We start from the raw sequence: 144,179 nt of genomic DNA, 5'->3' as shown, positions 1-144,179 counted from the left end.
CATTCCACATTATGGATGGTTAATGCTGCTTCTGCTGATGAGTGTTGGAGGTGCAGGGAGTGGATGTTTGTGGATGTTTGTGGATGTAATCCCAACAAGTCGTTGTTTCTTCCTATACAGTGTCAAAGTTCTTGAGTGTTTTTGGAGCTGCATTCATCCCCAGGCATCCAGCTGTAAAACATACTCTAGTCATCTATCTTCATGTCCTTGGAAGGGCACATCTTCCTTTAAATTAGTGCAGGATATGCCCCTTTGACCAAGGGTCCATCATTTATCCCGCATTCTGATTATTAGCTGATGGGGAACTTGCAACCCTCTTCTTTCTGCTGTGCACACCAGTTGCAGACTTTTGTCTCTCTCTTTCTGTCTCTCTTGTCTAAAAATGTAGAGACCAAAAAGCTGTTGCCATTGCAATCAGGTGTGAATATTTTACACCTTGTTCCTGTCAAGTCTTAAACTGCCCTGACACCCATACAGTTAAACTTTAACACCATATTCCCCCACAAATCCTTACCACCATTGTTTATTTGCACTATTTACATTTATTACCATACCTCCTTCCTAACAACTCAAAGTCCCTATGCTTTACAGGAAAGTTCTATCATTCTTCTGGAATGTGTACGGAGACAGTTATGACATTGTGGAGGGCTTCTACATGCCTAATTCCTTTCCTTAAGGTTTTCATTCCTGGTCTCTGGTATTAATGGTTTTGTTGTCTCAGATTCCCCCGAGGTTCAATATGCAGTCTGCCGAAATTTTATTTTTTGTGGAGAAATCAAGGCACCTATTTTTTCAGATAACATTGGGTTATATTTGGATAATAAATTGGCTGTGGGAGACTTGCAGTCATGGTGCGTTTGCACTGATGCTCCCTGTACTGCATCCAGACTCCCTTTTGTAATATGGACAGTTCATGAGGAGTCCGGTTTTAAAATTTCATGTCAAAAATGTTTGGTTAAAACCCTGAATGGATCATCTGAAGCTGAGAATATTCATGTCCAGTTTTATGTTGAATCAAGGAACAGGCTACTAGATTCTCATGACCAGGAATTGAAACCACAACAAAATCATACTCTATGTGAGATAAGGGAATACATCTTTTTCTTGTGTTTGATTGTTGTAATGGGATTAATGACATTTGAACTACTACTGTACGTATCAAAATATTTAAATTTGTGTTACATGGAAATATTTTGCTTTATTCTATTTTATCTTCATTGTTTATGTACAATAAACATTTATTTTATTGATAAACTTGAGTCTATAGCACTAAATTTGTGTATTTCAGTGAAAGGCCACCTTGTTGAAACTAAGAATAAAATGATTTATCAAGCCAGATTTCAGTTTGGGATTTGACTTGCCCAATAATAAAATCATGTGGGAGCATGAAGACAGTAAACGCATGGCTAAAGAGTGGTGCAAGAAAGAGGGGTTCCTTTTTATGGGACACTGGCATCAGTATTGGAACAGGAGACATCTGTACCACTGGGATGGTCTCCACCTGAATCAAGTTGGGACCAATGTTCCAGCAAAAAGAGTAAACAGGCTCATCAACAGGGCTTTAAACTGGAAAAATGAGGGGAAGGGCAGGGTAAAGCCTCCCCCAGTGGGGAACAAAGCAGGAGGTTAATATCTGTAGGGGTGGATTTAGTTGTGTGGAAAAATATGAAAGAAATGACAGGAAAGGAGAACTCAGGAGAGGTTATTAAAATCTTCAGTACAGACATAAATAGGAGAGAATGTTTGGAAAGGGTAAGGAATTAAACTTCAAGCTCGCTGGATAAACAAGTGACAGTGAGAAGAGGGATGGTTAATACAGGACGGAAGGTGTTATATCTGAATGCATGCAGTATAAGGAATAAGGTGAATGAGCTTGTGGCACTGATCAAAATTGGCAAATATAATGTGGTGGTTATCGCGGAGACGTGGCTACAAGGAGATCAGGATTGGGAGCGAAATATCCAAGGATATACGTCCGAGCAAAAAGATAGGCAAGTGGGCAGAGAGTGTGGGGTTGCATTAATAGTAAGGAATGAAATTAAATCAATAGGAAGAAACAAAGTAGTGTCAGCTGGTGTAGAATCTGTGTGGGTAGAATTGAGGAACTGCAAAGGTGAAAAAAACCATCATTGGAATTATATACAGGCCTCCAAATAGTAGTTAGGAGCTGGGACACAAGATACACCAGAAGATAGAAAAAGTGTGTAAGAACGGCAAAGTTACAGTGATCATGGGGGATTTCAACATGCAGGTGGATGGGAAAATCAGATTGGTAGTGGATTGCAAGCAAAGGAATTTGTGGAATGTCTACAAGATGGCTTTTTGGAGCAGCTTGTGATGGAGCCCACTAGAGAACTGGCAATACTGGACTTAGCACTGTGCAATGAGGTAGGCTAGATAAGGGAGCCTAAGGTGAAGGAACCCTTAGGATGCTGTGATCACAATATGATTGAATTTACTCTAAAGCTTGAGAGGGAGAAGATAGAATCAGAGGTAAAGGTATTACGTCTGAATAAAGGCAATAATAGACGCACGACAGAGGAGCTGGGGAGAATTGACTGGGACAGGAGCCTAGCAGGAAAAACAGTGGAACAGCAAGGCAGGTGTTTTTGGAATAATTCAGGGAACTCGGAAAAAATTCATCTCTTGGGAAAAGAATCATGGTACAGGGAGAATGAGGCACCCGTGGTTGACGAGGGAAGTTAGAAATAGCATAATAGCAAAAGAGAAAGCATAAAATGTGGTGAACAGCAGTGGGAAACCAGAGGATTTGGAAGCCCACGAAAATCAACAGAGGACAACAAAAAAAGAAATAAGGAGAGAGAAGATTAAATATGAAGGCAAGCTAGCCATTAATATAAAGGAAGACCATAAGAGTTTCTTCAGTTGTATAAAGGGCAAAAGAGAGGACATCTGGAAAATGACAATAGACAATAGGTGCAGGAGTAGGCCATTTGGCCCTTTGAGCCAGCACCACCATTCATTATGATCGTGACTGATCATCCACAAACAGTATCCTGTTCCTGCCTTATCGCCATAACTCTTGATTCCACTATCTTTAAGAGCTCTATCTATCTCTTTCTTGAAAGTGTGGAGAGTTGGCCTCCACTGCCTTCTGGGGCAGAGCATTCCATATATCCACCACTCTCTGGGTGCAGAAGTTTTTCCTCAACTCTGTTCTAAATGGCCTAGCCCTTATTTTTAAACTGTGTCCTCTGGTTCTGGACTCATCCATCAGCGGAAACATGCTTCCTGCCTCCAGAGTGTCCAATCCCTTAATAATCTTATACATCTCAATCAGATCCCGTCTCATCCTTCTAAACTCAAGCATATACAAGCCCAGTCGCTCCAATCTTTCAACATATGATAGTCCCGCCATTCTGGGAATTGACCTCATGAACCTATACTGTACTGCCACAATAGCAAGAATGTCCTTCCTCAAATTTGGAGACCAAAACTACACACAATACTCCAGGTGCGGTCTCACCATGAAACTGGAGAGATCGTAGTGGGGGACAAAAATGACCAAGGAACTTAATAGTTACTTTGCATCAGTCTTCATGGTGGAAAACATGAGTAATATCCCAAAAATTCAAGACAGCCAGTGGGCAGAGCCATCGTGGCCATCACCAAGGAGAACATGCTGGAAAAACTGATTGGCCTGGCGGTGGATAAGTCACCAGGATCAGATGGACTACACCCCAGAGTTCTTAAGGGAATAGCTGAAGAGATAGTGGAGGCGTTAGTGGTGATCTGTTAGGAATTGCTAGGTCAGGGACGGTTCCAGAGGACTGGAAAATCACTAACATGACATCCCTGTTTAAAAAGAGAGTAAGACAAAAAATGGAAAATTACAGGCTGATTAGCCTAACCTCGGTTGTGGGTAAGATTTTAGAGTCCATTGTGAGGAATGAGATTTCTGGATAGTTGGAAGTGCACAGTAAAATAGGGCAAAGTCAGCATGGCTTCATCAGGGGGGTTCATGCCTGACAAATCTCCTAGAATTCTTTGAGGAATTAACAAGCAGGTTAGACCAAGGAAAGCCAATGGATGTTATCAACCTGGGTTTCAAGAAGGCATTTGGCGAGGTGTTGCTCAGGAGGCTGCTGAGTAAGGTCAGGGCCCATGTTGTTAGAGGCAGGGTGCTAGCATGGATAGAACATTGGCTGTCTGGCAGAGAGCAGTGAGTGGAGACAAAAAGGTCTTTCTCAGGATGGCAGCTGGTGACAAGTAGTGTTCCACAAGGGTCATTGTTGAGACCACAACTTTTCATTTTATACCTTAATGATCTAGTTGAAAGAACTGAGGGCATTCTGGCTAGGTTTGCAGATGATACAAAGATAGGTAGAGGGACAGGTAGTATTCAGGAGGTGGGGAGGTTGCAGAAGGATTTGGACAGGTTAGGAGAGTGTGCAAAGGAGTGGCAGATGAAGTTCAACATGGGAAAGTGTGAGTTCTTGCACTTGTTAAGATGAATAGCGGCATGGACTATTTTCTAAATGGGGATAAAATTCAGAAACCTGAAATGGAAAAGGAATTGGGAGTTCTAGTCCAGGATTCTCTCAAGATAAGCTTGCATGTTGAGTCAGTAGTTAGTAAGGCAAGCTTAATGTTGACATTTATTTTGAGAGGACTTGAATATAAAAGCAGGGATGTACTTCTGAGGCTTTTAAGGCTCTGGTAACACCACGTTTGGAGTATTATGTGCAGTTTTGGGCCCCATATTTTAGGAAGGATGTATTGGCCCTGGAGCAGGTTCAGAGGAGGTTCATAAGAATGGTACCAGCAATGAAAACCTTGACATATAAGGAATTTTTGAGGACTCTAGGTCTATACTCAATGGAGTTTAGAAGGAAGACAGGGGATCTAATTGAAACTTGCAGAATACTGAATGGCCTGGACGGACTGGTTGTTGGGAAAATCTTTCCATTGGTAGGAGAGACTAGGACCTGAGGGCCCATCCTTCGAGCAAAGGGAAGACCCTTTAGAACAGAGATAAGGAGAAACTTCTTCAGCCAGAGAGTGGTGATTCTGCGGCATTCACTGCCACAGAAGGCCGTGGTGGTCAGGTCATTGCATGTATTTAAGAAAGAGATAGATAGATTGATTGTCAAATGGATCAAGAGTTCCAAGGAGAAAAGAGGGAGAATGGGGTTGATAAACTTATCAGCAAAAATTGAATGGCAGTGCAGACTCGATGGGCTGCATGTTCTAATTTCTGCTCCTACATCTTATGGTCTAAATAGGCTGTAAGTGTCCTTTAAGGTGAAACTCTGTCATAACTAAATGTTCTTCAGATAAATGATGGGCTGCCTTCCATTTGAGGTTACAAGTCTGCTGTGAAGATTTGCTCAATTGACAGGTCAGTTGATAATTTGGTGTCAATGTAATACCAATATATGTGCAGAGTGAGAACATGAATCTTACAACATTTTAGAATTTTTTAACTGCAAAAATTAAAGTTATGGGCAAGAGGTAGCAAGTATAAATTGTGAGGGTGTTTTCAACTGCAGTCTGATGCAAGATTGAAAAAGTGAAAGCTGGAATTGGGAATCAGTCAATCAGACATGATATCATAATGACCAACACCCAAATTGAATGGCAGAGCAGACTTGACGGGCTGAATGTTCTAATTTCTGCGCCTACATCTAATGGTCTAAATAGGCTGTAAGTGTCCTCTAAGGTGAAACTCTGTCATAACTAAATGTTCTTCAGATAAATGATGGCTTCTAACGAGGTGCACTAAAATATTACAAAAATTAAGACTTACTATTGTGTTTACTTGCAAGTGAAATTATATTCTCACTGTGATACCTGTGACATGGTTCATGGTGAGTTATAGGATACATTGTCTCATATAACATACATGAGCTAGATCATTGATATAAAATGATTGAATAACTGCAATAATAATGCAGTGTGGAGCTGGAGGAACACAGCAGGCCAGGCAGCATCAGAGAAGCAGGAAAGTTGCTGTTTCAGATCAAGACTGTGAAGACCTAAAACATTAACTTTCCTGCTTTTCTGATGCTGCCTGGCCTGCTGTGTTCCTCCAGCTCCACACTGTGTTATCTCCGACTCCAGCAATTCTCTGAATAACTGGAATGATGTCTTCATTCTACAATATTGCAGTAACGTTAGTCTTGTTTTCCCGCCCTAATATTGTGACTGTGTCCATAAGTATATGGTATTGAGTAACAGGGAGTAGCATAATCCACAGTGTATCACAGATGATGAAGACTTTGTTTGAGAATAGTGCAGCTGAAATGCTAATGGTGTGAAAATAACGTGAGATTGATATTGTGTGCAGAAGGACTCACAATGGAGAAGCAGGTTGTAAGAAATTTAGGGATGTGGTTTCTGGATGTGAAAGCAATGCAAAGTGGTTTGTGGGGCTTGGAAGCAATGCACAAGGTGATTGGACCAGAATCCATTGATAAGAGGTTGAGGACAATTGGAAATTTACAGTATGTAACAGCACTAGAAAAGGAGGGCTGAATATCTGCTAGAAATTTGGAAAATGGATTATGGGGCCTGAAGGAGTCAAATCTGAATTTATTGAGAGAAATATACAATGTGAAGGTGGTGAAGGGGTCTGGTAATATATGATGTAGAATACTGTGTTGAGGACATTGAAGATTATGAGTCCTCACTTTGCCGAAATATTTACAATTGGGTTTTCCAAAACTGATTTGCAATATTCAGTTAAAGCACATGAGCTTTTATTGGTAAGTATAATGTAAAAGCTCAACACACACCATAAAATGCATATGTATCTTTAATCTACTCATAACTATACAAATGATTTATCTCTTGTCACTTCCTTAACTGCAACGTCCTGTATTATCAGTGACAAATATAAACAATATGTTTTCATCCTGATACAATACTGGCAAGATAAGCATCTTATTCATTCCATATGCAACTTGACTTGATGATGGCAATTATTCAGGTACTGCAGGTTATCTAGAATAACTCAAGAACTTGCTTGTCAACATGGACTAATAGAACTGTATTTAATAAAATATATGATAACTCCTTATTGTGTTATGGAGGAAATATAATGCTGCAGGTGAGTTAATAGTTTTCAAAAAGTATTTATATATTATCATTTGTGTGAAAAATATAAAGCATGCACGGACTTTAGTTCAGAAACATATGGTCCTGGATGAGGTGAGATGAGCAGATGGGGAAAAAGAATTGGGTGAGAGTAAAGAATATCAGATTCTCAACAATGGGACAAATTTACATCCTCCCATCTTAAAATCCAGGTCAATGTTCTGAGTGCAGGGTTTAGGAAGTTGATCATGTTTGCAACCACGTTAAAAAAAACACCAGAATGAAGTGCTTGCTCCCAATTAATTTCTACCCGGTTGAGAAATACAAGGCTTCAGACGATGGTTGCATTGAGCTGTGTGATCTTCAAGTACAGCAAAAGCAGCTAAGGAGAGGAAGTAGAATGTATGTATGAGCAATGGGCCAATGAAAGTAGCTAATAGAGACAGACTGGCTGTGTCTATAGAGCAGGATAGAGAGAACGTGGTTAAGGAGAGGGAGGATAAGTGTAGCAGTGTGTTATAAAGCGAAGATGAAGCCCTACTCTGGAAACTAAAACTGAAATACCCAAAAAGGAACACCAGGCCTTATAATCTGGTATAATCTTCCTTTATGCAACTTCTAGTGGTTAAACAAATCAATCCCTGACACTCACTTTAAAATCAATAAGTAACAATTTATTTATCTAACTCTAATAGTGAACAAATTAACTAAATTATTAACAAACAGAATAAAACTCTTCTAACTACTAAACATTCTGGAATAAAGCAAGATTCTAATGGTATAATAAATACAAGCCCCACTTATATATGAAAATGTAGAATTTAATTTCTTGAAATTGCAGCCAGGTTATATGTCTTCCATAATGTTCTGTGCCTTCTTCATCGATTCTTCTGTCAGGAGTATTAATTAGTCGTGCTGTGGGTACCATTGCTATTTAGATAGTGTTTTCTCCTCCACATAGGGGAGGCTGTGAAGCCATCTATTATCTTTTGAGAGATGAGGGCTGCTAGATCCGGCAGATTGCAGTTAGCTCTGGGGTTTTAATCCAACTGCCCCCTTCTTTTATACCCTTGATAACATATCAATTTCTTACAATAGGATAGGTCTTATGTTGTCAAAATCACCAGACTTAATTTTGATAGGTTTTTGTTATTTAAGTCCCTGGTTCATATTGATTAGCTATATTCAAAAATTTGTTGTTTTGATAAAACTACTGCTTGGCCTGCTAACTGTACAGCCTTTAGATGAAATGTTTCAATTCAGGTGCTCTCTGTGTACTTGCAAATTTTCGAGCTACTGCTCACAGACATCCACCTTAAATCTCTAAGCATAGAAACAACACATCATCCACACAATGCTTCCCCCAACTAACATTTTACAAACACCAAATTCTAACAACCTGCCTCCCCATCCACAAGCATGCTACCCAACATTGCAACAAGTGATAGAGCTCTAACCAGACAAGCACGTTATATTGTTTCGGCAAGGATGGAGTAAGTTAGATGTTCTGTGATGCCAGCCACTAGCAACTTGTGGTTTTGATTGTTTACAGTGACTATCATTCTTCATTGACAGGATTTAAGGAGTATTTGGTTATCAGTGGTCGAGGAAAATGTCTTAACAACATGAAGACATTTTCTTAAACAAATTATAGTTTATTGCATGATAGTAATCAGGTACAAGTTATACTGGTAAATTAGATATTGTTTCAAAAAACATTTGCGGACGTGTAAAAGATCCTCAGATGTATAGCTTTTCCCTCAACCAAGTTTTTATTAGATCATCAGATTGGATGGAGCATAAAGTCTTAACCTTTTCAGATCATTACATAACTCCTCTCTCAAGCTATTCTCCTGAGGTTAACAATAGTACATTCATGTCTATCTTTACAGCTACTGACAGCACAGAATTTTTGACCAGCGTCCCTCTAAGCTGTGCAGCAGAGTGCACACATGCAGTCATTTCAATTTTCAACATACAATGATCAGAGCCAGCACACCAGTCATTTCATTGATTTCTGGTTCTTTGCAGGCCCACAGCCAGCAAAAAATTTTGAGGAAATGCTACATTTGACCTTGATTCTGTTCTTGATCTTGTGTGGTCTGTAAACTCAATCTTTAAATGGACAACCTTGTCAGCACTTGAATGTCAGTGAGGATGTTGTTTCTGCTAAACCAGGTAGTCCATTAATCTATCTGGATGACTATTAATTATCTGAAATTCTTTTGCAGAGGAGCTCTTCCTTCCAACAAAAGTGATGTTATCCTGCAATATTAGCTGGAGCATCTTTAGTCTCATGAATTTCCCTAAGTTGAAGCAGGTATTTTATCTTTTGTGGAGCTGGCAATTTCTTCTTGGCCATGTCTTGAATCTTAGGTTAAATATATTTACTTTGGTTATGTCATCGATGAGCCCAACATATTCACATCGTCAGTCATATTCCTTCAGGGCTGTTGTTGACAGCTTTTTCTCTGGCAATCCTTCCTTGGAAGATGCAGAATTGAAATTTGAAGCAACGTAACAGCTCAGTGGCTAGCACTGCATCAGGAACTCAGGTGGTTTCTTCTGGGTGCTCTGGTTTCTCCCACAGCCCAAAGATTTGCAGGTTAGGTGGGCTAGCCATTATAAATTACCAATTGCACAGGTTAGGTAGATCAGCCATGGGAAATGCAGGGTTAGGGGAATACGGTCGAGATGTGCATCTGCTCTTTGGAAGATTAATGTGGACTTGATGGGCTGAATGGCCTACTTCCACACTGTAGGGGTTCTATGATTCTATTAAATATTCCCTTTGAATATCTATTGTTTCCTCATCTGAAATCAAATTTGAATCCATTATCACAGTTTTTTCACCAGGCTGTCTTGCTGCATGAACAAATTTAGTTAAACTTTCAACAATAACCTCACGTGTGTTGTTCTGCTCATTCTTTACCTCCTTACCTGGATCTTCTTGCAAACTTTGCTAGTATCTGTTACCTGAGTTTTATTCAGTGATGAAAGAACTATTTTTCAGTCCTATTAACTCTGTTTAATCATGAATTTCACAAAAATTTCTCAAACCTTCACTCTCCCTTCAGATCTTTAGCTACCAGATGCTAACTAGGCTTGGATGATAACCTTGATTTCCTTAAAGTTACAAGTGTATCATTTCATGTTTTTGCTTCCAGTACAATATGAATGAATTTCTCTGAAGTCAGATCTTTCTTCTACTGTAAAAAACCTGTCAAAGCCTCATCAATATTTCAATCTGCAATTCTGTTACTTAAAAATATTGATTTCAAAATTCTTGAATACAGTTTTAAACCAATCTGTAGAAATTATTGCTGAACTAAGATAAGGATTCCTTACATATTGAACTCTTCTGTCAAAACATTGTCTTTCAAGAATTTTATGTGTTCTCAGATTAAAGTGGTATCCAAAAGTGTGGAGAACTTCATAAAGAGTATCAATACCTTCTTTCATGAGCCCATGTCTCTTGTCAATTCTATTGAGTTTGCTAGTGTACCATTTAATCATTTTGTTAGATTTACTCTGTCTTGGTGGCAATTCTACGCCTTAAAAACCATTTCCTTTAACATGATCAGCCTTGTGTTCAATTTGCCTTTTCTCTGTTGTTAGATCTACCAAATAGTATTATTTCTGCTGCTAGTTATTCCTGATATGATTGTTTATTCATTTTGCTTTAACGTTTTTTTTAAATTCTGCAATATCTTCATGCTACTTTGAACTCTTTCCCACTTCTCTACTTCAATATGACAATTTTAAAAGGTTTTTTGGTCTTGCTTATGAACTGCATGTTGTAGTAATTATGTATGTCTCTGCTGCTTATTGACCTTTGTCACATGTTCTTATGGTAAAATAGAAGTTTCCAGCAATCTGCATCCAAAGTAGAGGTTGCCACCTTCTGTGGGTAAGATGAAACTTTTGGGCTTTTCACGGCCCTTTTTACAATACCCATCTTTTAGCGCTACTCATCCAAAGTAATGGAGATTGTAACCTACACAAACTCTTCCCATCTGAACTGTTGTTTAAGATATGGCTCTTATACTCTTATAACGGCCTTGGTGGACTTCTTGCTGTAGAATCAGAGATTCATAGACTGTCATAAAACAGAAAGAGGCCCTTTGACCCACTGCATCCATGTTCGTCATCAAGCACCTAACTACTCAATCTAATTTTCCAGCAATTGGTCAATAGCCTTGTACACTACGGTGCTCAAAGAAAATTCAGCCTTTTTCAGGCATGATCATCCTCAGACAGTCATGTTTATAGCCTTAATTAATCCGTGTTTCTCTAAGTGCAGATAAATTCTATCATTCAGGACTTTTCTTTTCCCAAAATGTTCCCTACTACTGTCAGACTCACTGGTCCACAGTTCCCTGATATATCCCAACCATTCTTCTTGAATAATAATATCACATTAGATGTCTCCCAACCTTCTGGCATGTCTCCATAATTACAATGTCTTCTCTCTCAATGCTAGTTCTTTTTTTAAGTTTTATCAGTCACTCTCCCTGATTTCCATACCAACATCATTCTTCTTTGCCATCAGTACAGATATAATTCAACTCACCAGTTTCTTCGTATCCCCTTTCTGCTTACCAATTTGTTTTAAAGTTACTTCTAATCCTGTCAGCTTCTGCTGTTCTAGCCTCATGGAAGACAATGCCCAGTGACAGAGGAAATCCATTCACAGATAACTGAAACTTTTCAATAAAATTTGCTGCAGCTGAGGATACACAATTAGCAATTAGACAATCGTGGCCAAATTATACCCTGGCACTTCAAAGCCACCAAGGCCTTTGAAACTGCGTGCTCTTGACTTTGTTTGTTTGTACTGGGCACTAACCGTTTTGTAAAGTTTACGCCCGTATTTGTGTGTTTGCTTGATGTTATGTTTAACTACTTTACAACACAATCTCTGTACTCCTTTAATTTCAAACCCTTTTAGACAATGAAACACACAGAAATTGGCCAAGAATCCCTTTCGGCTAGTTTCTCTTCAACACTTGTGTTATCGTAGCATTGCTTAAATACATAAAACAGGGTGAGTTGAATTTTACCATTTTACCTTCTGAGGAAGGGTCACTTGCTGAGTGAGTATTATCAGTCCTTTCAGATAAGCAATTCAAATACAATGGTAGGAACCTGTAGATGGTATGTAGTGAATTCTCTGAAGCACGTATCAGAAGTCACTAACTGGGGGAGATTAAAGAATGTTTACATTGAGATTTAAGACTGTTTGCTGAAGAGTCTAGTAAAGAGATTGATGGAGTCTGATACAGTTTGATTACAGTGCAATAGTGGAGTCTGATAAATATTGCTTTTCCTTGGTAAAGTGTTACATAAAGTTTTATTGGACCTTCCCTTGACTCTTTGTCAACTCCCTGCATAATGTGCCTGAGTTAACAAGGGTTACTTCAAATTGGTCAAGGTACATTTACCCACCTTTCGCTTTATAACATAGAAATACATTCATGGAACTGATATTTGATTTGCAATAAAGTGTAACCTGTGTCACATGTATGCCCTCAGAAGTTTTTCTCTCTTCTTTCTCTCCCTGTACATGTTCGGCAAAGGGCTATTCATGGCTAGCAGTTATGGAATTGATGCATAGTTGGACTTTAAATATGGCATCAACACCAGGAATCATAGAAGGTTGCAGCAGCACTGAATACTTTGCTTGCTGGTAAGTGCATGCAAAAATAAGAGTGGCACCACAGAGGTGCAGTGCATATATGGTATAATCAGGTGAGCAACATTAAACAGTATATGATAATTCATTACACAACATGGCAAAATTCAGGAAATAAAACAGAAGTTGCTGGAAAATCTCAGCAGGCCTGGCAGCATCTGTGAAGAGTAAAAACAGTCTTAATGTTTTGGCTCTAGTGACCCTTCCTCAGGGTCCCTTACTAAGGCTGTTCATCAGTCTTTGAGGGTTGACTGGTGTTTCAGGATCTGCACCTGTCAATTTAAGCTTCTCCTCTCATCCAGGGCTCGTTCTGGTCTTCAGGTCCTCTCACTGAGGTGATTTCTCTGGGTCTAGTCGGTCTGATGATCCTCACCACCAGATATAAGGAGCTGGAGATGCTGTGCAGCTCGGCTGCCATTTGAAGGTACTCTCTGGAAATGCCATTGAAGAAAGTGCAGAAGCAGAGTGAGTTGGGGCTTCAGGCTGCCCCTTGTATGTCTCTCTTCATACCATACTCAAATATTCTGTGCCTATGTCACATTTCACCATTCAGCAGGAACAGAAAGTTCCAAAGAGGTGACAACATTCCACACGCAGATGTCAGAAGCATAGTTTTGAACCTTCAGTTGTCAAGTGCTGTCCTAGTTACAGTCTGTCTCTCACTTCCTACTGTACTGGGTGCCACCAGCCTTGTAAACAATGAATGAAACAATGTGGCCAATAGCTCTTGGCCAGCCAGTTCCAAGCCTGTCTGGTTTCGATTGGAAGTTGACTGTCCAAAGTCTGGTTACATGAATACTGTCTGTTCCAGCTCCACAGCTGTCAAATTGCAGACTCTGACAAGTTTTAAACTTAACTTCCATGTTTTGCATTTTTACCCATGCTCATGAAGAAAATGTCAATATTTCTGTAACAATCCTGGAGATCATGGCCCACCTGGCCACATATCATTCCCTGTCTGATCAACTGTCATTGTAACTGCAGCTTACAAGAATAAAACTATCTGTTCGTAATGCCATACAATGTTAGAACATCATCTAACATCTTGTCATTATTCACTGCAGGAGTGTGACATGATGGAAAGCTATCAAGAAGTTCTACATGTGAGCCTTTGCTGAATAAAACAAAAAGTGAAGCAAAATGCAAACAAAAAAATCAGCTGCATAAGTTTTGGGGACCAAAGAGGGACTGTATGCCTTTTGAGCAATATCAATTTACAGGTAATGACTGATCACTTCAAATCACTTCTGCTGGAACTGGGTATCAATGAAGTTCTGCCTGTTGCATCTAATGCTGCAGTACTCTATCATGCTGAAAGTGATGTTCCTCCTGCTCAATGTCCTCATTTTCATCCATAGGAGATTGCTGTTGCTCTCTCAGCATCCATCACATTCCTTCTCTACCTGCTGCAGTAGTACAGGATACAGCAGGTAAGGGTTATGTGGCACACTCTGCAGTCTGTATTGTAAGACATCCCCAAGCATTAGCACCTTGTCTTTAGGATGTCTATCATCTGCTCCATGATAGTGATAGTGGGAGAATGGGCTCAGCCTCAGTCAGTGTGTTGCCTCTATGATTTAGACGTTGGTGAATATTTACAGTTCAAGGTGACGGGTCCAGCCTTTGAAACTTTAGATTGTTTTTGTGAATTGTGACCATCAGGTGGTATGCATAAGGTCACCTGTGATTATTGCTGCTTCACAGAGATGACAATAACCAATTTCTACTAACTATGATCAAGATTGATTGTGGCCATTGTTTCTATCCTATGTTGTTAGTCGCTACACAGCTTTTACAAGGAGAAATTTTCCAATCAACCTGTTCAGAGATGCTCTTACACACCCCTGGAGAAGGTGGGACTTGAACTCAAGCCTCCTGCTCCAGAGGTAGAGACGCTCCTGCTGCACAACAAAAGATCTAATATGATTATAGGTCCATTTAACCTATAACGTGTAAGTACCAGATTAATGCAATTGCCCTTTATAGGGTCCGACATCACTCAGAAGTAGAGTCTGTATGCTTAGAAAGGAAAAAAGAAGCATTAACTGCAGACCCATAGCAATGTGGTTGACTCTTAGCTGCCCTCTCAGCAATCAAAGAAAATGCGGACCTAACCAGTGACAATCTCATTCCACGAATGAATTAGAATAAAACTGTGTCCCTTGTTGGTCCCCTTTTTATTTGTTCTGTATGTGTGGGCATTGCTGGCTAGGTTAACATGTATTACTCATCCCGAATTGCCCAGAGCATGATTAAATGCCATCCCTATTGTCGTAGGTCTGGAGTTAACACACAGTGAATGAGGTGGGATTTCATAACAATTGACAGTGGTTGTATGGTCATAATTAGGTTGGCTTTGTATTGTAGATTTTTATTGAATGTCAAGATCTGCCGCATTGTGACAGCAGCCATTTTTCATTTCCATTGCACGTTTACAATTCGGGCAAGGGTGGAAGGCAACGCAGGTCATGCTTCTCAAAGTGAGTCACAGGCTCAGCTGGACATCTAGGAAAAAACCCCAAACCTTCATACTTCATTTTTCCATGCAGTCTCTGTTGGGCCCATCAGTTCTGAGCGTCTTAACATTTTGCTGTGATTGCCAGCCCTATAGCTTAACCATCATAACACACTGTCAGCCCCATAAAAGTTAGGGTGGGTGTAACTGTCAAATACCCTATCTCCTGCAGTAATTCAGGTTCTCCAGTCCTCCCTACATATGTATTGAACTGTCCCCCTTCACAAATTTTGTCATGTCTATAGCTCAGTGTGCTGCCTTCAATCCTTGCAATTGATTTTTCCAAAGTTCTCTACCATAGCAGTGGCTCCTGATGACTTTCAGTGGAAAGTCTCCACTCTCCAAAACCATCCGTAAAATGGACTGTGGCCTACCCCCATCTCACCTCACTGACCAACCTGAATAGACAACACGACTTTGGTTGTTCAGTGTCCAGATCGTTTCCTGGTCTTTGCACAGGCTTTCTGACTGACTGACCATTAATCCTCAGACTGTTTGAACTGATCCTGCAGGACTGACTGTGACCAACTTCCCCGACTGTAAGGATCCAGGATCTTTGACCCTAACGATCTGAAGCGGTGAACTGAATGTATCTAAGTCCCTGGACAGGCTGAGATTGGATGTAACTCTTGAACAATTATAATGATTCTCTTGGTGCTTGACTGATGACAGTCCCCTTTGACTTGACCAAAGACTACTCCATTATACTTGGCTACGGCCTATGAGGCAATATACATGTTTACCATATAAGCTGCTGACAAATGCTGCAGGTGTGACATTAATTAGTTCAAAGCCAGAAAATGTCATGTCCATCCCTTGGCTGATCAATACTAGAAATCACAACTATCTGCCTGGCTTTGTCTCTGTGCTAAAGGGTAAGTATCAGTGTGAGTATCTAAGTTCTGAATAAGGCAGTAAAGTACAAAAATGTAAGACAAGATAGGGTAGAGATGCTGTGAGCATCTGAGTAGGTGCAGAGTGAGGAAATTCCTAAGAAAGCCAGCAACGAGGCCTGAGGTCCACCCTGTTCCAAACTATTAGACGACTGCCTGTGATGCCATACAAATTTGCAGATAGTCAATGTCCATGATACCGTGGACACTGCTAACCAAGCATAGGCCAGATAGATGACACAAAACCCCATTGGGAGGGTGAAGAGATGATTCAGTACGATTTGAACAAGTTGAATGAGTGGGCAAATGCATGGCAGATGAATAATAATGTGGATAAATAGGAGGTTGTCCAAATTGTTAGCAAGAACAGGAAGGCAGATTATTATCTGAATGGTGATAATTTGGAAAAGGGGCAGGTGTAGTGAGATCTATGTGACTTCATGCACAGTCGTTGATTGTAAACATGCAGGTTTAGCAGACGATGAAAAGGGCAAATAATAGGATTGGAGTACAGGAGCAGGGATGAATAGTTAGAAGTGAATAGTGCCTTTCTAAGACCACACCAAGAATATTATGTACAGGTTTGGCCTTCTTATCTGAGGAAGGATGTTCTAGCTACAGAATTATGCAACAAATGTTTACTGGACTGATTTCTGGGGTAGCAGAATTGACAGATGAAGAGGGCATAGATCAGTTTGGACAATATTCATTGAATTTTAGAAGACTGGGGGTAGAGGGGTGGAATTCTCTGAGAAACCTATAAAATTCTAACAGGACCAGATAGAATAAATGCAGAAAGGATGTTCCTGATGGCAGGGGTGTCCAGAATCTGAGGTCAAAGTCTCAGGACTTGAGAGAGCCATTTAGGGCTTAGATGAGGTGAAATTTCTGCACCCGTTTAGCCTTTGCAATTCTCTGCAGCAGAAAGCATTTAGGCCAAAACATTGAATGTTTTCAAGAAGGCATTAAATATCACTCTTAGGACTAAAGGGATTTTAGAATATGGGTAAAAAGTGGGGACAAGATGGTGAGTTGCATGATCAGCCATGATTATACTGAATGGTGGACCAAGTCTTAAGGGGTCGAATGGCCTACTCCTCCCCCTATTTTCCTAAGTTTTAACAATGAAAGGCATCGGTGCACTTCAAAATGTAACAATGATGCAGTGCCCTGTTTCCTAGTGAGGCGGGGTTATGCCATGGAGATTCCCCAAGGCCGGTGAATGCTTGATGCCAACCTGAATGGACGTGAGGTTTGAAGTTAGTCAATATCCATGACATAGTGGACACTGCTAGCCAAATACAGACCAGGAGGAGTGAGTGGAGAGCTGGCATCCCCATCTGCTCTGTCAGAATTGTTGCCATCTAATTTCTTTTCACCATGCACAGAGAATGAGCTGAGAATTGACGATAATGAGATTTTAATGCATGAGGAGGCATTTTGTCTTCCCTAATGGGATTGGCCTCTCGCCTTTCAAACCATGGAGGAAAATCAGACTTTCTTGATATTGACGGTCTCATTTTCTGAATTTGCTGTGTTTTCCAACTGACTTGCCATTGACCAGATTGTCAGAAAAAATTCACCCCAGTGCTCTTCATTCCCTTGGTAACAGGATTGGTGTAATTCTAATAAACTGTCTTTAATATTCTAGTGTTAACTTTATTTCTTCACAGCAAAATAATTCATAACAGATAGAAAAAGATATAAAATTCAAGCATTTTCAGAATGTTCTCAATGAGGCTGCCCATGTTCAAAAATTACTGAAATTTATTCTACAGATATGGCTATTGCTGATAAAAACCAGTCATAGAATCGCTACAGTTTGGAAACAGGCCATTCAGCCCATCAAGTCAACACCAAACCTCTAAAAAGCATCCCAACCCCGACAGGCAATGTAACATAACCAATCCACATAACCTACACATTTTTGGACTGTAGAAGGAAACCCGTGCAGACACAGGGAGAATGTGCAAACTGCACACAGACAGCCACTGAAGGTTGGAATTGAACCCAGATCCCTAGTACTGTGAGGTAGTAGTGCTAACCACAGTGACACCAGAATTTTCTCTGCAGCATGACTTGAGCCAAAGAAATCATTGAATGTCTACTTATCAAACTATTGTTGAAATTATCATGACACAGAGATAGACAGCCAAATCAAATCAGCCTTTTTACCTCTGTATTCAAAACACCATAAAATTAAAACGTTCAAAGTCCCCCAAAATTGGCCCCACTGGTTCTTTCTTGAACAACCAATCCCAGACTTTGTGAAGAATCAATTCAAGACACTGGGTTTAGAACTTAAACAAAAGATTTAATTAAGTATTAACAATATTGTAACGAACAGAGCAAAATGAAACAACTAAGTGATCTAATGCCCATGATTTGAATCCAATAACCTTTGTTTTCCACCCTACTCACACATAAGACAAATGGACAAACTGATAGAGCTAAAGGATAAATAAAAGAAAGTAACAGAACTGGCCAGATTTCATAAGCAGACGATAACAGAGGTTAGGTAAGGAGCTTTCAAACCTTCATACTGTAACATCAACATCAAATTCCTTCTCTGAAACACAATCCAAAAACCCAGTTCACACTCTCTGGCTCTTCCCTCTGCTTGACTGCCATGTCCTCACCCAAATTTGGTGGTCCCACTTCCCAGGCACTGACCTTGTAATGTCCAAATTATCTGCTATTAGACATACTGCTTTTCTTAGTTTTGAAGAATATTTAGGACTCTTTGGTGAAGGATGCAATCATTTCCAAGCCTGACCTGACAAACCGGCACTACTGAAAATAATCTTTGGACTGTGAACAGCAGGTGGTGTTGAAAATAGGGGACAACACCAGTTTGTTTGTTTCCTATTTTCAACACAAGCTTTTCAGTTCACAGATCACAGTTTACAGCTCCAAACCAAAAGTTGATTTAAAAAAAAGAAAAACAGTGAGGGTTCTAACAACATTGTTTAGAACAGTGGTATGAAACAAAGAACAATGGTTGACAATGGGAGGAAGTGTCCACTAAAATTTTCCAATGCTGAGCTGGCAGTCATAGTGAAGAAGGTGCAAAAGAGGTAAGATGTCCTATATCCACAGGGCGCAGGAGGAACTTCAGGCTCACAATGAGAAGGCTGTGTGAATAGATATCCTCAGAGATTAACACAATGAGTCAAAGCTAAGAACCTGGATGAAGTGACACCAAGTTTAATGGCCTCAAGTGAGTGGCAGGGTCAGTGAATGCATCATTAGGTGTCGTATTTCATAGCTGTACTGCTGGACCTAGCTTCTATTCAACTTATCACCTTCCATCCTCGCATCTTGTGCACCATGGCACACTGACACAACTAGCACCTTTCTCACTTAGCACCCTCAAGCCTCAACCAACTGCTACTCTAAACCTATACCTATCTATATACCTGCCCTTCTATAGAAGCTGTCAAAGTTGCTGACTGTGCTGCTGACCATTTAAATCATGGAATATACTGCTCTAAATAAGGCATCTAGTCAGACATAACCTGACTATCCACTGATGAAGGGTCTAGGCCCGAAACATCAGCTTTTGTGCTCCTGAGATGCTTCTTGGCCTGCTGCGTTCATCCAGTTTCACACTTTATTATCTTGGATTCTCCAGCATCCGCAGTTCCCATTATCACTAACATAGAGCCTTTGTGTTTCAGGTATTTCTGAAGGAGCCAGGAATTGAAATGCAGAAAGAAATGTGGAGCTCACTCCTAAAGTGAAAGTGTAGGAGCAGAGTGACTATCAAATTCTAGAGTAGCAATTTGACTGTGGTTGCTAGCTTTGGAATATCCAGAGTATTATATGATGGATGCAGATTTTATATCCAATTCTCTGAAGTTTCCAAAGGTAAAAATCTAGCTTTACAAATATCCAACGCAAAATTCATGCTTATTTCATTGACTTTTTGGGGGAATAAAGATATAGTTCAAATTACATAGTGCACTGGAGGTTGAGGTCAAAGGTTGTCATCTCCAAACCAAAGATCTATTTCTAAAGGAGTGCAAAGTTATGATCTACAAATTGAAGTGTTTTCAATTTATGTCTGTATTTGTGGTGCAGTAACTAGGTAGAAATGCTATATTGTCTATTTTATAGCAATTAGTATTCGTAGGGAAATGTAAGAATAAATCAATAAAATATAAATAGTCTGTAAAAGTATAATACTATGTTACTCAGATTGGAGGCAACCAAGTTCATCTGAGAAAATCATTTTCCGTAAGAAAGCCTCCTGTTGACAGCTAGCTACCAGCCTCCCTTCTCCAATGATTTAGTCCTCCTCAATTTTGAATAGTATTTGATAGGAACACTGAAGATAGCAAGCAGCAGAATGAACACACAACAAAGCAGAGAACTTTAGTGCCCATCAGCAAGAATAGCTCAGTAGCATCACAACTGAACTGGCTAGTTGAGTGTTGAAGGACATATCAGACTGGCCTGTTGCTGATAATGAAACAGCTAACAAGAGAGAAATAAAATTGACCTCATCCTCACTGGTTTACTTGTAAAAGATGAAACTGACCATGATGTTATTGGTATTGTGGCCACTGCACAGCCCTTGAGGAGGCTTAGTCAGGATATTACGCTGGAGGTACCCTCCAGAATTTTGTTGCACTGCTAATATGTTGTATCCAAAAAATTCTAAACTGATCTTGCACCTCAAGCCTAAGCATTCACGTGGTTCTGTTGGTCATACTTGACAGCAGAACTGTATTCAACACAACATATAAACTCCTGGCCTGATGTATTTCCACTTAATCAATACCATGAGATCAAGATTTCTTCAATGAGAACGATCAAAGAGCAGCACCAGGGATGACTAGACCTGAGATGCAAATCTCATAATGAAATAACACATGAAAACTTGCATGCAATAGACAAGGCTAGGCAATCCCAGAACTGATTTGTCAGATCAAATTTGTTCAGTCATGCATGAGGGCAGACCATTAAACAACTAACTGGGAAGGTCAGCACAAGACTTCATAAGGCAAGGCTGAAGATTGTTGTGAACACTTCTACCATGGTAACCATCTTCAGCCTGCAGTACCAAGTGGATAATCTATCTCAGCTTCCTCCTTAAGTGCCCAGCATCACAGATGTCAGTCTTCAGACAATTTGTTTCACTCCATGTGATACCAAATAATGATCAGAGGCACTTGATACTGCAAAGGCTATGGATGCTGACAACATTTCAGCAATGTTAATGAAGACTTCTGCTCCAAAATTAATTGCACTCCAGCCGTAGCTGTTCCTGTACTGCTAAAACATTAGCATTCACCCAGAATTGTCGTAAATTGACAAGGCATATCCTGTCCTTATCTAATCTGCTGAATGACCACCTCGCTTCCCACTCTCAATTACAAACAAAGTGATAGGAAAAAACGTCAATCAAAGAATCAGTTGACACTTACTAAACCATAGCTTGCCCACTAACTATTATTCAGTTTAGATTCCCCAAGGGTCATTTGGTTCCAGTCCTTATTAAAACTTTGACAAAAACATAGAGAAATGAGTTGCTTTCCAGCGGTGAATTGAGAGATTGCCAGCAGTATTTGCTGGGCTGTCATAAAGGTGCCTGAGCAAAATTGAAGTCAGTCAAAATCACAAGGAGCGCTGATGGAATTTGCCACTGATTGGAATCTCATCAAGCAAAAATGATGGCTCTGATTGCTGGAGGTCAGTCTACTTAAGCCTAGCATATCATAGCATGAGTTCCTCAGTTTAGTGTCTTGGGCCCTTGTTTGTAGCTGCTTCATCAGCAATCTTCCTTCGAATATAAGTGCATAAGTGAGGATGTTTGCTGATGATTGTACAGATTTCATTGTTGTTCACATCTTTTCAAATATTGAAACACACTCTGCTCATATGCAGTCTGACCTGGGCAACGTTCAACATTGGGCTGATAAATGATAAGCCCATCATATCTCACTGATGGCATGAAGACGATCCCTTCGCAGCTAACAACCAGTTCCAACAAGAGAGAATCTAACCATCACTCATGATGTTTTACAGCATTATCATTACTGAATCGCCCATCATCTAAATGGGTTTAACAGAAACCCAACTCGGCCATATAAATATAAACTGTCCCTTCAGGAACAGAAATTCTGCAGTTAATATCTTATCTGCTGAATCCTCAAAGTCTTTTCACTATGTAGAAGGCACAATGTCACAGTGCAAAGGAATACTCTACATTTGCCTGGTTGCGAGCAACTCTATCAAATATAAAGCAGCCTGCTTAATCAGCAACAATCTCAATTATTCATTTCCTTTGGCTTTGACATACAATGCCACCATGTGTACCATTTTTAAGATATATTGCAGCAACTTGCCAAAGTTTCTTCAACAGTTGCTTTCCAAATTCATGGCTTTTATCACTCAGAAGGACAAGAACAGAAGTCACTGGGAATGTCCCAACCTGGAAGCTTTCCAACAAGTTTCACATCACTCTGATGTGGAACTGTATTATTGTTCTTCACTACCATTCAGTGAAAATCCTGGAATATGGTTGTGGATACATCTATCCTGCATAAACTGTAGTGGCTTAAGAAGGTTGCTCGCCAATATTTTCCCAAGGACAATTAGAAATGCACAAGAAATGTTGTCCATTCTTGTAATGTCCACATTCCAAGTAAGAATGAAAAACAGCCAAAATAAAAAGAAGAAGAGCCTGAAGGGAATTCAAGCCCTGGATGCACCAACAGAGATGTCTATTGGGATGTGAGTGCTTATTTTAGATTTATGACCTTTCACACTTTTATATTTTTGTGTTGCTTGGTAAAATCTCTTAACACTCTATGTGATGGGTGGTCTAGTGAAAAGTGAATAAAAGCTACGTGCATACAAGTGCAATTCTTGCAATTTTAAAAATTTTTATATCATTTTCAATGGTATGAAGAAGGGACAGGAATAATAGCTGGGTTTTGAAGTTACTGAAGGTCTGGAGCATAAATTAGGCAGTGACATCTAGAAAATCCCTTAGAAATAATCTGTAAGGGCATCCAAATGTTGTATTCCTTATTGTGTAGATTGATGGTGTATTAACAGTACAGGGGCCAGTAAAAATTGCAGCAAGTTAAGCTAACCTAAATTTAGTTAGTTCAATTAAAGGATCCAGTCAGAACCTAGTTTTGCTAATTTTTCTTTCACTTGTGGGAAATGCGGTAAGCTTGAATTTAAACTCATGGAGAAATCTCTGCTTTACTCTTTGAAAATGTTCTCATTTTGAATGTAAAAAAGTGACAATTAATCATGGGAGACTGGTCTCAGCATAACACATATGAATGTTCCTGAAGTCCACCTTCATTGTACTGCTTCATACTGGCACTGCAGTCACATTACTGTGAAAATAATGCGTCATATAGCTTAGGAAAATTGTCAGATCCAGCAGAGTGACAAGCAGACACAAAACCAAAAAATAAAGGCAAATCAAGGCTGAATTTCTCCCTCAATATGTCATCCTTCTGCAGGCCTTTGTGTATCTCTCTGACAAATATTGTCTTTAATACGTTGTGGCCATATCTGTATCTGTCAGTTTCATGCAATACAAATGATAATGATGATGTTATACCCATCAGTGATCATTGGCATGGAAATGATTTTTTCAGTTGTAGACCATGTCAAATCAGTATGCTGTTGGAGAGATGAAATCTGCTTTTGTGCTTTTGTACCTTTTAGGTCTTGAGACTAGCAGTATCAAATTTCTCTTTATACCTGAACTATTCATATTTTTCCCACCATCCAATTTTCATTCAATTATTTTCAGATCAATATTTGCCTATCTTTTACTTTTCTTTCTGAGGAAGGAACACAAATGTTTTTGATTACAAGCAACGCATAAAAGCATTAATGATCCTTCAAAGGAGTCAAAGGAAGGTCATGGACTAAATTGTCATTTAGCCCCTAGTTAATGTAAAATCTTGGTAAAGAAATTGAAATGTAATCTTGAAGCATATTAACTCACTGAGCGTCACTACAATACCAGCTTGCATTCACTGAAGAGTCTGTCTGGCTTGTTAGCAGAGAGCACTTCAATTAACAATTGATTGACTGTTTGGGAACAAACACAGGATTGATTATAATTTCATCATTACTTGGAAAAATAAATATCTTCTCATGTTTATTGCTGCTAAACCCGTGAAGATCACTGAAACACATTGTGGCACTGTTTGGGGCTTTTTTCAGACACGAACACTTGAGAAACATTTATTCTGCAAATTATCTGAGCAACTTTCCTGTGAAGATTGAATATAGTGCTATCTCCACCATATATGTTCAAGAAGGCAAGGGGAGTTTTGTCATGACCATTTTGTACATGGTCTAGCTGTGAAGAATGCGTGAAGAATATTTTGCTGAGATAAAGTGCCACCAGTTGCTGCAAGAGAGAGGGAGAGATGACTGAGGTGCCATTCTTTCCTTTAGAGGTACAGGATATCCCTCCTTTACTGGGGTTTTCAGTACAACATCTAAGTACCTTTTGTCTTTGTCACTGCATCATCCAGTAAAATTTGCAGTGTGCTAGACAATGCACTGAACATCTTCAAGTGGAAACGTGTACATCAAAATTTTGACTGGACACCACCTCAGTGTTCAATTTGCAGTTTTCTATTTTAGCACTATTGGGCATGTTCAAATCATGGTGATCAGAAACTAAAAAACAGACTTTCACACAGGCGTGCCTTAGCACCACTGCACATTGACACTACAGGCAAGTAAGCACACCTCTATTTCCTCAAAAGGTTAGGGAATTAGCCATATCCATAAAGATATATACACATTTTAGCAGATGGACCATAGAAAGGATCCTATCTGGATGCATCACAGCGTGGTATGGCAACTGCTCTTCCCAAGGCCGAAAGAAACTGCAGAGAGTTGTGAACACAGCCCCATCCATTAGGCAAATCAATCTCCTATCCGTTGTCTTCACCTATACTTCCCGCTGCTTCAGGAAAGGAACCAACTTACTCAAAGTCCCCTCCCACCCTGATTATGCATTCTTACACCCTCTTTTGTCAGGCAGAAGATATAAAGGTTTGTGTACACATACAAACAGATTCAAGAACTGCTTCTTTTACTCTGTTATCAGACGTTTGAATGGAACTGTTTAATGTTAATGTTGATCTCTCTCTGCACCTTCTCAGCAGCTCTGACAGTGTATCCTGCACTCTGTTCTGTTACCCTGATGCACTTGTGTAGTGTGATATGCCTGTAAAACACATAAGACTACACTTTTCAATGTATCTTAGTACATTCAACAGTAGTAAATCACATCAAACAAATGAAACAAATTAAACAACACCTGCCTTCACATTTTGGCCAAAATAAACCATGTATCATAAATAAGAAACTGGAAATACTGAATACACATCTGGCAGCATCGGTAAGGAAAAAAGTAAAGTTAATATTTCTAGTCTGTGACCTCTCTCTGTGTATTTTCTTTCTTCATATGCTTTTCATATTGTTCCAGCTCTTTCTGTTTTTGTATGAGCTCAAATTCTAAATCAGTACCTGGAAATTTCGGCACTGATCAATTAAAAAATTAAAACTGGAATAGTTTCCAGTCTGGGAATATGAAAATGTAAGTTACACCAGTTTAATTTTAAAAAATCCCCTATGGTCAATAGCAGCTTTCTCTGAACTGTAAGTGCAGGTGTAAGGTACTTGGGAGTGGGCCCTTGTTGAGCTTCAATTAAAGTAGTCAGTAACTTCAATCCCTTAGTTATTAGGCATTATGGCCTATTATTCTTATCTTTTATATAACAGGACATTATTTAACATTTAGCTTACTGGCCAGCAGTGATCCTGTATTGCAATGGAATTGTTAGTGGAGCTTCAGGGACTGACATCTGTAAAGAATGCTTGTTCAATTGAATGATTTGTCTCACATTTTTGGTTTAGAATTGTCCAATTACAGAAAAAAAATATGTAATCTACTCTCAAACAATAGGCATATAAGCAACACACTGATGTGCTGTGTGGAATATTAACCATAAGTTAGGGACATAGTCACTAAATTCAGTGGTATTGATCATAGAATCCCCACAGTGTAGAAACAGGCCCTTTGGCTCAACAAGTCCACACTGACCCTCAGAGCACCCACCCAAACCCATTCACCATTAAACCACCTAATCTACACATCCCTGAACACTACAGGCAATTTAGCATGGCCAATCCACCTAACCTGCACATCTTAGGGCTATGGGGGGAAACCAGCACAGACACGTGGAGAGCATACAAACTCCACACAGACAGTTGCCCAAGGGTCGGAATTGAACCCAGGTCCCTGGTGCTGTGAAGCAGCAGTGCTAACCACCGAGCTATCATGCCACCCTCTACGGCTGGAAATTAACATTTTTCTATAACATCTCCATGACCTTTCTGCAATATTTACACTGTCTTCAGATCATCAGAGATGACACAGCTAAAAGAACAATTTGCTTTTCATCCAAGTCAAGGAAATTATATCAGAGATAATGGGAACTGCAGATGCTGGAGAATTCCAAGATAATAAAATGTGAGGCTGGATGAACACAGCAGGCCAAGCAGCATCTCAGGAGCACAAAAGCTGACGTTTCAGGCCTAGACCCTTCATCAGAGAGGGGGATGGGGAGAGGGAACTGGAATAAATAGGGAGAGAGGGGGAGGCGGACCGAAGATGGAGAGTAAAGAAGATAGGTGGAGAGAGTATAGGTGGGGAGGTAGGGAGGGGATAGGTCAGTCCACGGAAGACGGACAGGTCAAGGAGGTGGGATGAGGTTAGTAGGTAGCTGGGGGTGCGGCTTGGGGTGGGAGGAAGGGATGGGTGAGAGGAAGAACCGGTTAGGGAGGCAGAGACAGGTTGGACTGGTTTTGGGATGCAGTGGGTGGGGGGAAGAGCTGGGCTGGTTGTGTGGTGCAGTGGGGGGAGGGGACGAACTGGGCTGGTTTAGGGTAGTGTCTGTTTCAGGACTCGCAGGGAGAAACGCTTCTGAAGGGTCTGAATATTCTGTGTGTAGAGGTGGTCACGGTTGGGGCCAAATTGGGAAGGCTGAAATGTGGACTGCAGTCCCTTGGGGATGATCTGGTTCCGTAGGCAGGTGCTGAGGAAGGTGATGTGGCCACTCCCGCACATCCCAGATGTCCAAGTTCTTTAAGGACCGCAACTTTCCCCCCACAGTGATCGAGAACGCCCTTGACCGCGTCTCCCGTATTTCCCGCAACACATCCCTCACACCCCGCCCCCACCACAACCGCCCTAAGAGGATCCCTCTCATTCTCACACACCACCCTACCAACCTCCGGATACAACGCATCATCCTCCGACACTTCCGCCATTTACAATCCGACCCCACCACCCAAGACACTTTTCCATCCCCTCCCCTGTCTGCTTTCCGGAGAGACCACTCTCTCCGTGACTCCCTTGTTCGCTCCACACTGCCCTCCAACCCCACCACACCCGGCACCTTCCCCTGCAACCACAGGAAATGCTACACTTGTCCCCACACCTCCTCCCTCACCTCTATCCCAGGCCCCAAGATGACATTCCACATTAAGCAGAGGTTCACCTGCACATCTGCCAATGTGGTATACTGCATCCACTGTACCCGGTGCGGCTTCCTCTACATTGGGGAAACCAAGCGGAGGCTTGGGGACCGCTTTGCAGAACACCTCCGCTCAATTCGCAACAAACAACTGCACCTCCCAGTCGCAAACCATTTCCACTCCCCCTCCCATTCTCTAGATGACATGTCCATCATGGGCCTCCTGCACTGCCACAATGATGCCACCCGAAGGTTGCTGGAACAGCAACTCATATTCTGCCTGGGAACCCTGCAGCCATATGGTATCAATGTGGACTTCACCAGTTTCAAAATCTCCCCTTCCCCTACTGCATCCCTAAACCAGCCCAGTTCGTCCCCTCCCCCCACTGCACCACACAACCAGCCCAGCTCTTCCCCCCCACCCACTGCATCCCAAAACCAGTCCAACCTGTCTCTGCCTCCCTAACCGGTTCTTCCTCTCACCCATCCCTTCCTCCCACCCCAAGCCACACCCCCAGCTACCTACTAACCTCATCCCACCTCCTTGACCTGTCCGTCTTCCCTGGACTGACCTATCCCCTCCCTACCTCCCCACCTATACTCTCTCCACCTATCTTCTTTACTCTCCATCTTCGGTCCGCCTCCCCCTCTCTCCCTATTTATTCCAGTTCCCTCTCCCCATCCCCCTCTCTGATGAAGGGTCTCGGCCCGAAACGTCAGCTTTTGTGCTCCTGAGATGCTGCTTGGCCTGCTGTGTTCATCCAGCCTCACATTTTATTATCAAGGAAATTATAAACAGGGCACTAAGACTTGCACACAGATCCCTTGAAGATAGAGAGAATAGCATAAATTTAAATCTAAAATCAAGATCTTGAGAAAACATGTGTGTTTCAATCAGAAGTCAGGTGTACAAAGCGGGTTCTTAAGTGGCTTGACAAGGTAATTCCTGAAAGGATGTTTTTCCTCAATGGGAAAGTCTAGAACCAGAGGGCAGAGTCTCTGCAGAGGTGCCATGTAACGTTGAAATGAAAAGGAATATTTTCTCACAGAGGGTTGCAAGTCTTTAAAACTCTTTACAACTGAAATCTGTTGGGACAGAGCCTTTGTGTATATTTAAGGCTGAGATGGATAGATTTTTGATCAGGAGGGGAAACAATGGCTATAAAGAAAGGGTTGGAAAGTGGACTTGAGAAATGTTGAATTAGCCATGGTCCTATTGAATGATGGGGCACACTCAAGGGGCCAAAAGGCCTCTTCCTGTTCCTATTTCTTACGGTCTTATGGGGCATTTCAACCAAAGAGTAAAAGCAGGTCTTAAGTGGGCACTTTGTTAATAAAAAAATAAATATCTATTTGAAAGTCTGGAAGCAGATTTCCAGCCTAATCGATTATTATGATTGGAATATGCTTGCAGGCACAGAAACTGAAAAATAGAGGGTTAGCACTTCTGCACTGGGTAGATGTAATTTTCTTAGAAGAATGAGGTCAAATAGTTTTGATTGGAAAGCTGTCTTGAAGATAGAGAGACAGAATGGCCAGATTGTCTGACATAGCAATGAGGTCGAGAAGAGGTAGAATGCCATTTAGCTGCAGTGAAGGTAGCCAAAGATGCAGCCCGTGTAGTGGGATGCAAACACTAAGAAGCTGACTCCCAGGACCCCTGGACCCAAGACTAGTCTCTAATGTCAATTACTCACTTGATATGAGTAATCAAAGTAAAATCTTTTCTCAAAAATACACAAACCCACTAAAATCATCAGAACTCCAACACACTTTATATCAAACATTCATCTCTGGGCATTAATTCAGATACACCACACAACTGCATCCATCACTGGCACAAAGCATACTGTAGGCATATCTCACAATCTTCAAACATGTGAGGCATCACACATACACATGTACACCTGTCAATACAATGACTTCCTGACTTCTCTTTCTTTTCCAGATGAATGAACACTCAACAAGTGGTAGCAAGACATAACTGAAGGATAGTATGGACAATTCCAAACTATGATTTCCCTTTGAGTAAGCAGTGCTGGTAGTGATTTGGGAGTAGAGTCAGAAATGGCATAACCAGAAACAGAACAGGAGGCATCTACCTGGCAGCATTTGTCCACTTAGCTACTTTACAGATACACAAATACTCCTGATCCCTTATTGTCCAAACTTAACCTTACTACCAAGCTCCATATTATCTAATCACACACATTCTCATTTCATGGCCATATCTGTTATACCTTAGTCTTTCCAGATATATTGTTGGAACTCCCTGCAGCAAGTTGAAGCTCATAATATTGAGCAGGTTGAGGAACAGCGACATGTCTCTTACCCTCTGAGAACGTATAAAAGATAAGAAAGATCATGATCAGCATTGCATGTGCCAGCTCTATACTGAACCTGCTTTATGAGCTTTCAATAGTATTTTCCAGCTATACATTTCTCCAGGGCACATGTTGTTTAGGGGGTGCACATGTAAACAATTAGAGAGTCGCTTTCAAACAAGGTACACGTTGTTGCATTTCCAAAACTACTTCCATGTTACAAGGGTACGACATTATTACAGATATTGTTAGAAGGACCTGGTCTTTGTATTGATTCCCTCAAGATCTTCAGCTATCTTCACTTCCAAACCTCACAACATCGTCACAGTGGATGGTATATTGGCTCTCAAGCAATATTAAAGCATTCCAGCCGAATTGCAACTGACACCTTATGTAATTCAGAACCTAGTTAGAAGAGGGGTATCTCTACAGTGGAATACAGTTGGTACTAGTGGCTGCAAGCAGGCAATATGATAGGATGTCAAACTGCCAACTTTTATAGGAACTAGGTCCCACAATAGTCCCAGTGCAGAAGACTCATATCAGGGTCTCACCAAGTTTCAAAAGGTGTTTGAAAAATCTGTCAAACCAGGGGTTTGTTGCAATGTAGAAATTGCCTAAATAAACTTCAGATCATGCCTAGGATGTTAGAGGAGTCTCCTTCAACTTTGTGCTGTGGCTGCATTCAACAGAACTTGTGAACCACCTCTCCAGCAAAGTGAGGCAAATAACTTCTAGCTATTTACCTGCGGAGCACTACACCACATGGCATCATATGACTGAGGTCACAGTTTCTACTGCCATCATTGGAAATTCAGTGGAATGATGGAAGTTGCTATGGAAGAGCCACAGGAGCTTTGGCTCATTGGTTGAAAGAGCTTTGCAGTGTACTTCTGAAGCTTACAGATCTGACCTCCACCAAACCAGCGGACAGGTTGGACAAAGGCTTTGATGTAATGTTAAGTGAATCACGGAGAGGTAAAATGCTGGCCTCGCCGCAAATGTCAGGATTTTTGTTTCTTCCTCCACCATGGCACATCTGTCATTCAGATGGACCAGGCTATTGAAAGTCCTATTCATGAGTGCAGTCTGAGGCAGGGTCATCTGGGCTCACGGTCTCTTGAGTGTATTCCAGGCGGATATTTGACTTGTCGTCTTCAGGATCTCAACAAGTATCCACCTCAGCTGTTGTTGCCATTCAGAATGCACTGCATAAAGATACCAGAGTAGACAAGGACACCAACGATTTTCAGAAAATCAGGACCACATTCAAACTTGGGCTAATAATTGGTAAGCAGCGTTTGAGCAACACAAATGCCTAGCAATGGTTATCTCCAAAAAGGGTGAATCAAATCACCTCTCCTGACATTCAATGGCATTGCCATTGCTGAATACAACACTATTAATAACTCATAGTTTATCATTGATCAGAAGATTAACTGAAATACTGATTAAATAACTGTGGCTACAAAAGCAGTTAAGTGACAGGAAAGTATGTGGCTTATAATTCACTACCTGACTTCCCAAAATCTTTCCACCATTTATAATACACAAGTTAGGAGTGTGATAGATTACTCTGTCATGCCTTGCATGGATTAATGCAGTTTAAACAATATTCAAGAAGCTCAACATTACCCAGAGCAAAGCAGCCTGCCTGAATGGCACCAAACACTCAGTCTCTTGTGCACAATGACAGCAATATGTGATGCAAACCATATGTACTGTGGGCCATTCAGCAAATGCTTTTCAACAACATATTCCATATCCGCAACATTGAGCATTTCAGAAGAACAAGGACAGCATGCTTATTTGCAAGTTCTCATCTATGTCACATATCAATGACTTGGAAGTATATCAACATTTCTTCACTATCAGTGGAGAGATGTTGGATTCCTCCTTTTTCTCCTCCTCCCCCTGAGTTTGACACTTTGACCCAACTTTTGGTCATAAAGACTGCTCTTCATGATTCTCAAATTGCTGAGGAGGCAGAAAATTACCACAAATGATGACATGCTCTCATTCAAGTGCTGCACAGCACCTCCAAAACAGTCAAATCATCTACATTTCTGAAGAAGGGTCTAGGCCTAAAACATCGGCCTTCTTGCTCCTCTGATGCTGCTCGGCCTGCTGTGTTCATCCAGCTCTACACCTTGTTATCTCAGATTCTTCAGCATCTGCAGTCCCTACTACCTCTAAACATCCACATCAGTGGTCCGAAAGGTCTACTCAATTATATTCTTAGTCGCTGAGCAGCTCTCATAGTATGAGTGTTCTGCCAATGTCCAGAACATTCTTTTGGGAGTTATGAGCCCTGGTTTCAGAAGGCATCCTGTATAGGGTAGTAACTGATTGTGCTGTGGGACTCAACATTCAATGAGATGGATGACTGTGTTATTGTAAAAGCGTTACAGTAACTCTTATGACCATGACTAGCACAGACAATTTTGTACTGGCATGTTGCGCAGCCTGAGTCATCAGTCCACTGGGTTATAGAGCTGTGACATCTGCCTTAGCAGCCTGTTTACACACTGGCCTTTGATCATCTGAATATAGGAGTAGAGCTGTTTGAATACATGGGGTGAATGATTTATTTGTTAGAACCCCTCCGCACTTCTTAATTCAATCTCTTGAAGAAGCTAATGCAGGTCTCTCTAGGTTAACTCTTCCTGCAGTTTCTCATGCAGACTAAGAGTTAACTGCGGTAAGAATATCTATCTTCTTCTGCTGGAGATGCCTGTATGGTGTTCAATAATGCACAGCGGCACATCTACCACTGTTTTTAGGTGAAATTTTGTAGGTAGAAGTTGAAAAGAGTGGTTTAATTTTACCAAGGAACTGCTGAAGGAACTTTTGTTTTATGTAGACATTTGGAAAATGAAGAAAAGCCCTTGAATCAATAAAGAAGTCGAAGAGTTTTGGTGGGTGTCATTAAATAAATATTACAACTGAACTCATAGGTACAACACAATTGATGAAGAGGTAGAATGGAAGAACAGAACCCTGGGACAGACTTGAGATGCCTGTGCAGACAAAGAAAACAAGTAATATAGCTTGTAAATTGTGCCATGGTTGGATCAAGAAAGACCAATAGAGTCTGGTGGTAAATGGAATGATCAATACAATTGAAACAAGTAACGCAGTTGAGGAGTGTGCACAGTGACAGAAAGCCATGGCAGTACTCACATGTAATGCTGATTTTACCTTTGACTAATTCAGATGTGCAATTTAGAATGGTCTGGCCAAATCTGCTGATGGGCAGCTACACCAATCACTGCAGCAAAAGATATGAGGCAGTAGCCTGCAGATTTGTTGCCACAAATGTGGCTACTGTACTAGGCTGGAAGGCAGTTAAAAAAATAAAGATTTCAAGACAGCACTGGAAGAGGCATTCAGTTTGCAACTAGCTTAGTGTAATGCTGAACAATCAGATAGTTGTTGTAGCAATTCTTTGCACTGGAGTTTTGCAAAAAACAGATAAAGTAAGTTGAAAATGGAAGTGGAAGCTGGGAGGTTTGAGGCAAGAGGAGGCATTTGAATCCAGGTTGGTAACCCATAAACATAAGCAGTGAATCAGGATAAAAAAACACTCTCAAAATTAGTATCAATAAGAAGTTAGGTGCAAGTTGACAGAATAGATGCGTCAGTCCTGAAAAAAAGGCCAACAGATTCAGTGGTCATCTTGAAAGAAATAAATGGAGTGGATTCAAGATTTCGGAATCAACAAAGCTATCTGAAAGTGACCTAAGCGTAAAATCTTTAGTATATGTTGAGGGTTTGTTAGTCCAAGGTTTGGTCTTGAATGTAAATACATAATGCAACAAAACCTTGGCATCAGTTAACCTTTGCAAATGAGAACAGCTCAAGAAGTCCAAAGATTCCAAGGACAATTAGACAGTGGGGAATCAGGGTGGGTCCTGATTAGGAAGAGATCAGAGATAACTGAGAAAGCTGCCTGACATCTGTGAGGAGATTCGACATGCTACAGAAAGCAGAGGAAGCTAACTGCAGAGGGTAACATTTACACTATTTAGCAGGAGCAGAGCAGAAATTGTAGTCGTAGTTATGAAAGAGTCAAACAAGCCGAAGTAACAACAGAAATTATGCTCGAAACAAAAGCGTAGTAGCCAAAGCTTTCCAAATTTAACTAACCCAGATTTGAGGAAGTAACCATTGACGTTTTGAGCTACAGTTTTAACCTAAAGTTCAATAAGCGAGTTTCCCGATATTCTATCACCAGCCAGCTGCTATCTTTATTCAATTATCTGATTATTATACATTTCAGGATGAGTTTTTAAAGTGAAAAGCTAGTGTATGAAGTTCTACAGCTCCTTAACCTTCTTTGGAATATGTTGCAAACATATTTTCCTCTTCTATTCCTGTAGAGTGTTGACAAAAGAGCTTATGATAGTAGCTAGTAATCCATCACTTCATAGCCAATCATAAATTCATTTGATTTATCTAAAACATTTTCAGAGATTTATTCATCCAGACCACTTAAATATTGAATTTGAGGCAGGAACAGAAGCTACAAACACATAATACAAATTAAGGGAGGCATGGTGGCACAGTGGTTACGAGTACAGCCTCATAGCGCTGGAGGTCTGGACTTGATTCCACCCTCGGGTGACTGTATGTGTGGAGTTTGCACATTCTTCCCATGTCTGTGTGGGTTTTGTCCAGATGCTCTGGTTTGCTCCCACAGTCCAAAGATGTGTAGGCTAGGTGGACTAGCCATGCTAAATTGCCCGTAGTGTTCAGGGAGGTGTAGATAAAGTGGGTTATAGGGGGATGGGTCTGGGTGGGATGCTCTGAGGGCCTGTTTCCATACTGTGGGAATTCTATGATTCAAGTAATGATAGCAATTGATGAACAATAAGTAGCCACCCAGGTCAAGGGTTCACAAACTTTCTCTGCATTTTTGGACAACAGACTGGGTTTTCCTTCAGTAAGGTGACAACTGGTCATAAAAGGCCATCAAAACATTTAGCTAGATGGTCAAAAACACCCTATAAAGATTGCCAAAGGCTGTATAGCACTTTCAATGGTAAGATGTTAAAGAGAAGTAAAATTTATATGCAATTTGAAGTGCATGGAAACTTCACTGTGAAGTTAAGGGAATTCATAGGGTGCAGTCAGATCAGATGCAAATGGTTTCATGCGCACCCACATGCAGTTGCAATATCTGTGAAAATTTACCGGTGAATTGCTGAACAAAGAGACCTTGGAGTGCATATTCATAGTTCCTTGGAAGCTGAGTCACAGATAGACAGGGTAGTGAAGAAGGTGGTTGGTATGCTTACCTTCAATGGTCAGTTCATTGAGTATAAGAGTTGGAAGGTCGTGTTGTGGCTGCACAGGACATTGGTTAGGCTACTTTTGTAATACTGTGTGCAATTCTATTCTCCCTGCTACAGAAAGGATGTTGTGAAGCTTGAAAGGGTTCAGAACAGATTTACAAGGATGTTGCCAGGGCTGGAGTGTTTGAGCTATACGGAGAGGTTGAATAGGCTGAGGCTGTTTTCCGTGGAGCATCAGAGGCTGAGGGGTGAACTTATAGAGGTTTATAAAATTATGAGGGGCATGAATGAAATTAATAGACAAGGTTTTTTCCTCTGGGTGGGGAAGATAAAAAACTAGAGGGCATAGGCTTAAGGTGAGAAAAGATAGGGGCCTAAGGGGCAACTTCTCACATGGATGGTGGTGTATGTATGGAATGAGCAGCGAGATGAGGTGGTGGAGGCAGGTACAATTACAGCATTTAAAAGGCATCTGGATCGGTATGTGATTAGGAAAGGTTTAGAGAGATATGGGCCAAATTCTGACAAATGGGACTAGGTTTATGTAGGATACCTGATCAGCATGGATGAGTTGAACTGAAGGGTCTGTTTCTGTGCTGTGCACCTGTATGATTCTATAACCGTGTGATTCCTCTGAAATATAGAAGACTTGTGTCTCAATGGGTAACAGCCCATGCTATGTACTCTCTGAGGGATGGTTCAGTTGCAAGGAGAATTATGGAGAAAGGTAAAGGGAGGAGGGCTCAGCAGAGATTATTAAAATTTTCAGAACAAGAAATAAGGCAGAGGATGGAAAGGGTCAGGAATATGACTTCAGGCACAGCAGTTGAAAGGACAATTATGAGAAGGGTGCAGTCAACACAGGACTGAAGAAGAGATAATGGGAACTGCAGATGCTGGAGAATTCCAAGATAATAAAATGTGAGGCTGGATGAACACAGCAGGCCAAGCAGCATCTCAGGAGCACAAAAGCTGACGTTTCGGGCCTAGAATACACCTCCTCCCACCCACCCTCCTGCAAAAATTCCATCCCCTATTCCCAATTCCTCCGCCTCCGCCGCATCTGCTCCCACGATAAGACATTCCACTCCCGCACATCCCAGATGTCCAAGTTCTTTAAGGACCGCAACTTTCCCCCCACAGTGATCGAGAACGCCCTTGACCGCGTCTCCCGTATTTCCCGCAACACATCCCTCACACGCCGCCCCCGCCACAACCGCCCCAAGAAGATCCCCCTCGTTCTCACACACCATCCTACCAACCTCCGGATACAACGCATCATCCTCCGACACTTCCGCCATTTACAATCCGACCCCACCACCCAAGACACTTTTCCATCCCCTCCCCTGTCTGCTTTCCGGAGAGACCACTCTCTCCGTGACTCCCTTGTTCGCTCCACACTGCCCTCCAACCCCACCACACCCGGCACCTTCCCCTGCAACCGCAGGAAATGCTACACTTGTCCCCACACCTCCTCCCTCACCCCTATCCCAGGCCCCAAGATGACATTCCACATTAAGCAGAGGTTCACCTGCACATCTGCCAATGTGGTATACTGCATCCACTGTACCCGGTGCGGCTTCCTCTACATTGGGGAAACCAAGCGGAGGCTTGGGGACCGCTTTGCAGAACACCTCCGCTCAGTTCGCAACAAACAACTGCACCTCCCAGTCGCAAACCATTTCCACTCCCCCTCCCATTCTCTAGATGACATGTCCATCATGGGCCTCCTGCACTGCCACAATGATGCCACCCGAAGGTTGCAGGAACAGCAACTCATATTCCGCCTGGGAACCCTGCAGCCATATGGTATCAATGTGGACTTCACCAGTTTCAAAATCTCCCCTTCCCCTACTGCATCCCTAAACCAGCCCAGTTCGTCCCCTCCCCCCACTGCACCACACAACCAGCCCAGCTCTTCCCCCCCACCCACTGCATCCCAAAACCAGTCCAACCTGTCTCTGCCTCCCTAACCGGTTCTTCCTCTCACCCATCCCTTCCTCCCACCCCAAGCCGCACCCCCAGCTACCTACTAACCTCATCCCACCTCCTTGACCTGTCCGTCTTCCCTGGACTGACCTATCCCCTCCCTACCTCCCCACCTACCCTCTCTCCACCTTTCTTCTTTACTCTCCATCTTCGGTCCGCCTCCCCCTCTCTCCCTATTTATTCCAGTTCCCTCTCCCCATCCCCCTCTCTGATGAAGGGTCTAGGCCCGAAACGTCAGCTTTTGTGCTCCTGAGATGCTGCTTGGCCTGCTGTGTTCATCCAGCCTCACATTTTATTATACAGGACTGAAGAAGTTGGATTTAAATACGAGTAGGATATGAAATGATGTCAATGAGCTTGAAGCACAGATTGAAATTGGCAAGTACAATGCTGTGGATATCATAGAGTCATGGCTGCCGGGGATCAGGGCTCGGAACTAAATATCCAAGGACAGCCATCTTATCGAAAGGAGATGCAGATGGAAAGAGGCGGTGGTGTTGCCTTGTTAACATGAAATAAAATTAAATTAAAATTAAAAAGAGATGTTGAGTCAGAAGGCATAGAATCTGTGTGATTATATTTGAGGAACCACACAGAATAAAGAAAAATACCCCAATGGGAGTTATGTACAGGCCTCCTAGTAGTTAGAACAATACAGCGCAGAACAGGCCCTTTGGCCCTTGATGTTGTGCCGACCTGTGAACTAATCTAAGCCCCTCCCCCTACACAATCCCATCATCATCCATATGCTTATCCAAGGACTGTTTAAATGCCCCTAATATGGCTGAGTTAACTACATTGGCAGGCAGGGCATTCCACGCCCTTACCACTCTCTGAGTAAAGAACCTGCCTCTGACATCTGTCTTAAATCTATCACCCCTCAATCTATAGCTATGCCCCCTTGTACAAGCTGACGTCATCATCCTCGGAAAAAGACTCTCACTGTCCACCCTATCTAATCCTCTGATCTTCTTTTATGTCTCTATTAAATCCCCTCTTAGCCTTCTTCTCTCGAATGAGAACAGTTGTAAGGATATAGAAAAGAAAATAACTTAGGAGATAGAAAAGTTATGTAAGAAAGGCACTATTACAGTAATTACAATAAATATTGAGGAACTTCAATGTGCAGGTGAACTGGGAGAATCAGGTTAGTAGCAGATCTCAAGAAATAGGAACTTGTGGACAATCAATGGTTTTTTTTAGAGCAGCTTGTGGTAGAACCCACTAGGGAATACATAATTCTGGATTTTGTGATGTGCAATGAGGCAGAATTAATTTGGAGCATACATTGAAGGAACCCTATGGTAGCAGTGACCATGATGTGTTAGAATTCACCCTGAAGTTTGAGAGGGAAAAACTTGAATCCAATGTAATGCTATTACAATTGAGTAAAGGTAACTCAAAGACATGAGGGAGGAGCTGGCCAGAATTGATTGGAAACAAAGCCTAGCAAGGAAGATGGTGAAGCAGCAATGGCAGGAGTTTCTTGGGTACTACTTTGGAAGGCACAGCAGAAATTCATCCCAAGGAAGAAGAAACATGACATGGGGAGGATAATGCAACCATGGCTGAGAAAGGGAAGTTGGGGACAGCATAATTCAGAAGAAAAAGTATACAACGTGGTGGAGAATAGCGGGAAACCAAAGGATTGAGGAGCCTTTAAAAACAGCAGAGGATAACTTTAAAAAAAGCAGTAAGGGGTAAGCTAATTTACAATATAAAAGAAGATTGCAAGAGTATTTTTAGATATATAAAAGGCAAGAGAGATGCAAGAGTGCATATTGGACCACTGGAAATTGAAGGCTGGTGAATTAGTAACAGGAAACAAAGGAAAGGCAGAGGAACTGAATAGATACTTTGCATCAGTTTTCAGTGGAAGACACCAGTAGCAAACCAGAACTTCAAGAGAATCAGGAGGCAGTGGTATGTGTAGTGACTGCCAGTAGGGAGAAGGTGCAAGGGAAGTTAAATAGTCTGAAAGTGCAGTAATTACCTGGGATGGATGCACTACACCCTGGAGTTCTGAAGGAGATAGCTGAAGAGATAGTGGAGGCAATGATAGTGACCTTTCAGGAATCACTGCAGTCAGGTAGGTTCCCAGTGAAATGGGAAATGGCTAATGTAACACACGTGTTTAAGAAGGGAGGGACACAGAATACAAGAAACTATAGGCCAGTTAGTCTGGCCTCAGTTGTTGATAAGATTTTAGAGACTATTACTAATGATGAGATTGTGAATTACTTGGAAGTACATGGTAAAATAAAGCTGAGTCAGTATGGCTTCATCAAGGGAAGGTCATGCCTGACAAATCTGTTAGAATTCTTTGAGGAAGAAATGAGCAGGTTAGCCAAAGAAGAGCAGGTGGATGTGATTTATTTGGATTTCCACAAGGTGTCTGGGAAGGTGACACACAGGAGGCTGCTGAATAAGATAAGAGCTCATGGTGATAGGGTCAAGGTAGAGGGCAGAGGATTGGCCAACTGGAAGAAGGCAGACAGTAACATTAAAGGATCCTTTTGCAGGATGGCAACTGGTGACTAGTGGAGTTCTATAGAGGTCAGTGTTGGACCACAATGATTCACATTATATATTTACAATCTGGATGAAGGAATTGAGGGCATTGTTGTTATGTTTGTAGATGACACAAATATAGTGTTAAGGAAAGAGGGGCGTCACAGAAGGATTTTGACAGGGCTAGGAGAATGGGCAAAGAAGTGGCAGATGGAATGCAATGTGGGGAAGTGTGAGCTTATGCACTTGGCATAGACTATTTTCTAAATGGGGAAAGGCTTTGGAAATCTGAAGCACAAATAAATTGGGAGTCCCAGTTCAGGATTCTCTTAAGGTTGACAGTTAGCAATTAGGAAAGCAAAAGCAATGTTTGCATTCATTTCAAGATGGCTAGAATACAAGATCAGAGATGAACAACTGTGGTCAGACTGCATTTGAAATATTGTGAGCAGTTTTGGGCCCCATTTCTAATAAAGGATGTCTGGCATTGGACCATATTCAGAGAAGATTTCCAAGAATGATCCTCGAGATGAAGGACTTGTCATATGAGAAGCCGTTGAAGAGCATGTGACTGTATTCATTGAAGTTTAGAAAAACAAGGGAGTATCTAATTAAAACTTACAGAACACTGAGAAGGTTGGACAGATTGGAACTTGAGAAGATATTTCCACCAGCAGGAGTAACAGGACCAGAGGACACAGCTTCAGATTGAAGGGGTGACCCATTAGAATGGAGATGAGGAGGAATTTCTTCAGGCAGAGAGCAGTTAATCTGTGGAAGCCATTGCTGAAGAGGATTTTGGAGGCCAAGTCATTAAGTGCCTTTAAGACAGAGGTAGATAGGTTTTAATTAACAAGGGTTATAGGAAGAGGCAGGAGAAGAAGGTTGAGAAACACATCTGCCATGATCAAATGGTAGAGCAGATTTGATGGGCTGAATGGCATAACTTTACTCCTATTTTATGGATTAATGGGCCAGAAGCTGTGGATTCAATTCACAGGAAGATGCCTGCTTAACATGATCAAAACTGGTTGATTATTGGCCTGCAAATCTTTCTAACACATACCAATAGTAATAGCATGACAGATTTCTAGTCAGTCATATTGAAGCTTCTACCATCAATAGCCATAGCTCCACACTACAACATGCATGGGAAAGTGCGTATTACCACTTCAAATTGAATTCTTTGATTGCACTGTATCACACTGACACCTTAATGATGCCGCACCAAATCTGTGATATGAAGTTGTTGGCAGATGCATTGTAAGCTGATGTTGTTAGAAAGGACAAAGTGGGAACACATTTGATTATGAGAGATAATGGGAACTGCAGTTGCTGGAGATTCCAAGATAATAAAATGTGAGGCTGGATGAACACAGCAGGCCAAGCAGCATCTCAGGAGCACAAAAGCTGACGTTTCGGGCCTAGACCCTTCATCAGAGAGGGGGATGGGGGGAGGGAACTGGAATAAATAGGGAGAGAGGGGGAGGCGGATCGAAGATGGAGAGTAAAGAAGATAGGTGGAGAGAGTGTAGGTGGGGAGGTAGGGAGGGGATAGGTCAGTTCAGGGAAGACGAACAGGTCAAGGAGGTGGGATGAGGTTAGTAGGTAGCTGGGGGTGCGGCTTGGGGTGGGAGGAAGGGATGGGTGAGAGGAAGAACCGGTTAGGGAGGCAGAGACAGGTTGGACTGGTTTTGGGATGCAGTGGGTGGGGGGGAAGAGCTGGGCTGGTTGTGTGGTGCAGTGGGGGGAGGGGATGAACTGGGCTGGTTTAGGGATGCAGTAGGGGAAGGGGAGATTTTGAAACTGGTGAAGTCCACATTGATACCATATGGCTGCAGGGTTCCCAGGCGGAATATGAGTTGCTGTTCCTGCAACCTTCGGGTGGCATCACTGTGGCACTGCAGGAGGCCCATGATGGACATGTCATCAAGAGAATGGGAGGGGGAGTGGAAATGGTTTGCGACTGGGAGGTGCAGTTGTTTGTTGCGAACTGAGCGGAGGTGTTCTTTTGATTATTCTGGGATCAGCAAATTTGTTCTGGGGCACACATGAAACCTGTATAGTCCTGGACACTAGGAAGCAATTCACCCCAGGCAATCCAGATTAAGATAGACTATTTCCATTTGTTGAAGTTTTTAGAACTATGGGCATTATCTGAAAATTAAGGCCAGGCTATTCAGGAGACATGTTAGAAAGCACTTCAATATATGAACAGTGGAAGTTTGGAACTCTCTTCCTCAAACTGCAGTTGATGCTAATTCAGTTCAATTTAAATCTGAGATAGACAACTTTTTTTCATTCAGCAAGAGTATCAAGGGATATGGGCTCAAGGCAGGTATATGTAGTTAGGTCAGAGATCATCCATGATCTTATTGAATGTTGGAACAGGCTCTATGGAATGGCCTATTCCTGTTCCTATGTATAAACTTCTGTTTCCTACTACTCTTAAAAAAGGGTTAACTGCCATTGTTGATTGATTATAACCAACATATAATCTTGCCTTGCTCGTTTCTCTACAGTTTGCGGCAAGATGAAGATTGCTTGCTGCAGTGGTTTCTCAGTTGGTCAATCTGTATTCTAAGCACAGTTTACTGAAGCTCCTAGCTGAACCGTTTTTTCAAGAAGAAACAGGTTCATTGTTTCACAGAATGACACTGCTCATTTGTATTAAGTAGCTGCTGAAATAATTATGAAAACAAGAGATAAGTAATGAATATAAACATATTGACACATTCCCTACCCTACATTTTTTCCTTTGGAATTGAAGTGAGGCACATTTATATTGCTGCTATTGCTTTCAACCTCAGAGGATTTGTATCTCGCATGTTTATAACAGCTTACTGCAGGTCACGTACAAAATGCTGGAGTCTTAAACGAGATGGAGACTTTTCATTCACTTGTGCGTATAACAAGGGTGGCCAATCCAACACAAAATTTTCAAACCATGTGATCTTCAAATCTACACTGTTTGACCTTATTTTCTCTTTCAGTGTAGTTTAGAGCCCCTGCTTGGTAAACAGCCTGATTTATTTTTAACCACGCAACTGAAAAAGGAACGATGTAAGTACACTTGTCAGCCATGCATCTATAAGTAATTACATCAAGTAGTGATAGATTAGTCTGTTGATACTATTCAAAAAATTACAACTAAGTTTAATCATAGATGATTGTCCCCTGTTAAAACTTGACTGGAAAACTATGTAAGTGTCTGTTTTGTTGAATTTCACAAAGGGTTTTTCTCTTCGAGGTCTAGTGAGATGTCTTATTGTATTAATTATTACTTATTTACTTCATTTCTATAATGACACTTTCACTTGATTCTAACCTCTCTATTACTCATCTTACACAGAATAATTTACCATTGCTGGGATATCCTTGAGTGCACTGGCATCAGTTTCATCTTTAAAAGTATGTTATAAACCTGGACAAGCTCTAATAGTCTGAAGTTGTCCTGTCTGATTCCTGATATTTGCCCAGACATGGCAGAGAAGGGAAAATTGGCGCCCTGCTTTGCACACAGGAACCTGGATGTCCAGGTGGACAAGTTGGTGCAGAGGCAGGATGTCCACTTTTCCCAGTACTGGTGGTAGAGATGACAACACCAAACCATGCCAGCCTGGTCCAAACTTGCCACCCATGTCTGTGTATTCTCAGTGGTCTGAATGCATAGTCATATAGAGATGAAGTCAATGACCTCCTTTACTCTGCCAGTGTATGTTCCATCATCTTATCTCTAATATCTCATACTCAATTTATCCATAGCCACCTCGCACCAAGACTCATGCCCTATCACTCTCACTATTTTTTTTGCAAATCTTCCTTCACCTGCTCTTAGTACTGCAGCCCCCGACACCACTAACCATCCATGCCCTCTGTGCTGCTGACTTACTTGCTCAGTATACCATCACCCCTAAAAACAGATAACAACAGTGGCACGCACTTTCATTTCCCCTAATATCTGCCTCCTGTTCCAGGGGTAGTAGGCAGAAAAACTCAAGATGGGTAATAGACTGCCTCACATTCAAATCCTTACTCCTTACCTGAAAAATATCCTTACTTGGTCTGCTCCAAGCAATTAACTGATGATGTTGAAGCCCCTGGACAAGTATTGGAGATTGCCCTTGACTTACTGTGCTGGGGTCCTCTCACTGAAGATTATCTCCCCGATGACTTATGCTTATTGACCACCATGGTAAGATTCCTGGCTTTGTGCCTGCATGAGACAACATGGCAATCCAGCAGTAGTATGAGCCTGGTATCCCTGTTGAGGTGAAAGCAGCAAAAAGACAATGCAAAGCAAAGCAAAACAGGAATGCTGTGAGCATCCAAGTACACTCAAAATGACCAAGCTCTAAGAGATCAAGCAAACAACCCAGATATGCAGAGATAATGGGAACTGCAGATGCTGGAGAATCTGATATAACAAAATGTAGAGCTGGATGAACACAGCAGCACATGCTGCTTGGCCAGCTGTGTTCATCCAGCTCTACACTTTGTTAGCCCAGAGATGCAGCCTTGACCAGCCAATCAGTTGCATGTTACTGAAGATAAAGTGACCTTGCAGCAGCATTGCAATGATCGTGGCACCCCACTCTGATCTCCTCTCTGGGATTCAAATCCTCTTGCTGGTCTGCTCTCTGGAACTCCATTCCCCTCATTGACCTCCTCTCTGGGACTCGATCCCCCTCACTGACTCCCCTTTCTGGGACTCAATTCCCTTTACTGATCCCCTTACTCTGGGACTCAATTCCCCTCATTGACCCCCTGTTCTGGGACTCGATCTCCCTCATTGACCCTCTGCTCCAGGACGCGATTTCCTTCACTGACCCCCTGTTCTGGGACTCGCTCCCCCTCACTGATCCCCTCTTTGGGACTTGATTCCTCACACTGACCCCATGTTCTGGGACTCGATCTCCCTCACTGACTCCCCTCTCTGGGACTTGATTCCCCACAGTGACCCCCTGTTCTGGCACTCAATCTCCCTCACTGATCCCCTACTCTGGGAATGGATTCCCCCTCACTGACCCTCTGCTCTGGGACTTGATCCCCCTCACTGACGCCCTGTTTGGGACTCAATTTCCCTCACTGATCCCTTGCTCTGGGACTGGATTCCTCCTCACTGGCCCTCTGCTCTGGAACTCGATCCCCCTCACTGACTCCCCACTCAGGGACTGGATTACCCTCACTGACATCCTGCTCTGGGACTCGATCCCCGTCACTGACTCTCCACTCTGGGGCTCGATCCCCCTCACTGACCCCTCTCGCTCTGGGACTCAATCTCCCTCACTGACTCTCTGCTCTGGGACTCGATCCCCCTCACTGACCCCTCTCGCTCTGGGACTCAAACCCCCTCACTGACTCCCTGCTCTGGGACTCGATTCCTCTCACTGACCTTCCCTCTGGGACTTGATACCCCTCATTGACTCCTCACTCTGGGACTCGATCCCCCTTGCTGACCCTCTGCTGGGACTCGATCCCCCTTACTGATCCTCCTCGCTCCAGGACTCAATTCCCCTCACTGACTCCTCGCTCTGGGACTCGATTCCCCCAATGACATAACAGTCAGGCTACACCCAGAATACTGTGAAAATTGTCAGTTCCTTTTATTTAAGCAAATATGTAGTAGTATTGAATGCAGACAAGATAATGTAGGCTGATCCTGGGTTTCGAGGGATTTTCTTACATTATATCTTTACCAGTCAGAGTTTAGAAGAATGTGAGGTAATCTTGTGGAAACGTAAGATTCTTAGGAGGCCCAACAGAGTAAATGCTGAATCAGAGGGCACAACCTCAGAATAAAGGTTCACCTATTTAAGACAGAGATAAGGAGGAATTTATTTTCTCACAGGCCTGTGATTCGGCAAAATTTCTTACTACAGTGGTTTGTGCAGGCTGGAATGTTCAGTACACTCAAAGTCAAGATCAATTTTTAATAAGTAAGGGATCTTAGGGTTATGGGGGAAAGGCAGGAAAGTGGAGTTATGAATTATCAAATCAACCATTAGCTCCCTGAACAGAGTCAGTGGGCCAAGTGGTCAGTTTCTGCCCTACATCTTATGGTTTTACTGAGGTTCAGATGGAATTGGCTTCATTTCCCATCATACCTATATTATTGATTACAGTTCCCTTCACAGTGGCCACAGATACATTGTCTATCCTAAGACAAAAAGTATGCATTTAAATATTAATTGAAATCAATTATCTCATTTCACTGGTGAGTGAAACCACAATGGCAATTTTGTTTTTGGTAACAATGAAATGAACAATTGGAATGAAATAATGAAATAAGCCAGTACCATTTATCTCTTACTTGTGAATAAAATTAGCGGTTTTGCATTTGAAAAAAAAACATGGTCAATGTTTGCAAAGATTTCTCTCATCTTACTGTCTGTGGAGCTCACTATTCTTATGCAGTTAAATAATCACAACTGCTATAATATTAAAGCAAGAGAAAGGCTCAATAATATTATTTATAGTTACTATCATCTACGGCTACAAAATTGATGAAGTTGACAGTTAACTGTACATTAAATTAAACATTGCCTAAAATGTCAACGATCGTTACCAATTTAACATTGTGGAGAATTCTCAAATGGTCAGAGAATCTCCAGAAATTGTGTAATGCTGTCTTATGATGGACTTCAAATTTGCTCCCTGTTCTGATATTGTGCATTTTCCAATGACATCATCTTAGTGAAGTAGAGAAGTGCATTACTTTTTTCTTCCTGATGTAAAGGAGCGTATTTATTTCTTATTATTCTTTTGCGCCTGACCAAGAAGTATCTGGTAGCTAAAATTGTAAAAACTTGTTAAAAGAAGCAAGTATTAAGAGTTTTTGAATTCCTAAGAGTCCTTAGTCATAACTGTGGGTGTGAATAGATTTTTTTCTATGTGTGGGGCATCATTCTGAGTGAAAAATAAATATGTACTCTGGCTAAGAATAGTTGAACACTTAATTAGAAAGCTCTGTTCTCGATCATTTGTACTGTTTTTACAACATAGTCATATATGATGGTGGCTTTCCTGGACACTGCAGATGTACAGATTTTTCTTATGATACATTTCAACATTACAGTAATAGTGCAAAGATATGACAGTAATGTACATCTGTATCAGAATAAGGCCTCTATGGCAAAGTCAAAGATACAGACTACAAAGGACAAACTTACCTGGTTTTGTAGGGAAGTGGAATTGAGACAATGGATCGTATCAATAATGTAAGTTTAAATAAAAAAGCCCTCCCTCGAGAAATATGAGTTTATTCCAGTCAATGGAATACCTTCTCAATGCCTATATAGATTACAAAAGGCACTGTAAAAGTATGAAAAATTAATTGCTATTATATTAATTCCATAGCACTCAGTTTATTAAGATGTCTATGTATGTCTACTGAGATCAGTGTTGACAATTATATTGCTAAATATAAAAATCATGTAGAATTTTGCTGAAGCCATGGTTGGCCAAAAATGGAATATCGCTTGTCCAAGTTGAAAAGTTGTAAATTTGAATTTACTTCCTTGAATTTTGTTCAATTATCATTGATGGTTGCTGGTCATTCCAGCTTCACTGTGGAACGATACGTGAGAAATGAATTATGCGAGGTACTTAGGGACCACCAAGGGCAGAGCTAGGACTTGGTTGTCGATGTAATGGCCAGAGTTCTCAAACAAGATTGAGCATCTTGTTGCTGCCGTTGAAATGAGCTCTCTTCTCAGGTCTGAGCAGTGAGAAACATTTATTCTCACCCCCTTTCTGGCCAGATCATAAGATCAGGCATATTTAAATTTGACAGATGATGTTACTTTATTGCTGTTGATTACATTTCTCAGGAAGAAAGAACTGATAAATTTATATACCTTCACAATAAATGCCACTGTCAGAAAACTTCATAAAAGTTTTAGTGTTGATGGGATCCTGATGTAGTCATTTCAAAAATGAACCATGATTTGCTAATACGTCTTTTGGCCACTTTGCAGCTAGTTCTGGGTTTGAATGAGTCATAAGCTCATCATGTTATCAACAGGGCAGTTAAGCATGGGATCCAAGCGCTCATGTCCCATTTGAAGGATAATATCGACAATTATACAGCCTTACAGAAATTACCAGATCACCCCACTCCAGTTCGATTTCACAGTCATCAGTATTACCGTTGGGCAGAAAATTGAAGACTCAACTCCTTATGCTGCCAAAGAAATTGCTCCATAGTTAAATCTTTGGGACTATAATGTATATAAGAATAATCTTAGCAGGTGCAGCAAGCTACTCAGTATAATAGACGTCACTGCAATCAGCAGTTAGTGCACCTGGACTAATAGCAAGAAGTTTTAAAATGGGACATTAACAAGAATGGCATGTCTTTATAGAAGTAGCAATCCAGCAGCATTTGTATCTTGTTCATACAGCAGAAGAACTTGCACTGAAGAACTGCAGAAGGCTTTTTTTTCAAACAATTGTCAACTAATTATTGTTTTCTTCCAAGCCAGTAAGGAACATCATGAAAGTAATGATTTACAGACCTCACAGGTAGAATTAAGCTTGACAGTCCTTAAGCTAAAAACCTAGCAATCTTCTAAGTCCAAAGAGAACAAATTTGGGAAGAATTATGAAATCCCCAGATGACCTGGAAGTGTGAATTTAGAGAATGGGGGAAGGTAGGGCAGTGGTAAATATCATAAAATGCATGAATGTACAAATATTAACTATAAAGGAAAAAAATGGAGAAAGAAGTTGTATATTGTACTTGTTCTGAAAGGGTTAATATTGCAAGCTTGGAAAGCTCCACCTGGTTTGTGAATATCATAAGGACCTGAGTGGAGGAAGGCAATAACATCTGAAGGAAATATTAAAAAAGATGTGTTAGTCTGGATCTCCTTTTAGTCTTTGTACCAATGTCTAACTTATTAATGTAAATTGTACCTGGTTGCTGTAAAACAATAAACTACATCTCATTTATATCAAGTCTCTCTTCTTATTAAGACTCACTGGTGAATTTCTTCTGCCACTGTCACCAAAGCAAGCCTTTAGATACAGTCAATGGGAATGGTGGCAGAAAATTAACCCAACCGCAAGCTGGTGCTGGTTGGCATAACCACAATATACGCCAATCAACATCACTATCATCATATCTTTTCCATTATTTATCTAGTTGCTTCCCTTAAGTGCTTGAATATAATTTGGATGCATCTAAATAACAACAATGTTCACACTTCAAAAGTATTTCATTGGCTTGGATGCTCTTCAAGATATCTTGAGAATACAAAAGCTAATATTTAAAATTAAGTTAGTCTAAAGGATTAACATAATTTTCTAGCTCAATGGTACTTCATCATTATTCACAAAAAGCATTCACAATTCAAAATCAATATGTTATCCAGTGTACATGACATTTAACTTGGGAAATGCATCTATCTTATTTTATTGTCATACAAGTAATATTGAAAAACTTCATTTATTATTTTTAACAGTAATACTATCATTTTGAATTTCAACATTTATGTGTTCGATATGCTTCCACTTATCTTGATACTCTTATACAGCAACTGTTTCCTTTGCTGAAGGGTCAATATTAAGGAAACATAATTTTAAGATGAACGACAAGAGTTTTACAGGAGACTTAAGGAAAATAATTTTCACCCACAAGTGGTGGGAGTTTGGAATGCACTACCTTGTAAGGTAGTTAGGGCAGGTAACCTCAGAACCTTTAAAAAGTGCTTGTATATAACATAAAATGATGTAACATTCAAGTCTATTAGCCTAATGCTGAAAAGTGGGACTCGTAGATTTAAAATAGTTTTTTTCGTTGGTGCAGACACAATGGGCCAAAGGCCCTCCTCTACACTCTATGATTCTATGATTATGCATGATTGCTACATATGAAACAAGTCAAAGTTTTAATTTCATTGGCAGGAAAGTCAGGTTTCTAGATTGGACAGTAATTCAAATTATATCAATCCCTTTTACAAGAATGGGATTAATGCCATCAAATGTTCTGGTATTTTATTAACACATTTCTTTTGACCAGATTAACTGTTTGGACCTTCTGTATGTGGTGTGAAATGTTATGTTGACTTTTTGGAGTTTCAACCCAGTCTTAGTGTCCAATGCATGCCATTAATTGAGCACTCGTGCTGATCCTGCATTTCCATGAAACCTACGGGGAAAGAAGATTGCCCTCAGCATACCTGCGGTCTGTCTGGTGTAGATTCTCAGCATACATTTGAAAATTCTGGCATTGAGCTTGAACAGTGTTGGCAAAGCTCTGAGAAAGTGGTGAGCCAGTTCCTAAAGTGCTGTAGTCATTCTGGTATTAGGGAGGGAGTTCCAGGATTTTGGCCCAGCAACAGCACAGTAAGCGCAATCCATCATTAGTGAGAAATCTGGGAGAAACGTGTGAGCAGATAGGCAAGTTTTTCTCAACAGCAGGAAAAATATGTTGCAGTTTCAGTGTTTTAAGCAATGAGTCAAGATTCTTGCAAGGAACAATGGTTGAGTTGAATGGGAATTTGAGGAAGTGCGAAGTCTAATGGCAGTAAGGGCGACTGAGAAGGAACGTTGGTAACACAGTGTGAAGTTGGAGGAACACAGCAGGCCAGGCAGCATCAGAGGAGCAGGAAAGCTTATGTTTGGGGTCAGCTTTCTTTGGAAGAAGGGTCCTGACCCGAAATGTTGGCTTTCCTGCTCCTCTGATGCTGCCTGGCCTACAGTGTTCATCCAGCTCCACACTGTGTCATCTCATGAAGTTGAAAATCTATTTACATTCACATCACTTTCACCACCTGTATTGATGTGATATTTTTGTCTAGAAAGCCCAGGCTTGCTGACTGTCCAAAGGTAGTCTCACAGTCCTCATCTTGAACTTTCAGAGGGTGGAAGACTGAGTGGGTCTGGAAGTTCAGCCATCTCTGGAGCGTTCTGAGAGGATGGGTGACCTGCGTGCGATTCCTCCTTCAGTTGGGTATCAACCTGCTCTGCCCTGCCTTCTTGTGAAGAAAGGGCACCTGGAGCGAGTTCACGCAGATCTGCCCCTCTGCTATGCCTGCTCCTGGTGCTGAACAGCAATGGCGAGAGTGATCAATGACAGTTCTGTGTGCATTTCCAGTAGAGTCTGAGTGTGCTGGACCTGATAAATCCAAAACAGCCACCAAAGTGTCCATATAGACTTGCATGCCTAAGGCAGTGTTGTCCCAAAGATGCTGCTGCAATCCTGCACCATTTATGTTACAATGTCCACTTCACCTGACAAACCTACTCCCACTGTCATGTGGACCTATGCTGAAAGCTATGTCAGAGCTCAGGCCATATTTGCCCGAATTATACAAGCATGTATAAAGCTTAAAAAGGTAACGGTGGGATATCCAGGTAAGAAAGTGGAAGAAAAAAAGTGGAAAAACATATAGAAAGTGTACCTGTGCTCTGAGATGTCTTGTAATAGGTATGCTTTGGAGGATATTGCAATAGGCATGTTTAATATACTGAATTACTATAAGGGAATATTTTGTCTCCAACCTTGACTGAGCTGGTAGTGATTAAAATTCGTACAGTTCTATAGACTTGTCTGCTGAACAGTGTACCATGCATTCTCATCTCCTGCCGGACACATCGAGAGCTTTTGGCTATCTATTTCTTCATAGAGTCTCTACAGTGTTGAAACAGGCCCTTCAGCCCAAGAAGTCCACACCAATCCTGAGCATCCCACCCAGACCCATCTGCCATAACCCACTTCATCTACACCTGCCTGAACAATTTAGCATGGCCATTTCACCTAGCCTGCACATCTTTGGACTGTGGGAGGAAACCAGAGCACCCAGGGGGAAACCCATTCAGACACAGGGAGAATGTGCAAACGCCACACAGACAGTCGCCCAAGGGTGGAAGCGAACCCAGGTCCTGAGCGCTGTGAGGCAGCAGTGCTAACCACTGAGCCACTGTGCCATGCCTCTCCTGCACGTGCTCCATTGAGATCTCCACAGGCCCATCTGAAAATCAGAATGATTTACAAATTAAAATTACTTGATAAAGACACTTTTGTGATCAACTATACTTTGATGATTTTTGACTACTGTCCTCTATGATGCTGCTGTAGGACCACAGAATGTTAGTGGCACTGACAGCAAAAAAGGAAAGAATATGCACACACTTGGCTGAGGGAATATGAATGAGGCTTTTCTTAATCACCAAAGACACTTATTGAAATCAGGAGTATGTTGACTTGAAATAAATATCATTGCACATTTCTGCATTTTATTATATATACTTCCCAAAAATGATTGCAGTACATTAGAATGAAAGTCAATCATTCTAGGTCCCCAAGCTGCCAAGCCAGTGATGCAGATATTGTCTCATTGTCAGCAGATTTATATTTGCTAAAACATTGGAAGTTACCTCAGGGATTTAACCAAAACCAAAATAACATTGCAGTGAATTGAGCGGCATTCTGAACAATATTATCAAGCTTCAGTTTATTAACCTCACAGGAACTCTATTCTTGAAGTATAACATCTTAAGTTTATTGAATAAATCCAGAGTTGTTATCTATTTTATTCATACTTTTATTTGGGAGGTACAGACTGCTTAGTGTGATAGTGGGCCAATGTACGTGAAAAGATAGAACTATATCAGAGCACTAGAGAATTTATGGCAGAAAGTGATGGAAATTGAATGTTATTTTGAAGAGTAAACCAACAAAATGCAACTTTCAGTCCATGTATAATATGGTGAATGTGAAAAATCTGAATTTATAACAGAAAGTGTTGGAAATACCCAGCAGGTCAGACTGGAGAGTGAAAACAAAGTTAATCTTTCAGGCTGCTGAGCTTTTAGCAGAACTGGAAAATATTGCCAATGCTGTAAATCTTAATTTAATTTATTTACAAGTTGCAAATGATGCTAGTAGGGACAATATTTATTACTCATCCCCAATTGCCTCTGAGAAGGTGATGATGACACACCTTCGTGAACAAAATGGCCAGACAATTTCAGAGTATGGAGAAGAATCACATTGTCTTGGATCTGAACACACAAATAGGGGCAAGAGTTAATTGTAGCAATTGATACATGAAGGGCATTGACTTGATGGTTACTTGAGCACATTGAAAACATCACAAGAGTTAAGTGAAATCATGATACGGGAAACTTTGTTTTAACTGGCACCTTACGAACTGGCACACTCAATAAACCAACAAAAATTAGATACCTCAAATACAATAACGATTAATATATTATTCCATCCAATTATTATAGTTTTCTTTAAATTTATTTACCTAAACGTAATTATACTTTTGTTAAATTGAGTGGGCACACAAAATATTAGCAGCTGGTTCAATTTGTAGTATTCGAGGAGAAGTTGATCTACCACGATATCTAATTTGTCAGTTAAGTGTGTGAATGAAAAGACATTCTGCCAATAAGTTTTGTTTAAGGTAAAATTACATTATTATTTATGTGATTTATGGTAAATAAAGTAAAACAGTGATATGTGAACTCCCTCCATTATGTTTCTATTACTTAGTCTGTCTTTTTACAATGATTATGTGTACCTCTTGATTATCCAGAGTATTTGATCAACCGTCACACTCCCGGTCTCATAGGTGCCAGATAATATGAATGAATGAATGAATGATTTTGTTGTCAAGTGTATTTTACATTGAGAAAAGCAGTAAAATACAGTGAATACCTTATCCACTGTCACCACAATCAGGACCCATTTCATTTAGTTTTAAGAATGAGAAAACAAAAGAAATATAAAGTTTAAAGAATAGTCCATCAGTCCTGACCAAGCTCATTATCAACTACTCCTTCACTGCCATCCCTCCTCCACTGCCTCACTGCCATCTACACCAGACCCAACCAGCATTGAAGTCGCCACTCTCCAGGTGCCATCTTTTGTTGCTGGGCTAATTCTTCTCCTCCGACACTTTGTTGTCGCCAGCACCAAAAACACAATGTCAGAGTTGTATCTCTTGCCTTAGGCCCACCTCACTGATGTTACAGTGATGTTCTTCACCTCCATCAGTGCCAGATCCAACTGATGAAGAATTTGTCGATCCTCAGGCAGATCCTCTTCCACTGCTGGGCCTACCTCACCGATGTTGAGTCCACTAATGTACCAGCTGCCAGTTCTGACGCTGGGTCTCGTGCTTGCCTTAGAAAAGTATGTAGTGGTTCACTTGGCACTGCCATAAGGTCCACGTTGAGCTCATTCGGGCCCACACTGGAACTCTTCACCACCGCTGATGCCACCCAATCTCAAGACTACAGGTAAGTAAAAAGAAAAAAGAAAAGTAGGGCCCAGCTCAGGACCCCTATTCTGCCACCATCTTGATATATTACTTCTTTATGAATAACATTTCACTGGTGAGAAAATGCATTTTAATTAAAGATTGACTTATAATTTCTTCCATTGGTGGAGTTTGAATTAAGGTTACCACGTCACTTACCCGACAACATAACACAATAATACTGCAATCCAAACTGTTCATAACTTTAACCAATTTCACTATGTAAGATGTGCAAGCGAAACTAAAGGGAACTTTGTGAATTGGTGGAAGGCAGGAGTGATGCAGTGACAAAATTGACCATGATACAAACAAATAAAAATGATAATGTGTTGAGAAACATTAGGTTTTATATGCTCAAACTCCACTTGCTCCAGAGATGTAAAAGAATATCACTAAGCAGGTTGATTAGGAAATATTTTGTAGAAAAACCGTACCACTTAAACTGGCCATGAAAGGATTGTTAGTCTCAATAGCTCCAGAAAACATGTCAGATGTTGTAAACAGTTAAGCTTTAGCAGTGAGTTCAGCTTCGCAATAGAATGAAATTAGGCAGCTGAAGAACAGTTAAATAGCATATTTTCCTTAAAGCAAGACACATGTGCACTGGATTTTAGGAAGTAAGGTGTGCATAGGATGGCATTGCTGGAATGGAATGACAAAGGAGCCAGAAATTAAGATCAAGAAGAAGGTTTGTGCTTATGACTGCTGTTAGGTAGAAAATATAATTGGAGACCAAGAGGAACACAGAAGGTTCAGAGGGGAGGTGAAAAAGCAGTTAAGGAGTTATGAGAAAAAACTGACCGTCCACATAAATGAGAATCACAAAGTTTTCTATATCTATATCAATCATGACAGACCAGTAAATAAAAAGTTGGGCCAATTAGGGACCAACAATGGAACTTGCTCATGGATTTGGTAGGCATGGCTGACACATTAAGGGAATACTTTGCATTTGACTTTACCAAGGAAGGAGGTGGTACACAGACCATGGTGACACAGAAAGAAACTACTACAAGAAGGGTTCAAAATTTATAATAAGGAAGTGTTGGATGGGCAATGGTTACTTAAAATTGACAAGAAACCATGACAGGATAAGGTAGATGGAAGGGAGTACATTACTTGATGATAGCTATTAGTTTAACTCTATTATAGGCTACTTTTAGACTGAAGGTATGGAGGTGAAAAATTTACAGGTTACAAACTATGAGATCAGTATGAACTTCTTTCAAAAATCAGATTAAAACATACGTCAATAAAATAGAGCTGTAGGGCTAGGAGATTTGTTGTACCTGCCTGATGAGGCAGCTGGTGGAACCTATTATGTTTCATAGTGACCACGTCTGCAGCAAGTGTTCGTTGCTTCAGGAACTCCGGCTAAGGGTTGATGAGCTGGAGTCCGAGCTTTGAACACTGTGCTACATGAATGAGGGGGAGTATTACCTGGATGCAGTATTTCAGGAAGCTGTTACACCTGTTAGATTAACCACCACAAATGTGGTGAATAATCAGGGACAGGAGGGTGTAACTATGAGCAAGGCAAGTAGAGGGATCCAGGAGGTGGTATTGAAGAAATCTCAGCCCCTGAGCTTGTCTAGCAGTTTTGGGGTTTTTGCATCCTTTGGGGATATGAGGAGAAAGCAGGAGAGTGTAAAGTCGTAACACTCATTTGGAGTCCTGGTGGAAACAGGTGGGCTAAATGATCTCATTCTGTGTGTAACACTTTTGTGATTTTGGGCTGAGTAATATTCTGAATCTATCATCAGCACATAAATAAATATTTTCAAAAGTTAGACAAAGGATTTGATTGTATTTCTGTATCATGTATCTTTGGTCAATCTAAGTGTACAGCAATCCCACTGAAACTTATTGATATGTTCAGCAGTAAAGAAATCCTTAAGTTTTTTTCAATGATAGGTGAAGGATTAGTGAACTCTGACAAGTCTTATTATACGATGTTGCTTTAATTTTACATTTTAACATGTTGTCATGCAGTTTTATTGTTGGAGTAGAATACAATTAATATCTAGAGTTGTAGTCTTAAGAGGTATAAATCTAATGTATAATTCAAAGAATGCCTCACATACTTGCAGGTAGAGAAGGGCACTTTTAAATAAGCATTCCGCATTTAAATTGATTTTACCAGGCAGATTGTGACATTCACAAGTTTGGATGAAATCTGATAAAACAGAGAGGGATGAGCAAGAAAGGTAAGGGTGGTATGGCCTGATATAGACAGGTATACGAAAGAATGGTTAAGTATCAGCATCAATGCTTACTGGAAAAGAAGTGCTGAATAAAGATAAGCAAAATGAGGCACTGAGGCTTAAATGTTTTGACAGTGTTTGAAGGCAAAAAGGCAGCAGTCATATTGACAGATTGATGTTAACACAAAAAGTTAGCATATAATGCCGGAGTTGGATCCGGTCCTTTCACACTGATATAAAATATGCAAAACAATCTTAAGAGGTAGTTGTTTAACATTTGAAGTTCATATCAGGTGCCATATAACTCCTACCTGCTTGAAGGTACATTTTAAAAGTTGGACCTGCTAGGAACTTTATCAATTTATGTTTCAATCTTTTCAATGTTCTAAGTTTGGTAATATTGCTGATACTTTCGTGATTTTAAAAAGAGTTAATAATCTCAGTGTAGGACGTGGAATTTGCAGTTTACAATGAAGCCATTCACTCCAATTGGTCTTTAACAAAATTTATCCTCTGCACAAGCCTTCTTTCACACCTCTTTATCTGAACATATCAGCATATCCTGCTGTTGCTTTCTTCTTCACATCCTCATCTAAATTTCTCCTTGAAAGCGTCTACGCTATTTACCTCAACTACTCTATATAGCTTCAAATTCCATATTGTAACCATTCTCCAGGAAAAGAGTTTTCACCTGAATATGTATTTCATTAGTGGCTTCCTTATATTTGTAGAAAATAGCTTTGGTATTCCCCACATGTGGAGGTCTCTGTTCCATATCCACCCCATTGATCACCATAATTTTGAAGATGTCTGTCAAGAAACCACTGAGCCTTTTCTAGATCTCTGCTTTAACTCTCAGTCATGACCTAATTGACTAGGTGCGTGGGTCTCAATGGACAGGTCTGTTTCTAGGAGCATGTATCATGGGGCAAATGACAGAGAGGCTGGATAGGCTGGGACCTTTTTTACCTTGGACAGTCAGAGGCTGAAGGGTGACTATATAGAGGTTTATATAATCATGACAGGCACACATGAGATGAATAGCCAAGATTTTTTCAAAAGGTAGAGGAGTCTAAAACCAGACAGCATAGGTTTAATGTGTGAGAGAAAAGATTTAAAAGGGATTTGAGGGCAACTTGTTCACATAGAGTGTGTACATGTATGGAATGAGCTGCCAGAGGAAGTGATAGAGGTAGGTACAATTATAACATTTAAGGGACATTTGGACAGGTATATGAATAGGAATAGTTTAAAGGGATATGGGCCAAATGCAGGCAAATGGGATTAGTTCAGTTTAGGATACCTGGTCAGCATGGACAAGTTGGGCCAAAGATTTATTTTCATACTGTACAACTCTAAGAATCTATAACTGCACATTAGACTTACCTTAGGGATGAATAATTGATAATGTTCAGAAAAATTCTTTCCAACAATTCAGAAATAAATAACAAAAGATAATGATAGCAAAGAAAGAAAACAACATTCAGCTGTATCCATCTGGTCATTTAGTTCAAAGCTCAACTCTGTCTCAACTTCATTAACCTACTTTTACTCCAAATTTCCTTTTGCATGTGTTATATAGTCAAAATCTATCATTCTCAATTTTGAAAATTCCAACTGTTTCATCAGCCACTATTTTTGGAAGTGCTAGCCAGCATGCATAAGCAAGAAGTGTTTCTTACTTTCATTTCAAAATTGCCTAGCTCAAATTTTCCCATTAGAATATTTTGTTTTGAATTCTCAAATGAAATGAAATAGCTTCTCTGGGATTTGCATTGCACTGATTTCTGAGTGTCAAATGTATCTTTGCAGCAGTGGGCTGTCATTGGCCAATCTGTTTGTTTCATTGAGTCTGATTGTTGGCCTTTTAAAAATGCAAATTGGTCTTTTTATGTTCATTCACAGAAGGTGGAAACTACCGGAGAAGGTAATATTTATTATATATATAAAATATTGTATAGTCAGTAAAGTGTGTGACTTGGAAGGAACATGGAGGTGCTGGAGTTTCTATACAGATACTACTCCAGTACTTCAAAGTGATGGAGGCTAGGGTTTCCAGTGGTGCTACTGAATACTTGCTCAGGATTGCTCCAAGTGCATCGCGTAGATGTGTACCTCAGGTGAAGAAACCTAATGTTTAAATCAATGGATGGAATGCCAATCAGAGGGCTGCGTACCGTGGATGATACTGAATTTCTTGAGTGTTGTTAGAGGTGATGTCATCCAGGCAGTGAGGTACTGTTCAATCACATTCCTGCTTTGTGGGTTGTAGACAATAAACAGGCTTTGGGAGTCAGGAGGCAATTGACTCTGACATATTCTGGTTGGTATTTTAAATAGCCGAGTTAATTTTTTGGTTAATGGTGGCCTCCAGATTATTAAACGATTCTAGCCAGAAAATTGATCAGTAATGAGAATGGAGCCACTAGACTGAAATCGTTTCAACTCCAGATCCTAAACAGGATCCTGTTTTTGCATATACCCCATATTGATCTTCATTGCTGTACCTTAAGGTTGGTCTGAAGCCAATTCTTGCAACAAAAATGACAGAAGTGATTAAACAACTCATCTATGCATATGTTGTTGACTTTTTTATTCTTGCTTAAAATCAGTAAATATCCAACAACATTTATTTTAGCTTCAGTTTGAATTACTGAAATTGAAGGTGTGTTGCACTAGGTACTAGTCATCATCTTGCTCAAGTGGGGACTGTTTCAGTTCCTTTGTTATCAGCCATTGAAGGGGTGCAGCTCCGTCAATCAGTGATTCTATTGGCATGAATGAAAGTCAGGAAATTTTACTGGATACATTAGTTTTACTTCATTAAATATTGTCAAACAAAGGAATTTCATTTTATCACTTTTAAAGTGTCAAAAAATTAAATTTACATAAAAAATGAATCTTATCCATTTCTATTCCACAGGTGGAATAGGGGAAAAGGTCCAACAGTGAGCACTGTAGAGACAAGAAAGAGATGCTATCAAAATTCAAAAATGCGGTCGAGCATTTATTGTATAATTTTGGTGATGCAAAGTAATTGAAGGCTTTGAGGCATAAATACTTCCTCAGCATCTTTGTACAAAATGTGTTAAAGTCAGCATTTGACATATGAATAATGGAACTGACTTTTTAATCACTGATGGAATTGCAAATCAGTAAGATAATGCTCCCAAAGCTTTATGGTGAATAATATACAAAACTGAACTTGACGCTTGACCTTGGTGCACAGAAATGTAAGTAAAATTATCACTGTAAGTTTTATGAAAAAGTTGTACTTTGTAAATGGTAATGAACTTGCCAAATTTTGGTATTCTAAGAAAAATAATTATTGAATTTGTGCTGTGCCAGATAAAGCTTGCTTATAATTCTAAAAGCCTGCGTTATTAAAAAGCACTGTTGTCATCAAACATACGTGCTGCTACAAACAGATGATTTCTCCAGAGGATTATGCAGATGCAGGCGTCTTCAAACTGCTTCTCAATACTCTGTTTCCTTACAGTTAAATATGTACGATATCACTTCCAAGCCAGAAACTCATCCAGCTGATGCTTCAGTAAAAACATGACCATGAGCATCAAGGTGTAACACAAAATAAACTATATCACACAATCCAGTTGGTTTACTATCACTCATGTGCTTGTGCTGTTAATTGAATTATAGAATCCCTACCATGTGGAAACAGGCCCTTTGGCCCAACAAGTCCACACTGGCCCATCCCCCTATAATCCACCTACGCTCCACATCCCTGAACACTACAGGCAATTTAGCATGGCCAATCTACCTAGCCTACAAATCTTTGGACTGTGGGAGGAAACCCACACAGACACGGGGAGAATGTGCAAACTCCACACAGATAGTCACCCAAGGGTGGAACTGAACCTGGGTCCCTGCACTGTGAGGCAGCAGTGCTGACCACTCAGCCACTGTGCTACCCCTAATTCTATCATGTAATGTGACTCAAGGTTTTACCATCACTTTGATCATAACTTCAACCCAACACCAGTTGTCACTCTACTGTCAATTCCCAAACTTTTCTTTATTCGTACATGGGTCACATTTTAAGCAATTATGTTGAATTACCCCAAAACAGGTTATTTGACCCGACTGGCCTATTCCAATGTTTCTGCATTACATGAGCTTCCTCCCACTGCTATTTCTATAATCATTTTAACAGATATTCCTTTCTCGCTTATGTTTATGGAATGGGAAGTTTAGGGAATGGGAACAGAAGAAAGACTTTCTGCCCTGCCTATCCCATTCCACTATTCAAAATGATCATGGTTGATTTGATAAAAATGGAAAGAATTGTGGATGCTGTAAATCAGGAGCAAAAACGAAGTTACTAGCAGCTCAACAGGTCTGGCAGCATCTGTGAAGGCAAAAACAGAGTTCACGTTTCAGATCCAGTGACCTTTCCTCAGAACTGGCTGATTTGATTATGGTTTCAACTCCACATTCGTAACTAACCCCAATAACCATTAACTCTCTTGTTCATCAAACAGCTTTCTAGCTCTACCTTGTAAGTATTCACTGCTCCCTAGGGGAGTGATTTTTCAAGGACTCACAACTCTCAGAAAGAAATCATCCTCAGACTTAAATGGGAGATTTCTGTTTTCGCAATGGTGTCCCCTAGCTCCAGTCTGTCCCATAAGGGAAAGGATACTTTCAGTATCTACCAAACCAAGTCTCCTCAGAATCTGGTTTGTTTCAATAAGGTCATTCTCGTTGATGTCAGTATCCAACATTTCCTTAAATGATAGTGTGACCTCTCAATTATTAGTGAACATTCTCTGACCTGCCTCAAAACACATTTATATCTTTTCTTAATTTAGGAAGGTGAAACAATGCACAATATTCCAGATGTGGTATCAGGAAAGCTCTAATCAACTGTACCAAAACATTCCCAATTTTATATTCCATTCCTGTTGCAAGACACAACATTCATTTTCCTTCCAAATCTCTTATTGTACTGCACATAGACGTTTTGTGATTCATACATCACGACATCCAGATCGATGTGTGCGTCAGAGTCCCGTAACCTCCTCTGTTTAAATATTGTGTTGCTTTTAGACTCTTCCTGTGAGAGTGGGTAAGTTCACATCTTCTCATATAATGCATCTTCTGCTACTTGTCTATCTTGAAACTTTAATTAACTGATCTATATCCTTTTGCAGGCTCTTTAAATTCTTTTCACAATTTTCTTTCCTCCCTATATTTGTATATTAGCAAATTTATCAAATATGTATTTTGTCTTTCGATCTAATTATTGTTATAAATTGCAAATAGTGCGGCCCTAGCAATGAACCCCATGGTAGATCAATCATCACATCCTGGCAATCCAAGAATAACTCATTTACGCCCATCTTCTGTTTTTCTGTCACCAACCAATACTCTATTCATGATAATATCACCTTCACTGTGAACACATATTTTTAATATGGTATTTTGTCAAATGTCTTCTGGAAATCTCAGTATAGTACATTCAACAGTTTCCCTTTATCTGCATAGCTTCCTACTTCTTCAAAGAACTCCATAAATTAATCAAATATATCACAAACATCTCAACTGCTTCTCCCTGTCACTGAGATCATTGATTGAAATGTGTTCCTTTCGTGGCTAAACTTCATTTGGGGGCTAAAGAATAAATCAGATGCCTTCATTAAAGCTTCAAATTCTATAGCACTTTCTTCCATGCCTTGCCTAATCAGAACTCCATCTGCCGTCAACCATTTGCCGTGATCAAGATGGGAGGGTTGTACTGTCTCTCTCTGTCTAGTCTGAAAACATAAATTTAATGTTTTTACCCAGTTCTTATTATGGCTCATCACATGCTTTTACTTTATTCAACTTTAAAAGATATATCAAAAAAATCTTCTAATAACACAGAATTATTGATTTATTCTGAACAACGCTTTTTCAATGATGACATAAAACTGGTTAACATGCTTAGTTTGTTACATGAGAATATAAATGCTCACAGCTCTGAATTATAGCCTGGTCTGACCCACATTGAATTTGGAAGGGTCGAGCAAATTAACTTTGACAGATGGGTCCATTAGAAGTTAAAACCAAGAATGAGGTTTTCAGAGAGATAATTCTTTGGAAGAATTTTTTTTAAAAAAGAACTCTCAGCCTTTTGTAATAAGAACGTGCTTTGAAGACTGAAAGGTTGCAACTGCTAGGCAGGTAGTCGTAATGGCTGATAATTATGAGTTCAGACATAAAACTAAACCTTTTTCTCCCATCACTATCATAAACTTGAGAAATATACGGGATGAGGATTGGCAGGAAGGTTAAAGAAAGGAGACAGGAATGATCCCAAAATCCCCTACCCAGATCAGAAAGATGTTAAGGATGGGTCACCTTTGTTCAGCATGCTGGAAGTTGTAAGGGAAACCCTTCAGGCATGATAGAGTTTGTAAAAATGAGTCTAAAAAAGGTAACTCAATAGGAAGACACCACAGAACAATTTGTGGCTTTACATGTAGCCAGGAAACTGGACATACAAATGCTGTGAATGCAGGGAGGATAATGGGATAGATAACTGATAAAGATTTTTTGTCTTTTTCTTCCAAAAATGTTGCTGTACCCATAATGTTATCAAAGGAGGCAGGAACTACTCAAGCTCATTTTGCTGGAAAAGTGTTTAGTTTTCCCTTGAATGGAATAATGTGTTAGTAAATGGTATAACTGAAGAGTATATCACGGTTCCACTGTACGAAGTACAGAGTGTGACTTGAGATAATGGGAACTGCAGATGCTGGTGAATGCAGATTAACAAAGTGTGGAGCTGGATGAACACAGCAGGCCAAGCAGCATCTCAGGAGCATGAAAGCTGACATTTCGAGCCTAGACCCGTCATCAGAGAGGCACAGAGGCATCTAGATCCTTCATCACAGAGTGTGACTTGTTCTCTGGACCAGTGGTGCAAGGAGTAGAAATTACCCATGGATGGAGTTAACTAATGATTTGGCTAGAGTAAAGGTTATGGGAAGACTGAATGCTTAGAGAAACAGCAGGAAATCCAGAAACCAACAAAATATCAATGACAAATCTTGGGAATTGTGATAGGGAAATTTGTAAAGGATCGACTTTGAACATTTTGATTGACATTATCTTTACCTTCCCTCAAAACATAAGGTCTGAATGGAAATTTTCGCAGATGATTGCAACATGTTCAGCACCATTCCCAAGTGAAGCACCTGGTGTCTATCTGCAGCAAGACATGGACAACATGTCGGCTTGGTTTGACAAAGGGCAAGTTATATTAGTGCCACACAAGTGCCAGGCAACAAACATCTCATACGAGAGAATCTAATAAACCCACCTTTGGTATTCATTGGCATTACCATCGCTGAATCCTCTACTATGAACATCCTAGGGAATACCACTGATCAGAAACTGAACTGGACTAACCATATAAATTCAGTGGCTACAAGAGAAGGTCAGAGGCTGGATATTCTGCAATGATTAATCCACCTCCTGTCTCCCAAAGCCTGTCCACCATCTCCAGGGAAAAAGTCAGGAGTGTGATTGGATCCTCTCCACTTGGCCTGGATGAGTGCAGCTCCAAAAACAGTCAAGGAGCTTGATGTCATGCAATACAAATCAATTTGCATCCATTGCTACCTTCAGTAATGACTTTCTTTCACATTGACTACATTGTCAGCAACTTCTGCCATTTGCAAGATGCACTGTAGTAACTCAACCAGCTTCCTTCAACAGCACTTTGCAAGTTCACAACCTCTACATTGATTTGTACAAGGGCAGCAGATGCATGGGGCGGAGTACCACTGTCAATTTCTTCTCCTGCTACAGACCATCCTGACTATATATCCATTCCTTCTTCGCCACTATGTTTAAATCTTGGAATTTCTCCTTAACACCACTGGTGTACCTAAACCCTAAGGACTACAGCAGTTGAAGAAAGATGCTCACCACCATGGGCCAAGCAGCATCTTAGGAGCACAAAAGCTGACGTTTCGGGCCTAGACCTTTCATCAGAAAAGGGGGATGGGGAGAGGGTTCTGAAATAAATAGGGAGAGAGGGGAAGGCAGACTGAAAATAGATAGAGGAGAAGATAGGCGCAGAGGAGCGTATGGGGAGGTAGGGAGGGGATAGGTCAGTCCAGGGAAGACAGGCAGGTCAAGGAGGTGGGATGAGGTTAGTAGGTCGGAAATGGAGGTGCGGCTTGGGGTGGGAGGAAGGGATGGGTGAGAGGAAGAACAGGTTAGGCAGGTGGGGACAAACTGGGCTGGTTTTGGGAGGTAGTGGGGGGATGGGAAATTTTGAAGCTGGTGAAATCCACATTGATAGCATTGGGCTGCAGGGTTCCCAAGTGGAGTATGAGTTACTTTTCCTGCAACCTACAGGTGGCATCATTATGGCACGGCAGGAGGCCCAGGATGGACATGTCGCCTAAGGAATGGGAGGGGGAGTTGAAATGTTTCACGACTGGGAGGTGCAGTTGTTTACTGCGAACCGAGCGTAGGTGTTCTGCAAAGCGTTCCCCAAGCCTCCGCTTGGTTTCCCAATGTAGAGGAAGCCACATTGCGTACAGCAGATGCAGTATACCACATTGGCAGAAATGCAGGTGAACATCTGCTTGATGTGGAAAGTCATCTTGGAGCCTGGGATGGGGGTGAGGGAGGTGGTGTGGGGGGAGGTGTAGCACTTCCTGCGGTTGCAGGGGTAAGTGTCGGGTGTGGTGAGGTTGGAGGGGAGTACGGAGCGGACAAGGGAGTCGAGGAAAGAGTTGTCTCTCAAGAAGGCAGACAAGGATGGGATGGGAAAAATGTCTTTGATGGGGTTGGATTGTAGATGGCAGAAGTGTCGGAGAATGATGCGTTGTAAGCGGAGGTTGCTGGTGTGGTATGTGAGGAGTAGGGGGATTCTCTTTGGGCAGTTATTGCCAGGGCGGGATGTGAAGGATGAGGTGCGGGAAATGCGGGAGATATGGTCGAGGGCGTTCTCGACCACTGTGAGGGGGAGGTTGCGGCCCTCGAAGAACGAGGACGTCTGGGATGTGCGGGAGTGAAATGCCTCATCCTGGGAGCAGATGCCGCGGAAGCAAAGGAATTGGGAATAGGGAATGGAATTTTTGCTTGTCCCCGCCTGCCTAACCTGTTCTTCCTCTCACCTATCCCGTTCTTCCACCTCAAGCCTCACCTCCATTTCTGCCTACTAACCTCATCCCACCCCCTTGACCTGTCCGTCCTCCCCGGACTGACTTATCCCCTCCCTACCTCCCCAACCATACTCTCCTTTGCACCTATCTTCTCCTCTATCAATCTTCAGTCCACCTCCCCTGCTCTCCCCATATATTTCAGAATCGTCTCCCCATCCCCCTTTCTGATGAAGGGTCTAGGCCCGAAACGTCTGCTTTTGTGCTCCTAAGATGCTGCTTGGCCTGCAGAGTTCATCCAGCCCCACACTTTGTTATCTTGGATTCTCCAGCATCTGCAGTTCCCATTATCTCTGCTCACCACCACTACCTTCTTAACACCAATTAGGGATGGAAAAATAAATGCTAGCCTTGTGTATATCCCATAAGAAAACTAATAATAAGCTATGTTCCAAATGCTATTGAAAGGTTATCTATTATAATTGGATTTTGAAACAGTGTTCATTTTCTGCTAGAGTTCTTCCCCAAAGCCCTTCTCTTTTCATATTATCCCATTCAATACGAAGAGCCAGTAGCAGTGAAAATAAACAATTCTGGTTTCAAACAAAACAATGTTTTAACTAAAACTCCTAACACACTGGATTTTGGAAATCTCAAAATAGAAACAGATAATGTTGCTAATACTGAGCAGGTTAAGGACTAACTATGAAAAAGAGAACAGAATTAAGAATTCAGGTCAATGGTGTTTTAACAGAATCAATTCTGATGACATTGGACACACTAAAAGACAGCTGATTCAATTCAGTGTCAAAGCTAGTCCTTGTACACAAATGTTCAATTTCTTCAGTCAGTGTTCTTATCTAACCTCATGGTATGAAATAGCCTTGTCAGTAGTCATATCATCAAAGAAACACTTACCAAAACCCATTATATAGACTTGTGCATGTTAGTCACTATCTAAATCCAACCTGGCTAAAGGTGGAATTGCTTAATATATAACTTGTTAACATGCTATTCCAATAGAGGAATCTCTCAGTAACTATGGCTGAGTCAGCACTGCTTGCAAAATTTGTGTCCTTAGAATTACTGCTGACTTTCATACCAACCAATCCTATGGCATTGGCCCTGTTCCATCCAAAATACAAAAATATTCAAGTTTCTCACCTCACAACCAAAAGTATTTCAATGAAAGCAAATGGTTAATTCTTACCCTGTAACAGTCATCTAATCATGGGCAGAAGTAAACTAAAATGTCTCAGGCAGCGTAGCAATATCTGCCTCTATCTCTCATTATTTTTATGCAGTACAGTTTATATGATTTTACAAAGTTCTCCTTTCGAAGACATTCCTTACACAAAAGCATTTACTTCTGTAATTCAAAATGGCAGTTTTAACAGAAATAACCTGAACTGATGATGAATTATGTATCATGTTTTTAAATGTTTTGAAAGATTTCTCGTTCTTTATCTGATTTATTTCCCCACCAATTTCTCAATGCCGCGAAGGAAACAGACCCAAAAGCAATTACAAATTTATCTAACTGAAATAGCTGACCGAATCAGTAATCCACAGTCTCAAGAGATTATAAACAAAAAAGGCTTGGCAATGCTCGAAATGTAGTGTGAATTCAGTTACTCTAGGCTGCTTGTGTAAAACATAAACATAGCAAAATTAGGTCACATTATGCCCATTCTTCTGACATTGCAGGAGTTGTTTTGATTTCAGGATGGACATGTGCATAACACTTGGATGATCTGCTCTGGCTGCTCATAAAGGAAGGGAATTAACAAATGCAGTGGAAAAGCGTTGCCAGTAGTGTGCAGAATTGCAGATTGTGATGCCAATCAATCTGTAATGTTGAATTGATGCCAGCCTTCAATTTTGGAATTGCAAACACCTTGCACAGTTGAACAACATAAAGCGTGTTAAATATGTTTTAATCTTTTCTTGCCAGAAAGAAACATGTGGAAGTAATATTTGGCTACACAAAGAGTATAGACTTCCCATGATACAATTGTCACAGAGTTCTAGAATTAGACAGCATGAAAACAGACCCTTCGGTCCAACTCGATTGTGCTAACCAAATTCCCCAAACTGAACCAATGTCATTTGTCTGCATTTGACACACATCCTGTTAAATCTCTCCTATCCACATAACTGCCCAAATGCATTTTAAGTATTGCAATTGTACCCACCTTTGCAACTTCTTCTGGCAGCTAGTTCCATGCCTGCACCAACATCTGTGTGAAAAAGTTGTCCCTTTGGTCCCTTTCAAATCTTTCTCCCTCACCTTAAGCCTATGTCTTCTAGTTTTGGACTCCATTACCGTGGGAAAATGACCTGACCTTAACTCTGTCCCTCATGATTTTACAAACCTCTATAAAAGGTCACCCCCCGCTGCCTCCAACGCTCCAGGGGAAAAATATCCCAGCCTATCCAATTTCTATTTATAACTTAAATCCTCCAGTCCCGGCATCATCCTTGTAAATTTTTCTATACTCTTTCTAGTTTAACAACATACTTCCTATAGCAGGATGACCAGAATTGTACACAACATTCCAAAAGTGGTCTCACCAATGTCCTGTACAGCCATAACATGATGCCCTAACTCCTATACTCAGTGCTCTGACCAGTGAAGGCAAGAATGCCAAAAGCCTTCTTCATCACTGTGTCTACCTGGGACTCCACTTTCAAGGAACTATGAGCCTGCACCCCTAGGTCCCTCTGTTCAACTACATTCCCCAGGGTCCTGCCATTGGCTGTATAAGTCCTACCTGATTTGCCTTACCAAAATGCAACCTCTCACGTTTACCTCAATTAAAATCCAACTCCCACTTCCCAAGCCATTGGCCCCTCTGATCAAGATCCTGTAGGTCTCTGAGAATCTTTTTCATAGTCCACCACGCCACCAACTTTGGTGTTATTTGCAAACATACTAACTACACCTCTTATATACTCATGACCTGATAAATGACCTGATATCCCTCATCTGCTATGTTAAGAGCATGCCTGCAAATCTCTGGAATGCTGTAATTGTAAAACGAAAGGAGGTAAGACTGATTACAGTAGCTGCAGAGGGTTATACTTGATGCCCACTGCAGGGAAGGTCATTGTAAGAATCCTCCTCAAAATTTGGGGGTCTCAAGATGTGAGGCAGCAATGGCCAGCAGGTACCTCTGCCTCCTCCCCTTCAGGCCACACTTCCTTTATTTTTTTCTGCCACTTTGTTGCAGGACCTTTGAGGTCCACGGGTGGCAGTGATGTCCGGAACCGGAGGTCAATGTGTTCACACAAAGATTGGTGTGACTCTACCAGCAGCGTGGCCATGCAACTTATGGGAACATTGCTCCGAGGTCTGAAGCCTGTCTCACCTGATCTTACTGGTCTCTCCGCTCCCCACTAATCACCCCACCCAGCTCTCATGTTACATTGGGGGCCATGGTAACTTTCAAGTCTAAAGTTGGACCTAAAGTGGAGAAAAAGTGTCAGAAGCATTTCAGCACACTCTGAATTATCCTGCAAACTTGATTTATTTCACCCCTTTCTGTTTTTGCACCCACAATTGTATCCTTTATCACCCCTCCTGGGTTCTCTCTGCAAAATGGAACACTTCACATTTCTCCCAATTTAGTTTAATTTACCAGTTGTCTGGCTGCCAATTCTCCCTGTCCTTTTGAGGCAGTTGACAAAAATATGTGCCCAGGTTTTGCAACGTTCACAAAATTCTGAAACTGGGTCCTGGGGGAAGAGAGTTTTGGGTTGAACTGTGAAGCAGATTAATGGTTACAAGTTTGTTAATGGTTGCCATGTTTGTATGTAAAATAATACCAAGTCTATGCCTCACCATGTGGTCAGCTTGCTGCCGCCATCCACTTTAAACATAGAGATCTGCAGAGCCTGGTTAGTCTAGGGTGTAGCGGAAATCCAGTTCTAAGTCTAACTAGAAGAGACAATTGTACTGAACGTGAGATAGTTCAAAGCATGTCAGCAACTAATTACAGGTTTCTTTGATATAATACACCCTGTTACAGTAACTTAGCAGTAGGAACTACATGTTACCCTTCACTCCTTCATGATCCTAGATCATTTTCCCACCAAGTCCATACGATATCTTCACAGTCGTGGTGCTGAAGGCACTCATGATCATTATTCTTTCAGAACCTTACACCAATATACAACACCATAGACTGCATGCACATTGTTCTAAGGTGCCACATGTTAATCCTGATTAAATGTGTCACAGTTGAAATAGACTTCTTTTTCTCAACATCCAGCTGGTGTGCAACATTCACCAGTGTAATCGGCAGGTTAATACTTAGTTACCCGATAACAGCCAAAGCGCCTTTACTCTGCAGCAATTCACTGTACCATCTGCATTTAAGTCACTCTTCACATGGTTCAGAGCTTGAGGATGCAATTCACATTCACAAACAGAACAACATGAGAAACAGAAGAACATACAGCCCTTTGAGCTGAGTCCAACATTTAATACGTTAACTGCCGATCTTCTGCCTGCCCTGTTCCTATAAATCTTGATTCATTTAGAATCAACAACCTGTCACTCTCCGTACTCAGTAACTGAGCAACCATAGCTTTTTGCAGTGAAGAATTCCAAAGTTTCACAATCCTTTCAGTGAAGAGGTTTCTACTTATCTCAATCCTAACTAAGATAACAAAGTGTGGAGCTGGATGAACAGCAGCATCTTAGGAGCACTAAAGCTGACATTTTGGGCCTAGACCTTTCATCAGAAAAGGGGGACGGGGAGAGGATTCTGAAATAAGTAGGGAGAGAGGGCGCGGCAGACTGAAGATGGATGCAGGAGAAGATAAATGAAGAGGAGAGTATGGGTGGGGACGTAGGGAGGGGACAGGTCAGCCTGGGGAGGACGGACAGGTCCAGGAGGGCGGGATGAGGTTAGTGGGTAGGAGATGGAGGTGCGGCTTGAGGTGGGAGGAGGGGATAGGTGAGGGGAAGAACAGGTTAGGCAGGCGGGGACGAGCTGGGCTGGTTTTGGGATGCAGTGGGGGGAGGGGAGATTTTGAAGCTGGTGAAATACATATTGATACCATTGGGCTGCAGGGTTCCCAAGTGGAATATGAGTTGCTGTCCCTGCAACCTACGGGTGGCATCATTGTGGCACTGCAGGAGGCCCATGATGGACATGTCGTCTAAAGAAGGGGAGGGGGCATCAAAATGGTTGGCGACATGCGAACCAAGCGTAGGTGTTCTGCAAAGCGGTCTCCAAGCCTCTGCTTGGTTTCCCCAATGTAGACGAAGCCACAACGGGTACATCAGATGCAGTATACCACATTGGCAGATGTGCAGGTGAACATCTGCTTAATATGAAAGGTCATCTTGGGGCCTGGGATGGGGGTGAGGGAGGAGGTGTAGGGGCAGGTGTAGCACTTCCTGCGGTTGCAGGGGAAGGTGCCGGGTGTGGTGGGGTTGGAGGGGAGTCTGGAGCAGACAAGGGAGTCGCAGAGAGAGTGGTCTCTCCAGAAGGCAGACAAGGGTGGAGTTGGAGAAATGTCTTTAGTGGTGGGGTTGGATTGTAGATGGCAAAAGTGTCGGAGAATGATGCGTTGTATCCGGAGGTTGGTGGGGTGGTATATGAGGATTAGGGGGATTCTTTTTTGGTGGTTATTGCGGGGGCGGGGTGTGAGGGATGAATTGCGGGAAATGCTGGAGACATGGCCGAGGGCGTTCTCGACCACCGTGGGGAAAGGTTGTGGTCCTTGAAGAATAAGGACATCTGGGATGTATGGGAGTGGAATGCCTCATCCTGGGAGCAGATGCGGCGGAGGCGAAGGAATTGGGAATAGGGGATGGAATTTTTGCAGGAAGGTGGGTGGGAGGAGGTATATTCCAGGTAGCTGTGGGAGTCGGTGGGCTTGAAATGGACATCAGTTTCTAGGTGGTTGCCTGAGAGTCCACCCCAACCTTAAGTTCACCTGGACCATCTCCAACACATCCCTCACCCTCCTGGACCTCTCTGTCTCCATCTCAGGCAATCTTAGCTCAGAATCTAGAAACAGGCTATCAGATTCCCAACCACAACTAAATCAAACCCAATGTGGGATAGAGAAGGGAATTCTCTCTCTTGTGAGTACTGAAAAGTAATGTTTTTTGCAATTAGTGGGATAGTAGTGTGAAATATGTAAATTTGTGTCATATCTAAATCACTTTGCTTATTCTGCATTATCTTCATTTCTTTTGCATAATAAAACTCTAAACCTAAATCTGCAGCTTATGTTTCAGTACAAGATCAACTTGTTCAAAGAAAAATCTACTAAGCACGCTTTCAGTCTTGGGTCTGACTTTCTAGAAATAACATCAGCTGTGATCATAACAAGGTCATCATTTGCTACCTGTGTCCTAATTCACACAAGGTGCTGTTCACCCATTACTGCTGTCTGACTATACCACAATGGTGCTGACTTAAGAAGCAATCAATTTTGATGTTCACAGCTTTTGTTCAAACCCAGCCTTTATGACTTTGATTATAGATTTAATTCAACCATTAACTGGTGCATGTTTAATTGTTTGGGACTTACATTCCAGAATTCCCTGAAAATGCTTCTCTGCTTTACTGTCTCATGCTCTTTCTTATAAAAAAAACCTCTTCTAACCTGCTTCTTTGGTCAAGCTTTTTGGCCATCTGTCCCAATATCACTTTATATGGCATACTGTCATCCTTTTCTTTGGAGCACTTCTGAGAAATGTTTTGGCACATCTTATTATGGTAACTGTACTAGATCAAATAGCTATTGTTGTTGACACCCAGTTCCATCTGAATACTGAAATTTCCAAGATTCTCCATTTTAAAAATATATATAGCTGTCTAAAAGGGGAATTTCTGAGACCAATATTTTCATTAAAAAATAAGGGCTTAATTGTATATATAATCAATGATTTTGAGTGGCTTAATTTGAATGTACGAACCCTGCACAGTTAACATGGAGCTCAGAAGTGATCTCTCCTCCCCCAACAGGCTGAGATTTGATTATTGAGGGCACAAAACCCAGGTGATCACTAATGCAATGTTTGCTTGGGAAGTCTGTCTCTGCATCATGATTTTCTGTCCATTATCTATTGCTCTTTTTATTTCCTGTTTCTTGATCATCCTTAAGTCTAAACTTGTCCCATTCCCTAAGCTAACTCATCCCTTTTGGTAACTTTATAAACATCTAGATTTAATTGCATCATGTCAAGTTATATAGACAATGATTTACTATTCATAATCATATTATGAATATTATAAATGTCAGATTTTATAAGATTACGTTTTATGAATGTGTTTTGAGTTGGGTAAAGTGGAGGAACAAATGATATTGTGTAACCTGTTCTGAGTTCCATTGACATAAAAGGTGGGTGGTGTGACTGTTAAAGATTAAAGTGAAAGTAAATGGTCTCACTGGTAAGTACAAGCAAGATGTTTGCACTTGAAGATAATGGCAGAAGCATCTGTACTGAAAATGGACAGATTTAGTTTCCCAAGATGGCATTAAAAATGTGAGGTTATAAATGGTTTTATTTTAAACTTTTTTTTTAAAATTTCAAGTTAGGGGATAGAGTCAGTGCCGAAAGGATAGCTAATCAGCATTTCTACCAGGATACAAAGCCCATATGATTCATGCTGTCATTAATCTCAGAGTAGTAGGGGCATGTGAAGCAATAGCAAGAATGGATTACAAATTCTCCTAAAAGGTCCCTGAATTTCACAGCCAGGGGAATTTGCTAATATAGGGAGAGATATTGGGTAGAGGTTGCAGATCCTTAAGGTTCACATGGAAAAATATGGGTGGGAGCTTGTGTTCAGATTGAAAAGATCAAAATTATGAAGATTTAAAATGAGGCTAGATGCTTCATCTAGTTTCAGCCAGAGGGAGAATCTACTAGGAAACTGTCAGGATGAAAGACAATTATTGGATTTAACCAGAGACTTGGAGGTGAAAGGAATGAAAGTTAAACCTCAGGAGCTAAGGATCACTTTGGACTGGGCTCAGGTGAAATAAATGTTAACTTTTATGCTCAGTTATAGATTGTAAACATGGAGTCAGACTTAAGATTGTGTTAAACATAAACAATGGAGTTCTGTTATTTAAAGTATAAGTTGTCTGCAAAAGTGATATTTAATCAGTGTTGCTTTTAGCTTGTTTTTCAGTAAATGTTGTGAATCTCAAAAGCTTGTTTCGTGATCCTTTAAGTTGGACAATGAGAATGCAGATCTGTTAAGAATTATTGGTCTCTACAGAAATCATAACAAGTATCAAGAATACGATCTGTTTGCAAAACTGGAAATAAAAAGAAAACCTCCGTTTTTAAATTGCCTATTGATTTTCTTCTTTTCTAGTTAGGTACAACACAGTTAAGTGTGTGAACATTTTCATGCCAGATCCTGCCCTGTATCATTTTGCAGTGGTAATGAGAGGATAAAAACATCTGGAACTCAGAAGCATGCAAGTCAGCAGGTTTGATTCAAATCTAAAATGCAGAAGTGTTCCATTTTGTCTTAATCCTGCATTGCCCTGTTGATAGAAGACTGTTTGTTACATTTTGCAAAACCACTTATTTTAAAGCATAAAGGCAGCTAGAATTAGTCCTTACAGTGATGCAAGTCTGGCTGTTGCACAGTTTGTATAAATGTATTTTAATTCTATTCCTGGAGTGTTGCAATCAATTTGGAAGCCAAATTGCCTTCATTTATCTTTCAGGTATTAATGAAACTACTTACTAAAAACTAACTATTCATCCTATAAATAGGTGGGGAGGTAGGGAGGGGATAGGTCAAAAACGGCTCACTATGGAAACCCGATCTCATATTTAAGGAAGACAGGAAGATCGCGGTCGTAGATGTCACAGTGCGGTACGAAAATGACAATAAAGCACTGGAAACAGCATGGCGAGAAAAAGTGGAAAAATATAAACACCTGAATGCCGAGATTACGAAACTGACTGGAGGCGAGGTGCCCAGCTATTTTGGCTTCGTGATGGGCGCACGAGGCAAGTGGTTGAATATGAATAACCACCTCATGACATTCCTCGGCATCGAGAGATACGACACTTTCGCCCAAAAGACCTCGAGACTCACTCTGTCACTGACACTCGAACTTCTGCAACTCTTCAGTGACAAGTGAGGAAAAACCGCAAACGGTGAATTAAGTCCCTTCAACCTATCCCCTCCCTACCTCCCCACCTACACCCTCTCCACCTATCTTCTTTGCTCTCCATCTTCGGTCCGCCTCCCCCTCTCTCCCTATTTATTCCAGTTCCCTCCCCCCATCCCCCTCTCTGATGAAGGGTCTAGGCCCGAAACGTCAGCTTTTGTGCTCCTGAGATGCTGCTTGGCCTGCTGTGTTCATCCAGCCTCACATTTTATTATCTTGGAATCTCCAGCATCTGCAGTTCCCATTATCTCTGATACTATTCATCCTATAAACATGTTTGTTTAGTGCTAAAGGACAGCAACAATGGCCGTGATGACATGCATGAGTTATTACATGATTTTATTTTATCCAAAGGATTAAAATGATCAAAAGCATCTCTCACACCCCTCTTGCAGGGTGAATTAGTGGAAAGGACTGGCAAAATTTATTCCATATTTTCAGAAGAAAGCACTGTGGACTAAGAGTCAATGAAAACATACATGTTAGAATACCCAAGGTACACCATCAGAAATTCAGAAAACTTGAATTCTACATTGAATTTGAAAGAAAGTTTTCAATCACTGGGTAAGAATTCTAAAAGTAGATCAATCTTACGACAGATAATTCTGGATGTGAGTTTGCTCGCTGAGCTGGAAGGTTAGTTTTCAGACGTTTCGTCACCATTCTAGGTAACATCATCAGTGAGCCTCCAGTGAAGCGCTGATGTTATGTCCCACTTTCTACTAACCGGTTCACTGGAGGCTCACTGATGATGTTACCTAGAATGGTGACGAAACGTCTGAAAACTAACCTTCCAGCTCAGCGAGCAAACTCACATCCAGAATCTCAACCCGAGCTACAAATCTTCTCAAAACTCGCTAACAGATAATTTTCTTTAAGGAATTTAACAATGACATATCATTTAACATTGTACCTCAATTTGGGATTCTAAGGGTTACAAGAATCAGAGTCACTGCTGTCATGATGATTTTGATTGAAAAGTCTACTTCATATTCATAGAAGCCTTTCTCTAAATATCTCCAGAGGTCAGAGAAGGTAGGGAAGTCAGAGAACAAGAGGAAATGAGAGATACTGAAAGGGAACAGCATGAAAGAAAAAATAAGCTCAAATAAGAACAAGAATGAAATAAAATGGATAGATCATTCCCCAACTTTATAAAGCCGAATTCAGGATTTAGGGATTCGCTCAACTTTCTTGAACCCTTAAAAGCAGACTGTTGGAATTACAATGGTAAACCAACAGGGGACTCCATTGCAAAAATAGTGACTGTGATCATGGAAACTTGTAAGTTTATGGTTAAATGTAACAGCCACAAACCAGGAGGTCTTTGAAACAAAAAATTCTTATTTAAAGGGAAAAATGTCACCCAGATTTTCCAAGAAACCAAAAGAAAGGTAATTCTCAGAGATAATGGTTTCTTACAAATTAGGTTTCTCACCATTGAGCAGCACAAGGCCCATTAAAGTCATTATCACCCTCATAATGATCTACTCTCCTGTTCTGCTGCCCTCTAAATGGGAACTTATTGCAAAGAATGCCTGCCATGAAAGTCAAAACGCGTACTTATCTGTGGGTCTTCTGCTTGTTGGGTGCCCGCTGGCACCACCCTGTGAGAAAGGACTAGCTGGAGTGAGCTCAACATCACTTGTCCCTTCGCTGGTGCTGAGCACCAAGGCCTGCAGTGGCAGTGTGCAGGTCAGTGGGCAAATCCATTAGACATGGAGTGTGTCACCAACTTGTCCATGGAGGTAACCAGACACTTGCATTCCTGAGACAGCAGGGTGTCAAAAGGTGTGGCTTCAGGCCTGCAACATTTGTGTCAGATTGCCCACTGCCCCTGACAAACCTGTCCGCTGGTCCTGTGCCGGCTTGTACATATTAATAAAATCCTTGCTCTGCAATGCCATGAGGTCCTCTCCTACCTGGTCCTCCAAATGGCATTTATGCTCACCAGCATGTGCTTCTGACTCTAATTCAGGTTTTTAAAAAAAGGCACATAGGTGGGCAGTCTCTGAGCTGGTGAGGGCTGCAACATTGTTAGTTCATCCTCTGAAACATCTGAGCTCACTTCTTCCTCAGAGGCAGAGGAGAACACGGCTGTCAGTGTGGGGGCATCTTGAATGCAGACATTAGGGACCTCCACGTCACATCTGCAGAAGACAAAGGGGAGAATGCCCTGACCGAGGGGGCGAAGCTGTGGCATCTTATCATTAAATGCACACACAGTGTGGGGCTAATGGGAGGTAGCAGGGCAGTGGGTGGTGGTACTTATTCTGGTAGAAGTGAGAAGGTTATTTGCCTTCCTCCAGCACTGCTGAATGTTTCACCAGACCGTGGGAACGCACTGCTCCAGGGGCAATCTCAGACCAGGTTGGCAGGTGGTGTAGCCTCCTTTGGGAGGAGAATGTCATTCCATGGTAACCACCCCACGTCTAGTTCCCTGACAACAAAACAGTGCACCAAATCATCATCATCATCATCGAATGCCCTATAGTGTGGAAACAGGCTCTTTGGCCCAACAAGTCCACACCGACCCTCAGAGCATCCCACCCAGACCCATCCTATATAACCCACTTAATCTGCACATCCCTGAACACTATGGGAAATTTCGCATGGCCAATCCACTTAGGCTGCGCATCTTTGGACTGTGGGAAGAAACTGGAGCACCTGGAGGAAACTTGCACAAATACAAAGAGAATGTGGAAACTCCGCACAGATGGTTGCCAGAGGGTGGAATCAAATCCGGGTCACGAGTGCTGTGGGGCAGAAATGCTGACCACTGAGCTGCCCACTGTGCCAGTGTTGAGTACTTGCAGCATTGGCAAGTGGGAAAAATGAGCTAGCACTGGATGGAGGGGAGGAGTGGCTATAAGGACAGGGTAGATGTTTAAACGAGGCAATTTTGAGACAATTGTATGTTGTAGTTATGAGGTCTCACTGAGACCCTTCATGAAACCCAATAGAAATGACTGCCAAAATATAGTGAGATTCAGCCCCGCGTGACTTCTCGTGTAAGTGTAAAATCTTCCAAATCTAGGAGGAGTGGTCACCCTAGAGGTGTTTACAGATCTCTCCTCATCCATGACATATCAAACATTAATCCAGCATTAACCACTCATCCTGAGGCCAAATAGGCTTGATGGCCTACAAAATACTGGCCTAGCCAGCAAAGTCCACAACTGACGAATGAATACACCTTTTTAAAAAAAAACCTAACTTTGATAGTCTGATCATGGAGATTGCTTTCATAATGTCTCAACAAATGTCATTAAGTGGCTGAAGTTTCAAAATGCTCAAAAATGTAGTTAGATTTTTCAAAAATTTAATTGTATTGTGTGTACGCTTTGAGTCATAGTGATACAGCGTGGAAACAGGCCCTTCAGTCCAACAAGTCTACACCAACCATAATCCCAAACTAAACTAGTTCCACTCGCCAGTGTTTAGCCCATGTCTCCAAACCTTTCTTATTCATGTACCTAACCAAATGTCTTTTAAACATTGTAACTATCCATGATCCACCACTTCCTCTGGCAGTTCATTCCACACACGAACCACTCTGTGTAAAAACACTTCTCCTCATGTCTTTTTTTTAAACTTTCTCCTCTCGCCCTAAAAAAAATGCCTCCTAGTTTTGAACTCACCCACGTGAGAGAAAAGACCCTGGCTAATCACCTTATCAACACCCCTCATGATTTTATAAACTTCTATAAAAGGTCCCCTCTCAACCTCCTATGCTCCAGCGAAAAAAGTCCCTGCCCATCCAGCCTATTTTTATCATTCAAATCCTCCATTCCCAGCAACATACTGGTAAATCTTTTCTGAACTCCCTCCACTTTAGTAATATCTGAATATTTCAACTAGAACTGAGCAAGTGTTTCATTATCCCAGTATAACTCAAACACTGAAATAACGTCAAAGACTGATGACAATTTGGAAACATTTGTGAATTATGTTAATAATATTCAAACTGTTTAAAACATAAATTATTACAAATTAGCCACACTGCAGCAGATAGAATGGTTTTGGCCAGTTTCAACTCAATGAATAGTTCTGATTTTAAACAAATATACTATTAGTGATAATATGAACACTCCAAATCCGCTGCAAAAAAATAATTTACTGAAAGCTATATACATCTTACACTAGATTTGCAAAGTACAATTCTTCATAATAAAAAAGCCAGTGCCAGAAACAAGTGTAAGTCTTATTGTGGTGCTGCCATCAAGTGGTCAATTGTGCTCATCATGCAACTTGATTTTTAAAAAAAAACTGCTAAAATATAGCAAGATTCATCCACACGTGACTTTTTGTGTTGGCTATCTTCCAAACCTAGAAGGAAAGAAATGATCAATCTGGAGGGGTTATCAGATCTCTCCCCATCCAAGGCACATCAGGTATCAATCCAGCACTAACTGCCCATCTTGAGAGCAAATAGACTTGAGTAACAAAATGCTGGTCTGGACAGTAATGTCCACACCTCATGAATGAGTACATTTTAAAAAATCTGTTGTTAGTTTGATCGAGGAGATTGCCTACAATGTCTCAACAAATGTTACGAAGTGGCAAAGTTTCAAACACTAAAGAAAAACGTATTTGATTTTTCAGAAAATTAAAACCATATTGTGTGTAACCTTAATGTTTCAACTATAACTTAGCAAGTGTTTCACAGTCCCAATACAAATCAAACATTGAAAAAAAAACTTCACGGATTGATGATGATTTTGGAAACATTTGAGTTATGTTAATAATATTTGAAATGTTTAAAACAAAAATTGGTATAAATTAGCCACAGTGCAGCAGATAGAATGTTTCTGGCCAATTTCTGCTCAATAACTACTTCTGAATTTAAACAAAAAACACCATCTATATTGAATGTCCTCCAGATCCCCTTCAAACAAAAACACCTTACTGAAAGCTGAACACTTTTTTAAGCTGGTTTGGAAAATATAATTCTTCATAATACAGAGCCAGGGCCAGAAACAAGTCCCAAACTCGTTGAATGGCTGCCATCAAGTGGTCAGTTGTATTCATTACAAGAGTCATCCGAATTAAATGACGCTTAATGATCAGGCATTTGGAACAAACGTTACGTTCCACCTCTGTACTAATCAGAAGAGTATCGTAACCACAGTCATTTTATAAGTTTAACATATTCATTTAAGTGACAGCTTTTCTATTTTCTGACCTGATGATCACTGTTTTCCATTAGGCAGTTTTACAAAACTCCACAGCAACAATCTGGGGAATTTATAGATCAGAATTTCAAAACCAACTTCCAATTCATATGAAGAAGATTAATTAGGTTATTCTAAAAGAGGATTCAGAGCCTGTATCCTTTGACTGCATGATTAATATATAGCAATTAAATTGTATTTTAGTCTGCATTCCATTTCTAGAAGGCATCTATCAGCTTTGAATCAGTGATAATGGGAACTGCAGATGCTGGAGAATCCAAGACAATAAAATGTGAGGCTGGATGAACACAGCAGGAGCTCTTCCCCTCCACCCATTGTATCCCAAAACCAGTCCAACCTGTCTCTGCTTCCCTAACCTGTTCTTCCTCTCACCCATCCCTTCCTCACACCCCAAGCCACACCTCCATCTCCTACCTACTAACCTCATCCCACCTCCTTGACCTGTCCGTCTTCCCTGGACTGACCTATCCCCTCCCTACATCCCCAACTATACTCTCCTCTCCACCTATCTTCTTTACTCTCCATCTTCGGTCCGCCTCCCCCTCTCTCCCTATTTATTCCAGAACCCTCACCCCCTCCCCCTCTCTGATGAAGGGTCTAGGCCCGAAACGTCAGCTTTTGTGCTCCTGAGATGCTGCTGGGCCTGCTGTGTTCATCCAGCCTCACATTTTATTATCAGCTTTGAATGCCTAGTTTATGTATGAAAATTAATGAGGTAACTATTGCTGTTTTACTGCAATGATGCACCACACACCAACAGCACATGATGATGGTCTAACAGTTTGTACCATTGGTTTTCCCTATTTTTTGAATTCCCAATCCTCAGTTTTATCGTTTGTAGGGAAGAAAAAAAAAATCAACAATCTCTCCATAAGATCAGAATGCTAACACATTGTTCAGTGCTGAGTGTGGGCAGGTCTATAAAAAGATCATCCATCCTAATGCTTTTTTTTAACCTTCTGCTGCATTCATGGGCCTGGGCAAAGAAGAAAAGGTAATGGGGATTTATTCAAAAAGAAGATGGAATTTACTTTGGTAAACAAAAACTTAAAACAACAATTTTCAGTTGTAAAGCGTTTCTGAACATGCGGAAAAAGTCCAAGGTGTTTTCAGGTGAGAGATCAGGAAACCCATCCGAGGATTAAGGAAAGAAATGGAGAGGTAATGAGAACCTTAGTGTAAAAAATGGGGCTTAAGGAGGGTCATTAACAAATGTGAAAATAAAGATAGAAGCTTAGCGCAGGAAATTCAATGCACACCCCTTACTGTCAGAGCTAAAGATACACCCATTCGTGGTACCTTATTAATCAAAGTAGGTTTGACTGGGGGATAGTACAAAGCTTTAGAGAGTTAGAAAGAGGGAGAGAAATTGCATGAAAGCATTTAAATACTTTAGCTCTGTGTTTTTCAGAATTTAAAGTGGATCATCAAGCACAACTGGAAGAACAAGGCTGCAAGCAGCGAAGAAAGTAGGTGAGTCAGAGAAAGGTAAACTGTTAGCATGTGAAAACAAAAGGGAGATTGCCAAGTGAACACTGGGCAAGTGAAGTCTGAACATGGCCTGGCATGGATTAAAGTTTCAGCACCAGATGGATGGAGTTTGCATGTTTTATGCAAGTAAGAGTGAGAGTGTGGAAGCTCATGGTCAAAGTTACAAATGCAATGAATCAACCTGAAACAATGGCTGTAAAATGGGCTGTGGTTAAACCACAGCAGTTTTGAAAAGCGTAAATTTTAAAACTTACCCATGGCAAGAAAACAAAAAGGCACAGGCGAGGTATCTGATTTGTGAGGAAGGGTGAAGAATTTTGACTTTCTACTTGTCTCCAGTATTTAGTCATTGGACAAGTGTAAGGTTAAAGTGAGTTAAAGTACTAAAGCTACAGCAAGTAACTTAAATGTATGAAGTATTGTAGGGCAGCTTGGCCAAGTATAGTGCCTGGTCCATAGCACGTGGAAATGTATGGACACCTCCTGAGACTTAAAATGGATCCATGTGCGGCAACTGTCACTGGCTGAACCATTTTGAGCTTCAGGCCTTAAGAGCTCGAGTGACTAGAGTCAGAGGCATACCTACAAAGCAAATGGCTTCACAGATAGCACATTCGAAAGAGATGTTCATAATGCTGGTAAGGCAGTCTGAGAGAACAAAACAGATAGTGTAGGAGTTCTCAGAAATCTCAGTAACCAGTTTCCCATTCTGAATATCGGGGTGGGGGGGGGGGGGGGGGAGGAAGGAGTGTAGGATCCTTGCAGGGGTGCAAAGAGACCACCCTCTGTACAGGATGGGAAGAGGAAGACTGTAAAGTCAGTACTGATAGAATATTCTTTGCTCAGGGAAAAAGGCGGGACCCTCTTGCCTGACAAGCTGACTCCAGCATGGTTTGTTGTCTCCCTAGCGATGGGGAAAGAGATATCTCAGAACGGTTGCAGGGCTCTCTAGGTGTGGAATGTCCTGCCTGGAAGTTTATTGGAGGCAAGTTCAACTGAGGCACTTAAGGAGGGGTTAGATCATTATTTAACTAAATAAAAAGAAGTGCTGGTTTTGAGGAAAAGGCATGAGAATGGAAACGTGGTAAAATGCTCAAACAGCCAGAGCTGACATAATGGCTGACTGACAAAATTGTTAACCTGTACAAGGGAACCATCTTGCAAAATGGACAAGAGGCTATTAAATGTCTTGAAAAGATGAAATTTGGCATATATTAGACAAATCCCTATCAAAACTTAGTTTTTTTTAAACCCGAATCCACCCCCTTACTCAGAAATAACTAAAGCCCATGTCCTATGCACAAAAAGACTCCTTACTCCAACCTTGAAAACATTGGATTATGTTTGCCATTGTTGAAATCTAGATTTTTACTCTGACTCCATCCAAGCTTGACCTCGTGAACATCCTCCTGCGTTTCATACTAGGCAACCTCTAATTTATCCATAATGCAATTGCCTACTTTCTTTCCAACTTACCCATCATCTCAATAACAATAAATGCAAGGACCATTCCAAGTTCCTTGAACTTCCACTCCAGGCTCATATGTCATCTGCCTATCACCTTAAAACCTTCCTCTGCAGAGTACTGACTCTCCTTCCACTCTCCAAATTTAGTTTTAGCTATCATTTTAGTCATCTACCCTAACATTCCATTTGCACCTTGATATATGAAAAGCATCTTCCTAACAATCGTAAATCTGCTTTATATGTGATCTCGGGCACCAAAATTGTCACCCTGATTACAATTCCCATGTTAAAGGAGCTGCTGACAGCATTATTCTGGCAACGTGCTCCAGGAACAGGCAGGTGGGTCTAGTGAAGGATTACGTTGGGCATCGACTAGTTGGGCTGAAGGGTCTGTTTATGAATCTATTACTCTATAAATCCCTTCTTTGCATGAGATTGCTATATAATGAAGTAATTAACTGATTTTGAACCCCAATTAAACACATACCTTCTGTTTACATTAAGTCAACAAATTTTCACCAAAAGTCTTTTTCATTTCTATTTGATTTTAATACAATATAATTGATTTATTTAAATTTTGCTAGAGTTTAAAATATTTACATGTGTTTCCAAATTGCTTGCGACTTCAATGACAATTGCATAATAATACCCAAGACCTTAATCATTAAAAAAAAACGAACAGTTTCAGCGGAGATCTTTTCCTATATTTTATAGAAATATGGCACAAGGCAGACTGGTTATAGCTCACTACTGTAACTCAGGATGATTTTCAATTAGACAAGGTCCTCAGCATAAATGGAAGACTAACATGGAAGGATCAATGAGCTTGTAAATCATTTACTACACTTGGAAAGGAAGTGACCAAGAAGTATAACTCCCTTTGAGATGTTATCAAATATTGTTTGGGAAACAAGATTTATTATTGACTGAACTATGATACAGGAATTATGTAGTTGGTGATATGGATTTATTCACAAAACTATGCTTCTGACATATTTGACATCTGGCTTTGAAACCATTTGCTTCACATTAGTCTACATACAAATCCTCAAGGACGAATGTCCACATTATTGTGCCAGCCATTCAATGACTCAGGATAATCAAACTGCTCTACCATTCACGTGTACTGTTCTGCTTATTTCCACCACCCCACACCCCCTCAAAAGTCAAAGGATTATTTTCACTGTGTGCCGAACTAAATCTCTAAAGATCTGTACAGGATTATTTGTCTTCATACTGAGACGAGAAATTACCCCATAACAAATCATTTCAGCATACTGCTTTTAAATTAAATTTCCCTTTCGTTGATGCATTTTATGAACCAGTGCCATAGAGTCAGACATATACTGCATGGAAACAGACTCTTCGGTCCAACACGGGTCAATTTTTTTTTGTTTGGGATAGGTAATTCTAAGAGCTGATTTTTGAAGACTAGTCATAAAAAAAATTGTGTGGACTGAATCCTACTCATCACCCTGAGCATTTTGAATGAAAGTCAAATTTAATTGAACCTGTAAGCAAAAACAAAAAACAGCTACAAGGCCAAATCTTCCAAGCAGTGGTAATGAGCACCGGGCTGCCCCTTCATTCTTCATTGTCTTATGCTGTCCCAGTGCCCTACATTACTATCCTGCAATCCCAAATTAGGCCTGTTGAAAAACGAGGAGAGCTTCAAATCTGGCTGTCTTATAGTGCAATGCAGGATCAATGCTGCAGGTTAAGCAATCCCCCCCTCCCCTTTTAAGGGCAGTAACTACCCGTAGGGTGCCAGGTCGAGGGTGAGGGTGGGTTCCAGGTGGGTGCAGAGCTCGGTTGTTCGAGGTTTGAGGGAATAGGGTGGCAGCTGTGTTGGAGATAGGGTGGCGGGTTGGGGAAAGAATAACAGGCTGATCGCTGAAGGTTGCAAATTGGGTCGATGTTTATTTAGGTACTGTACTTGTGGTTCACTAAAACCATAAATAGAACACGAGGCTGGCAGAGGGTAAACTTGAACATGGAATACTTTACTGTGCATCTTCTCAGCTCCACACTTGGTCTTAGGCTGCCTCTGGATCACTTGGCCTGCTCTCTTAAAAATGCAACACACACTCAACCATATAGATAACAGTATGGTGGCAGGTAGGTGGGCGCGGGAGTAGGATGCTAAGTGGAAAAGTTGGGTGCCAGGTTGATGTGAGCTCGGGTTTCAGGAGGCGAGGAGTTAGGGTATCAGAAGGTGAGGCAGTGGCCTAGTGGTATTATCACTGGACTGTTAATCCAGAGACCCAGATAATGTTTTGGAGTAGTGGGAACTGCTGATGCTGGAGTCTGAGATAACAAGGTGTGGAGCTGGAGAAACTCGGCAGACCAGGCAGCATTAGAGGAGCAGAAAAGCTGACATTTCGGGTCTGTACCCGGGTTCGAGTCCCACCACAGCATGATAGAATTTGAATTCAATAAATATCTGGAATTAAGAATCTAATGAAGACCGTGAATCCATTGTCGATTGTTGGAAAACCCCATCTGGTTCACTAATGTCCTTTAAGGAGAGAAACTGCCATCCTTACCTGGTCTGGTCTACATGCGACTCCAGACCCACAGCAATGTGGGTTGACTCTGAACTGCCCCCTGGGCAATAAATGCTTACTTTCCCGAGACATCCTCAACCCGTGAATGAATAAAGACAAAAAAAATGTTTGTGGATCTGGCGGTTGGTGGGTTGATAAGGGTAGTCGGGGGTGGGGGGGGGGGGGGGGGGGGGCAGGAGGCAGGTGGAGTTGTGCTACAGGGGTCAGATCAGTGGAATGGATTGGTGGCCAGGCGAAGGTTTTGGGGAGGTGGGGGGAGCGATGTTGGTCATGTCAGTGGAGAATGACAAGTCGGGGACATTGAGCTTTGGGATGTTTGGTTGGGTCAGTTCACTGAAGGTGGTCTCATGTGGGAGTAACTGGGTGGTTACGGCGTTGCATTTTATAGTTAGAGGAGTTACAGCTGGTTATAATCTCTCCAGCTATTGTTGGATAACTATGCAGGTTCAGACTCACTGACCTTCCAAAGTCGCAACTCTAACTCAGAGTTTAAAGGCATTTGTGTGTTTCTAACAAATCCCGCAGAACATCCTACATTGCTACAACAACTAACTTCAAGTCAGAAGATCTGTGTCAAAGATTTTATGATACAGGTACTTAAACGCTCCCATTTCTTGCTTCCTTCAGCCAAAGAATGCAGTGCTTTTGGATGCTCTGTAGCATGACCCAGCTGAGAATATAAAAGTCTGCTCGTTAGTTCTGGGTATATTGACACAAGCATACCGTTGTGTCATGTACGAGCCCTGAGGCACTAAAACAAATTTCCATTTTGTTTGACATATAATTGAGGTAAATGCTAAATCGGTATTCTGAACAGCAAAAACAGCTCGGTTTTTGTTTTAATGCAGCTTCACATATTTGATCCTGAAGACAGATGGTACTGGGATTGACAATGCAGGCATGAATAATGGAGCCCTTATGTCCCAACAATACTACAGGGTAGGTTGCAAAGGTAAAATCTTGCATGTTCATTGAGGAGACTCTTATGTAGCACATCACAGCAGCATCTTCCATATATAATATTGTGCGACATAAAGATACACAAGTACCACATACCTGAATCTTGTGACTTTCTACATGGAAAGATTAAATAAGGCCAAGTTGAGACAATAACAAAAACCTCTGAATCCCAAGCTAAAGAAAGCTGTTTTGTTTAAATTTGATTGAATTTTAATTATATTGTCATTGCTACAACATTGGTATAAGTTGCCTGTCTCGAGTTTTTTTGAACTATTTTCGATAGAAGTCAAAGAAATTAGTGTGTTGACACAAAAATATTGCTGACGTTGCAAGTCCAAAATACAATCATAACCGAAACACTAAATCAGCATTCTTTTCCCCTCTCTGTAGCTAACGTCTAATCTATTGGATATTCCCAGCTTTGTTTCCATTTTAAATGCAATGTTTTATACACAGTTAATAATAGAAGAAATCTTGCAAGCTTATCATCTCCGGCTTTGAATCAAGCAATGGAAGCTTTAAGTGCTTAATATCAATCCGCGGTTGAGAGAAATATTTGCCTGAATCTAAGCAATCTCTATTAAAAAGGTCCTTACTCATTTTCTCTACCCTCCTAAATACTGCATATTTCTATACAAAATAAAACTGACAGAACTATGGATGCTGGAAATCAGCAACAAAAACTGAAATCGCTGGAAAGTCTCAGCAGATCTGACAGCATCTGCTGAGACAATTGTTCTGAAGAAGGGTCACTGGATCTGAAACGTTAACTGATTTCTCTCCACAAATGCTGCCAGACATGCTGAGCTTTTCCAGCAATTTGTTTTCGTTCGTGTTGCATATTTATACGTTGTTTGCACTAAATGAAACACATCTACAATTTCTTCTCCTTTTGGACAGTGTTGTGTGCTGATTTGGAGGACCTGAAGCGTAAACGTCCAGTGCTGTCCTCCTTTACCTTAATGGATGCAAAAATTATCAATTTTTTTAAAAAAAGGGAAAGTTACATACACTTAAATCAACCATTACTTCAAACATCCACCTAAACCACCACGCAAAACACCTATTGACACATGCATCATCTATTGAATTCTACTAATTGAAGATTTTATTTCACTGTAACTCCTGAATTATAAGTTGCATCACCTTGAAAATCAAGGGGAGCAAGGGTGTTGGGCTATCATTACAACAACTTCTCAATTAAAGTTCCAATCCTGAAAATTATGACTTTAAGTGAAACATAGTTTCCCATAGGAATCAGGCAAGTTTCTGTGGACATGATTTGCATGATAAAAGAATGTATAGATTGAAATGTTATACTGTACTCATGCTTCAGCTAGGAATCCAACTTGCAAAATAAAACCAAGGACTAAGTTAGATACTTCAGGACCACAGTCTGCAGAGATAAAAAAACTTAAAACATTAAGTGAAAACAGTCCACAATTCTTGATATCTACATTCAAAAATGACCTCTACAAAGAGCTACAATACAAATGTGAACCCATGCATTATAAATAGATATTTTCTATATCAACCTGTTCAGATATTTATTATCCAATCTCTGGAACAGGTGGGACTTGAACCCAGACTTTGTGACTCAGTGGCAGGGGCACGTTCACTGCACCACAAGAGCCTCCACCCCATGTACTGCAAATATGACACTGACCCGAAGTTTTACTTGACCAGTCTCCATCTACTGGCAGAGGATGTTCAGTGCAGACCGAACTATCAGCACCAACTAACCTCTGCCATTAGCTGGGCCCAGCACTTCAAAGAAAGTTCAGGAGAATGACGGAGACAGAAATAAAACAGAGAGTTTAAAGGGATGAACAGAGGGTGATATTAGGAGCCTGACTGGGATACAGGAAAGTTATTGGAGGCTGCGTGGGGGGGGGGAGCTGGTTGCACAATGACTGACAACTGTAAATTGAGTTCTTGAACACTGCTAACTTACCAGTTACTTTGTGCTATTTTACTTTTAAAACAAACAGATTTCTTCTAATGGTGCAAAGTCCAGTAATACACAAAGTGCTTCACATGTAGTTAACCAAATTCACTGATTCTTTTGTATCAAGAAAGCTAGAACATAATTCTAACATCCTGTTCATCTTTGATTATTAGGAGCTACATTGTCAATGACAAAGTTCATTACATTTAGGATTGAACCCATTTGTTCTGGTTGAATGTTTGATGGCATTATACATTGCTCGACCACAAACTTCCCCTCTGCACTCCTCACCAATATTCACCCACCACCACTCCTCAAAAACACAAGACCACATTAAAATTAATCTAGTGATGGTAAGAACTGAGTTTTTAAGACAAGCTCAATCATTTTATTGACTGGCTTCGTTTAAAAACTTAAACGCATTATTTTGTAAATGCTTCAATATAGAACTGTTCACCGTTTAGTTGCAAAATATTTTTTAAGTTTGTTACAATATAAATTTGCCAATATCCAACATACTTACAGCGTTCCAGGTACCACTTGTATTTACCTCTGCTGTATTGTGGAGTTTTCTCCAGAACAATCTGAATGAATGCCCCACACTGAAGGAAATGTAGGCTTTTTGGAATTAGCAACACTCCTGTCATTATGAGGAACACTTCCAGTCAGCTGTCAGCTCCAGGTCACACTTGTGTCTTATCTTAAAGGTGACATGAACTGATCCTTCTTAAATCAGTGCTACTAAGAGTGTTTTGTTTAATACAAATCTCAGCAACACTTTCCTTAGTGGGATTAATAACAAAATAAATTGCTTGCAATCCTTTTCTTCCTTTTTACTCAGAGAGAGATTCCAAAATGTTCAAATTCTTTTGAAAATTTGAGTTTTGATTTTTATGAGCTGTATGTCCAGAGTCACACAGTCGAACTTATACTGCACAGACTGTGATTGTTTACATAATGTCTCATCTTCTTCAGTTTTGCTTCCTGAACTTTGCTTCCCAGTTGGTAAATGGTGACAAAGTATTTGCAGCCTAAAGGAGTAAACAGAGGAACAAATTCAAAGCTTAGCTAACAGCTGCTAGATGCACACACAAATCTTCAATACCAAAAGAAATCAGTGAGACCAAGGACCGCCATTTCAGTCAATGATGAGTGGGGGCATGGGGGGGAGCAGTTTGAGGATTGTGTGTGGTGGAGTTTTGAGAAATGCTGTCAGTGACAGAGTTGCTCCACAGTTTAAACCATGCATCACTTACAGGTAACCTCTGAGTCGTGTACATCTAGACCAAGTTTCTGACTCAGTCAGTGCAAGAGACATTCACAGTCCCCAGCGAAGCGTAAATCTGCTCATCAGAAGTTTGACGCTCCCAGGCAGTGCTGCCACAAACATTAGGAAGTCTTCAGGTGCCCAACACAAAACGGCAGATAAAGTTCAGTGAATATAGAAAATATGGCCCAATATTCTCTCAAACCACATAGATCAGAGGCTCCTATGTTTCACTCCTAGCCAATGTTGAAATGACTTAACTGCACTGCAGTTGGGATTCCTAACCGGCACTGAAGACCAGATAGACAGAAAGAGAATACCTGATCATCCAGCAACATCCAAGAGAAGTACATTTCCAGCTGCAGGGAAACTGATCAAACGTGAGCATTTAAATTTTGTGCCATAAAATATGTTTCTTATGAATTATGATAAAATAAGAACTCCTTAGATAATCAGGTGACATGCTAGTGTGTCTAAAGTTTAATTATCAAAGGAAGTGCACAGACAATTTATTTCACTCACCAAATGTTAGCAATTCAATGAGAAATCATCTCAAAGCCAGTAAATGAAAGACTGTCTCTCAATGAGGGCCCAATCAATTCAGGTAACCTTCTGTTGCAACTCAAGCATGCATACTGACTGCACGATGTAAATTTCATGCTACAGGTACAGTTGTGAAGTACAAAAGGTGTTTTCAGAATGATATTAGGACTTCCTTTCAAAAATCCATGATCTAAGCACTACGCTTCACTCCACTTTTCTAGTAGAAAAAGTTTAGAACAGCAATCACTCAAACCTTAACTTGTAAAGTCTTTGAGTTAATAAAAAATCTTAATGCGCTTCATAAAGTCATTAGGAAACAAAACATGACACAGGTACAAAAGATAATAAAATGTGAGGCTGGATGAACACAGCAGGCCAAGCAGCATCTCAGGAGCACAAAAGCTGACGTTTCGGGCCTAGACCCTTCATCAGAGAGGGGGATGGGGGGAGGGAACTGGAATAAATAGGGAGAGAGGGGGAGGCGGACCGAAGATGGAGAGTAAAGAAGATAGGTGGAGAGGGTGTAGGTGGGGAGGTAGGGAGGGGATAGGTCAGTCCAGGGAAGACGGACAGGTCAAGGAGGTGGGATGAGGTTAGTAGGTAGCTGGGGGTGCGGCTTGGGGTGGGAGGAAGGGATGGGTGAGAGGAAGAACCGGTTCGGGAGGCAGAGACAGGTTGGACTGGTTTTGGGATGCAGTGGGTGGGGGGGAAGAGCTGGGCTGGTTGTGTGGTGCAGTGGGGGGAGGGGATGAACTGGGCTGGTTGAGGGATGCAGTGGGGGAAGGGGAGATTTTGAAACTGGTGAAGTCCACATTGATACCATATGGCTGCAGGGTTCCCAGGCGGAATATGAGTTGCTGTTCCTGCAACCTTCGGGTGGCATCATTGTGGCAGTGCAGGAGGCCCATGATGGACATGTCATCAAGAGAATGGGAGGGGGAGTGGAAATGGTTTGCGACTGGGAGGTGCAGTTGTTTGTTGCGAACTGAGCGGAGGTGTTCTGCAAAGCGGTCCCCAAGCCTCCGCTTGGTTTCCCCAATGTAGAGAAAGCCGCACCGGGTACAGTGGATGCAGTATACCACATTGGCAGATGTGCAGGTGAACCTCTGCCCGAAACGTCAGCTTTTGTGCTCCTGAGATGCTGCTTGGCCTGCTGTGTTCATCCAGCCTCACATTTTATTATCTTGGAATCTCCAGCATCTGCAGTTCCCATTATCACAGGTACAAAAGACTTGGTCAGGGAAAATGGCAAAAAAAATTGCCCATTGCAAGCTTTTGAGGGCATCTTAAAGGAACAAAGAGAGATCGAAAGAGAGAGGGAAGGAATTTCAGAGCTTAGGCTCAATCAGTCATGGCAACAAACAGTAGGGCGAGTAAAAATGGGGATGCTTACTGAGGTGCAGATATCTTGGTGGCTGTGGGATCAGATGACAATATAGAGATAGGGAGGGCAAAGCCAGGGAAAAAGGGAAACAGATAAAAATTTTAAAACCAAAAGTGTATTCAACAGAAAGCTGCTGTCCTAACAAACCCAGAGAACTGATGGAATTTATTGTGCAAGTATGCAGTGACCTGAAGTGCATGGAGAGTAAAATGTGAGGTTTCACACTGTCCCTTCATTACTGTGGAATTGAATTTGCAAAGAAGTTAATCCACAGACACAACATCAGTTTAAGAGATACATTTTTTGACTTACCTTTCCCCATTAGGATTCCTGCAAGCATTGCTTTCTTACAAGCATAGCTCTCATTTTCTTGAAAATCCTTGTGCGCTCGATATTTGCTGAAATGATACATCGGCCACCAATCTTGTCTCGACTCCCATTGCTCATGGATCCAGTCACAGTGACCCCTAAAGGGACAGAAAATAATAACTCTGTAAAATAGCGACATTTTTGATTTGACTTTCAAACTAATGAGGAAGAATCCTCAGTCCACAGACTTGAGTACAGTCTAAGCTGACACAACATAACTGGTATCTATATTGCAGCTTTAAAGTAGTTGCACATCCCAAAACCTCTCATAGGAGCCTCATTCGGCAGAATTTGCTATCGGACACATAAGGAAATATCAGATTCGGCCAAAAGTGTCAAAAGGAGCGGGTGATAACGAGGGTCTTAAAAAGGACGAAACAAAAACAGAAATTGCTGGGACAAAAACCCAGCACGTGTGGAGAGAAAGAACTAAATGTTTTGGGTCCAGTGACCCTTCTTCAGAATGGAAGCTGCAGTTTGAGGGGGGCAGGGGAGGTTTTTGGAGTAGAAATTCCAGAGTTCACAGTTTAGAGCTTTGGCATTTGAAGACACAGCCACCAAGAATGGAGCAATTAGAATCTATTCAAAAAGCTAGAATTAAACTATCACAGATATCTTGGAGGCGAATATACAGACTGGGGGCAGGGGAGGTGCATGGAGGCACTTGAAGACATGGATGAGAATTTGAAAATCCACACTTTGTGTGAGTGAAAACTTCAGTGAGCACAACGGTAAAGAGATATGGTGCCAATAAGGATGGGAAATCCAAGGGATGTGGTGCCGTTAAAGACACAAAGTTTTGGAGATGTCAAGTTCATAGTGAAAAACAAAAGTCTGGGAGGTTGGTCAGAAGTATTTTGGAACAGTCCCGTCTTGGTCAAATAAGATGGAACAGCAGTGGATGGAAGTGAGGCTGGGTGCTTTGACCGAGACTTGATGCCAGAAAAGCAATGTGATCATTTTGGGAAGTGAACAGAGAGTGACAATGGTGAGGTAGTGCTGACCAGCCAAGTGAAAACTAAAACTGGTTTTCAGCAATGTTGCCAAGGGGTAGCACATTGTTAAGCAACAGGAATCAGCGTCAAAGACAGATGCTGGGGATTCCAGAGGTAATGCCTTCTCATCTTCATTACAAGTAATTCAATGATTAGAACTAGACAAGTGCAGCCAGCCCCAGCCGAGTGAACACATTGAGAATATTACAGGAAGATTGTGCAGTCAAACATACTAAATGTCACGTACATGTCATGAAGAATGAGGGGGGTTCAGGTTAAACATGGGAAAGGATGCCTCCTGATTATCATATACCATCCTCCCACAGTTGATGAATCAGTATTCCTCAACATTGAATACACTTAGGAAGAAGCACTAAGGGTGGCAAAGATGCAAAATGTACTCTGGGTAGGATATTTCAATTTCCACCACTAAGAGCTGCACAGCAGCAGCACTACTGATCGAGCTGGTTGGGTCCCAAAGGACACAGACTGGGTCTGCGGCAGGTGGTGAGGGAAAAACATACTTGACCTCATTCTTACTGATCTGCCAGCTGCAGATGCATCTATCCGCGGCAGCATTAGTACAAGCCACCATTTCACGGTCCCTTTGAAAACGAAGTCCCACCTTCACACTGAGAGTAGCCTCCATTGTGTCACGTGGACCTATCACAGTGTTAAAGCAGGACAGACTTCGAACAGATTTAGCAACTCAAAAGCTAGGCATCCATGAGGACCATCAACAGCAACAGGATTCTACTCTACCACCACCTGCAACCTCATGGCATGGCAGATCATTCACTCAACCATGACTATCAAGCCAGGGCATCAACTCTGATTCAACGGAAAGTGCAAGAGGGCATGCCTAAAAATGAGGAGTCAAGCTGGTGAAGCCACCAAATAGGATTACTTCTGTGCCAAACATGAAGTGATAGACAGAGCCAAGCATTCCCACAACCAATGTGGATCAGATTTAAGCTCTGCAGTCCTGCAATATCCAGTGGTGAATGGTAGTGGACAATTAAACAACTTACTGGAGGAGGCGGCTCCAAACATATCCCCAACCCTAATGATGGGAGAGCCTAGCACATCAGTGCAAAGGATAAGGCTGAAGAATTTTCAGCAATCTTCAGTCAGAAGTACTAAGTGGATGATCCATCTCAATCTCCTCAAGTAGTCAGGAACATCACAGATAGCAGTCTTCAGCCAACTTAATTCACTCCATGTGATATCAAGAAAGAGTTGGAACTGAGGAACTGGATACTGCAAAGGTTATGATCATATTCTGGCAATAGAACCTGCCACTCTCCTAGCCAAGCCGTTCCAGTACAGCAACAATACTGGCATCTACCAGGTAATGTGGACAATTGGTCAGGTATGTCTCATATACAAAAAGCTAGACAAATTCATACCGGCCAATTACCACTCCATCAACCTACTCTCAGTCATCAGTGAAGTGATGGAAAGTGTCATCAGTAGTGTTATCCGATGTACCTGGTCATCAAAAACATGTTCACTGTCATCAAGTTTGGGTTCTGCCAGGAGCTCTTGACCTCACCACAGCTTTGTTTCAAACAAGGCTAAAAGAGTTGAATTTCAGGGGTGAGGTTACAGTGATAGCCCTTGACAATAAGGCTGCATTTGACCGTGTATGGAATCAAGGTACCCTAGGAAAACTGAAGTCAATGGGTATCAGAGTCAAACTCTCCACTGGCTGGAGTCATACCGGAAATAACGGAAGATGGACGTGGTTGTTGGAGGTCAGTCATCTCAGCTCCAGGTCATCTCTGCAGGAGTTCTTCAGGATAGTGTCCTTATGCCCAACCATCTTCAGCTGCCTTATTAATGACCCTCCCTCTCTATGATAAGTAGGTCAGAAGTGGGGATGTTAATCTATGATTACAATCCACATTCAACTGCAATAAGATTTGGGCAATATCCAGGCTAAGGCGGACAAGCAGCAAATTAGTTCACACCACAAAAATGCCAGGCAATGACCACCTCCAATATGAGATAATCTAACCACCGTTCCTCAACATTCAATGGAGTTACCATCACCAAGGCTCTCAGTATCAACATCCCGGGATATCATTGGCAAGATGCTCAGACTCGCTGTATAAATACTGTGGCCACAACAGCACGTCAAAGGCTAGGAATCCTGCAGTGAGTTAACTCATTCTCCAAAGCCTGTTCACCATCTACAAAGGTCAAATCAGGAGTGTGATGGAATACTCCCCACTTGCTTGGATGAGTGCAGCTCCAACAACACTCAAGAAGCTTGACACTATCCAAGACAAAGCAGCCTGCTTGATTGGCACTATACCCACAAATATCCACTCCCATGGCCACTGATGCTCAGTATCGACAAGCTGCACTGCAACAATTGGTCAAAGATCCTTCAACAGTACTTCCCAAAGTCACAACCACTTCCAGCTAGAAGGACAACTGCAGCAGATTTACGGGAACACCGCAAACTGAAAGTTCCTTTCCAAGCCACTCACCACCCTGACTTGGAAATATATTCCTGTTCCCTTAATGTAGCTGGGTCAAAACCCTGGGATTCCCTCGCTAAGGAAATTTTAGTCAACCTACAGTACATGGAATGCAGCAGTTTGAGAAAGCAGCTCACCACCACCTTCTCAAGGGCAACTAAGGACAGGTAATAAATTCTGACGAGCCAGCGAAACCCACATCCCACGATAATTCTTTTTTTTTAAAAAAAGTGTACATACTCTGCTAGAACTTTCTTCATTTGTTTTATTAAACATTTCCATACGTGATAGTTTTCTTTCCATGTAGAAAAATCCAGAAGGCTGAAGAGGACACCCAGTGCTTCCTTACAATGCTTCCTTTTGTCTGAAACAAAACAAGACATGGTCGATGAAGTTTCTGCTTTCAAGTGACAAGATTTTCTTTAATTAACTGAACTCACAGATACATACAGTGGTCAGGAGTTAATACTCCTGTCTCAGAATCGGGCATTGCAGAACAAATCTTTACTCTTGATATTTTCCAATCGACCTGTTCACAGATGTTATGACAGACCTCCAGGGCAGTCAGGACTAGAATACAGGCCTCCTGGCCCAGAGGTAGGGACACATCTACTGCGCCTCAAGACCCTAAAAGTCCCTATTAGACACTTGCTTTTCAGCAAAAGCAACATTCTCACTGAATTACTTACTTGATTGCAGAAGGAGCGAGTTAAATTCTAACATCACTTGATGAGAAGGAACCAGCTGATGCAAGATCTGGAGATTCAACAAAAAGAAATTCAGTAAACAGGGCAATGACCCTAAAGACGTGCAATAGGATGGTACACATTTAATAATCAAATCGCTTTTCATAATGTGTTACACAATGTATTTTGAAACCAGATGGGGACAATACTAATAGACGCTGGTTCCTATGAACAAACAGTGACTTACAAGTTTGTTGAAAGAACATGCCAGTCAGAAATTTTTCAAAGGTCTGCACTTTGCACAACAGGTTACTTGCACTTAAAGCCCACATGTACGCATGCTGACTGGTCAGCAGGCAGGAACACATATTTCCACTTGGCTTTCATCCTAGCTTCTGGGAAGAACTTTCAATTTCATATGTGATTAAAGATGTAAATCAAAAGGAATTTGCTAATTGTCACTGAAAAAAGCCAAGGATTTTTAACTGTATAAATACCGCAGTTAAAACACAAGGTAAACTGTTGCAAAATGACTGAGGCTGTGGCTAATCAAGAGGTGAAATTTCTACAAAGGTACTCTGCACTTCCGCTGAAAGCATCCAGAACACGTATTGGCTCCTTGCTCCTCTCACAGCAGAGCTGCACCCTCCAGCAAATGACCCTTGGAAAGGAAAGGCTTGAAAAGGCTGGCCTGGTATTTTGACAACCCCAGTCATCCAACGGCTTCCACTAGACCTTGGACCTCTCGCCTTAAACGGAACTTCCAATTCTTAACAACCACGTAAGCCACAGCTCTGGGATTGGCCCTTTTATCTCTGAGTCACAAGAAACTGGGTTCAAACCTCACTCTAGGACTGGAGTTAAACAAGGGAAATCTAGGCTAACACTCCAGTTCTGTACTGAGTGAATGCTGCAGTGGTGAAAGTGCCATCTTTCAGATGAAATGTTAAAACAGTTCAATCCGTTCTTCTTGGCGGGAGGGACACAAGACCCCACTGCATGGTTCCAAAGAGGAGCATGGGAGTTCTTCACAGTGCCCCAGCTATCATATGTCTCTTGAGCAGTGTCACAAAGCTTTAGTAAAGCTGTTCGTTCCAAACAAATACAGCGAATGCTTTTTTAAAAAAGGTGTTATCTAATCTATATAAAATAATAAGCAGACAAAGTAAAGAACACCTTAGTAATTATTTAGTTTACAACAAGATTAGCTTGGTTTTCAAAATTTTGGAAATTTCATGTATTGAGAGATGGCCTCATTCTCCCACAGTCCCAGGCCTAAGATTAAAGCCCAATCACAATACTGGGAAATGGTTAGTTTTTTAGGCTTGAGCAACTCTCCTCGAAGCTCAACCAATCAGCAAAAGAAAGTGGTAAGGCAGGCAGCTATTCTTTCTGCTCTGTGGAGCTGCTCCCTGATGGATTTACCACCCAGTTGCCTCCATCTGCAGAAGATGGACCACAGCAAATGGACAAGGACAGACAACTGCAATGCAGCTTAAGGCAACGACTGTAAATTCACCAGATTTTCCTACTATCCCACGCAGTTAGACAACCAGAAAAAAGATGGCTGTAAAGCAAAGTTTTTAAACTGTGCAGCTTAGTGCCACACGAACCAGAAGCATGAACATGCAAGTTCGATATATCTCCAATCGGTGCAATCGAGACAAGCATGGTTCCTGCAACAAAGAAGAAAACAAAATAATAAAGGCTCCAATCAGATGAAGCAGATCAGGCCCTTCTTGTGATTGTCAGACAAGTGAATCTTACCCTCAGTACTTTTATCAGTTTTTTAGTTGAGGCGTTGTGTTTTTTCAAGAACTCGTACAAGTACACATGAGCATTTGGGTTTGGTGGAAATCTGCTGTTATAAGCATAATTATTTAACACAGTCAGTGCTTCTTCAAAACCATCATAGAAATCAAGGAGCTGAAATCAAAAACAACACAAGTTACCAACATGGGGATAGATATATTCAAATTAATTCCATGCAAAGATAGATTTTCTGCACATTCACATCTGTGGTGGTTTTGGCAGGGCAAATTTTAGGGGAAGGTCTTACGAGGAAAAGTTGAGAGCGCTAGGGCTTTTCTCTTTAGAACGACGAAGGATGAGAGGTGACTTGATAGACGTGTACAAAATGATCAGAGGTATAGATAGAGTGGACAGCCAGAGACTTTTCCCTAGGGTGGAGGTAGCTATTACGAGAAGGCATAGTTTTAAAGTGAGTGGAGGTAGATATAGGGGAGACGTCAGAGGTAGGTTCTTTACTCAGAGTGGTAGGGGAGTGGAATGCATTGCCTGAGAGGGTAGTGGAGTCAGCCTCATCACAGGCATTTAAGCGGCTATTAGACAGGCATATGGATGGTAGTATAAGGTAGGGGTGGAGGTTAGATAGATCTTAGATTTAGGGTAAAATTTCGACACAACAACGTGGACTGAAGGGCCTGTACTGTGCTGTACTGTTCTAAACTTCAACCAACTAGCCAGTTAATCGTTCAACATTCTTCCATACATTTGAGACTAACACAACATTAAGAACCACAGCAACCAGCTGTCAGGACATCTTGGATAGCAATGAAATTTAGAGGGAAAGATTCAAAGGCATTAAAATAATTCACAGAGGCCAGTATCCTGCCACCAAGTCACCCTTTATTTACTTGTGCACAGTACATGGGCTCTGACCAGCTAACTCAGAGCTAGTCCTGAGAGTGGATCTTGTTAAAGACTGGTTCTGCAATCACCGATACTGCTGAGTCAGTATCAACCTCCATCAGAACCAGATTACCATTTAAACAGACATTTATTTTGACTGGTTCTGAATTGGACATTGCTAAGCAACCTAACTGTTTAAAACTACATGTCAATGGACCTTCCAGTATGTGAGCGCACCAGGATACAGGCTGTGTTAAATTATTTCAGGCAGAGTGTTCTGAAACGGGGAATATTAGGCAATAATTAGGAGCTGGAATTTCTATCATTAACCCAAACAGATGACACATTGGCTCCTAAAGGATTACAAAATACAAGTGTTTTTTCTCTTGATCCATGTGAACTCTTTACTTTCCTTTATTCCTGATTGGGATATATCATCTGTTTCAGCTTAAAGTGCTAAACAATAGGTCCTCCTGATGACTGAATGCCGTCATTACACAGATGCTTGTGCAATGCTGATTTCGAAAATGCTTACACAAGCGTGACTTTTCTCAAAGCCAGAGAGTCCTACAGACAGCCCTTGGCCCAAGTTAAAAGAAAATTGTTAACTTTAGAAAACTTGGAAAGTCAGGGATTGATTAGGTGCAGTCAACATGGCTTTGTGCATGGGAAATGGTGTCTCACTAACTTGAATGAGTTTTTCTTGAAGTAACAAAGGGGATTGCTGAGAGCGAAGTGGTGGACATGATCCATTTGGACTTCAGTAACGTGTTCAACAAGGTTCCTTATGGTGGACCGATAAGCAAAGTTAGATCACATGGAATACAGGGAGAACTAGGCATTTGGATACTGGCTCAAAAGGTAGAAGACAGAGGGTGGTGGTGGTGGAGGGTTGGTCCTCAGACTGAAAGCCAGGGACCAGTAGTGAGCAACAAGTATCAGAACCGGGTCCACTGCTTTTATAGAAATGATTTAGATGTGAACATAAGAGGTATGATTAGTAAGCTTGCAGATGACACCAAAGTTGGAGGCGTAGTGGAGAGCGAGGAAGGTTACCTCAGAGCACAATGGGATTTTGATCAGAGGGGGCAAAGGGCTGAGGAGTGGCAGATGGAATTTAATTTAGATAAATGTGAGGTGTTGCATTTTGGTAAGGCACCTCAGGGAAGGACTTACACACTCAACGGTAAGGTCCTGGGGAGTGTTATTGAACAAACAGACCTTGGAGTGCACGTTCATAGTTGTTTGAAAGCGGAGCTACAGGTAGACAACATATAGTGAAGGTGCTGTTTGGTACACTTGTTTTCATTGTTCAGTGCAATGTGTTTAGGAGTTGACAGGTCATGTTGTGTCTTTACAGGACATTGGTTAGGCCAATTTTTGGAAGACTGCATGGTATTCTGTTCTCCCTGCTATAGAAAGGATGTTGTGAAACTTGAAAGGGTTCGGAAAAATTTACATGGATGTTGCCAGGGTTGGAGGGTTTGAACTATAGGAAGAGACTGGGGCTATTTTCCCTGAAGCATCAGAGACTGAGCAGTGACATAATGGAGATTTATTAAATCATGAGGGGCATGGGTAGGGTCAATTGGCCATGACTTTTTCCTGCAGGAGTCCAAAACTAGACGGCACAGGCTAAAGTAGAAAGGGGAAAGATTTAAAAAGGGGCCTAAGGAGCAACTTTTTCAAGCAGCGGGTGGTGTGTGTATGGGAGATAATGGGAACTGCAGATGCTGGAGACTCCAAGATAATAAAATGTGAGGCTGGATGAACACAGCAGGCCAAGCAGCATCTCAGGAGCACAAAAGCTGACGTTTCGGGCCTAGACCCTTCATCAGAGAGGGGGATGGGGGGAGGGAACTGGAATAAATAGGGAGAGAGGGGGAGGCGGACCGAAGATGGAGAGTAAAGAAGATAGGTGGAGAGGGTGTAGGTGGGGAGGTAGGGAGGGGATAGGTCAGTCCAGGGAAGACGGACAGGTCAAGGAGGTGGGATGAGGTTAGTAGGTAGCTGGGGGTGCGGCCTGGGGTGGGAGGAAGGGATGGGTGAGAGGAAGAGCCGGTTAGGGAGGCAGAGACAGGTTGGACTGGTTTTGGGATGCAGTGGGTGGGGGGGAAGAGCTGTGCTGGTTGTGTGGTGCAGTGGGGGGAGGGGATGAACTGGGCTGGTTTAGGGATGCAGTAGGGGAAGGGAAGATTTTGAAACTGGTGAAGTCCACATTGATACCATATGGCTGCAGGGTTCCCAGGCGGAATATGAGTTGCTGTTCCTGCAACCTTCGGGTGGCATCATTGTGGCAGTGCAGGAGGCCCATGATGGACATGTCATCAAGAGAATGGGAGGGGGAGTGGAAATGGTTTGCGACGGGGAGGTGCAGTTGTTTGTTGCGAACTGAGCGGAGGTGTTCTGCAAAGCCGTCCCCAAGCCTCCGCTTGGTTTCCCCAATGTAGAGGAAGCCGCACCGGGTACAGTGGATGCAGTATACCACATTGGCAGATGTGCAGGTGAACCTCTGCTTAATGTGGAATGTCATCTTGGGGCCTGGGATGGGGGTGAGGGAGGAGGTGTGGGGACAAGTGTAGCATTTCCTGCGGTTGCAGGGGAAGGTGCCGGGTGTGGTGGGGTTGGAGGGCAGTGTGGAGCGAACAAGGGAGTCACGGAGAGAGTGGTCTCTCCGGAAAGCAGACAGGGGAGGGGATGGAAAAATGTCTTGGGTGGTGGGGTCGGATTGTAAATGGCGGAAGTGTCGGAGGATAATGCGTTGTATCCGGAGGTTGGTGGGGTGGTGTGTGAGAACGAGGGGGATCCTCTTGGGGCGGTTGTGGCGGGGGCGGGGTGTGAGGGATGTGTCGCGGGAAATGCGGGAGACGCGGTCAAGAGCGTTCTCAATCACCGTGGGGGGAAAGTTGCGGTCCTTAAAGAACTTGGACATCTGGGATGTGCGGGAGTGGAATGTCTTATCGTGGGAGCAGATGCGGCGGAGGCGGAGGAATTGGGAATAGGGGATGGAATTTTTGCAGGAGGGTGGGTGGGAGGAGGTGTATTCTAGGTAGCTGTGGGAGTCGGTGGGCTTGAAATGGACATCAGTTACAAGCTGGTTGCCTGAGATGGAGACTGAGAGGTCCAGGAAGGTGAGGGATGTGCTGGAGATGGCCCAGGTGAACTGAAGGTTGGGGTGGAAGGTGTTGGTGAAGTGGATGAACTGTTCGAGCTCCTCTGGGGAGCAAGAGGCGGCGCCGATACAGTCATCAATGTACCGGAGGAAGAGGTGGGGTTTGGGGCCTGTGTAGGTGCGGAAGAGGGACTGTTCCACGTAACCTACAAAGAGGCAGGCATAGCTGGGGCCCATGCGGGTGCCCATGGCCACCCCCTTAGTCTGTAGGAAGTGGGAGGAGTCAAAAGAGAAGTTGTTGAGTGTGAGGACGAGTTCAGCTAGGCGGATGAGAGTGTCGGTGGAGGGGGCCTGGTCGGGCCTGCGGGACAGGAAGAAGCGGAGGGCCTTGAGGCCATCTCCATGCGGAATGCAGGTGTACAGGGACTGGACGTCCATGGTGAATATGAGGTGTTGGGGGCCAGGGAATTGGAAGTCCTGGAGGAGGTGGAGGGCGTGGGTGGTGTCACGGACATAGGTGGGGAGTTCCTGGACCAAAGGGGAGAAAATGGAGTCCAGATAGGTGGAGATGAGTTCGGTGGGGCAGGAGCAGGCTGAGACGATGGGTCGACCAGGGCAGGCAGGTTTGTGGATTTTGGGAAGGAGATAGAAACGGGCCGTGCGGGGTTGGGGAACAATGAGGTTGGAGACAACCCGCAGACAAGGGTGGCGCAGTGGTAGTATGGCGCACTGACCTCTACATCGCCGAGGCCAGACGCCAACTCTCCGACACCACCTCCTACCGCCTCCTCGATCATGACCCCACACCCGAGCACCAAACCATCATCTCCAATACCATTCATGACCTCATCACCTCAGGGGACCACCCACCCACAGCCTCCAACCTCATTGTTCCCCAACCCCGCACGGCCCGTTTCTATCTCCTTCCCAAAATCCACAAACCTGCCTGCCCTGGTCGACCCATCGTCTCAGCCTGCTCCTGCCCCACCGAACTCATCTCCACCTATCTGGACTCCATTTTCTCCCCTTTGGTCCAGGAACTCCCCACCTATGTCCGTGACACCACCCACGCCCTCCACCTCCTCCAGGACTTCCAATTCCCTGGCCCCCAACACCTCATATTCACCATGGACGTCCAGTCCCTGTACACCTGCATTCCGCATGGAGATGGCCTCAAGGCCCTCCGCTTCTTCCTGTCCCGCAGGCCCGACCAGGCCCCCTCCACCGACACTCTCATCCGCCTAGCTGAACTCGTCCTCACACTCAACAACTTCTCTTTTGACTCCTCCCACTTCCTACAGACTAAGGGGGTGGCCATGGGCACCCGCATGGGCCCCAGCTATGCCTGCCTCTTTGTAGGTTACGTGGAACAGTCCCTCTTCCGCACCTACACAGGCCCCAAACCCCACCTCTTCCTCCGGTACATTGATGACTGTATCGGCGCCGCCTCTTGCTCCCCAGAGGAGCTCGAACAGTTCATCCACTTCACCAACACCTTCCACCCCAACCTTCAGTTCACCTGGGCCATCTCCAGCACATCCCTCACCTTCCTGGACCTCTCAGTCTCCATCTCAGGCAACCAGCTTGTAACTGATGTCCATTTCAAGCCCACCGAATCCCACAGCTACCTAGAATACACCTCCTCCCACCCACCCTCCTGCAAAAATTCCATCCCCTATTCCCAATTCCTCCGCCTCCGCCGCATCTGCTCCCACGATAAGACATTCCACTCCCGCACATCCCAGATGTCCAAGTTCTTTAAGGACCGCAACTTTCCCCCCACGGTGATTGAGAACGCTCTTGACCACGTCTCCCGCATTTCCCGCGACACATCCCTCACACCCCGCCCCCGCCACAACCGCCCCAAGAGGATCCCCCTCGTTCTCACACACCACCCCACCAACCTCCGGATACAACGCATTATCCTCCGACACTTCTGCCATTTACAATCCGACCCCACCACCCAAGACATTTTTCCATCCCCTCCCCTGTCTGCTTTCCGGAGAGACCACTCTCTCCGTGACTCCCTTGTTCGCTCCACACTGCCCTCCAACCCCACCACACCCGGCACCTTCCCCTGCAACCGCAGGAAATGCTACACTTGTCCCCACACCTCCTCCCTCACCCCCATCCCAGGCCCCAAGATGACATTCCACATTAAGCAGAGGTTCACTTGCACATCTGCCAATGTGGTATACTGCATCCACTGTACCCGGTGCGGCTTCCTCTACATTGGGGAAACCAAGCGGAGGCTTGGGGACGGCTTTGCAGAACACCTCCGCTCAGTTCGCAACAAACAACTGCACCTCCCAGTCGCAAACCATTTCCACTCCCCCTCCCATTCTCTTGATGACATGTCCATCATGGGCCTCCTGCACTGCCACAATGATGCCACCCGAAGGTTGCAGGAACAGCAACTCATATTCCGCCTGGGAACCCTGCAGCCATATGGTATCAATGTGGACTTCACCAGTTTCAAAATCTCCCCTTCCCCTACTGCATCCCTAAACCAGCCCAGTTCATCCCCTCCCCCCACTGCACCACACAACCAGCACAGCTCTTCCCCCCCACCCACTGCATCCCAAAACCAGTCCAACCTGTCTCTGCCTCCCTAACCGGCTCTTCCTCTCACCCATCCCTTCCTCCCACCCCAAGCCGCACCCCCAGCTACCTACTAACCTCATCCCACCTCCTTGACCTGTCCGTCTTCCCTGGACTGACCTATCCCCTCCCTACCTCCCCACCTACACCCTCTCCACCTATCTTCTTTACTCTCCATCTTCGGTCCGCCTCCCCCTCTCTCCCTATTTATTCCAGTTCCCTCCCCCCATCCCCCTCTCTGATGAAGGGTCTAGGCCCGAAACGTCAGCTTTTGTGCTCCTGAGATGCTGCTTGGCCTGCTGTGTTCATCCAGCCTCACATTTTATTATCTTGGTGTGTGTGTGGAATGAGCTGCCAGAGGGAGTGGTGGAGACAGGTACAAATACAACATTTAAAAGCCATTTGGATCGGTATATGAATAGGAAGGGTTTGGAGGGAGATGAACAAAATGCTGTAAAAAAGGGACTAGATTAAATTAGGATATCCAAGGAAGTCCATGGTCAGCACTGAAGGGTCTTGTCTGTGTTGTACAACTCTTGGCTCAAACACACTGGCACACATAAGGAACATATCTCAAGCTGGGCTACAAACAGCAGTGGTCAGGGAACACAGAATGAAGACGTGTAAATGGGTCTCGGCCCGAAACGTCAAGCTTTCCTGCTCGGCCCGCTGTGTTCATCCAGCTTCACACCGTGTTTTCTCAGTAAACTTTCAGCTTACTCCTAATAGCTGTATGCAATTCAGAAAGCACCATCTAGTGGGCAAGTATATGTAAAATTTATATACAAAAAGCTAGAAGCTCTCCAGAAGTAAAAGTTATGGACAAATGAAAACATTGAAGCAAAACTGAATTAAACCACTATGCCACTTCTGTCAATATTTAAATATATTTATCAGCTTTGCAATATAATAGCCTTGTTCAACCATGATTCGCAAGACTTTATGCTCAATTTCCCGATATCTATTCCCCAATACCTTTCAGACAGAATTAGGTAAATAGCTAACAGCTGCAGCACATTTCCCAAGCGCACTCTCAGGTTGTGAATATGACAATGTAACCATCAATGAACTTGTGTTTATTAACAATCTTTCAGGGCATTCCTAATTATTTCACCCTTAAATTAGGTACATTTTGATATAACGTAGGCAAACACAGAAAAGCCTCAAATTACGCAATGAAACAAATCACGAGCTAATTTGATGGCACTGAGGACAAAGATTAGCCAAAACACCACAAAAGCTCCCTCGTGCTTCGAGGAATCAGGTCATAGAATTTTGCAGAGACCAGAGATGAGACGAGACGTTAGTAAAATATTTCACACAAAAGATAATAATAGTGCAGCACTCATTTGGTATATAACAAGGAAGAGCCTAGATAATGTGTTCATGTCTACGGAGTGGGTTAGAATCCTTAAATCCTTTATTGTGTCCCACTACTGATCCAAGGTTGGTCTTCAAATCACAGCATTCCAACTGTTGTATTTAATCAGATTGAAAATAACACTATGGCAGCATTAAGCTCCCTGCAAAAGGCTAGTAAATAACTTGGCAGAATATTGAAGCTTTAAAACATTCTGTGTTAAGTACCCAGAGATACTGAAACTTACATTTACATAGCTCAGTATAAAGGGATCCCAAACACCAGGATTTTCCACAGCATCGTGCAGACCAATAGAAGCTTGTCGAAAATAATTGTGCATCTCTTGCGCTCTGCCCAAATCAACTTCAGCATCAACTAGTTTTAAGGAGTACAAAGTGTTACTACTTGTAAACAAATAAGAAAACTTGCATCAACTCCACATCTTTAAATGAGAAACGTCTTAAGGTGTTCCCCAGGAGCACAGACAAAGCCAAGAGAGGGTGACATAGAGACACACTTTGCCAAACAGAAACATGCAGCAATCAAGGTGGGATGGCTGGAGCCTTGCAAAGATGAAAAGAGCAAGGACAGGAAGCAAAGCAACTGCTAGCAATATTCTGGCTCTAACTGCATAGGAAACCGCAACAAAGCAAATTCTACTGTATTGCATTACGCAGATAAAATATTGCAGGAGGACAGGGAGGCTGAAATGTCAGAGAAAACTGGGAGGTCATGGAGCAGAAGGCAAACTAGTGTATCATGCTCACAGACATGACTCGAATGAGGATTGTTTCAAGGCTGACGCAAGGGCAGAAACTCAGTTCAAGGATTTTACAAAGTCGAGTTTTCAGCTCTTTGAAAATGTTTTTCGCAAGATGTGCAGCACTATAATAAAATCCAAGTCCCACAAGTGGTCAAAGACATAGGGAGGAAACCAGGCATTGTACAATGCAGGATGGGGGAACAGGGAGGGGAGGAGGGGAAGAGGATTTTTAACCCTGTCACAAGCACGTTTTTTTGGGTTGGGTGTATATCGATCTCAAATCCGCCCACTTCTAGAGGAACGACTACTGGAAGAACAACCAACCATCTTCTTCGAGGCATGTTAGAATCACAGAATTCCTACAATGGGGAAAGGAGCCATTTGACTCATCAGGACCTGCACCGACTCTCTGAAGAGCATCCCATCCAAATCCAAACCCATTAGCTCACACTTAGCATGGCTAATCGACCCAATTTACACATCCCTGGACACCATCCGGCAATTTAGTACAGCCAATCCACCTAACCTGCACACCTTTGGGCTGTGGGAGGAAATCACAGCACCCAGAGCAAACGCATGCAGACACTGAGAGAAAATGCAAACCACACAGAGTCACCCAAGATTGGAATTGAACCTGGGTTCCTGGCACTGTGCGGGAGCAGTGCTAACGACTGAGCCACTGTACCATCCACACTGCTCACATATATACCCTAATGAGGCTAGATTTTACTTCAATTTTATACTGGTCTGTTTGTTTCAGGAAACAGGGCAGTTAAAAGGAAGACAGCTGCTGGTTGCAGCAGGCAAGTGCCTATGCCAGACTTTATGTGGGCCAAGATGAGCAGGAGCGTTCCTTACCAGCGCTGCCAGCAAACTGCTTACATATTTGGCCAAACCCACCCTGCATAAGGTACCCATTCCTGATCGCATGATTGCCCTGTCCCCTCACATGTATGCACACACACACAACGTTCAAGCAGGATGACAACAGTGCAGTACGCATTATGGCTCCACAATAAGCACTTACCTTGCTCGTGAAGAGCACTATTCTTTTTAACCCATGTATAATAGTCAAGCAATGACCTATATCCCTGAATAAGTTTAAGCGCTTTTTGCTGAGCTGGAGATTTTTCACCGTATCTCCATGTTTCAGCTAAAGACAGTTCCCTGTAGGCTTCCTCCATCGTTCCATTGCACAGCAGGTGAAAAGCATGTTCCAAACACACCTTAGGGAATACAGAAAAGAGGACAGATTCTGCTTTACTTGATGCTGCAAGTTAGGATTTTTAAACATGTGCACAAGCACACTAGATTATTTACTGGGTAGCTACACCCTCCCTAGCAAGATACTGTACCATGAAGGTAAGATTTCTTCAGATTTCATAAAGATTTTGACAAAGTAACTGATCTCTGGCACGTAATCGTAATGGGCACCACCAGTGAGATTAAATTGTTTAGTGAATGAATCTGCGTTCTACAAAAATAGCAGAGATTCCTTTTTTAAAAGATCCAAACAGTATTACAAAGAGATGATAATGTCCTGGAACTTGTCCGTAATACATAACAGATAACATAACAGATAATATGTAACAGACAATATGATACTCTTGGTGGACTATAAGAAAAGAAGAATTACTGATTTAAAAGCAAAAATAACTTTACGAAGAAAAAGGCATGTAAACTAAACAACTTCACCAATCGAACATTGCAGAACAACATGATCTTAACGTTCAAAAATCGAACACATTAACAGAGTGAAGTTCATTATACTTTGGAAATACTCCATTGGCTGTAAAGAGCCTTCAGATGCCAGGAGGTCACAAAAAGTGGTATAAATGTAAGAGTATCTCTTCTTAGTTACCTTCAGGTAATGTTTCACTCCTATACTCTTCATTTTCCTGGCAAATGAACTGACGTCCTCAATGCAGCTGTTAGGATGATACTGAAGTATCGCAGTCCCCATCATCCAAATGAACTGGCATAGAAATATTGTCATTTCAATACTGCTTTAAGTGCTCTCATAAAAATAACTTTTAAAAATTAGAAATAATTATGTAGATACTTTAACAAATTCTATACTGAAGAATCTTCATTGCAAGTTTTGAATGTTTAAAGAGATTATAATTGAAATGGTACAGATAGGATAAAATTGTAATGCATCATTCAGGGAAAACACCTTCTCTAACATTTGCTCAATTTTCATTTTTTTTATTTACATGACTTCAAAATTGTATTAACTAACAGGCAACATGCACTTACATTATAATGCTGCACATGCAGCTAGAAATAGTGTGAAGTATATTTCCCATGAATAGTACTGAACTTTATGGCCAGATGCATTTTCAAAATTAGAACATCGCTAACATCACAAAATATAAACGTAAAAATAGACAAGCTGAATTCTGTCAGCTAAGTTCTACTGTTAGATAGCTAACATTGTTTGTTAAATGAAAATATCATTAATGTCTGCAGGAATTGATCTCACATTGCACTGCTCACATTGAATCAGCTACATGTGCTACCAAATCCTAATGCATTCTCTTCCTCTTTTGCCATCTCCTCAGCTAATTCCACTCGGGAACTAAATAATGAGATAAACTGCATGCACAAGAGGGACTTTGCTTGAAACCACTTGCCAAGACAAAGAGCAGACCATACAGCGAAAATAAAACAAAACAGCTAACTCAGGAACCAACAGCGTTGCAAGTCTTTTGAGAGTGTTGCAATTCACTCCAGCAGCATTATTTACATGGGAAACTGATTATGAAGCAACAGCTCTTCATTCACAATTGAGTGAATTATCATTTATGACTGACAGATCAATATTTACATTAGAATGGAGTGGATATGGTCATTCACGATAAAATAGTTGGATGTGTTACTGACGTTAAGAATTCAGAGGGTGCGTGTTCACATGCTAATTTTTCTTTAAAAAGTTGAAAGCTAAAAAGCTGACCAATAAAAAAAAGCGATCATAAAGTTGACAATCCAATAATAACAATCCATCTGGATCGCTAACATCTTGAAGGGACCTATGTCCTTGTCTTGTCTGGCCAATAGCAGTCTCAGACCAGCACCCCTGAGATTGAAGCCAAACCGCCCAATGTAGCTTCCTTATGTTCAGATTATCAAGAATGCCCAGCACGAACACCCTTTCAGGTCCAGGCCAAAGATACTCACTTTTAGGGCATAATTTCAGACAGTGGAGTGTGTATAACTACAATTATATTCCACAAATATCTTTTACCTTGCTAGCAGATGCCTGCTTTCTAGTAGTGTTGTCTTCTAAAATCTGGAAGTAGTTTGTCATCAGCTCTGCAGCAGTCTGCCACTGGTGATGAAGCATGGCCTTCTGAATGCGACTCAAACAGGTTTGGACTGTCTTTCGGAAACCAGTTTGTTTCGCATCTTTGATACCTGTACATCACAAGCATGGATGTAAAAAAGTTGCACTGCCAGTCGCTGAACGTGCACAAACTGATCGAAGATACGCAGTCACATGGTTTTACTGCTGTAACTGACAATATCCTCCAAAATTACAGCCAGGATCACACACATGAGGGGGTACAGATATAGGAGGACAAGACCGATCATTCTGTAGCTGGAAAAACTGCGCAGGAGGGAGAGTTTCAAATCTGTGGCACTCAGTGTGGTGGGGATGACACGTGTACAAACCAAGCAATTTGCACCTGAACAGAACTAATTTCCTTGTGAGGGATTTCACTGGTGGCTGGGAATGCTTTAAACTAAATTCTGCAGGGTTGGGGGACAGAAAGGAACTATTGTGAAGAGGGCACAGATTTAAAAAGTAATTTGTAACACAAGCACGAGGCAGTGGCTCAGCGGTTAGCACTGCTGCCTCACAGCATCAGGGACCCAGGTTCAATTCCGTCCTCAGGTGAGCGTCTGTGTGGAGTTTGCACATTCTCCCCGTGTCTGCGTGGGTTTCCTCGGGGTGCTCCGGTTTCCTGCCACACAGTCCAGAGATGTGCAGGGTAGGGGGACTAGCCATGCTATATTGCCCGTAGTGTAATGTGTAGATGCGGTGGGTTATAAGGGGATGGGTCAGGGTGGGATGCTCTGAGGGTCAGTGTGGACCTGTTGGGCCGAAGGGCCTGTTTCCACACTGTAGGGATTCTATTATTTCTATTAAGCAAATGCAATGCAAGAAGAAACTTGTTCACACAGTGAATCATTAGGATTGGGAATGCTGTTCCAGGAAGTGTGGTGAACTCCAAGTGAATCTTGCCATTGTCCCAGAGGACCAGAGGTTGCTCTCCTGTTTTGGGGGGAGAGGAGTGGTGGCAACTTTCACAGGGAGATTACCCAGCCCTTGGCAAGGATAAGGCTGAGGTGGCAGGGAAGGTTCAATTAAGGCATTTTTAAAAAAATTCATTCACAGGGTGAGGGCATCGCTGGCTTTATTACCCATCCCTTATTATCCAGAAAGCAGTTAACAGTCAACCACATTGCTGTGGGTCTGAGTCATATGTAGGCCCGACCAACTAAGTATGGTAGTTTCCTTCCCTAATGGACATTAGAGAATGAGATGGGTCTTTCTGAAAATCCACAATGGATTCATGGTCGTCATTAGACTCTTAATTCCAGATATTTATTGAGTTCAAATTTCACCACCTTCCAGGGCAGGATTTGGACCAGAGTCTCAAAACATTGCTTGGGTCTCTGGATTAACAGTGCAGCGACAATACCCCTAGGCCAGTACCTCCCTTTTAAGAGAGCATGAAACAATTACTTCGGGAGTCAGTTAGCTAAGGAGGCTGGACAGCTAGTTTCCGATGCACAGAAATGTCCAAACCGTGGGTTTAATTCCTGTACTGGCTGAGATCACTTGAAAGGTCCCTCCTTTTCAATTTCTCCTCTCACCTCAGTCATGGTGACCCTCAGGTTAAACAACCACCAGTCATCTCTCTCTAAATGAGACAGCAGCCCTAAGGCCCTCTGAAACATGGCTAATTTACCTTATCACAAGGAGAAACAATGTTAAGGGTTATCGGGAAAGGCAGGAGAACAGATTAAGTCAGGACACTCATTAGGAGAGCTAGTGTACAAACACAATGGGCTGTCTTCTGCGAGTCTATAAAAACAAATGAGCTTATTACAGATGTGATCATTCAACATATGCAAGGCTGAGATAAACAGGCTTCTAAATCACTAAGTGAATCAAGGGGTATGCGGCAGGAAAGGAGAGTTGAGGACTATCCTGATAGAGTGGACTTGATGGGCAGAACATCTATTTTGATCCTGCGTCTTATGGTCCTATACCATTTTCTAATGTCACTGCATGCAAGCTCAGAACTTAAAATGATTTATTAAGTCAAACAGAAATGGCTTACAGAGGTAGCCGTACTTTGGAACTGAAGTATACTCGTAGGCAGGTGTAAACAGATTTCTGGGCGGGAACTGCTGGTCTGCACAGGTCCATCGTCAGTTGAATTATCTCTTTCTGCTATGAGCTCAGCAATCACATCATCCATCTTCAGCTCACCATTAATGTGAAACTAAGATAGCCTGAAAAGCAGAGATTATCTTCGATTAAAAAAAAAGAACCAACTTCTTGCTCGCCGAGTCGGTGTGTTTGATACAGATGTTTAGTCACCCTGCTCGGTAACATCATCAGTGCATCTCTGGTGAAGCCTGGCATTCTGTCCCACTTACTTGCATCAGTTATCAGGGGTGGTTGGCATCACCAAAAGTGATACCAACTACCCTAGCAAACCGAGGCATATAAATAACAAGCAGGGCAGAACACCAATGCTTCACTGGAAGCACACTGACAATGTTACCAAACAGGGTGACAAAACAACTGGGTCAAACACACCAGCTCGGCGAGCAAGTCGACAACCTCATCCACAATCCAAGCTACAAATTTTCTCAAAAACTTTGAACCACCTTCTGGTTTACTCGCAGTGCTATATTCAAATGTGGAAAAGAGTGAAAAGATGAGAGGTATAAATCAATGGCTGAAGAGATGGTGTAATGTTCAGGGATTCAGGTTCTTGGGTCATTGGGATCTTTTCTGGGACAGTAAAAAAACCTGTTCAAAAAGCGTAAGTTTCACCTGGACTGGAAAGGGACCAATATCCTAATGGGAAGGTGCGTTAATGCTATTAACGCACCCTGTAAACTATTAGAGAAAGGGGGTGGGGGATCCCAAGTAGCAGAGTAAACAGAAAGAGAGATAATGATGGCTTTGAGTCTGAAGAGAACAAATTAATTAGAAAAGACAGACAAGAGTAAGCCAAAAAACGAAGCTGCTCTAAGAATTAAACGCCATTTATTTCAACGCAAGAGGTCTCACTGATAAGCCTGTTGAACTTAGGGTATATTCGGTAACATAGGATTGGGACATCACAGCTATTATGGATACTTCGCTGAGAGGTGGACAAGACTACAGCTCAATGTTCCAGGTTTCACATGCTAGATGGAGGATACAAAAAGAGACAAAAGAGGGAGAGAGATAATGGGAACTGCAGATGCTGGAGATTCCAAAATAATAAAATGTGAGGCTGGATGAACACAGCAGGCCAAGCAGCATCTCAGGAGCACAAAAGCTGACGTTTCGGGCCTAGACCCTTCATCAGAGAGGGGGATGGGGAGAGGGAACTGGAATAAATAGGGAGAGAGGGGGAGGCGGACCGAAGATGGAGAGTAAAGAAGATAGGTGGAGAGAGTGTAGGTGGGGAGGTAGGGAGGGGATAGGTCAGTCCAGGGAAGACGGACAGGTCAAGGAGGTGGGATGAGGTTAGTAGGTAGCGGGGGGTGCGGCTTGGGGTGGGAGGAAGGGATGGGTGAGAGGAAGAACCGGTTAGGGAGGCAGAGACAGGTTGGACTGGTTTTGGGATGCAGTGGGTGGGGGGGAAGAGCTGGGCTGGTTGTGTGGTGCAGTGGGGGGAGGGGACGAACTGGGCTGGTTGAGGGATGCAGTAGGGGAAGGGGAGATTTTGAAACTGGTGAAGTCCACATTGATACCATATGGCTGCAGGGTTCCCAGGCGGAATATGAGTTGCTGTTCCTGCAACCTTCGGGTGGCATCATTGTGGCAGTGCAGGAGGCCCATGATGGACATGTCATCAAGAGAATGGGAGGGGGAGTGGAAATGGTTGGCGACTGGGAGGTGCAGTTGTTTTTTGCGAACTGAGCGGAGGTGTTCTGCAAAGCGGTCCCCAAGCCTCCGCTTGGTTTCCCCAATGTAGAGGAAGCCGCACCAGGTACAGTGGATGCAGTATACCACATTGGCAGATGTGCAGGTGAACCTCTGCTTGATGTGGAATGTCATCTTGGGGCCTGGGATGGGGGTGAGGGAGGAGGTGTGGGGACAAGTGTAGCATTTCCTGCGGTTGCAGGGGAAGGTGCCGGGTGTGGTGGGGTTGGAGGGCAGTGTGGAGCGAACAAGGGAGTCACGGAGAGAGTGGTCTCTCCGGAAAGCAGACAGGGGAGGGGATGGAAAAATGTCTTGGGTGGTGGGGTCGGATTGTAAATGGCGGAAGTGTCAGAGGATAATGCGTTGTATCCGGAGGTTGGTAGGGTGGTGTGTGAGAACGAGGGGGATCCTCTTGGGGCGGTTGTGGCGGGGGCGGGGTGTGAGGGATGTGTCGCGGGAAATGCGGGAGACGCGGTCAAGGGCGTTCTCGATCACCGTGGGGGGAAAGTTGCGGTCCTTAAAGAACTTGGACATCTGGGATGTGCGGGAGTGGAATGTCTTGTCGTGGGAGCAGATGCGGCGGAGGCGGAGGAATTGGGAATAGGGGATGGAATTTTTGCAGGAGGGTGGGTGGGAGGAGGTGTATTCTAGGTAGCTGTGGGAGTCGGTGGGCTTGAAATGGACATCAGTTACAAGCTGGTTGCCTGAGATGGAGACTGAGAGGTCCAGGAAGGTGAGGGATGTGCTGGAGATGGCCCAGGTGAACTGAAGGTTGGGGTGGAAGGTGTTGGTGAAGTGGATGAACTGTTCGAGCTCCTCTGGGGAGCAAGAGGCGGCGCCGATACAGTCATCAATGTACCGGAGGAAGAGGTGGGGTTTGGGGCCTGTGTAGGTGCGGAAGAGGGACTGTTCCACGTAACCTACAAAGAGGCAGGCATAGCTGGGGCCCATGCGGGTGCCCATGGCCACCCCTTTAGTCTGTAGGAAGTGGGAGGAGTCAAAAGAGAAGTTGTTGAGTGTGAGGACGAGTTCAGCTAGGCGGATGAGAGTGTCGGTGGAGGGGGACTGGTCGGGCCTGCGGGACAGGAAGAAGCGGAGGGCCTTGAGGCCATCTCCATGCGGAATGCAGGTATACAGGGACTGGACGTCCATGGTGAATATGAGGTGTTGGGGGCTTTGGTCCAGGAACTCCCCACCTACGTCCGTGACACCACCCACGCCCTTTGGTCCAGGAACTCCCCACCTACGTCCGTGACACCACCCACGCCCTTTGGTCCAGGAACTCCCCACCTACGTCCGTGACACCACCCACGCCCTCCACCTCCTCCAAGACTTCCAATTCCCTGGCCCCCAACACCTCATATTCACCATGGACGTCCAGTCCCTGTACACCTGCATTCCGCATGGAGATGGCCTCAAGGCCCTCCGCTTCTTCCTGTCCCGCAGGCCCGACCAGTCCCCCTCCACCGACACTCTCATCCGCCTAGCTGAACTCGTCCTCACACTCAACAACTTCTCTTTTGACTCCTCCCACTTCCTACAGACTAATGGGGTGGCCATGGGCACCCGCATGGGCCCCAGCTATGCCTGCCTCTTTGTAGGTTACGTTGAACAGTCCCTCTTCCGCACCTACACAGGCCCCAAACCCCACCTCTTCCTCCGGTACATTGATGACTGTATCAGCGCCGCCTCTTGCTCCCCAAGGGAGCTCGAACAGTTCATCCACTTCACCAACACCTTCCACCCCAACCTTCAGTTCACCTGGGCCATCTCCAGCACATCCCTCACCTTCCTGGACCTCTCAGTCTCCATCTCAGGCAACCAGCTTGTAACTGATGTCCATTTCAAGCCCACCGACTCCCACAGCTACCTAGAATACACCTCCTCCCACCCACCCTCCTGCAAAAATTCCATCCCCTATTCCCAATTCCTCCGCCTCCGCCGCATCTGCTCCCACGACAAGACATTCCACTCCCACACATCCCAGATGTCCAAGTTCTTTAAGGACCGCAACTTTCCCCCCACGGTGATCGAGAACGCCCTTGACCGCGTCTCCCGCATTTCCCGCGACACATCCCTCACACCCCGCCCCCGCCACAACCGCCCCAAGAGGATCCCCCTCGTTCTCACACACCACCCTACCAACCTCCGGATACACTCTCTCCGTGACTCCCTTGTTCGCTCCACACTGCCCTCCAACCCCACCACACCCGGCACCTTCCCCTGCAACCGCAGGAAATGCTACACTTGTCCCCACACCTCCTCCCTCACCCCCATCCCAGGCCCCAAGATGACATTCCACATCAAGCAGAGGTTCACCTGCACATCTGCCAATGTGGTATACTGCATCCACTGTACCCGGTGCGGCTTCCTCTACATTGGGGAAACCAAGCGGAGGCTTGGGGACCGCTTTGCAGAACACCTCCGCTCAGTTCGCAAAAAACAACTGCACCTCCCAGTCGCCAACCATTTCCACTCCCCCTCCCATTCTCTTGATGACATGTCCATCATGGGCCTCCTGCACTGCCACAATGATGCCACCCGAAGGTTGCAGGAACAGCAACTCATATTCCGCCTGGGAACCCTGCAGCCATATGGTATCAATGTGGACTTCACCAGTTTCAAAATCTCCCCTTCCCCTACTGCATCCCTCAACCAGCCCAGTTCGTCCCCTCCCCCCACTGCACCACACAACCAGCCCAGCTCTTCCCCCCCACCCACTGCATCCCAAAACCAGTCCAACCTGTCTCTGCCTCCCTAACCGGTTCTTCCTCTCACCCATCCCTTCCTCCCACCCCAAGCCGCACCCCCCGCTACCTACTAACCTCATCCCACCTCCTTGACCTGTCCGTCTTCCCTGGACTGACCTATCCCCTCCCTACCTCCCCACCTACACTCTCTCCACCTATCTTCTTTACTCTCCATCTTCGGTCCGCCTCCCCCTCTCTCCCTATTTATTCCAGTTCCCTCCCCCCATCCCCCTCTCTGATGAAGGGTCTAGGCCCGAAACGTCAGCTTTTGTGCTCCTGAGATGCTGCTTGGCCTGCTGTGTTCATCCAGCCTCACATTTTATTATCTTAAAAGAGGGAGAGAAGCCTTTTTGATTAAGAAAACCATTACTGCTGTAACTGGAGAAGATATTCTGAAAAACTGTCCAGTGAAAATATCCGGGCTATAATTAGAAATAAAAAAAGGCAAGATTACCTTGATTGGATTGTACTACAGTACTCCCAGCCATCATAGGGGAATTGAGGTACAAATATGTACACAGATCTTAGATATATGTAAGAATTTTTTTTTCTTTATTCACTCATGGGATGAGGGCGTCGCTGGCTAGGCAGTATTTATCTTCCATCCCTAATTGCCCCGAGGGCAGTTACAAGTCAACCACATTGCCGTGGGTCTAGAATCACATGTAGGCCAGACGAGGTAAGGATGGCAGTTTCTTTCCCTAAAGGACATGAGTGAAACAAATGGGTTTTTCCCAACAATCGACAATGGATTCATGGTCATCATTAGACACTTAGTTCCAGATATGTACTGGATTCAAATTCCACCACCTGCTATGGCGGGATTCAAACCGAGGTCTGCAGAACATTATCTGAGTGTCCGGATTAACAGTCCAGCGATAATTCCACTAGGCCATAAGGCTGTAATAGTGATTGTTTGGAAAGTTAAAATCATCAACTGAGACTATCATAGTTTTAAAAGCGTGGATGGTGAGTAATTTGTCAAACAAGTTCAAGAAAATTTTCTTAAACAACATGTAAAATGTTTCTACTAGAGAATGAGCAAAAACTTGACCTTCTCTTGGGTAATTAGACAGGGTAAGTAACTGAAGTGATAATATGGGTGACAAACACTTTGGGTCGAGTGATCATAATTCCATTCGTTTTAAACAGTTAATGTAAAAGGATAAGCCTTTCATTAAAAATAAAGTTTTAATTGCAGAAAGGCAAATTTTAATGTTACAAGACAAGAACTTTCGAAAATTGATTGGAGTAGATTTCTAAAAGAATGTCTGAAAAGTGGGAGGCTTTCAAAAGCGTGATAACAAGAGTTCAGAGTTATTATGTTCCTGTTCGATTGAAAAGCAAGGCTGGTATGATTACAGAACAATGGATGAATAAAGACATTGAGGTTCTAGTCAAGAATAATAAAAAGAAAATTAGATATAAACAATTGGGTTTAAATATATCTCTTGAACACCATAAAGAGTGAAGGGGCATTCTTAAGAGGAAGATCAGGAAGGCAAAGACGGATACAAGATAGCCACTGCAAATAGAGTTAAGGATAATCCAAGGAGACTCTACAAGTGTGGTAAGAGCAACTACAGAGAAAGTAGAGCCCCTTAAAGATCAAAGAGCTCATCTCAGGTGATGAACCTCAGGAGATAAGGGAAATATTAAATAAATATTTCACATCAGTTTTTATTTTGGAGAAAGAAATACAAGCTAGAGAACTCAGAGAAATAAAAATGTTTTAAAAACAGTTCACGTTACAGAAGTAGTAGAGCTGGCAGTCTTAAAAAAAAATGAAGACGGGTAAATCTCCGGGTCCTCATCCAGTGTATCCTAGGTCGTTATGAGAAGTTAGGGACGAAATTGTGGGACCCCTTGCAGAAATATTTGTATCATCTATAAATAAGGGGGAAGTGTCGAATGACTGAAGAATTGCATAATATTGAGCCTTTGTTTAAGAAGGAAAAGCCTAGGAAATATACACCTGAGAGTCTGACTTTGGTGGTGGGTAAGTTGTTGGAGGTGATTCGGAAAGACAGGATTTATATGCGTTTGGGCAGGCAAGGAATGATTAGGGATAGTCAGCATGGTCTTGTGTGGGGGAAGTCAAGGGAAATTGAGTTTTTTTTTGGGGAAGTAGCCAAGAAGGTTGATGAGGTCAGAGTGGTACATTGTTTATTTGGACTTTAGTAATGTCTTTGGCAAGGTTCTGCATGGTAAACTAATTTGTAGAGTTACAGCTTGCCAACTGGATACAAAATTGGCTCAATGGCAGAGTGATGGCTGTTTCTTTTTATCAGAAGACCTGTGACTAGTGATGTTCATAGGGATCAGTGTTGAATCCACTTTTGTTTGTCATTTATGTAAATGGTTTAGATGAGAATACAGAAGGCATAGTGAGTAAGTCAGCAAATGCCACCAAAACTGGACAGTGGACAGTGAAGAAGGTTATCTAAGATTACAAAGAGATCTTGATCAATGTGATCAAAGGGCTGAGGAGTGACAGAGGGAGTTTAATTTGGATAAATGTGAGACATTGCATTTTGCTAAAACAAACAAGAGCAAGGCTTATGCAATTAGAAGTTGGGCATTGGATAGTGTCACTGAATGGAGAGATCGAGGGGTTTGGGTACATAACTCTTTGAAGTTTGCATCACAAACAAATAGGGTGGTTAAGAAGTTCAGCATGCTTGCCTTTATTGCTCAGACCTTCACGTCTGGGAGTTAGGGTCTTATGTTGGATGTTGTACAGGACGTTGGTGAGGCCTCTTCTGGAGTACTGTGTCTATTCCTAGTCTCCCTGTTAAAGGAAGGATATTATCAAGCTGGGGAAGGTTCAGAAGAGATTTACCAGGACGCTGCTGGGAATGGGGGATTTGAGCTATGAGAAGACGGTAGATAGGATGGGTCTCTTTTTCACTGATGTGTAGGAGGTTGGGGGTGACCAAACAGAGGCTTATAAAATCATGAGGAGCATAGATAGGCTGAATGGCAAGGATCTTTTCTCTAGGATGGGGGTTTTCACAACAATATTTCTAACGTGAGAGAAGACAGATTTTAAAAATACATCGGGGCTTTCCTTCAAATAAAAAGAGGGTAATTTGTGTGTGGGTTGAACTTTCCAAAGGTAGTGGTGGATGCAGGTACAGCTATAATGTTTAAAAGACATTTTCTAAGTATGTAAGAAATGTTTGGAGGGATGTGGGTCAAGCATAGGCTGGTGGGGCTAGTTTAGTTTGGGATTATGGTCCGCATGGACAGGTTGGACCGAAGGGTCTGTTTCTGTTCTGTATGACTCCATAACTTACTTTAAAAAAATCACATGAAAGTAATAACTAACAGGCCAGATATCTGAGTTTTAACTTTGCCTGGATTTAGATTTCAAACCAATTTAATTCGCAGAAGAAGCAAAATACAGACTTCAGTACCAAATTTGGCACTTTTACAATTATTTCCAAAGTCTGCTCCAGTAGCTGGATCCCCAGGCTTCCTCTCCAATGGATCTTTGCTTATCAAAATGAAGGGATATTCCAATCTTGAACAGCTTACCATTGGTTAACCTTGTGTAAACCTGGAACAACTGTATAGTGTAACAAATAGTGCTCTTTAAGTCTATTCAATGGCAGTCTTTCAGAAGCCTATCTCTGCTTAATCTCATTTCAGTACTTGGTTGCTTCTTGAAAAAAATAGTCTCCAGCCTGCCAGTTTCAAACACGTGGATCAATCTTTCCATTGGCAAACATCCTTTGTGCAGAAATAGTCAATTCGTGTGCCTTCTTATTCTGGAAGCGCTATTTCAGTTTCATTTTATCTACTGAAATATCTATGTAGCACTAGGAAATGCAATCTAAGGGGTTTCTTTACAAATGACAGAGGTCTTGTCTGTTAATCGGCTCAATATTTTTTTTCCACTGCTTCTGGAATCAGACTTTACACTGTTTCTACTAGCCCCACTCACATTACAACACCTACAATTCTTTCAGCTCAGAATGGGGTGTGGACTGATGGAAATTGTGAAGGATCAAGAACATATACACAAAGACAAATTCCACGAAATTCTATTAAAATCCAGTAAAATAAAGATGGAATAATGTTCTGCAGTCATAGAAACACAGAACATAGAATAGCACAGTACTTGAAACGCATCAAATATGAATATGCTCAAGTTCGGTAACTGGATTCACTGAATGAACTTTTTCTAAGAAGTACGAAAGCTCCATCTGGTGGTGAAGAATAAACACAGAGAGAATCACAGCAAAAGCCTCAGTCAAGAAACAAAACATGCTCACTTTGAGCAGTGATACTAGATATTTCAGGCGTTAATTAATAACTTAGAGCAAACAATTCATCTTTGAGGCATTTCCTTTCTTTGCATCTTAAATACCAAGGTGCACAAAGTTTCAAAACTGCAGTCAAACTTTTGCTGCATCTGGTTATCCAGCTATTTCATGGCTGAAATATGTTGAGAAAGTACAACTACCAGATAGTGTGTTGTTAGACAAGGTAGACACCTGTGCTGCAGAATTCACTCAATGCACCAACCCACTTCCACACTGGAATCTTTCCAAACTAAAATGTCAATCAAGGATTACAACAGAACTATCAAAGCGATAGACAATCAAAATGGAGTAAACTTAGAAAATACCAGTAAAAAGATAATGTCACCACAGTCTTACCAGACTGTAGGCTGCTCTCTCTTTAGACAGAGATGTCTGCTGGTAGTTTAACCAGAGGGTCACCATGCCACTGCCAAGGGGAAGAGGTGGAGAAGGAAAGGCCTTGATGGTAACCCCACCCAGTGCGGGAACTGAACGTATGCTGTTGGCATCACGCTGCATGGTAAAACAGCTGTCCAACCAACTGACTAGCCCCAAAAAGAACTAATTTCAGAAACACCCTTCAATGCAGTGTTCCACCTCCTTCAACAATCTTTAGAGGAAGAAGTTTCTTCGAAATTCCTTATCTTATCTTGATGGCCTCCAGTTATCATCTTCACCACAAGAAGAAACGTTCTCTCTGTAGTCACTGTCTCTAAGCCTTTCGTAAAGGCTTCCATTAGATCACCTCTCGGTTGTTTTGTTTCAAGAGGCAAGATCCAGTGTCTCTAACATTTCCTGAAGGGACCGCTCACATTTCCTGATATTATCAGGAAATTTCTTCCTTCACCCTCTCCATAGGGCAAGAGCGCAAAAGTGGACCACTCAGTCCTTCAAACCTGCTCCGTCATTCCATAACATCATAGATTACTAGTTCGGGGTCACAACTTTCCTGTCTGTAACCCCTCCCCCAAACCATTAATTTCCCCGTCTATCAAAAATACTAACTCAGCCCTGAATAAATTCAATGACCCAATCTCTACTGTTTTCTGGGAAGGAGAATTCGACAAGCTAATGATTATCAGAAAAACAGTCATCTTGATTTTAAAAAGCAAGACCTTGGATCTTTAGAACGTGTCCTCTAGTTCGAGTCTCATCTACATTGGAGAATATCTTCTCAGCATTCACCCTAACAAGACCCCTCAGAATCTTAGAAGTTTTGACAACATTACCTCTCATTCTTCCACACTGTACCCGTTACAGTGTTCAAACAATCTCCACATGATAAAGCCTTCATTCCCTGAATGAGTCTGGTGTAATTTTTTTTAAATAATATGGCATTAGATTGTGCAGCAAACCAAAGTTTAGATTTCCACTTTAACAGAGCTGGAAGGGATATGCCACCTCACTAAAAATTGGCACGAGTACCTCGAATACAAAAGTCCCACCTCCGAGGCCAGATCTCACCATTTCTGGCAACAGCAAACTGCATGTGTTGCACATCCAGATCACAGAGACCCCAGCACCCTTAAAAAGATACAGCTGCATGGCTCACAAGCAATTTTCATCATCCCAGTTTCTGAAACAAGACTCATGAGTATGAAACATGTGAGGAAGTGATTTAAAACGCACTGTAGCTCTTTGAAAAGGATGTTGCTGGGACTTGAGCTATAAAAAGGGGCTGAAGAGACTGGGGCTTTTCTCCCCTGCAGTGTCGGAGGCTGAGTGGTGGCCTTACAGAAGTTTAAAAAAATTAGGGACACAGATAGGGTGAAGGGCCAAAGTCTGTTTCCTAGAGCGGTGGCGGGGGGGGGGGGGGAGTCCAAAACTAGAAAGCAAAGTTGGGGGGGGGGGGGCAGATTTTGGGTTACTTTTACATGCATACAGCACCACATGTATGCTACAAGTAGTGGTGGAGGCAGGTATAATTACAAACTTAAAAGACATCCAGTGGGTAATCAATCGTAAGGGTTTGGAGGGATAAGGGCCAAATGCTGGCAAATGGGACTTGGTCAGATTGGGATGTCTGGTCAGCATGGACAACTTGGACAGAAGGGTCTGTTCCATGCTGTATGACTGTATAAGGAGGTCAGGTATCCCGCTGGAAAGGTCTAGGTGGGATTACCGTCAATATAAATTTGCATGTAAAAGGAGGATTTAATGTGCACAACTGTTGTTATCAATCATTTACATCCTCTGTCTTAAATTTTGAAAAATTCTTGCTGCGACTCTTGCTTGAAAGTAAGGTTTTGCAATTTCACTGGATGTTTGTTGACACAAGCCCGAGTTCTCTCACTACAGGATCACTCCGCAGAAAAGGAACTGGGCTCAAACATGGACTCAGTCTTGGGAGCATTCGTGCGCGGAGAAACAATCCAGTTTCTCCAGTACTTTGCGTTATTGAGTATCTGACGATGGCTTCTACCACCTATCATCACAATGGGAGGACTGTAAATTCACAGCTTGATGGACAGCTAAGTGGGAATTCATTGCCACGGAGTGCAGTGGAGGCCGGGGCGATGGATGCCTTCAAGGCAGAGATCGACAAATTCTTGATCTCAAAAGGAATCAAGGGCTACGGGGAGAGTGCAGAGAAGTGCTGTTGAAATGCCCATCAGCCATGATTTAAATGGCGGAGTGGACTTGTTGGGCTGAATGGCCTTACTTCCACTCCTATGTCTTATGGTCTTAAAAAGAATCAGCTATATTTTCTGGAGGGCTGTGAAATACAACTGTTTTCTGAAGAAGTGTCTAGGCCTGAAACATCAGCTTTCCTGCTCCTCTGATACTGCTTGGCCTGCCATGTTCATCCAGCTCTACACCTTGTTGTCTCAAATACAATTGTTTGTTTTGTAATGGATTAAGCAGTTGAACAGATTTAAATTACGAATGAGTTTTTAATAAAGGAGTGTTATTTACCATAAGGAATTAAATATATGTTACTTGAATTTATTTTATGTCATCTTACTATGGCTCCTAAGATCTGCCTATGGTAGATACTGGGCAAGTTGACATGGAGTGAGCAAGGTCAAAGGGCAGTAGGTGAATGGTGCTAAATTGGCATGAAGCGTGTGTGGCAGATGGACAGGCATGAGAAATGTGTAGGGACGAGGGATGCAAGAAGGCCCATTTTTAATAAACAGTGAAATAAAGTCCCAGGGCACCTAGGCAAGTCTTTTAATTAGCCCACCTAGGTATTCAAGAATTTATGTGGCTGTCTTGGGGCTCCTTCTGTAAAAGGCATACCTGCTTCCAGTCAGCAACCCCCAAATGAAAATGAGGCCATTCGGGGAAGTTTCTCTCAAGATCTTTCGGGAAATTAGAAATCTTCTTGACTGCATACTCAACACAGGAACAAGAGGTTGGCCCCAAGTGTGGTCTAACCAACATTTAATACATAGAGTCATACAGCATGTAAACAGAGCCTTCAAGTCCAAACAGTCCATGCCGACCGTATTCCCAAACTAAACTAATCTCAGTTGCCCGCACTTGGCCCATATCTCTCCAAACATTTCCCATTCATGAACTTATCCAAAAGTCCTTTAAATGTTGTGACTGCACCTGCATCCACCACCTTCTCTGGCAGTTCATTCCATGCACGAACCACTCTGTATAAAAATGTTGCCCCCCTCACATCCTCTATTAATCTTTCTCCCCTCACCCTAAAAATATGCCCCCTAGTTTCGAACTCCCCCACCCTCGGGAGCAGACCCTTATAATTCTATGCTCCTCATGATTTTATAAACCTCAATAAGGTCACCCCTCAACCTCCTCCACTCCAGTGAAGACATCCCAGCTTCTCCAATCTATTTTTGTAAGTCAAACCCTCCATTCCCAAGAACATCCTGGCAAATCTTTTCCAAATCCTCTTGAATTGAATAATATCCCTCTAAAAACATGGCAACCAGAACTGCACACAATATTCCAGAAGAGGCCTCACCAACATCCTGCGCACATTGAACATAACCTCACTACATTTCAATTCTATCCCCCTAGATAGACCTCATCTTTACTCCTGTGATACTACCTGGTCTGCTGTGTTCCTCCAGTTCCACACTATCTTATCTCTGACTGCAGCATCGGCAGTTCTTGCTATCTCCCAGTTAAGATTGTGGTGACTTTACCTTCACACTAGTCTTAAAGAATGTACATCACAGATTGACCAGAATTTTCACTAGACCTTGAAGCATTAAACAAGGAGCCCTTCTGTAAAGTCACCACTGCTGACGTTTGGAAGCTTTAAAAAAATTGAGGATCCAACAGTTTGAAATATTATCTCTCTCTTTATTGGTATAAGGACTTTCACTCAGCCATATCATTACAAAACCTGTTGTTTCATTCCAGAAAGGAAAATAAGAAACAAAAAAAATCAGACAGTATAGTATTCTAAAAAGTGAACTGAAAAAGGGAAAGAACAGCAAACACTTACTGGAAACAGGAGCACTAAGGCAACTGTAAAACCTCACTGGGTAAAGCTCCTGGATATCAAGCCCCACTGTTCCAAGAGTCATCATAAAAGTTAAAAGTTTTACTGAAGTTCTGAATGTGAGTTTGCTCGCTGAGCTGGAAGGTTAGTTTTCAGACGTTTCGTCACCATTCTAGGTAACATCATCAGTGAGCCTCCAGTGAAGCGCTGGTGTCATGTCCTGCTTTCTATTTATCTGGTTAGGTTTCCTTGGGTTGGTGATGTCATTTCCTGCATTGGTGATGTCTGGAAATGACATCACCAACCCAAGGAAACCTAACCAGATAAATAGAAAGCAGGACATAACACCAGCGCTTCACTGGAGGCTCACTGATGATGTTACCTAGAATGGTGACAAAACATCTGGGAACACACCTTCAAGATCAGTGAGCCAGCTTACATCTGGAACACAATAAAGACCCACTCTCTTGTGGACCAAGAGGAGGAGAGCGCTGTGTTGGAGGTGAAAGGAAGGCGTCGGGTTGGCTGTGCACCCTTGCAACCGGTGGATCTTAATGCTGGCTTCGGCCTAACGCTGGTTCAGGGGAGCAGCCAACCTGCAACGATGGCTGCGGCAAGTGCTCGTGCCCCAGGTCAGGGGGTCCGGAACACCATCCGTATTTCCGTGAAGAAGGTGGATGAAGGTGCACCTGTGGACTGCACCTTCTTCGTGAAGAGGGTCCTGTTGGACTGTTGTGGGTTCGCTGCTGCGGACATTTACTGCCTGCAGGATTTCCCCGGAGGAGGTTTTTACGATGTGACCTTCAGGAGTGCCAAGCTTTGCGGGCGCTTCCTGGAGGTTTTCAAGGAGAAAGGAGGTGAGGGCCGCCTCTCTGTATTGACCGCTGTCCCGCTGTTCGTGATGCCAGCGCAGAGGAGCCGTATGGTGACTGTACAACCCGCATGTGCCAGCAGTTGATGTCCTGACCTTCCTTGGAAGATACGTGAAGGTGGAAGGGGACCTAACCGACATCATGGACCCCTTTGGCAACTGGACCAGTCAGAGACAGGTCAAGGTGATGCTGAGGATGGGCGCGGATGGGAACATTGTACACCCACCTTCCAGCTTCGTGATCGGCGGGAGCAAGGGCTACCTGACCTATGCAGGGCAACCTAAAGTCTGCCATGCCTGTGGTAGGTCAGGTCACATGGCGGCCGACTACAAAGCCACCATCTGCAGGAACTGCAGGGAGGAGGGACACTTTGCAAAGGATTGCCCACAAGGGAAAAGCTGCTACCTTTGCGGGGAAGCGGGCCACCTCTATAGGGCATGCCCGCAGCAGGGGACCACCTACGCCCAGGTCACCGGCAGGGGGAATGCGGGGCCAGCCCCCCCCCCCCCCCCCCCCCCCGGAGGAGAGGAAGGCACCAGGGCCCTGCAAGGACCCCACTAATGTGCAGGAGGGCCAGGCCGTGCAGGAGGGCCCAGTCCCGCAGGATGGGCCCGAGGCCAGCAAAGCGCCCCTGCAGGCTCCGCTCCCCGCCGACAACCCGGAGTCGATGGAGGCGGCGACAGGCGACCCAGGGGAGTGTACGACGGCCTGGAAAGCGAGGAGGAAGGTGCGTCGGCGGGCCCAGGCACCGCAACCATCAGGTGGGAAGAGGCAGCTACAGGGGTTTATAAGAGCCCCTCTGACGAGGGGGATTCGGAGAGGGCCCGCCCGAAGCAGACGTTAAAGATCTCAAGTGGGAAGGAAAGCAGCACCACGCTTCCAGGTGATGGGAGGCGTCCTGAGGCTCCCACCGACACCCAGTCACGTGCTGCTGGGGCACTGGAAGGCCCCCTGGAACTTCCAGGCGGGAAGGAGGAAACAGCGCGTCCCCAGCCTGACCCAGATCCAGACTCTCCTGCCTGCGTACCCCCGACGGGGGGATGCCACCCGGAAGGCAGCACGGACGGTTTCCTGAGCCCGGAGAGTATCCAGCAGTTAGCCCGGGCAATGTGCATGAAGGGCCGGATGGAGGGGCTGGACCTTGGACTTGGGGAGGGTTCTGCAGTCACTGCCCACAATGGGGGTACGAGTTGTGAGCATTAATGTGCGCAGCGTCAAGTCCGCCGCAAGATGTGTGTCCACGTTGGCCTATCTGACCACCGTCAGGGCGGACCTCCTGTTTCTGCAGGAGTGCGGGATACCGCACCTCGGCAGGTACGGGAAGTGGTCCGGCGCCTGGACCTGTGGGCCTTCGATCTGGTCGGGGGGTAACGACTGTCGCTTCTCGGGCCTGGCTATTCTGCTGCGGGGGCACAACTTCACCATCTCTCAAGTTCAGGAGGTGGTGGGGGGGCGCCTCCTAGTGGCTGACATCACCTACAGGAATGCTCCCCTGAGGCTGATCAACGTGTACACCCCAGTGGTACGGAGTGAGCGGTTGGACGTCCTGCAGCGGCTTCCACCCCTGCTGGCTACGTCCAGGCCGGTCATCCTAGGCGGAGACTTCAACTGCATCATTGATGTAGATGGAAGATCCGGTGTGGGGACAGCGGGGGGGGTGGGGGGGGTGGGGAGTCAACTGGACGTCACGTCCAGATTCCTACTGGCACGGTGAATGACGCCAAGCTGCTCGATGTCTTCAGCACCCCTGCAGACGGAGTGCAGCGGAGGTACACCTGGTCGCGACCAGACGGGTCTATTCACTCAAGGATAGACTTCCTGTTTGTGTCACGGGCGTTCTCGGTCAGGTCCACCGGCGTCGAGCCGGTGTTCTTCGCTGACCACTGCCTCCTGCTGGCCGACTGTCACTCACAGGACGACCAGCCGGCTGGTAAGGGGACGTGGAAGCTCAACACGACTCTGTTGACCGCAGAGAACGTCGAGGAGCTTAAGAGGGAGTACGCCGGTTGGAGAACCATGAAACCCCTCTTTGAGTCTCCGGGCGACTGGTGGGAGACGGTGAAGGAGAACATCAAGAGGTTCTTTGTCCTCAAGGGTGTTCGGAAGGCGAGAGAGAGGCGGGGAAAGCTGTCGCGACTCCAGAAAAGGGTGCAGAACCTGCTCCTTCTGCAGTTGATGGGGGTCGATGTCACGGAGGACCTCCATGAGGTGAGGGGCCAGCAAGCCTCGCTCTTCGCCGCAGAGGCCTCCAGGATAATCTTCCGGTCCAGGGTCCGCTCCGTGGAGCAGGACGAGATGTGCTCGTGTTTCTTCTTTCAGAAGGTGCACAAAAAGAGCTCTGTGCTTAGCCGGCTGACAGAGGACGACAGCTCGGTGACGTCATCTCGGCCCAACATTTTGAGGATTAGCAGATCCTTCTATGCCGGACTGTACAACACGAAGCCCACGGACAGCACGGCCTCCGAGTGGTTCCTCTCATTTATCACGGAGGTCTTAGACGACGGCACGAGGGAGTGGCTGGACCGGCCGATATCCCTGGACGAGCTGACCAGAGCCCTCAAGTCCTCGGAGAGGAATAGGACTCCCGGAAGCGACGGCTTACCGGTCGAGCTGTATACCGCTCTGTGGGGCCTGGTCGGCCAGGACCTGCTGGAGGTGTACGATAGCGCACTTCGGGCAGGGGAAATGTGCAAGTCCGGGAGGAAGGGCATCATCACCCTCATTTACAAGAGGAAGGTGGAGAGGAAAGAAATTAAGAATTGGCGTCCCATTTCACTATTGAACGTGGACTACAAAATCCTGGCCAAGGTCATAGCCAACCGGGTCAGGTCTGTCCTGGAGTCGGTGATTCACCCTGACCAAACCTGTGCTGTGCCGGGCAGGAAGATCGCTGAGAGCCTCGCGCTCATCAGGGATACAATCGCCTACGTCCAGGACAGGCGGGTGGACACCTGCCTCGTCAGCCTGGACCAGGAGAAGGCCTTCGACAGGGTCTCTCATGCTTACATGAGGGACGTCCTCTCCAATTTGGGGTTCGGGGAGGGCATCCGCAATTGGATCCGGCTGCTCTACACCAACATTGTTAGCGCAGTCTCGATCAACGGGTGGAAATCGGACAGTTTTCCCGTCAGATCTGGAGTCAGGCAGGGCTGACCGCTCTCTCCTGCCTTGTTCCTGTGCTGTATGGAGCCCTTCGCCGCATCCATCAGGAAGGACGTGAGCCTGAAGGGCGTGACTATCCCAGGCAGCGGAGGCCTTCAGGTCAAGACCTCCCTGTACATGGACGACGTCGCCGTCTTCTGCACCGATCGTCGGTCAGTGAGTAGGCTATTGGACATCTGCGGCCAGTTTGAACTGGCCTCGAGTGTCAAAGTCAATCGGCGTAAGAGCGAGGGCATGTTCTTCGGGAACTGGGGCGACCGCTCCTTCATCCCCTTCACCGTCAGGACAGACTACCTGAAGGTGCTGGGTGTTTGGTTTGGCGGAGCTGGGGCGTGCACTAAGACTTGGGAGGAGCGTATCACGAAGCTGGGCAGGTGGGCGCTCCGGTCCCTCTCCATCACTGGTAAGAACCTGGTTGTCAGGTGCGAGGGGCTTTCGGTACTGTTGTATGTGGCGCAGGCCTGGCCTATTCCCTGGACCTGCGCCGCTGCGGTCACCCGGGCCATCTTCCACTTCATTTGGGGGTCGAGGATGGACCGGGTCCGTAGGGACACCATGTACAAAGACCTGGAAAACGGGGGAAAGGACGTACCAAACGCCACCCTCGCCCTGATGGCTACCTTTGTCTGCGGCTGCATCAAGCTGTGCGCAGATCCTTAGTACGCAAACACCAAGTGTCACTACTTACTGAGGTTCTACCTGTCCCCGGTGTTGCGAAGGATGGGCCTGGCCTCGTTGCCGCGGAACGCTCCCAGTAGTTGGACCGTTCCGTACCACCTGTCCTTCGTGGAGAAATTTTTGAAAGGAAACACCTTTGACCACAAGGCCGTCAGGCAGTGGTCAGCACGTAGTATCCTCGAGACTCTTCGGGAAAAGGAGAGGATGGATCCCGTCGTGTGGTTCCCCACGCAGACTGCCAAAGTCATTTGGCAGAATGCCTCATCGCCAGAACTTTCAAACAAGCACAAGGACATTGCTTGGCTGGTGGTGAGAGGGGCTCTGCCAGTGAGATCCTTTATGCATGCCTGGAATCTCTGCGCCACTGCACGCTGCCCTCAAGATGGCTGCGGGGCGGACGAGACTGTTGATCACCTCCTTCTGGAGTGTGCCTATGCGCAGGAGGTCTGGAGGGGGATGCAGTGGTATTTGCCGAGGTTCGTCCCGAGCAGCTCCGTGACACGGGACTCCGTGCTCTACGGGCTGTTTCCCGGGACGCACACCGAGACCAACATCATCTGCACCTGGAGGACCATCAATACGGTGAAAGACGCTCTTTGGTCTGCCCTCAACTTGGTCTGCCAGCTGAAAGAACTGGCCCCGACCGAATGTTGCAGACTGGCGCACTCCAAGGTCCAAGACTACGTGCTGAAGGACGCACTAAAGCTTGAGGCAGCCGCCGCCGCCAATGCGCGGTGGGGAAAGACCACGGTGTGAAACCCCTCGTCCTGAATAGAAAAAGGAACCCTATCTGGTAACTGGGCCCAGCTGGCGCTTTCCCCAACTGGTCAGGGGGCCAACTGGGACTGTGCGGGGTGACGACTGCCGGGGTATTTTCTTTGCTTTGTTTTTTGTTTCTTCTTTGTTTGTTTTTTTCCTTTAGTTGGTGTACGTACCCCCTGGGTAACCCGGAGCGGCTTGCATGACTGGGTAGGTGTATAAGTGTTTTATTTTTTGTACATCTTATGAATAAAGTATATTTTTTCAAATAAAAAAAAGTGACGAAACGTCTGAAAATTAACCTTCCAGCTCAGTGAGCAAACTCACATCCAGAACCTCAACCTGAGCTATAAATCTTCTCAAAACTCGCTTTTACTTAAGTCCCCAGTTTATCTGTCTTGCAGACTCAGATTAACAGAAAACACACAGTCGGTTTCTCCACTTAACAAGAAATACTATATAATCACAAATGGATTGATTCCAGCAACAGATAAACAAATATGAACCACAGGCTAGCACTACTAGCTAAACTTTTAACCCCCTTCAAAAAGCACCAAAACAAATATGAAACAAAAAAGTATCATCAGTGGAATGAAGAAAACTTGTGGCAATCAGTTCAAAGCATCAGTCCCTAGGATTTGATGCATTGTTAACTTTGTTTCCAAAAGCCTTTAGTTCTCTGAATTTTTCCTTCAGGTTCTTCTACTTTGCAAGAGACACAGAGCGGCTTGTTCATAATTAAAAAATCTCTGACTTATTGCTGTAATGCAACAGCTTACAGCAACTGACAGGATAACGCAATCAACTTTATTTGGCTTCAAGTACTTTCACAGGAAAGAGAGAGAGAGGCCTTCTAGCCTACAGGCAACCAGTGCTCCACAAGACTCATTTTATCAGAGATGGCTGGCAATGATGCAATTAGGGGAGGTGAGATAAATATATGAAGTAGTACAGGGATGAATAAATTAGAAGTGAAGAAAGACTATAAGGTGATGGGAGTATAAACAAATGCAATTTCCTGTTTTTTTTGCATCTAATGACCTTTTAGTGATGGTATTAATACGCAAAAAAATTAAACCCCTTCTACAACTAACTACTTTCTAGACAACTTGAAATACTGAACTCTACGGCTGAATACCACCATCATTTCTTCGCTATTTCGGTTTTAGTTTTTTTTAAAACGAAAGCATAAAAATCACGAAGTTTTCAAAAGCTAAACAAATACTAAGTTTTTTTTCAAGAACTTCCAATGAAGGTCTCCACGCACCTTCTGATCACTTTTCCCCTCCTCTGATTAAGCAGTTATAACACCAAAAGATTTTCCTCAGTAGTGACCAAACGTTCAGCACAATCTCCTCCACATCATTTACCCCGTTGCCTGGGCACGCTCAGGATTCTGTTCCCCATCCGGGCAACGTTCCATTCCCAGGGTAACGTTCCAATCATAGGAAAAGGACAGTTTTACTTCCCACGTGCTGACAATCTAAAACTCCTTCCGGGGTCATGTTGAACATCTGCTGCATTTTCTCTGAAGGCAGCCATCCGCATTCGGGAGTATCGATTTTGTCCATTGAGTAACAGGGGGTAGTGACTTGGAAGTATTTATTCGTGATCTGGGATAAAGCTCAGTAAAAATATTTTCAGAATAACAACCGGTACATAGTCACCGCTTTAATGTATTTAACATTTACAGTTATCGTGATGTGTTCAAATTCCATTCAAACAAACATTTTACCATCAAACAAACATGACGATTATGCATAGTGGGTTTTTTTTTGGAATTTACTGCTTATCTAGTTGAACTTGTAGAAATAAACCAATGTTTATTTTCAAGAATAAAAGGCGATTCAAGATCAAACCAATAAGACTTGGCAGGTAAAGACGTGTTAAACCACTTGCACAGACAACGTGAAACAAAATACTGAACTCTACGACTGAATATAATCCAAAGCGTGCAACAACTCAGTCGGACTGGCAACATTTTAGAAGACGAAAGGTGCTTAACCTGATGAGTATTTCTGTGAGTTTTTACAGCACTTTGCAGATTTCCAGCATCCGCAATGTTCTGCTTTTAAGTGCGGTATGTCACGTAAGGCAAGAAATTCCGCAGTCTTCAGACTTACCACGTACCTCCATATCATTATCACCAGAACACATCTTTGTCTGCTTGCCTGTTCTGGCAGCTTCTCTTTCGTTGAGAACCTCAGTTATTGCAACTTTTTCACTGAAAATCTTCCTGTCTTCGTGCCTGCCTTAGCCCTCACACCATGTTTTCCACTGAAATGTGCTCACTGCTTTGTTGCCAGCGAGTGTTGTCAGTTATAGCCGCAAAGATTGGGATAAATTCAGAATCCAGCAAAGGAGGACTAAAAATATAATAAAGACAGTGAAAGTAAACCATGAGAGCAAACTAGCTAGCAATATTTTCAGTATGTGTGTTTCCAAACAAACTCTTGTTCAACCAAAGAAACAGGATTCAATTTTCCCTCTGCTGAAATTTTGGCAAAGATTAAGTTTGCTCAGGGAAAGAATGATGTCTACACTGTCAACTTGAATGACACAAAATATTCTACCAACTTCCATTGAAGACTGAGCTCCCCAAAATATTTAAAGCATGACTCCTTCTTGCAAGCCACAGTTCCACTTTCATCCTCTATGTCATTTCCAAAGTCCTTGAATTGCTTGTGAGCTCGTGTTTCTGAGACCATTTTTTGTGACTTGATGATCAATAATCTCTAGTAGCTCCTTAAGCAGGATTTTCCCCCAGCTGCAGCACTGAAATGGACGTTATCAAAGTGACATAGAACATAGAACAGGACAGCACATTACAGGCTGTTCAGCCCACGATGTTGTGCCGACCTGTTGTCCTACTAAGACCAATCTACCTTATATACCCTACATTCTACTATCTTCCATGTGCCTATCTAAGAGTCGCTTAAAAGCCTCTAAAGTATCTGACTCCACTACCACTGCTGGCAGCACATTCCACATGCCCACCACGCTGTGGGGAGAATCTACGTCTGGCATCTCCCCATACCTTCCTTCAATCACCTTAAAATTATGCCCCCTCGTAATAGTCATTTCTGCCCTGGGGAATGGTCTCTGACTATCCACTCTATCTATCCTCATCATCTTGTACACCTCTACCAAGTCACCTCATCTTTCTTCATTCCAATAAAAAAAGCCCTAGCTCCCTCAACGTGTGGCATTACCATCTTCATCATTCTCCACCTATCTGCAACTTCTAACATGTTTGGCCCTACCATCCCCCTCTAACATCTCAGCTTTGTTATGTGTCTGAGTAAGACTGCCCTTACCTGAATCCACTTGTATCTATCCAGTAACAACCAGATAATTTCCTGCATCTACAACAGCTTCTTTGGAGAATTCTTCCCATTTCTCGTTTCCACACTTCCCCTCTCCCCCACCCAACCATGCAGTAAAGTAAAACATAGTGCCCACAGCAGGTAGACAATGTGATTTCAGACACCAGTGTCAGGTAGTCAGCACTGAAGGCAACTGGGCTTGTAAATCGGAGCCCAGACCACCATTTTTAAGTGTGCAATTGACACGAATATGAGCATTTTAAGGACCCAAATGTTGGGAACTTTCACTGCCCACTGCATTACTTGGACAGCAAAAGGTTTGGGCATGTTTTAAAGCAGTTTTGAAGGTCAAAGGAAAATCAGCCAATGAGATCATGGCTGTGTGGAACAGCAGATTCTGCTGGTGAAGTTGGCAATGTTGACATGTTTTTTGACACCAATTCATCGACTTCTTTTAAGCCTTCCATAACAAATAAAGAAAGATTGATAGAACAGCAATCTTTAAGTTTGTAGTCATCTCTAACTTACTTTCCACTTTCTCGTAATTTTTCAGCCACATGGTGACCCCGCTCGACACTCGATTGGATGCAGAGCACCTCCTTTGGCATTTTAATCAAGCCATTGAATTTGGAGTACAGAAAAGAATGCACCCAATTTAGAGTGGGTAAGCACAACTAATGTATGAAAAGCTTGGTTTGGCGCGAAGTTATAATATACCAGCACAATGCAGTAGTGATCTCATAAGTTAAATGGACACAGATGTGCTGACTGGCCCCTAATAAGACGCCAGCAATGGGAAAAGACAAAAGCACAATTGAGCTGGAGGTATTCACTGATGACAGCATCAACAACTCTGTGGTTGAGAGTAAAAGTGCGAGTTAGTTGGTGTATTGACTTGTTACCCATCAACCTGAACTTCATAAGTCTGAACAGTAAAGGTACAGATTTGAATTATTTTGAGAATTGCAAAAAGTAAGAAATAACTAAAATGTAAAATGTTTATCTCCTTCTGTTATATCATTTCATTTAAAGAGTGTCGGGTGATAGATACAGAATAGATGTCAGTTCCTGGTTAATCACAATCATACACAGTTTCCACATGACAGTTTATCATTATTAATAACAACTTTTTCTGTGTTTAAATTAAGTTGTTTCGTTGATAACTTGAAAGCACTTGCAAATGCTCACCTGTAACGTCACTGTAAAAAAATTCATAACACTCAAAAGAAACAACATGTATAATTCCCTAAAATAGAGATAAGCCATTATATTGTGGGACACGATTCAAGTAGGCTGTAATGAAATGTGCGTCAATATTGGAGTATGTCACAGCAATCTGTGACATTTGCAAAATTCAACACGTACTCATAGGTGGGATTTGTTTTCAACTATCAGATGCTTGCACTGTTCCAAATGACTTCCCTGGTACGCAAAGAGAAAATATTTGCTCAAAGCAGAAGTTCTCATCAGTGCCATTTAGGCATGAGGTCACTATTGCATTGTGCTGTTATGTTAGAGCTTCTGGCTAAAAAAATCTTCTCATGCATCAATTATTCCTGTTAATTCTAAATTGGGTACATTTTTTTTTCTGAATTGCAAAGTCCATGGCTTGTTTAAGATCCAGAAACTGAATTTATTTAGAGGGAAAAGAAAGCGTAGTTGAAACAGCTTGCTTTAGTTTCAGGAAAACAGTAATGTCCCTTTAATGGAAGGATCTTTGAAAGCGGTAAAATTAAACTTTCTGGCAAAGTACATGAGGTTATATAAAATGAAGCTATATTACAGTTAAATCCTATTCAATACATCTTGGCCTTGTCAAGAAATGCGGAATCACAGTTTGATTACGAGAGTGACAAGGGCAGCAACTGATGACATGTTGATGCCTTCAGTGCACAGCACACAAATTTACAACAAAAAAAAACAGAAATTGGTGGAGAAACAGTAGGGAGTTCTGGTTTCTGTGCTCGGTAACCCTGGCAGAACTCTCAGGTAGTCTGGGTCATCCACCAGGTATTTGGTTCTAACATAGGACTTGTTTGTGAAGGTGGAGTGATAAACCAGGAGGCAGGTGTTTCAGGGCAAAGAATCTCTGTAGTTATTAAAATATAAAGGTGTGTATCTCACGAAATAAAAAAGGCAAAAGTAATAAACAAGAAAATAAAACAAAGGTGAATAAATTACAACAGATTTTTAAAAACTATGAAACTGACACTATCAGTTATTAACTTTTAACAAGGACCAATTATTATTATAAACGAAACAGTATTTTAAGCACAGATACTGCAATCAGACTTCCTGGCCTTGAGATGCCCTGAACTGTCACCAACCCACATTTCCCTCCCTGCTAGGCAATAGTTAGAACTGCAGATGCTGGAGTCAGAGATAACACAGCGTGGAGCTGGATGAACACAGCAGGCCAGGCAGCATCAGGGGAGCAGGAAAGTTGAGGTTTCGGGTCGGGACCCTTCTTCAGAAATGGTGGAGGTGGGGGTGAAGGGAGCTCAGAAATAAATGGGCACAGAAGGGGTAGGGCTGGGGAAAATAGGTGGGATGGTGATAGGTGAATGGAGGCAGGGAGTGTTCCACATTCCGCATTAGCCCCACCACACCCAGCACCTTTCCCTGCAACCGCAGGGTGTACTACACCTGCCCCTACATTTCATCCCTCACCTTCATTCAAGACACCAAACAAACCTTCCACATTACACAGGGGTTCACCTGCACATCCGTCAATGTGATCGACTGCATCCACTGCTCTCAATGTGGCCTCCTCTACATCGGTGAGACCAAGTGGAGGCTCAGAGACTGCTTTGTAGAACATCTGCTGTGTTCACAACAAATGACAACACCTTCCAGTCATGAGCCACATCAACTTCCCTTCCCACTCCCTGGGCGACATGTCCATCCTGGGCCTCTTCCAGTGTCACACTGACACCACTCGGAAACTGGAGGAGTAGCATCTCATATATTCTGCCTTGGGAGCCTACAGCACAATGGCCTAAACATGGACTTTACCAATTCCAAAATCTTCCCAGCCCCGGCTTCGTCCCATGACCAGCCCACCCTCTCATCCCCGTCTCCTTGAACTGACACAACCTGTCCACCTTATCTCACACCTATCCACTCCTCCTAACTCACTGACCAATCCCTACCACTTCCTACCTGCACTGACCTATCTCCATCCCACCTACCTTCCCCTTCTTTCTCTATTTCTTTCTGAGTGCCCTTACGCCTCCCCCAATTCTCGACCCGAAATGCCAACTGTCCTGTTCCTGTGATGTTGCCTGGCTTACTGTGTTCCTCCAGCTCCACACTGTGTTATCACTTTCCCTCCCTGATAGCTAGGGTGGATACCTTTGGGTCTCAACGAAAATAAGGTCATCACTGGAGATAAACGTGCTTTGAATTACAGCTGGCCGTTCCTGCCTGCCGTGGCCGGTGCTTCACTGAAGACTTCGGATGGTATAGGCCTTCAGTGTGTGTTGAGTCCACTGATGCAGTGAGACCTGTTGTGGATGTATTGAATGAGTACTTTGGTTTTCTTCCTTTTGGTGGGTCTTGCAAGCAGGTTTTCGACTCAGGATGTGTCTGAGGCCTTGTGCTGTTGATAGGGCCAGTGGTTCTCGGAGGTCATTGGTTGTTTGATCTGCAGTTCATGGTCAGTCGCCAGTGGTTGGAGATGGCGGTAGGAGACTTTCTCAGTGCGGGAGCTCCCTGGAGTCCTTCTCCTGTTGGAAGTTGCGACGATTAGCTCTTGAGGTGGATTGTTCTTTCTTTCATCTCTCCTTCTCTCTCTTTCCTTTTCTCTCTCTCTAGCTGAGATTGGGGCCTGCAATTATACTAAATTCCAGGTCTGTTATCTTGGTGCCAAATCTGGCTTTGGCAATACTATTACTGTTGCCCTTCTGGAGGTGAATTGGCTTCCTGACCCTTAGAGTAGGTGTAAATGTCTTTCAATCACAGGTGAATAGGCTTCCTAGTTGTTCAGAGTAAATATAAATGTAATTTGATTGCAAGGAATATTCAGTATTTCTGTGAATGAATATTAAATGAAGTTGAACGCCTTAGTACCTCTGAAGAGTCCGCAATGTCTTAAATTGTTGTCTTAGGTCTGGTTCATTGTTCCTTTAGGGCTGAGGTGTGAATAGGATTCCTAACTGAGCCATGGCTCCAGACAGCTATCCCTGTGATTGTGTATTCCAGAGCATAGTCCTGCTGCCCTTTTGCTTTGCTTTAAACATTCTGTTGAAGATCCAGGGGTTCTGGTCCAGTATTCTAAATGACAGGGATTTTTTCTCACTCCTAGAAAACTTAGCAGGCCTGGCAGCATCTGTGAGAAACAGCAGGGTTAATGCTTTGAGTCCAGTGACTCTTCTTCAGAATGGCATTTACAGTATGCACAAAATAAAAATCTTGCTGCCGCTAGAAGAAAACAATCGTACTAACTATTGTTATGTGCCAAAACAACTTTTTCCACCACATTGACTTTTCTAGAGGAGCCTGCAGAACTTTACAAACTGAATATGCTACATACTCTGTGATAACATGAGGGGACAGCCTTTGTTACAAGCTACAGTACACAGCAAACAGTGCAGGAGCGGGAAGCAAAGGAGGCAACCTCGTCAACTCTTTGTGGTTGTGCTGTCTTTGAAGAACACAGCTGGGTGTGATACATGTAACTGCAATCCCAATTCTCTATTTGCTAACACTTTCACACTCTCCAATCTCTGACCATCACAGTATCTGCTTGGCTGCCAAACAAGTGCAACAGAAAATGAAAAAATCCAAATCAAATTTACGAATAAAAATAAAAATATTTTACGTTGCATTCTAAAATCATCTAAATATATTTTGCATTCCCTTAACACCTGTCTTCTGTGTTTACCATTATTAATAACATAACTTTTTTCTCTTGTTATTTGATCATTAATTTGGAAGCATTTACAAATGTTCACAATTACTCATGTCACTATGAAGAAATGTGTGGCACTCAAAAGAAACAACATGTATAATTCCCTAAAAAAGAGACAAACCGTTATATTATGGGACATGATTCAAATAGGCTCTAATGAAATGTATGTATGTATTGTAGTGTGCGACAGCAACCTGTGACATTTGCAAAATTCAACACATGCTGAAAGGTGAGTGATCCATGGCTGGTGGAAGGCTGCTATAACTCAGGCTGGACGAAGTTGCAGATGGTTTTGGAAGATGACTTCAACAACTCTGAATCCAGAAGACACCAGCTGTACCATTCTGCAAAGCAATAGTGCGGACTGGCTGGCTGACCAACAATAGCAACAACATTGTAGTCCACAATCATGGTGGCAACAAACTGTCACTAACTGAGCTGATGGTTGCAAGTGTGAAATCAGTGGCGTTTTGCACCAAGCTTCTCTCTTCCACGTCAACTTCTTCCTCGTCCCCAACCTGCTGTTCCCCAGCTTCTCATGGTGCTATGTTAATGTTATGCAATGTATAACATACCATAACAATCTTGGGAACTTCTCATGCTGCTCATCTTTGCATTGAGAGCCTCAGTACTTTCCTAACATAACAATGCAACATAACAATTAGATGTTGCTAATATTTCCAGTAGCAATGGGAAGGAGCCAGATGCATATAAGTTATTAGTCATCACCACTATCACAGTGACTGGCAATGTCATCCTGTCCAGTTCTGATGTTGGAATTGTAGTGCGTAATTCAGTGACGACTTCCTGAGTGGAAAAGAGACTTTTCAAAATTGTTTTTGTTGAAATTCATATTATAGGAATGTTCCTTTAAAGACTTTCCTAGTCTCCCTTCTACTGCTACCTACAATTTTTCCTGTTTAGTGCGGCCTTTGGTAATTTTCCTGGTCCTGTTCATTACCAAATCAAAGACCTACTAATTTACTCAAGTCTGGGAGTTATTGATTTGAGCAGAAGTCACGAAATCAGTAGGAAAGTGCATCAATATGTGCTAATTTTTTTTTGAAACTTTACACAACTGTAGAAGGTACATACAAATCGTAAAATTGTAGCAGTCCAGAAGAATAAAGTAATGGTTAACTTGTAGGCCATTGAAGATTGCTTTAAATCGCACTGGAAAGTGTCTTTCACAGCATTGGATGACTGTTCAGCTAAGGAAGGTTAACATAGGGAATAGCCTGACATATGGAGCTCCAAAATAATAGAACAGCAACAACATCGTCAAGGTAATGTGCAAGCTCTGCCTGCAGCCTGTGGACTTAAGGAGTGTGCATGTTAAGTCTTCATCAATACAATGTGCATCACACTTCACATCATGGGTGCATTCAATGGATGCTTTTTGAATTTGAATTAGAATTAGATTTTATGGTCATGTGTACTCAAGGAGAGGAGTACAGCAAAAACTGAATAAAGTTGCCATTCTGAACATCATCTTAGGTTCAAAATGTAACATGAGGACAACTTTACATTGCCCAGAAAATGGGCACTACTTAGTTAACACAGTGTGGAGCTGGAGGAACACAACAGGCCAAGCAGCATCAGAGGAAAAGAAAGGTTGATGTTTCAGGTTGGGACCCTTCTTCCATTCCTTCTAACTCTACTTAGTTAAGATCTTTTAAAAAAAAACTTTTTTGTTGGCTTCTCACTATTTCAGTTAACAACTTTGGGTGAAGTTGACCTTAACTGTATCCTTAACCATGAGACTTTCTGCCTTGCAAATAATTGCAGAGTTACTGTTGCAAAATATGAGTAAAGGATGGGAAAGGCAACTTGAAGTTAAGCAGGCTTGCTGTTTTGAACAACCCTTGTACAGCTTATAAGTTTTGCTTTTCATTTCTGAGCATGTTATGAAAAAAATACATGAGCACTGTGAAACTTTTAGCGTGATAAAAGCCTGAAACTTGTCCTTAGCCTTAGAATTTCAAATGAACTCTGAGGTATATGAACTCAGGCCTAATTAATTTATATTCAAAGGAAACATTCCTGCAGTTTCAACAGGATTAAAATCAATCTTTCATGTAATATTCAATCATCTGTTCTTCTTATTACCAATTTCATTCTTGATTAAATGTTCCTTAAAACTCTTGAAAGTGATTTCATGGAGGCCTGTTGATATTGATGTGTATTTATATCACATGAATATTGCTGTTGAGGCAAGTTAAATCTCACCTGTCATTTAATTTCAACCGTACCAGATTTATAAATTGGTTTAAACCCATCTTCAGGCCTAAAATGATGATGACCCTGGTCTAAAATAATGTTGGCAAATGCTAATAGCTCATCCCAAATGGATCTCATGAGCATTTTTTCAAGAAATCCCCAGGTGCCAACCATGACTAGAGTCAGATTGCCAATTCATTGGTGCCCAATTCAGTCCTCATTGTCAGGAGGCCTTAGGTAACAATCCTATGGGATGGATGGAAAGAGAACAGGAGTATAAGCCAGCAATAGCCAGTCGTGGTATTTTGGGCCAAGAATATCACTTTATCTCCACCCTCAACAATAGGAGATTAGCCTTTTGATGACCATCTCAGGTGCTCTATTTAAGCACTCCTTATTATAGCAACGAACAATGACACTGAATAGATTAAGTCGGCCGTTCTTAACCAGTACTCACCATTTTCAGTTCAAGGCAGCTGCTAATGTTTAGGAAATATTTCAAGCGCAGTTAGAATGCTGAAGCCAACAAAAAGATGATGATTTTTCTCCTGTTCCAGGCTGGAAGACTAATTGCATTTGTGTCCAATTTGTACCCTACATTCTTCAGTTTTGAGATACCAAGCTTAGCAGTTACTGCATTCATATTATGCATGCTTCTATGCATTTTTGAGCCGGGCCTGATTCCTATCAATAAGCTGACCTCTAGAGGCAACAACTTCAACTCTCTTTTGTCATAATGCAATAGAATCATATTTGCCCTCCATTGAAACTTTTCCAAGAAACATGCCAGAAATTTCAAAGCACATCTTCTTTTCTTTGCAACTACCAACTGAGCTACTGTGTATTTGTCTTAACCATTTCTACTAAGATTGATCATGCTCATCACTTGTCCACATTTGAAATGCACAAATTGGGTTATACATTAGTTTCAATATTTTATAAACATAGGTGTCATGTTCAGAATCCTTTGGAATTCAGGTAAACAAAAATACACACGTCAAGCGAAAAGATGTAAATAATGCACATAGAAGCACATTGATGCCCCAACATTTGATGTTCCAATGCTAGGTGTTATCAAGTTTGCAACTCACACCTAGACTGCAATTCTTGACTCACATTTTCACTAATCATGGGATTTACAGCAGCAAACATTCTTCAGGCTTGCTTTCAAAAGAAATTTGGCAAGGAAAGAGCTTGTCAAATATTATAAATGCTGTAATATGTTTTGCTGAACGTATTTCAATCATTTGAACATTTCTTGAGACTTTGGGCATATATATGTCTGGGAGGCAGGAGGGAGAAGCAGGAGGGAGAGAAGAAGTGGACATGGGTGTTCCACTACCTTCCCAACTGTACAGCAGTGAAGCATGGGAGAACTGCCATTACTGTAGAGTAGAACGCTTTACAGAAGATAAAATACTTAATTACATCAGGAAGCTTTGGTATCATAAATTACATTGCCCAGAAGATTTAATTTCATAGGTGGGGGGAGAAAAAAATAAAACTGAATATTGTAGAGAAGACAATTCTTGACAGTTTCTTTCTAAACTGGAAACTTAGGAGCTAAACAAGTGAAAACACTTCTAAATGCATTTGGGAGTAGAATCGCTGATGTTACAGCAGTAAAGGAAACATTTTCAAAGAAGTAAAAGCCTTTGACAATTTTTTCAAGCCTAGAATGATTGAAATTCTTGAAAGGGCAAGATTCATTTAAACAGTGCATTACCCAGGTGAATGCATTAATTATTTCATTAATGATGCCTATAAACTAGACGAAAGATGCAACGATGGTGACAGTCAGAATTTGTAAGAGACCTGATTGTAGTGTACACTACTAAGGAATCTTTGTTAAATGTATTATAGCTAAAAAAAACCTAACTCTAAACAACTATAGTTATTGAAGCAGAGGTCTAGAAGCAAAACACATCAATCCTAACAGAAACTAAAACTTTACACAGGAGATCCACAGATTTTATTCTATTATTAAGGTATAAAACTGTAAAAGATGCATCAGAGAAGCAGACACCAGACACCAAACTCTATGATTGTGGAGCAAAGAGAGCTCAGAGGTATAAACAGTGCCCAGCTTTCAAAATTGAATACGCTTCTTGTAAAATTGGGTCATTTTCAGATGTGTTATTTCAGGATGAAGCTACAGAGAATTACTCATATATAGAAGTAAACAAGTTAGAACAATCTCCAAAAGAAGATGAACATAAAATTTTCCAAAGGAAAATTAGTGACTTAAATCAATTATTTTGACATGCAAACATCTATGACAATGGACAATGGGCATCAGACAAGTGTTAAGTTAGACATGGGAACAAATGTAATGGTTTTTTTCAGATACTGAAAATGTATTTCCAATAACAATTGAGGAAATGATCAAGCTATTTCCACCAATATTTAAATCTCCAAGAGGGAAACAGAATGCCCCACATTTCAATAAGCACAATAACTTCAGCACAGACCTTCAACTGATTGAGAACAAAAATTTATAGATCCAGGCAGAATCATAGAACAAGGTAGTCTAGGGCCAGTTCCTACATGGTGAGGTGTCTTCTAGATGCCCCTAATCTTTTCCTTTACTTTCTCAGATAGTGTTTGGATGCAATGGCCATGGATGTATATATTTGGGTTTCCAGAAGGTGTCTGCTTTTGGTACCACACATGTGACTACTTGATAAGTTAAGAACCTGTGATGTTGCAGCTAACATAATTACGTGGGTAGAGGATCGGTTAGCTTATCGAAGATTTTTGGGATCGTAATCTGTAACTGGTAGACCCCCAGGGATTAGTGCTCCTGCTGTAGCTATTTTCAATATGTATTAATTTACTTGGCTGAGGGAAGTGAATATACTTTAATTAATATATTTAATAATTTATTTAATATAAATTTGTAGATGACACAGAAACATTTGGGAAGACATGGGGTGAGACAGACACAAATATAATGTAACAGATTAAGCGAGTGGGCAAAAACTTGGCAAATGGAAAATAGTATGGAAAAATTTGACATTATGATGTTATAGAGGAACTGAATATTACTTAAATGGAGAAACAATACAGACAGCTACATCACTGAAGGACTTAGGAGTCCCTAAACCACAAAAAATTACTAAACAAGTTCAGAAGCTAACACAGAAGGCAAATAGAA

General features: G+C 42.7%; 1 protein-coding gene and 1 long non-coding RNA gene across 4 annotated transcripts; one reads left to right on the top strand and one right to left on the bottom strand.

Annotated features, from left to right (window-relative positions):
• Nucleotides 1–42,798: 42,798 nt before the first annotated feature.
• On the top strand, nucleotides 42,799–123,547 carry LOC125454952 (uncharacterized). The gene is made up of 4 exons (XR_007248119.2): nucleotides 42,799–42,886; nucleotides 81,206–81,267; nucleotides 86,168–86,258; nucleotides 122,969–123,547. It is a non-coding gene; the product is annotated as an uncharacterized LOC125454952 (long non-coding RNA).
• On the bottom strand, nucleotides 52,023–132,023 carry taf1a (TATA box binding protein (TBP)-associated factor, RNA polymerase I, A). Of its 3 annotated transcripts, XR_007248118.2 has the most exons (12): nucleotides 131,832–132,023; nucleotides 111,817–111,977; nucleotides 109,696–109,865; nucleotides 108,310–108,423; nucleotides 107,476–107,674; nucleotides 105,933–106,060; nucleotides 97,728–97,886; nucleotides 95,964–96,030; nucleotides 95,515–95,638; nucleotides 91,734–91,888; nucleotides 88,751–89,258; nucleotides 52,023–54,076 (listed from the first exon to the last, which is right to left on the bottom strand). XR_007248118.2 is itself a non-coding variant. In XM_048536333.2 (11 exons), the coding sequence occupies exons 2-11, from the start codon at nucleotides 111,941–111,943 to the stop codon at nucleotides 89,140–89,142; spliced, it is 1,362 nt and encodes a 453-aa protein (XP_048392290.1). In that variant the 5' UTR covers nucleotides 111,944–111,977; nucleotides 131,832–132,023; the 3' UTR covers nucleotides 85,919–89,139. The 3 variants fall into 3 exon arrangements, 2 of the variants coding, with proteins under 2 accessions (XP_048392290.1, XP_048392292.1); XM_048536333.2 differs by lacking the exon at nucleotides 52,023–54,076 and having other exon boundaries at nucleotides 85,919–89,258; XM_048536335.2 differs by lacking the exons at nucleotides 52,023–54,076; nucleotides 131,832–132,023 and having other exon boundaries at nucleotides 85,919–89,258; nucleotides 111,803–111,936.
• Between the last annotated feature and the right edge of the window lie 12,156 nt (nucleotides 132,024–144,179).

Source organism: Stegostoma tigrinum, chromosome 9 (assembly GCF_030684315.1).
Source record: "Stegostoma tigrinum isolate sSteTig4 chromosome 9, sSteTig4.hap1, whole genome shotgun sequence".
Lineage (NCBI taxonomy): Eukaryota > Metazoa > Chordata > Chondrichthyes > Orectolobiformes > Stegostomatidae > Stegostoma > Stegostoma tigrinum.
The sequence above is the reverse complement of the archived record's forward strand: the minus strand, read 5'-3'. Positions and strand labels throughout refer to the sequence as shown.

Coding starts and splice junctions, on each gene's coding strand:
- taf1a (XM_048536333.2), bottom strand. CDS start 111,943: ATGGATGATGTGATTGCTGAGCTCATAGCAGAAAGAGATAATTCAACT. Junction 108,424..109,695: donor AGCAGGCATCTGCTAGCAAG/GTAAAAGATATT, acceptor TTTCTATGCCAG/TTCATTTGGATGATGGGGAC. Junction 97,887..105,932: donor TTATACTGAGCTATGTAAAT/GTAAGTTTCAGT, acceptor TTTTGATTTCAG/CTCCTTGATTTCTATGATGG.